The sequence below is a fragment of the Salmo trutta genome, chromosome 31, assembly GCF_901001165.1.
Source record: "Salmo trutta chromosome 31, fSalTru1.1, whole genome shotgun sequence".
NCBI classification, from domain to species: Eukaryota; Metazoa; Chordata; class Actinopteri; order Salmoniformes; family Salmonidae; genus Salmo; species Salmo trutta.
Genome location: NC_042987.1, coordinates 24,568,710 through 24,697,120, shown reverse-complemented (window position 1 = coordinate 24,697,120; position 128,411 = coordinate 24,568,710). Strand labels below are relative to the sequence as shown.

The 128,411-nt window shown below is 41.4% G+C and overlaps 2 protein-coding genes across 7 annotated transcripts; one reads left to right on the top strand and one right to left on the bottom strand.

Annotated features, from left to right (window-relative positions):
• Nucleotides 1–7,314: 7,314 nt before the first annotated feature.
• On the bottom strand, nt 7,315–32,319 carry LOC115169813 (zinc finger MYND domain-containing protein 11). Of its 5 annotated transcripts, none has more exons than XM_029725789.1 (17): nt 32,125–32,319; nt 25,892–26,027; nt 24,610–24,769; nt 24,071–24,094; nt 19,715–19,738; nt 19,209–19,370; nt 18,079–18,156; nt 17,628–17,720; nt 14,078–14,165; nt 13,656–13,711; nt 13,428–13,505; nt 13,165–13,283; nt 12,750–13,014; nt 12,334–12,441; nt 11,918–12,193; nt 10,622–10,807; nt 7,315–10,185 (listed from the first exon to the last, which is right to left on the bottom strand). In XM_029725789.1, the coding sequence occupies exons 2-17, from the start codon at nt 26,020–26,022 to the stop codon at nt 10,063–10,065; spliced, it is 1,971 nt and encodes a 656-aa protein (XP_029581649.1). In that variant the 5' UTR covers nt 26,023–26,027; nt 32,125–32,319; the 3' UTR covers nt 7,315–10,062. The 5 variants fall into 5 exon arrangements, with proteins under 5 accessions (XP_029581649.1, XP_029581651.1, XP_029581652.1 ...); XM_029725791.1 differs by having other exon boundaries at nt 12,334–12,438; XM_029725792.1 differs by lacking the exon at nt 19,715–19,738.
• An 11,855-nt stretch (nt 32,320–44,174) lies between these two features.
• LOC115169812 (vasoactive intestinal polypeptide receptor 2-like) lies at nt 44,175–83,307 on the top strand. 2 transcript variants are annotated; one of them, XM_029725788.1, is made up of 13 exons: nt 44,175–44,791; nt 60,604–60,709; nt 62,555–62,668; nt 70,044–70,135; nt 77,467–77,564; nt 77,854–77,926; nt 78,283–78,433; nt 79,347–79,407; nt 79,688–79,757; nt 80,396–80,487; nt 81,918–82,044; nt 82,178–82,219; nt 82,636–83,307. In XM_029725788.1, exons 1-13 carry the CDS (start codon nt 44,741–44,743, stop codon nt 82,807–82,809), a joined length of 1,251 nt encoding a protein of 416 aa, XP_029581648.1. In that variant the 5' UTR covers nt 44,175–44,740; the 3' UTR covers nt 82,810–83,307. The 2 variants fall into 2 exon arrangements, with proteins under 2 accessions (XP_029581648.1, XP_029581647.1); XM_029725787.1 differs by having other exon boundaries at nt 77,794–77,926.
• Nucleotides 83,308–128,411: the final 45,104 nt, after the last annotated feature.

The window sequence follows — 128,411 nt, the reverse complement described above, 5'->3', positions numbered from 1 at the left end:
AAATTCTCTGGCAAACAAGCAGAGACCTGAAAACACCATCAAACCTGGAGCTGAGTGAGTAATGCTTAGTCTGAAGCTATTTTTTTACTTTCAAAAGCCAATTACAATGATATATTTGACTTAATAAGGACTGAATGCTCAGGCTACCAAGCTTTGCTAGGACAAAGAGTTACAACTTCAGTTAGCACTGAAGCAAGAGGTGTCGAAGCCTTCGAGCCCAACAAATGTTGGCTACCCCACCCAGATCCAGAGGACTTGAAGCCCCCTCCTGCTGTTCAGAGACCATCCACTGGCATTTTCTACAAGAAATCTGCCTCCAGAAATAAAATATTCTCCCAGGTGGGTGACACCTACTCCCATTGCCTGCTGCACTGCTGCTTGGATTCCACCTGGTGATCTGTTCACTGTCTGCCCTGGCCTGTCTCTCCTGTCTGGTACAGGTACCCCCACCACACTCCCCCCCCCCCTCTCTCTCCTGAGTTTCCACTCACCTCCAGCACACATGCAGTGTTGGGGCGAGTGACTCTGAACTTAAGTCGTTATATATATATTTTTTTTCTTGTGCATTTTGCTATTTTTCTATTTGCCTCATGACTCCTGCATCATGCTTTGTTGACTACAAACTTTCTTTACCCAACCGTGGGACAGACTGTTTGTTCCCACACTCGGGACTCTGACTCTCTATTGGTTACACAGATTTTTGGCCTCCAATCCCATTCTAACCACCTCTCGCCGGCTTTGTATTCATGTTAACTGATGAAATTGCTGTACAATATGATCTTGTTGCCATCTGATGCACATTCAGATGTTATAAATCAGCACTGCAGAGCTCTCCCTGTCCTCTGCCGCGCCTTGATTGTATTACTGTTGATGATAACTGGAAATGTGCATGTACACCCTGGCCCATCTACTGTTGCTAGCCCCAATTTTGACTTTGCTCTGATATCTGCTTCACTGATTTCTTCTCTCATAAAAGCCTGGGTTTTCTGCACATTAACACTAGAAGCTTATTACCTAAAATGGATCAATTGAAAGTGTGGGTTCACAGCTCCAATCCAGATGTGTTGGTCATTACTGAGATGTGGTTAAGGAAGAGTGTTTTGAATACTGATGTTAACCTTTCTGGTTATAACCTTTTTCAGCAAGACAGATCTTCCAAAGGTGGGGGAGTGGCAATCTTTACCAAGGATAACCTTCAGTGCTCAGTTGCCTCCACCTAGTCTGTCCCCAAACAATTTGATTTGCTGGTTTTAAGTATTAAACTTTCAAATACCTCTTTGTTGACTGTTGCTGGGTGTTATCGTCCTCCATCAGCACCGGCCTGTACCCTACCTGCCCTAAGCTCTCTCCTGGCCCCTTACTCCAAGTCTGAATTTGTCCTGCTAGGTGACCAAAACTGGGACATGCTTAAACCACCTGACCAAGTCCTGAAGCAATAGGACTCCCTAAGTCTTTCTGAGATTATTACCAATCCCACAAGCTATGACTCCAAACACCCAGAAAAGGCTACTCTTCTTGATGTTATCCTCACAAATAATCCTGATAGGTATCAGTCTGGTGTTTTCTGTAATGACCTTAGTGATCACTGTTTTACAGCCTGTGTTCGTAATGGCTGCTCAGTGAAACCACCTGTCCTGATTTGTCATAGACTTGATAAAAAACTTTGAGCAAGCCTTCCTTCATGAATTTGCCTCCGTAAAATGGTATAGAATCAGCTTGATCCCCTCTGTCAAAGACACTTGAACCTTCTTTATTTTATATTTTCAGTGGTATTGTTAACAAACACACCCCCATAAAGAAAATTATAATTAAAAACAGGTTCAGCCCTTGGTTCGACCGTGATCTTGCAGACTTACTCCACCTCAAGAATTGCATTTGGCGAAAGGCTTGGCACATGCATACTCAGGCTGATTGGCTCTCATTCAGGCAAATGAGAAATAAGTGCACTCAGGCTATCCAGAAGGCCAAAGTTAGTTACTTTAAGGAGCAGTTCTCTCTCTGTGGGTCTAACCCCAAGAAGTTCTGGAAAACGGTTAAAGACCTGGAGAATAAACCCTCCTCCTCACAGCTGCCCATGTCCCTTAATATTGATGTGGTTGTCACTGACAAGAAGCACATGGCTGAGCTCTAATCACCACTTCATTAAGTCAGGATTCCTATTTGACTCAGCCATGCCTCCTTGCCTGTCCAACATTTCCTCATCTCCCACCTCTTCTAATGTGACTATCTCTGATGCTTCTCCCTCTTTTCCCCCTGCCTCGCTACAAAGTTTCTCCCTGCAGGCAGTCACTGAGTCCCAGGTGCTAGAGGAGCACCTGAAACTTGACCCCAAAAAAACATCTGGGTCAGATGGTTTAGCCTATCTCCGACATTTTTAACCTGTCTCTCCTTTCTGGGGAGGTTCCCATTGCTTGGAAGGCAGCCACGGTTCTTCCTTTATTTAAAGGGGGATATCAAGCTGATCCTAACTGTTATAAGCCTATTTCTATTTTGCCCTGTTTATCAAAAGTGTTGGAAAAACTTGTCAATAATCAACTGACTGGCTTTCTTGATGTCTATAGTATTCTCTCTGGTATGCCATCTGGTTTCCGCTCAGGTTATGGATGTGTCACTGCAACCTAAAGGTCCTCAGTGACATCATCATTGCCCTTGATTCTAAGCAATGTTATGCTGCTATTTTATTGACTTGGCCAAAGCTTTTGATACAGTAGATCATTCCATTCTTGTGGGCTGGCTAAGGAGTATTGGTGTCTCTAAGGGGTCTTTGGCCTGGTTTGCTAACTACCTCTCTCAAAGACCGCAGTGTATAAAGTCAGAAAATCTGCTGTCTCAGCCACTGGCTGTCACCAAGGAAGTACCCCTAGGCTCAATCCTAGGCCCCAAGATCTTCTCAATTTACATCAACAACATAGCTCAGGCAGTAGGAAGCTCTCTCATCCATGTATATGCAGATGATACAGTCTTATACTCAGCTGGCCCCTCCACAGATTTTGTGTTAAATGCTCTACAACAAAGCTTCCTTTGTGTCCAGCAAGTTTCTCTACCCTTGACCTTGTTCTGAACACCTCCAAAACAAAGGTCAAGTGGTTTGGTAAGAAGAATACCCCTCTCCCCACAGGTGTGATTACTACCTCTGAGGGTTTAGAGCTTGAGGTAGTCACCTCATACAAGTACTTGGGAGTATGGCTAGACGGTACACTCCTTCTCTCAGCACATATCAAAGCTGCAGGCTAAAGTTAAATCTAGATTTGGTTTCCTCTATCGTAATCCCTCCTCTTTCACCCCAGCTGCCAAACTAACCCGGATTCAGATGATCATCCTACCCATACTAGATTAGGGAGAAATAATGTATAGATCAGCAGGTTAGGGTGCTCTCGAGCGGCTAGATGTTCTTTACCATTCAGCCATCAGATTTGCCACCAATGCTCCTTATAGGACACATTACTGCACTCTATACTCCTCTGTAAACTGGTCATCTCTGTATACCCGTCGCAAGACCCACTGGTTGATGCTTATTTATAAAACCCTCTTATGCCTCACTCCCCCCTATCTGAGATATCTACTGCAGCCCTCATCCTCCACATACAACACCCGTTCTGCCAGTCACATTCTGTTAAAGGTCTCCAAAGCGCACACATCCTGGGTCGCTTGTCTTTTCAGTTCGCTGCAGCTAGCGACTGGAACGAGCTGCAACAAAACACTCAAACTGGACTGTTTTATCTCAATCTCTTCATTCAAAGACTTAATCATGGACACTTTTACTGACAGTTGTGGCTGCTTTGCGTGATGTATTGTTGTCTCTACCTTCCTGCCCTTTGTGCTGTTGTCTGTGCCCAATAATGTTTGTACCTTGTTTTGTGCTTCTACCATGTTGTTTTTCTACCATGTTGTTGTCATGTGTTGCTGCCTTGCTATGTTGTTGTCTTAGGTCTCTCTTTATGTAGTGTTGTCTCTTGTCGTGATGTGTGTTTTGCCCTATACTTATATGATAGATATATTTTAATCCCAGCCCCCATCCCCACAGGAGGCCTTTTGCCTTTTGGTAGACCGTCATTATAAATAAGAATTTGTTCATAACTGACTTGCCTAGTTAAATAAAAATAAAATAAATCCTGAACATCTAATTTGAAGATGTGTAAATTGGTTTTCAATGTGTCAATGTATTACAAAATGCATCAACTATGATAACTTTCATGTGCCTTCAGAAAGTATTTATCCCCTGACTTTTTCCACATTTTGTTGTTACAGCTTGAATTCAAAATGTATTAAATATATTTTTTTCCTCACCTTCCTACATACAATACCCCATAATGAAATACAGTTGAAGTCAGAAGTTTACATACACCTTAGCCAATTACATTTAAACTCAGTTTTCACAATTCCTGACATTTAATCCTAGTAAAAATGTCCTGTCTTAGGTCAGTTAGGATCACCACTTTATTTTAAGAATGTGAAATGCCAGAATGATTGTAGAGAGAATGATTTATTTCAGCTTTTATTTATTTTATCACATTCCCAGTGGGTCAGAAGTTTACATGCTACCAAATACTAATTGAGTGTATTTATTGCCTTTAAATTGTTTAATTTGGGTCAAACGTTTCAGGTAGCCTTCCACAAGCTTCCCACAATAAGTTGGGTGAATTTTGGCCTTTCCCCCTGACAGAGCTGGTGTAACTGAGTCAGGTTTGTAGGCCTCCTTGCGCGCACACACATTTTCAGTTCTGCCCACACATTTTCGATAGGGTTGAGGTCAAGGCTTTGTGATGGACACTCCAATACCTTCACTTTGTTGTCCTTAAGCCATTTTGCCACAACTTTGGAAGTATGCTTGGGGTCATTGTCCATTTGGAAGACCCATTTGCGACCAAGCTTTAACTTCCTGACTGATGTCTTGAGATGTTGCTTCAATATATCCACATCATTTTCCAACCTCATGATGCCATCTATTTTGTGAAGTGCACCAGTCCCTCCTGCAGTAAAGCACCCCCACAACATGATGCTGCCACCCCCGTGCTTCACGGTTGGATGATGTTCTTCGGCTTGCAAGCCTCCCCTTTTTTCCTCCAAACAGAACAATGGTCATTACGGCCAGTTTTATTTTTTTCATCAGACCAGAGGACATTTCTCCAAAAAGTACGATCTTTGTTCCCATGTGCAGTTGCAAACCGTAGTCTGGCTTTTTTAATGGCGGTTTTGGAGCAGTGGCTTCTTCCTTGCTGTGCGGCCTTTCAGGTTATGTTGATATAACTGTGGATATAGATACTTTTGTACCGGTTTCCTCCAGCATCTTCACAAGATCCTTTGCTGTTGTTCTGGGATTGATTTACACTTTTTGCACCAAAGTAAGTTCATCTCTAGGAGACAGAACGCGTCTCCTTCCTGAGCGGTAAGACGGCTGTGTGGTTTATTCTTGTGTACTATTGTTTGTACAGATGAAAGTGGTACCTTCAGGCGTTTGGAAATTGCTCCCAAGGATGAACCAGACTTGTCGAAGTCTACAATTTTTTTTCCTGAGGTCTTGGCTGATTTCCCCATGATGTCAAGCAAAGAGGCACTGCGTTTGAAGGTAAGCCTTGAAATACATCCACAGGTACACCTCCAATTGACACAGATTATGTAAATTAGCCTATCAGAAGCTTCTAAAGCCATGACATAATTTTCTGGAATTTTCCAAGCTGTTTAAAGGCACAGTCAACGTAGTGTATGTAAACTTCTGACCCACTGGAATTGTGATACAGTGAAATAATCTGTCAATCGGTCAACAATTGTTGGAAAAATTACTTGTGTCATGCACAAAGTAGATGTCCTAACCGACTTGCCAAAACTATAGTTTGTTAACAAAAAAATGAGTGGTTGAAAAACGAGTTTTAATGACTCCAACCTAAGTGTATGTAAACTTCCGACTGACTGCAACTGTACATAAATATCTATTTTACAAAATTAATCTTACCCCTGAGTCAATCCATGTTAGAATCACCTTTGGCAGCGATTACAGCTGTGAGTCTTTCTGGTTAAGTTTCTAAGAGCTTTGCACAACTGGATTGTACAATATGGCTTAGATTTTGTGCGCGTAAATGGAACGTAATTCCCTTCACACACCCTTTCACAGTGAAATGAAAAAAAAACTTGTTTCAAGAAATTCTATTTTTTTTTTTTTTACATTTTACCCAAACATATAGAAGGTACTGTGGTCAGATGAGACTAAAATTGAGCTTTTTGGCCATCAAGGAAAACGCTTTGTCTGGCGCAAACCCAACACCTCTCATCACCCCGAGAAGACCATCCCAGTGAAGCATGGTGGCAGCATCATCCTGTTGGGATGTTTTTCCATCGGCAGGGACTGGGAAACTGGTCAGAATTGAAGGAATGATGGATGGCGCTAAATACAGGGAAATTCTTGAGAGAAACCTGTTTTAGTCTTCCAGAGATTTGAGACTGGGACGGAGGTTCACCTTCCAGCAGGACAATGACCCTAAGCATGCTGCTAAAGCAACACTCGAGTGGTTTAAGGGGAAACATTTAAATGTCTTGGAATGGTCACGTCAAAGCCCAGACCTCAATCCAATTGAGAATCTGTGGTATGACAAAGATTGCTGTACACCAGTGGAACCCATCCAAATTGAAGGAGCTGGAGCAGTTTTGCCTTGAAGAATGGGCAAAAATCCCAGTGGCTAGATGTGTCAAGCTTATAAAGACATGCCCCAAGAGACTTGCAGCTGTAATTGCTGCAAAAGATGGCTCTACAAAGTATTGACTTTGTGGGGGGTGAATAGTTATGCACGCTCAAGTTCCGATTTTTTGTTTCACAATAAAAAATATTTAGTATCTTCAAAGTGGTAGGCATGTTGTGTAAATGAAATGATACAAACCCCCCCCCAAAAAATCTATTTTAATTCCAGGTTGTAAGGCAACAAAATAGGAAAAATTCCAAGGCGGGTGAATACTTACGCAAGCCACTGTATGTTGGCTCAATCTAATTTAACATTTCAAAGGCGCCTTTACGGGGATCTACCGCCTATCGGATTGAATCCCGTTCTATGGTAAGGCCAACAATATCAGAAAGTATGTTTGAAAAGATCTGAAAATGAGTTCATTTTTATTGCACAGTGAACATTGTTCAACTGATTAAAAAAAAGTACTTTCTTACAGTTACATTTTTTTTTTAAACTAAAAAAAAACTGTCTTACCCTGTAAACATTTCCCAGGTTTCATTGAGTATATTGTCTGAGTTCCAAAATGCATTACTTTTGACCAGGGCCCATAGTTACCGAGTTATCCCTCGATGGACATAAAAACGAATACTCGACAACTACATGAACTTGTTGATACATTTATTTCTCCATGTTAGCACATAGAATATATGTATATACATATTGCTAGCTAAAGCGGAAAACAAAATGCCGGGAGTATAGAAAATGTTAAGCCACTATTAATAGTGTGCATATGGACAGGGAAAAAGTTGACCAGGTCAAAGAATCTTATAGATGTAGTCATGGGTGAGACCGTAAACTTTACTTTTCCTCACCAAAAAAGTTAGTATTTAATTAATTAAATGGTGAGAAAATTTGCTAGACTGCAATTTCAGAGGAAAAGGAAATATCATTGTCATATTGCATCATTTTCAGGAAGTGCAACTGTCTTTTAACATGAAAAAAGGACTGTAATACACACATCTTACTCATGCAAGTTACCAGAAATACTTTACACAAATTGGAATGACATCAAAATATTTCCACATAGGGAAAATATCACAAATGATCATCATACAGGAATGGACAAATATAAAATACATACTGTAGTAGAAGTAAGCTGATAAAATTCACAAATTGGATTTAACTCCCTATGTAATACTTTCCATAGCCCAGACAAAGAAGTGTTTGTAACAATGAAGACCAAACGTGTATGTTTTTAAGAGCAGTGGTTGAGGTCTGGACAGTCCGTCACCTCAGTAATAGATAGACAGTTGACCATATGTGAGGGGACAACTGCAGGGTTCTGCTGGTTTTCAAGTTAACATATTTATAAATAGCTTAATTCCCCAATTACATTAGTCCTCTCTCTTAGCCTTACAAATAGAGGGCAGCGCGCCAGTGGGGAACTAGAGTTGCAAACCTCAGCCATGTAAATAACTTCCATTAGACTGTACCATCAGTGTGTGTAGCTTATAATCTCATGAGAATTACATGGTGTAAGAGAACAAGTTTATTTACATGTAGTGCAACCATGACAAACAGAATATGATTTTGTTAAGAACGCCATGAGAGATTGAGAGAGAAAGAGAGATTGTGGCATTCGTGCAGGGCATGCGTGATTCGGTTCATGGTCTCCTGAGGGAGTGCATCAAGATTAAATTGAGAACATAATTAAAACGTGTCCCAAATCAAGCAGTTTGTTAATTACTTCTAAACATTATGCTGCTTCTCTGATTGAAAAATAACAAAACATAGAATATGGTTAAGGAAAGAGAAAAATACATTGAAAAAAAAAGAATGTTCAAAATAAATCATACTGTTCTAACTAATACAAATAATTGTGTTAGTTCTGAAAAGTGATGCACTTGTCAGAGCTAACGGAAAAGAGAGTTGCCATCATTGAAAACCGAGTGTCCAAAACTAGGCAATAAAATGAATGAATGCAGGTGATGACATTTCCTCTGTTCAGTCGGCTCTTCATAACTAAGGAAACAGTCACATGGACTTCCAATATTGTCTGACTTCCCAAGTAGCCTCTTGGTTAGTACTTCTGTTCAAAATAAAATTGGCAATTACATTACCCTTTAATAAATGATCCAAGACAAGAAAAGGATAACATTGCACACCAGACTCCAGTAAGAGAAAAATAAAAATGACTAAAAGATAACAAGCCTGATCATTCATATTTGCATATATTTTATATTGGTCCATCCGTATTCATTGTCTATGGGAAACCAAAATACTCTGCAAGCTTTTTTTCTAGTAATAAAAATGTGAAACTATCAAACATGCACATCTCTTTACTCAGAATATGAGGATGGTGTTGAAAAAACAGAAAGTAACCACCAAATACAGCATATGCAGTGAAGAGTCTCATAACTAGTCACTGAGTATTGTAAAAGCGTACTTACAGCGAACATCACAATAACACTGATGTCAACCCAAAAAATTAAACGAGGGGGGAAAAACAGCACTCAACACAGTTTCTCTGTTAAGATAAGGTTCAACAAATGTTGTTTTTGGCAATATTACAAGCATTTGGGTTATGAAAAGAAATTAAATGTGCAAACTGTCAAATTAGGAAGGAACCTCTCTAAGATCCAGCTCAGTAAAGATTGCTATATATTCCCCCAAGAAATGTTTCACTTTTTCTTTGATTCATAAAAATTACAATGTATTCAAAAAGTCAACCCAAAATGTGCATAATAACAAACGGAAGATTTTTGTCAGCTTCTTTATAGCCGACTTCATAACCCTGTTCCCAATGATGTTTAAGTGACTTGAAGATGATAGATGCATGTAAAAACAATAAAAAGGTGCTGTTCACCAAACTATGTTCATGATAAAATCACGCTAAATGACCATGAGTCATCTACATTTACCATTTTGCAGTTTCTTTTCCTCTGTTTTTTTTAGCATTTTTTAAATATTTTCTGTATGAAAGCAGAGCTTATTCAACATTGCAATAGTACTTACGGTTTAAAATCGACTGTAATATTAATTGTTAAACATTTACAGTAAGAAAAGTGATAAAAAAATTCAGGTAATAAAATGTATTCAGTTAATGCTCATTGGTTATTACTAACTTAAATAACACATTCTCCAACATAGGTCAAATTAGCACAATAAAAAAATCATACCATGCTATGCATTCGAGCCATGGTCTTGATTCGGAAAAAAACTAAACAAATCAATACACTGGGTATATTAAATAATAATGTAATGAAATAAAATGAAGAGACCATTTTTTCAGACGTTGCGCAAAGATTCGGTCCACAAAGTGTTCAGGAAGGCAGGTAGGGGTGTGGTTGGGTGAGTGACAGTGGGGCAAGCCAATGGGAAGGCGAGCTAGGGTAGGGGGCGCGGTTGTTCATCTCTTCCTACGGCAGGTGCGTTTGTGGTCAGCGTGCCAGTGCTCCTGTTGACACTTGATGGAGCAGTAGGAGGTGTTCCAGCAGCAGTGGTACATGGCTTCCTCCTCACAGTTATAACACTGGAAGATTAACACACACACACACACTCAGAACTGACATAGCCCCTCCTTAGGTTTGGATTTTTTTTAAATTACTATGAGAGTTTGTGAATACCAATATTACAATAACTAATTTGCTGTTGTTCAGTCATTGTCATATTCAATTGATACATTATATTTTACTATGTTTAGTACTGCTCTAATTATGTACTTTTGGTTATGGAGTTAAGAATCCAAAAAGGTCAAGGATGTGCTTAGTTTGGTAGTGGGGTGTGGGGCAAATCTTAGCTAGGTAGTGGTGTCCTTTGCCCTGAATGTAGCTCACACAAGGTAAAAACTTTGCATGTCCAAATATATTATGGATTTAGCCCATTAGGTCTCAATGAGTGAGACACTGGTTTTAACAGACTGAGCTGTGTGTGGTAGAGAACGAGGGAAAGAGAAAGGTCTCGCTCACCCACTGCTTCTTCTTGGTGGTCGAGAGTAGCTGTTTGTGCTGGGCCACCATCTTCTTCACCTCCTCCACCAGTTCCTCCTTACACTTCTCCTTCACCATCTTACACTTTCTCTCCATCTCAGCCTGGGCCCCCGACACCGCCTTGCTCACCGCCTGCCTCTTCTCTTCCTCCATCTCAGAACGCAACTGGAGACACACCACAGAAAATGACCCTCAGCTCAGGAGCATATTCAGAACTTACTGTAGGTGCTTTTGGATCAGGGGTTATTACTGTCATTTTAGTGCAGGTTAAAACCTTGACACATGTCGTATACTCATGTTTTAGCTGGTTTCTTTTCTTGAAGAATAATTCAATAAAAGCTTTTCTCAGTGTCAGTCTCCTGGTTCCCTCGCCTCACCTGGTACAACCCCAGCTTCCCTCAGACCCCCCGTCTCAATCCCCCAGTCCCTCACCTACTCCAGGGCCTCTCGGACCCCCCGTCGTCTCAATCCCCCAGTCCCTCACCTTCTCCAGGGCCTCTCGAATCCCCCGTCGTCTCAATCCCCCAGTCCCTCACCTTCTCCAAGGCCTCTCGAACCCCCCGTCGGTCTCAATCCCCCAGGCCCTCATCCTCTCCAGGGCCTCTCGAACCCCCCGTCTTCTCAATCCCCCAGTCCCTCACCTTCTCCAGGGCCTCTCGAACCCCCCGTTGGCCTCAATCCCCCAGTCCCTCACCTTCTCCAGGGCCTCTCGAACCCCCCGTCGGCCTCAATCCCCCAGTCCCTCACCTTCTCCAGGGCCTCTCGAACCCCCGTCAGCCTCAATCCCCCAGTCCCTCACCTTCTCCAAGGCCTCTCGAACCCCCCGTCGGTCTCAATCCCCCAGGCCCTCATCCTCTCCAGGGCCTCTCGAACCCCCCGTCTTCTCAATCCCCCAGTCCCTCACCTTCTCCAGGGCCTCTCGAACCCCCCGTTGGCCTCAATCCCCCAGTCCCTCACCTTCTCCAGGGCCTCTCGAACCCCCCGTTGGCCTCAATCCCCCAGTCCCTCACCTTCTCCAGGGCCTCTCGAACCCCCCGTTGGCCTCAATCCCCCAGTCCCTCACCTTCTCCAGGGCCTCTCGAACCCCCCGTTGGCCTCAATCCCCCAGTCCCTCACCTTCTCCAGGGCCTCTCATACCCCCCGTTGGCCTCAATCCCCCAGTCCCTCACCTTCTCCAGGGCCTCTCATACCCCCCGTTGGCCTCAATCCCCCAGTCCCTCACCTTCTCCAGGGCCTCTCGAACCCCCCGTCAGCCTCAATCCCCCAGTCCCTCACCTTCTCCAGGGCCTCTCGAACCACACGCTCCGTCTCCCTCTTGTTGTCGGCCTTCATCATGTCCTTGACGTCGTTAAAGATCTTGGTATACTTCTCGTGGCACATGTTCTGGCAGGCTCCGTCAGAGGTGGTCTGGGTGCTGCGGTGCAGGCAGCGTGGCGAGGCTGCTGAGGCCTTCTTGGTCTGCGTGGAGACAGACAGCTTCTCTGGCTGGTGGGGCGTCGTCACGGGGATCTCCTGGCTGCTGCTCACAGCCTCTATCTCAGGCTCCGGGTCCTGGGGGAGAGAGGGGACGGAGATGGGATGAGAGATAGAGAAATGGACACACAGACATTAAAACGAACACAATAAAACCCACACTATAGCAATACAATGGCTGAGGTGACCATACAACAGCAGTGTGTAAGGATACTTACACTGACTTCCTCTTTGGGATCTGGAGCTTGACCGCGACGGCTCTTCTTTGCTTTAGGCTCCTGACTGTCTGTCTGTCGGTCTCGGTCTGCCTGTCTGTCTGCTTTCTGCTGTGGAGAAATTACAGAACTGCAGTATCTAACAGATTTCTAACACCTCTGTTAGATACACTTTCTGTCACTACGGCAACGATCAGAGCTAGAGCCATGACAACACAGATGGTGTAGGGATATGAAAGTTTGTCCTCACATTCTCAATCATTAAAATTCATTAAAATACAGGCCCTGTAATATCAATCAGCCAGCAGGTGGAGCTGCTAAACATACATACCAGAGTATCTGTTAGTAAGCTGTGGGCCTATATGTAAACCGCAATGTGTGTGTGAGAGAGAGAGGCAATTGGAGCGCAGCATACGTACATGTTTGACCTGCTCATTGGTGTTGCTGGTGGAGGAGATGGAGGACTCGGCCTCCTCCGGCCTCTCTGTCAGCCTCTCCTCTCCTTCTCCTCTCCTCTCCTCCAGCCTCTCCACCATCTTGGTCTTCCAGAAGCGGCCCTCCCTCTGGAAACGCTGGGATAGCTCCAGCTCATCACAGGCCTTCTTCCAGCCCGCGCTGCGCTTCACCTGCAGCTGTTGCACCGACACCTTGATGTCCTGGATGTTGTCTGCCGGGATCCACGCTCTGGGGACGAGGAGACAACAGTCAGAGCAGCCAGGGCCTCCCTCATAGCTCCATAGCCAGGGGATATTACAGCTAGAGATTCTGGATAAGAAGCGCAAGATGATCGACTGTGTTTCTGTATACAGCTCAGTGCCCAGTGTGATGGCTGACCTCTGGTGCTGGTGGCCAAAAAAGCGGACGTCCACCTGATTGTCCTCTCTCTGCAGGATCTTGGCTGGCCAGTAGCCAAAGCCCTTCATCTTAGCCCACACCACCTCGTGATTAGGAGTCTGCAACAACAAGCACAAGCAAAGATAATACATACAATTCAATCAACTTTCTTTGTCCCCTTAGGGCAATTCCATTGGGGCTATAGTGGTGCTTCAACAATCAAATCCGCAGGGGCATTGAAGCCAATACAGTTTCATACTCACACAGGGGTAGCAGAACCAGTTGTCAGGTCGAGCGTTGGACAGGTAGAAACAGTTCTTACATAGCATTAACTCGTTTAACTGGGGAGAGAGAGAGAGATTCAATTAAGAGAATAGAGAGCAATAACAGCTTCCGTGCCACTCAGACACAACCACCTAGAATACTGCAATACAAATGTCATTGTGTGCTGAAAATTATATCTAGTGCAAATATTTTTTTTTACTGTTTACCTCATGGCATGTGTCACTGTAGAGCAACCGTGCTATTTCAGCCTGGTCACTATGAACTGCAGCAAAAACAGGTTTTGTTAACGTTGGGAAAATAACATTCAAGTACATTTAAAAGACTTTGTTCTATTGAACATGCCATCACAAGAACAGCATTTCAACTACATGAAGAGAGCCTTGGTAGTCCAATAACACAGACTGGGTCCAACTAAAATTACATTTCTGCAACAACTATACAGTCTTATGTTACAGCTGCAATTAATAATAGGAGGGAAATCTGATAGCAATATGCTCTTCAAGGATGTGTCCCAAATGGCACCTTATTCCCTACTTTTGACCAGAGCCCTATGGTCCACTATAAAGAGAATAGGGTGCAATTTGGGACGCAGGCCATGATAACAGAGTGGTTGTGAACGCCCCCCCACCTCCAAACAAAATGGCGGTATTGTGCACGATCAGCTGGGCATCTGCCTTGAACTCGTCGAAGCTCTTGTATTTCCCCTCGGTGAGGTTCTGCAAAAGAGAGAGCGAGAGAGAGAGCACAAAGAGGCCTATTCACACTGGGCAGGGCAGAGGGGGCTGTGGTGTGGTTGCAGTACCATAAGAGATCAGAGGAGGGCAGTGCACCACACATCCAGGGCAGACCCAAGTGCTGTTTTCCAGAGGCCTAGATCGTATTCACTAGACACCAAAAGGAGTGAAACATGGAGGAACTAAGCTGAACATCTCCAAGAAACACTATTTTTTGTTTTCTGTTGCGAAACGTTTTGATACATTGTGCACTAATGAATACGTCCCTGGCCAGTGGCAGGGAGCGCTCTGCTGTTTTCCAGCCTATTTGGCAGGCAGGGCTTGGCCGGCGGAATGCACCAGTGATCACAGTGCGGAGGAGACCTCACTGACCCCCTCGCTGTGAGGAGAGGCAATCTGATAGCCTGTAGCCTCAGCTACACAATCACAGCTTTATACTGGGGCTACATCTGACATGCCCTTACACAGACCCTTAACAAACAACATGGGGCCGAGTCCCAAATAGCACCCTATATACAGTGCATTCGGAAAGTATTCAGACCTCTTAACTTTTTCCAAATTTTGTTACGTTACAGCCTTATTCTAAAATGGATTCAATTACATTTTTTTCCCTCATCAATCTACACACAATGACAAAGCGAAAACAGGTTAAATTTTTTTATTTTTATTTTACCAGGTAAGTTGACTGAGAACACATTCTCATTTACAGCAACAACCTAGAGATTAGTTACAGGGGAGAGGAGGGGGATGAATGAGCCAATTGTAAACTGGGGATGATTAGATGGCCGTGATGGTATGAGGGCCAGATTGGGAATTTAGCCAGGACACCGGGGTTAACACCCCTACTCTTACGATAAGTGCAATGGGATCTTTAGTGACCACAGAGAGTCAGGACACCCGTTTAACATCCCATCTGAAAGACTGCACCCTACACAGGGCAGTGTGGGATATTTTTTAGACCAGAGGAAAGAGTGCCTCCTACTGGCCCTCCAACACCACTTCCAGCAGCATCTGGTCTCCCATCCAGGGACTGACCAGGACCAACCCTGCTTAGCTTCAGAAGCAGGGCAGCAGTGGGATGCAGGGTGGTATGCTGCTGGCACAAATGTACCTTATTTACACATTTATTCAGACACTTTGCTATGAGACTTGAAATTGAGCTCGGTTGCATCCTGTTTCCATTGATTATCCTTGAGATGTTTCTACAACTTGATTGGAGTCCACCTGTGGTAAATTCAATTGACTTGACATGATTTGGAAAGGCACACACCTGTCTATACAAAGTCCCACAGTTGACAGTGCATGTCAGAGCAAAAACCAAGCAATGAGGTTGAAGGAATTGTCTGTAGAGCTCCGAGACAGGATTGTGTCAAGGCACAGATCTGGGGAAGGGTACCAAAAAATGTCTGCAGCATTAAGGTCCCCAAGAACACAGTGGCCTCCATCATTCTTAAACGGAAGAAGTTTGGAACCACCAACACTCTTTCTAGAGCTGGCCACCCGGCCAAACTGAGCAATCGGGGAGAAGGGCCTTGGTCAGGGACGTGACCAAGAACCACATGGAGCTCCAGAGTTCCTCTGTGGAGATTGGAGAACCTTCCACAAAGAGAACCATCTCTGCAGCACTCCACCAATCAGGCCTTTATGGTAGAGTGGCCAGACGGAAGCCACTCCTCAGTAAAAGGCACATGACAGCCCACTTGGAGTTTGCCAAAAGGCACCTAAAAGACTCTCAGACCACGAGAAACAAGATTCATCTGGAGAAAAGCAGGCACCGCTCATCAACTGGCCAATTCCATCCCTACGGTGAAGCATGGTGGTGGCAGCATCATGCTGTGGGGATGTTTTTCAGTGGCAGGGACTGGGAGACCAGTCAGGATCGAGGGGAAGATGAACGGACCAAAGTACAGAGAGGTCCTTGATGAAAACCTGCTCAGGACCAACAGGACAACAACCCTAAGCATACAGCCAAGACAACCCTGGAGTTGCTTCGGGACAATTCTTTGAATGTCCTTGAGTGGCCCAGCCAGAAGCCGATCGAACATCTCTGGAGAGACCTGAAAAAAGCTGTACAGCGACGCTCCCCATCCAACCTGACAGGACTTGATAGGATCTGTAGAGAAGAATGGGAGAAACTCCCCAAATACAGGTGTGCCAAGCTTGTAGCGTCATACCCAAGAAGACTCCAGGCTGTAATAGCTGCCAAAGGTGCTTCATCAAAGTGCTGAGTAAAGGGTCTGAATACTTATGGAAATGTGATATTTCCGGGGTTTTTTGAAAACATTTCTAAAAACCAGTTTTTGCTTTGTCATTATGGGTTATTGTGTGTAGATTGATGAGGGGAAAAACTATTTAATCCATTTTAGAATAAGGCTGTAATGTAACAAAATGTGGAAATAGTCATGGGGTCTGAATACTTTCCGAATGCACTGTATTGCACTACTTTTGACCTGGTCAAAAATAGTGCACTATGAAGGAATAGGGTGTCTTTTGAGACAACCATGGGATCCTTATTACATTATGAACAACATGAGGAAGATCGGATGGTAGAAGACGTCAGTGGACATTGGTTTTTTCAGACAGTAGCCTACATTCGACATTGGATAAACTAAAGGATTCAACAGTATACAATATATCATGAAAGGTTCAAAGGGCAGGGAATTCAAATCAAAGTTTATTGGTCGCATACACAGTTTGGCAGATGTTATAGCGGGTGCAGCGAAATGTTTATGTTACTAGCTCCTAACAATGCAGTAAAATGTCAAATCAAGCACACAAATAATTTAAAAAAAATTTAAATGTCACTCAAGAAACATCGTAACGAATCTAATTAACAACCCAAATAGCAGTGTAAAACTATTCAAAATGCAATTTATACATATATACACCGATTCAATTACACTAGATATACTAGGAATGATATGTACAGCAGTAAATATATGAGTGAGCTCTGTCAAGAATCCAGCATAAACATACAAATGCAGTGTGCATAAACAGTGTAACTAAAATCCAATGTACAGTAGTAGAAATATTAGAGTGAACCATGTGGCGAATACAGGATTTAAATACAGTGTCCAGTGGTTTAATTCCTCTATAACATGGGACAGCAGCGTCAGCTGTGTGTGCGCGCGCGAGTTTGTGAGTATGAGGTATGCATGTTATTGATAGCTTGTGTGTGTGTGTTTTGTGTGAGTGAGTTTCTGCGTCACTTGGTAGGCGGCTAGTGATGGCTGTTCAACAGTCTAATGGCCTGGTGATAGAAGCTGTTTTTTAGTCTTTGTCTTGGCTCGGTCTTCCATAAGTAAATAATAGTGTGAAATCCCGAATGCGTCCCAAATGACTCTGGTCAAAAGAAGTGCACTACACAGGGAATATGGTGCCATTTGGGACAGATCCACAGTGTGAAACCCTTGTTCAGCAGTGTATTTAATGCCAATTAGTTACCTCCTGAATGTTGGTGACGTCCAGCGCAGTGTGGATGAGCCTTCTGTACATCGGGTGTCTAGTGTCTTTGCCTTTCTTGTTCAAGTCCACGGCCTGCAACCCCGAACAAAAAAAAAAAAAAAGATTTAATATCACTTTTATGGACGAAAAGGAGGAGGAAGAGGCGGGGGGCTAGAATCAACCCAGGCCATTGTGGTGGGAGATTTTACTGGCCTTGATTTTAAGTGATATAAAACATGGCAGTGCTCTGATTCAATTTGGTGAGTGAGTCCCAAATGGCACTCTATACCCTACATAGTGCACTACTTTTGACCAGAAACCAATGGGAGGCCTGGTCAAAAGTAGTGCATAATATAGGGAATATGGTGCCATTTGGGATGGAACCAGTGCCACAGCCTGGCCCAACATACCTACGCTGAACACAAAACTAACTGTTCCATGGAACACTCACCCTCTCTTTCATGCGCTGAATGATAAAACGCAGGTATTTGCACATCTCCTGCTTGTTCAGGTTCTTTTTTTTACTACCCTGCAGAATGAGAGAGAGAGAGAGAGAGAGAGAGAGCAAAAGACAGAGAGCGCAAGAGAGCGAGAGAGAGCTCAGCATGACGCTGTAACCCATCCAGTGCTCTATTCAAACCAGCAGTGGGTTATAACTGATGAGAGCTGACTGTGTACAGTATATTGCATATCATAAATTATCCAAACAATAAAAGGAGGAAATAGACCGCCTGCAGCACAGTGGAGAGAGAGAAGACAGAGCAGACAGGGCAGGAGACAGAGCAGACAGGGAAGGAGACAGAGCAGACAGGGCAGGAGACAGAGCAGACAGGGCAGGAGACAGAGCAGACAGGGCAGGAGACAGAGCAGACAGGGCAGGAGACAGAACAGACAGGGCAGGAGACAGAGCAGACAGGGCAGGAGACAGAACAGACAGGGCAGGAGACAGAGCAGACAGGGCAGGAGACAGAGCAGACAGAAGGAGACAGAGCAGACAAGAAGGAGAGCAGACAAGAAGGAGAGCAGACAAGAAGGAGAGCAGACAAGACAGGAGACAGAGCAGACAAGACAGGAGACAGAGCAGACAAGAAGGAGAGCAGACAAGAAGGAGAGCAGACAAGACAGGAGACAGAGCAGACAAGACAGGAGACAGAGCAGACAAGACAGGAGACAGAGCAGACAAGAAGGAGAGCAGACAGGAGAGCAGACAGGGCAGGAGACAGAGCAGACAGGACAGGAGACAGAGCAGACAGGGCAGGAGACAGAGCAGACAAGAAGGAGAGCAGACAGGAGAGCAGACAGGGCAGGAGACAGAGCAGACAGGGCAGGAGAGCAGAGCAGACAAGACAGGAGACAGAGCAGACAAGACAGGAGACAGAGCAGACAGGACAGGAGACAGAGCAGACAGGACAGGAGACAGGACAGGTCACAGGGATGGTACTGGTCCCATGAAAATAATAATATTTATCTAATAAGTGAAAAACAGCATGATCAATTATGGGCCTAGATAATACATTTGAGTAATTTGATAAGAGGTACTATAGGCTAGACAGCACCAGCAGACCAACATGGAGTACCTACCCTGCACACCACACACTGCCAGTTGGACCCGCTGTCCCGGGGCTTGTACTCGTCAGACAGGCATTTGAGGTGATAGACACGGAAGCAGTTGTCACACACCAACACATCTCCGGGCAGGTGGCACTCGAAGCAATACCAGTCGTGGCTCTCTGCCTCCCATTCCTGAAACATACGGAGCACAGTGATCGGTGCCCCCCTCCGCACCGACCTGACGGCTGGGCTGCTGGAGACTAGTCTACACCCCCAGCCAGGGGGCCACTCCTGGACCCACTTCACCAGCTGTTCCACAATACACATCACATCATAGTTCTTTGATCTATGCATATTTATCTTATATCCAGGTCGCCCTTGGAAAAGAGGTCTTCTGACCTCAATTGGACTTCCTGTATAAATAAATGTTAAATAAAAACTATTCAAAATCACAATCAAGTTTTGACTGGTAGCCTATACAAACATTATCTCACAACAACAGTTATTGAATGTTTAGTTAGTGAATTCTGACTGACCTCCTCCTGCGGCTCGCTCTCCGTCTGCAATTAAACACCCCCATCATTGATTAATTAACTAGCAAATAAACAGTGTGTGTACAGTGGATTGTGTAGCATAACCCCTGTGCAAGCCAATTATTTAAAGGGCAATCTCTTAAATAAACCTCTTTGGAAGGAAGGATGAGAGTATACAGGCCTAAGGCTAATGTGTGACCATTGCGGAAACGCTTGCTTACCGGAATATAATTATTAGCACACATATCTGCGATATTTCACATCAACTAAAGTTCCCCCTCTGTGTTCTGAGGCTAGGTGAAGTGTGCCTCCCAAATGGCACTCTATTCCCTATATAGTGCCCAACTTTTGACAAGAGCCCTGGTGGGCTGTAGTCTAAAGTAGTGCACTATAAAGGGAATAGGGTGCCATTTAGGAAGTAACCAAAGTTCATATTAAACCCTGATGTGGTCGTGCATGCATGAAAGGCTGATGGAAGCTAGGGAAGGGTAGGGGAAATTCCTGCCAACCTGAACCTGCTGCTCAAAGCATTACTCATGATTTACTATAGTCTTGTTACAGGTTTCAGTAAGAGGCGTAGAGCTAGAAACCATCTACCTGCCTGGGATTCAAACCAACAACCACCAGTCACACTCCTCCTCATAGTCTGGAGTGGTAAAGGAAGTGAATAAGGACTTATTATTGCAAAATGTCAACAACTTGCCTACACCTTCCCACAAAACCCTTTCAGATTCATGAATAAAAACATCCTAGTTAAAGGTGGTTAACTCAGGACAACCTGACCTACTACACTCCATCAGTGTCCTTCCCTCCAACTCTATCCAGCCTCTGTTGCACATGCTCTGTTTAAACCTAGTGAGCTGGAGAGCACTCCATCACAGGGGAGCAGAGAGGAGGAGCCCAAACTAACACACAGCCATAAATAGTCATAAAGGACAAAAGGAGAGTGCATAGACAGCAGCAGTGCCACTGCCAGCCTAGAGGGCCATGAGAGCCTGATGTGAAGCAAGCTCTGCCAGAGGCATATTCGTTTTTATTAGGCCTCACCCCACCAAGGCCTCCACAAGGTCCCTCCATATCTTTTCCTGTCCAGGGCTATTTTGGATGGGTTAACCCTAGTCTGTTGGTGGTGTTCAGCCCTGCTAGATGACCTGGCCCAGTCCCACTGCACAGTCAAGTCAAGTGTAGAAGGGTACGTCACTGTCCACGCAGTGTCCGTGTCCCATTGTATTCTGAATGAAAAGGTTGTGACTTCAAAAAGGTGAGGCCTGTCTGATGATGCTTCCTACAGTGTAACATTGCCTACCTCACTTGGAGTGTTAAATATCACCACCACACTGGCATGATGTTACAGTGTGGTGGTTATTGCAGAGATGAAATCAAGTGAAGGACATCCAACATCCTCATGTAAGAAAACAAAAGGCTGTTGCACATGTATAATAACACAAGGGAGAGTTATAACATTTTTTTATACAAATATATCATATGTTATTGACATTATTAACCAAATCAATTATATCTATTTTGTACAATTTTTATAATTGACTCCCTAAAACAGCAGAGGGGGAACTTTTAGGAGGGAGAATGAGCCTTGTCTAAAACGGTCAACAAAAGCAGAGCGGTTGTGAGGGGAGGTGCTAGCTAGAACTCGTAGGGCCGACCCAGTTTGGATCATGCTGTCTCCCAACCCCAATAACACTATCAAGAGTCTCAAGCTGGGACACGCCAGGCAGAGAGAAAGCAGGCTGAGCACAGATGTGCCTGGAAGCACAGGTCCATCTATTACATAAGCCAGCCCAGGGATCCATCTTAAATAGTACCCTATTCCTTACATAGTGCACTACTTTTTACCAGAACCTTATGTGCCCGGGTCAAAAGTAGTGAACTAATATAGGGAATAGGGTGACATTATGCAGGCACCAGCACTCTGCAGTGCAGCAGGCTAGCTGAGGCAACCTCCCTATAGACACACCACATACCCATTCCTCTCAGGAGAGCTGTAGAGATTATTACAAATACAGGCCACACTCCCCTCCCTGCATTCACAATACATAACCATGAAGCTACTAGCTAAGGCCAGACATGAAGACACTGTATGTATCCCAAATGGCACCCTATTCCATATATAAAAGTGCACTACTTTTGACTAGAGTGCTATGGGCCCTTGTCGTGCTTTAACTAGGGAAAAGGGTGCTATTTGGCTTTCCCCACTGAGCTTCACCTCAAACACATCCATCAACAAGCCATTCTGCCACTCTTTTCTGATTAACTGAACAAACCAGAGATAAGATGCACCGTTCAGGATATGGAATATCGTAAACAAGAAGAGTGTAAATAATAATAATGGGCTGGATTAAATCCACTCTGACTTTGGTCCATTATCTATTTACTTTGGAACGTATTTATGAAGGGTTGATCCTCTGACATGCTGATCGAACCGGCCACGTTGCGTGAGCGAGTGTTGCAAGATACATTTACACAAACATGTTATTCAATCATTTCTTCCAAACTGCTTGCGCGTGTCTGCGTAACCAGGCGCTAAAATAGAATTTGGTTCAATAGAATTTGGTTCTATTTTAGGCGCTTGACGCGCTGCAAGTCCCACCACTCTCATCTACTCATTGGTTTTTACGAGCATATACCCATGTGGGTGATTGAAATACTGTATGAACGAGGTCCACACTCCAGTCCAGTTGGTGGCGGTAATGCACCTTAAATTTGGTTGCCAACCGCCATCTAAAATCTGAACAAGATTAATCAAAGAAAATGTACCAAAAATGAACTACGTTTCTCCTTTTCATCTGTGGATTAATTATCGGAGTAAAGAACACACAATTTTGTAACACTCAAAATTGGTCAAAATTCTACAAAGATCCAGCAACAACAAAAAAGGACCATATGAATTTTAGTTAAAATAACAACCCAAAGTCTCCCAAGACAAATTAGCTAGCAACAGCAAGCTACCTAAATGGCCATGCATGTTTCATTTGTGTTTTGATCTGTCCCCAAATGAATAGAATTGGTTTTGATATTAACCTGTGCGTCATGAACCCATCTGGTGTGGATAGACAAAACCAGCATGCATACACAGACACCCGCGCGGTACCGGTTTGGTCAGCATGCAAGTTTATGATCAATGCAATGGTGAGGAATATCAACAAATACTGCTGCTGTTGCAGAGGAAAGAAACATTCTTGCGTCTAAAATAGCACCCTATCCCCCTATGGGACTGGGTCAAAAGTAGTGCACTATATAGGGAATAGGGTGCCATTTGGGATGCAAGCCCTGGTCACTTCCAAGGACACAAACATGACAGTTGGATTGAATCCAGGCACTTGAGACAACGGAGCTTCATAATGTACTGTAATTACGTCGCCATACTTCAGATACACAATACATCAGCGATGCTGACCTATGAAATCAGTCAGCTAACATTTCTAAGGACAGTCAGGCATAAATAGGTTGTATCCCAAAGGCCCCCTATTCTCTATAGTGCACTACTTCTGACCAGGGACCCCCATAGGCCCTGGTCAAAAGTAGTGCACTACATAGGGAACATGAGTCCATTTGGGATGTAACCATAGTATAGACAACACACCACCATATCCCCTGTTCATCAAACCAAAGTCATGCTGGAGGCACAGAGATCATAACACACAGAGAAATGAAGGTACACACCCCTCCCTGAGGAGTTACTACTGCTACCACCATCAGCAAAACTACATCTATTACACACATCATATATGCTTGCTACAAACCTGTGGCTATGTTGGCATTGCTGGTCATTTCACGCAAAAGACTATGACATTGAAATGTGCTACTATAATTCTGAAACTTTTTCTTCAGAGACTCTCTCTTTGGAGAATTATTTTGAAATATGTGTCAAACAAAGCCATGAAGACAACAGCTTTCACTGTATGGAACCCTGGCAATGTTTATTAGGTTTTTCTTAGCTATTTTTAAAGCAACGTTACATGTGTAGATAAGTAGCGAGCAAATATTTAAAGGAAGTGACTGATCCATTCCGCAAGAAATTGGGCCACTGAGACACAGCGCTACACCAGGCTTTCTGGAAGCTTTTCACATGGAATATCAGCATCTCTTGTGTTAAAACTACTGGCTGTGACGTAAATGGTTAACCATTACAACTGAAAATACTTTAGAAATCATATTTTTAAACAGATAATTCAATTAGTCTTTTGTTGTCTGATTTTATGTTAAAGAGTATGCAGCTCTAAAAAGATTCCATCAAATCCCAGATTGCGCTGCAGAAGTGGCAGAAGTGATTTGAAGCGGAATGATGTTAGTAAAATAAATTTGAGATAAAAAAAAAAATAGAAAACAACGATGCACCCTTACCTTGCTTCCTTCGGCCTTCGGCTCCTGTGTGATTGCAAGTGATCCAGAAAGCAGTGTTTAAAGTCCTGCTGCTCTAGTCAATTGACTTCTCTTAGAGTAGTGCTAAATTTGACTGTACTGTGTGGGGCCAGTGTGTTTGGTGTATAGCAGAACTACAGTACTAAAGGAATGTGTGCATGGTCATCATACCTATGACTGTAACGAGTCAGCCTCACATACAAATTGGTAATAGAGCAGCGTGACTTGAATCACCAGGTCGTTATAATCAATGGTGAATTCAGTGCTATAGTTCACAGCACCTCTGAATGACTGAAGGATTACTAAGTTGTCTAGCATAGCAGATATACACAAACAACTCCTTACAAATAAGAGACGTAAAAACATTGAATAAAGGGAGAATTCCTTGAACTAAGTACATTTTCTTCTGAACCATAGAGGTGTTGCTGAGGGAAATGGGAGAAATAGGTGTTGATGATGAAGAAACCTGCAAGGACTGCTGGGGTTTGTGTTATCACTGCAGGGTAAAACCCCTCTCTTACCTGCTCGTCTCCAGGCAGCCAGTAGCCCTCCTGCTCAATGCCGGCCTTGGAGCCCTTACAGCCCACAGTGAGAGTCTCCACCACCAGGCCATCCTTCACTGCCAGACTCAGCTGCCTGGCTGTCTCCTTGGGGTGCATGCCAAACACACGGCTCAGGTACCTGCACAGGCACAGCACACCAACATCACTGCCTCTGCCTGCCTGCATTCTCTAACAACTCAACCAAGGAGAAACCCATTCGCCTCAGAAGGAGCAGCCAAATATGCAATTCACAAGAAAATGGGCGAGAATAGAACAGAATAGACAAGAGTGCCAAAGATATCCAATTTTAAATCTTGAAGTAGGGCCTAGCCCCCCAGAAAGATATTGCTGCCTGCATTGGGACCACCACATCATCACAGTGCAACCCATTACATGGACTAGTTGGGACAAAACCACTAATGACTGTGCCGCCAACCGTTTTATGTTCTGCACAGACAGTCGAAGCCTTTCCACATCTAATGTAAAGAGATTATAGCACAACCTCCCCTCCTGTACCAACTGCCTTCATTTTCATATTAAACTGTATTTTCCTGGACTCTCAATGTCACCACCTCATCCACTCAAATACAAAATGTATTTTAAGACATTAAGACAGTTCAGCAGTGCCTGCCATTGAATTTCATCGCTTTATCTCCATGACAACAGCCACTCTGTGTCATTCATTCATTCTGCTCGTGGACAACTCCCAAGGCTCTCTGTTTGCCAGAGGATTCCAATTAGCCATATTGCTATTCCATTAACTGAAAATAAGGACTGATCAGACATAGGTTTCAGCATGAATGAATTTAGATTAGACTGTAAGAATATTACATGATAATCACATATCATAAACAATCTAATAGGACCTAAAATCGGTCTAAATTAAAAAAATATATTCATAAAGGTGCTACAATGGAAGCTGCAATATAGGTTGGTTGAAATAATTTATGGTCTGAATGGCATTAAGCAAAAGGAATTTAATGTCAAGTATTGAACGATGAAACCATTTCACCTATTGATCAAGCATGACCCTGAAAGCAGAGTGGCTAAAACCAACCACCATCCTTCCATCTATCCGTATTGAAAGTGAATATGCATAGAAGGTGCATCACAAATGTAAACAACTGGAGACACCTCATCATTTTGTCTACAAAACGGCAGGGTGTCTCCACTAATATTTAAGACTATTTTTTGGGGGCGTTTGTGACGTCTCCACTTTCTAAGCGTCTTGGAACAGAACTACAATGACTGGAATACTTACTTTGAGATCCTGTCCATGTTGGCAATTTGTTTCTGGTTGCGGATGACCTCAATGGCAGCCCACACGTACTGGACCACCTTTGGATCCGCCTGCCTCTTCTTCACCACACGCGACATGATCTCTTTATTCATGACACCTGCAAGGCATGTGAGAGAAGTAATGTTTCAAACCATTAGGCTACTTCTAGAAACACTGCCGAACATACTTGGAATGAGTCAGTTTCAAATCAGGAAATGAACAGCGAAAGTTTTTTTTTCTTCCCCCTGTCAGCTCAAGTGAAGAAATCCTCATCAAGGCGCACCACCCGTTCAGAGCATGGGTAAACTACACCTCCAGCCTAGGCTGGTGTACCCATCCGGATCGCTGCGTTCACCATTCTATTTCACTGACGTCAACAGAACGGTGAACGCAGCCATTAGGATGGTTCCATCAGGCTACCTTTAGCCATCTTCCTAGCTTAAACAGCCAGGATAAGAATTTATTCAGGATAAGAAATAACAAGAATCTGCAGGTTCCAAAGCCTTCCAGGACCAGGATTGGTCAACCCAATCAAGACAACAAAAACAATGTTTATTCCCATGTCAGAAAGGCCTGACCTCAGAAACGTGCTTTGACTGGCCTAATAGGTGTCCGTTGTCCACGACACAACATAGCTCCAATGATCATGCGAGTGACACAGGGGGCTTCCCATGGCCAGCAGGTAGCCTAGCGGTTAAGAGCGTTGGCCCAGTAACCACGAATTTGCTGGTTAGACACCCTGAGACAACTAGGTGAAAAATCTGCTGCTGTGCTCTTGAGCAAGGCACTTAACCCTAATTGCTCCTGTAAGTAGCTATAGATAAGTGTCTGCTGAATGTAATCCTAAAATACACTATTATGTATGGCCAAGTCTAGTTCTATTGGGCTTTGTTTCTCATTCCCTTAAACACTGCAACGTAACAGGAATCAGTGCTTAGGGAGCTGTAGTAGAAATGGCCAACATCTAGATTCTAGGCCAGGGGTAGCCAACCCTAGTCCTGGAGTGCCGCAATTAGCTCAGTTGGTCAGGTGTGGTGCCTAGCAGCACTCCAGGAACAGGGTTGCCTACACATATTCTAGGCTATTCAGTGGAAGAAAAACATAATCCCCCCCCAAAAAAATGTATTGCAAAAGAAACGAAGAAAGCTGTACCATTTCACGGCACTGTCATAAAACAAGTCTACTGTGATGGAATACAATATTACTCGAGATTTTAAAGAAAGGAACAATAGCAGTTTGCCTCATCCTGTTATTAATAAATAACCTTTATTTTAACTAGGCAAGTCAGTTAAGAACAAACTCTTATTTACAATGATGGCCTAACGGGGAACAGTGGGTTAACTGCCTTGTTCAGGGCAGAACGATTGGCCCAACGCTCCAACCACTAGGCTACCTGTCGCCCCGTTAACTATGTTTCTAATCCAATTTTACGCATTACTCTTCTTAAAGACTCCCTCCAGAGTTTTTTTTTTTTTTTTTTACAATGAAAGTTACTTTGAAATGTAAAATGTCAATTTAAAAAACTTCTGTTCCAAGCTAACCATATGCTAATGTTAGTCCACAGACTTCGCAAACAGAATGCAAATCCATACATTTTTTTTGTTCAACTAACATTTAAAGACCAAAGGACAAAATGTATGTAGCCTACTTCATATTTCGCTTCAATTGGTCATAGTCAAATTAAAAAGCATGTGATATTGAAATGTGAGACAAATTTCACAAATTAAGGCCCCGCACATCCACTGCTTACAATAACCATGTCATCTTGTACATGAAGCCTACATATTGAGTTTGCATTTATATATATATATATATATATATATATTTGTTTTTTTAAGTGATTTAAGCGAGCGAATCACTTCTCTAAAAATGTAGACCTTCTTGCAAAAAAAACCTATTTATTTATTTATTTTACCTTTGTTTAACCAGGTAGGCAAGTTGAGAACAAGTTCTCATTTACAACAGCGACCTGGCCAAGATAAAGCAAAGCAGTTCGACACATACAACAACACGGAGTTACACATGGAGTAAAACAAACATACAGTCAATAATTAAAGTACAAAAACAAGTCTATATACAATGTGAGCAAATGAGGTGAAATAAGGGAGGTAAAGGCAAGGTGGCGAAGTAAATACAATATAGCAATTAAAAAACACTGGAATTGTAGATTTGCAGTAGGTGAATGTGGGGTGCAAGGGAGGTGAATACCGGGGTGCAAGGGAGCAAAATAAATAAATAAATACATACAGTAGGGGATGAGGTAATTGTTTGGGCTATTTATAGATGGGCTATGTACAGGTGCAGTGATCTGTTCTGACAGCTGGTGCTTAAAGCTGGTGAGGGAGATAAGTGTTTCCAGTTTCAGAGATTTTTGCAGTTCGTTCCAGTCATTGGCAGCAGAGAACTGGAAGGAGAGGCGGCCAAAGGAGGAATTGGCTCTGGGGGTGACCAGTGAAATACACCTGCTGGAGCGCGTGCTACGGGTGGGTGCTGCTATGGTGACCAGCGAACTGAGATAAGGCGGGACTTTACCTAGCAGGGTCTTGTAGATGACCTGGAACCAGTTGGTTTGGCGACGAGAATGAAGCGAGGGCCAGCCAACGAGAGCGTACAGGTCGCAGTGGTGGGTAGTATATGGGGCTTTGGTGACAAAACGGATGGCACTGTGATAGACTGAATCCAGTTTATTGAGTAAGGTATTGGAGGCTATTTTGTAAATGACATCACCGAAGTCGAGGATCGGTTGGATGGTCAGTTTTACGAGGGCATGTTTGGCAGCATGAGTGAAGGATGCTTTGTTGCGAAATAGGAAGCCAATTCTAGATTTAACTTTGGATTGGAGATGTTTGATGTGAGTCTGGAAGGAGAGTTTACAGTCTAACCAGACACCTTGGTATTTGTAGTTGTCCACATATTCTATGTCAGAACTGTCCAGAGTAGTGATGCTGGGCGGGCGGGCAGGTGTAGGCAGCGATCGGTTGAAGAGCATGCATTTAGTTTTACTTGTATTTAAGAGCAGTTGGAGGCCACGGAAGGAGAGTTGTATGGCATTGAAGCTCGTCTGGAGGGTAGTTAACACAGTGTCCAAAGAAGGGACAGAAGTATACAGAATGGTGTCGTCTGCGTAGAGGTGGATCAGAGACTCACCAGCAGCAAGAGCGACATCATTGATGTATACAGAGAAGAGTTGGCCCAAGAATTTAACCCTGTGGCACCCCCATAGAGACTGCCAGAGGTCCGGACAACAGGCCCTCCGATTTGACACACTGAACTCGGAAAAGTAGTTGGTGAACCAGGCGAGGCAATAATTTGAGAAACCGAGGCTGTTGAGTCTGCTGATGAGGATGTGGTGATTGACAGAGTCGAAAACCTTGGCCAGGTCAATGAATACGGCTGCACAGTATTGTTTCTTATCGATGGCGGTTAAGATAACGTTTAGGACCTTGAGCGTGGCTGAGGTGCACCCATGACCAGCTCTGAAACCAGATTGCATAGTGAAGAAGGAACGGTGGGATTTGAAATGGTCGGTAATCTGTTAACTTGGCTTTCAAAGACCATAGAAAAGCAGGGTAGGATAGATATAGGTCTGTAGCAGTTTGGGTGTCCAGTTTGAGTGTCCCCCCCTTTGAAGAAGGGGATGACCGCACCTGCTTTCCAATCTTTGGGAATCTCAAACGACACGAAAGAGAGGTTGAACAGGCTAGTAATAGGGGTTGCAACAATTTCAGCAGATAATTTGAGATAGAAAGGGTCCAGATTGTCTAGCCCGGCTGATTTGTAGGGGTCCAGATTTTGCAGCTCTTTCAGAACATCAGCTGACTGGATTTGGGAGAAGGAGAAATGGGGAAGGCTTGGGCGAGTTGCTGTGGGGGGTGCAGTGCTGTTGACCGGGGTAGGGGTAGCCAGGTGGAAAACATGGCCAGCCGTAGAAAAATGCTTATTGAAATTCTCAATTATAGTGGATTTATCAGTGATGACAGAGTTTCCTATCCTCAGTGCAGTGGGCAGCTGGGAGGAGGTGCTCTTATTCCATGGACTTTACAGTGTCCTAAAAAACTATAGCAATCTTAGTTCAACACTTAACCTAATCAAGAGATTTAAGCCTACTGGAGGCTCAAAGAGGCATAGTTCAGCTATAATCCAAGAGGAAATTGAAGGAAGAGGAAGCGAGACATCCTATTTGCACATTTTTTATAGTTCATATAGAGTCAATAAACTAAGCAGACCAGACCAACCTGCTATCGCATTGGTGCCTATGGGAGAGACACCCCGTTAAGACCGGAACTGACCATTTTTTTTCAATGGTGTAAATGGCCTTAGGAAGACGTCTTCATTTATCCACCACCTAATGGTTGAGTATCTCTTTACAGGAAGCTTGAGAACATTATGTTTCCTATAATCACACCTTTCTAAAAAAAACTTTTAAAATATTTTTTGGGGAAAATGAAGAGGGGCATCTGTTAAACATTTAATTAAATGCGTACGCCTCAGCAAGACAGTACAATATCTCAATTTCAGGCCTATAACCACTCCCGCAGTAGGCTTATCTTGGGTCAAAGATTTCACAAAAAGAAAATCAAATTTCCTTGCAAACCTGAGGATTGACGACAGACTCTAAATCACTGTAACATCATGTCTCTTCCAATGTCTGACTTGCAGCCTGCTGAGAGAAGGTGAATAAGAGCTGAGAGGAGTAGAGGTGACAGTGAGCGATGTGATATCCCATGCAATGCAAACCAGAGTAGGTGTTAATAAGAGTCACCTGTGCCTTGGTGCCAGGGCACTACTCTGTGTTCCAACTCCACATCCGCTGCCACCTTACAAAGGCAGCGTCCCAAATGCTACCATATTCGCCATATAGTGCATTACTTTAACACAAAGCCCTGGTCAAAAGTAGATCACTAAATATGGAATAGGGTGCCATTTGGGATGCATACAGAGGTAACAGCAACTGCTCACAGCTGCTACCTAAACACACCTCCGTCTAGGGACTGACACTACATAATGTCATAACTACAGAGGTCCTACACTCCCCAATCAATTAGGCTGCTAGGTGTCCAGGAGCACAACACTCCCATCATCAAACTCCAGAGTTTATAATCATACAAGGTAGGTCTAGTAGTGGCAATAAGATCAACTTTATTATTTAGAGCCTTTGTTTATCAAATGTAGCTATGAATCATGAACGTTGTCTTCCTCAAGGTCCACCTGTGACTCTGTTTCCACTTTTACAACACAATCAGTGCTCAACAGAGGCAGACATAAATGATATCTACTGTGTATATAGTATGAGCAAATTAGCCAAACAATCAATCCACTAATACGGGTGTCAAACTCAACATGAATAATAGTATGCGAGACAGACATCCAAAAGGAGAGGTCCTGTGAATGAAAATGCTGATGGGCTAAATAAATAAATACTATTTATTTAAATACTACAGATGTACATATTTTTTTAAACAGCAGATGAGTTTATTGGATACATCAATATATTAATGAGCTTTGTCGTGGCTGTGTTTTAATTTTGTCTGACCAACTATTTGCACATTGATAGTGTAGTTGGGGCGAGCGGGTAAATGTGCCTTCTCTTCCCCAGACCAATCCCTGGCCTGATTTCCGGATTAAGTATTCAACACAGTCCGTGGATATTTCAACAAAGGCGTCCAAGGCCACACGACCAAACTAGCAGCTCCCACTCCCAGTTTGCTAGCTGGCTAATGTTGTCAGCTTGATAGTTAGCTAGTACTAGGAAGCTAGCTAGCTAGTTATCGTTTAGTTAGGGTAATCTCCAAAGCGTGTGTTAAAGAAATCTTGTCAAAACGTTAGTAAGCTAAAATACCTAAATAATCATGGTTTGTTATAAACTGCTGAAGCTATCAACCTAAATGGTTCGACAACATAATTGTTAGCAAGCTAGCTAACGTTAGTTAGCAGGATCTGGAAAGCAAAGCAGTTCTGTAGGAGCTACCTAGCTATTTAACGTAAGCTTTCAAACATGCATTTTATTAGCCACGTAGACAAATAAAATAGTTGTTAGACAGTAACAAAGCAACTACCAAAACGTATACAGAAAATATGAATGTTAGTTAGAATCGTTGTTTTCAGAACGCGCCATGTTCATAACAGGTACAGCTACAGTAGGTAGCTAGCTGTTAGCTAACCGTAATATGTTAATTTAAGTAATACATTTTATATAAAATAAATGTCCAACTTACCGTCACTACAGTATTAATAATATATGTCACTGTATAAATCCGTGAAGGATTCAATGTAAGATACTTTACATTTGCATTTCCGGGATAGTTTGAGATTGTCTGAATTATGGTCAGGTTTACGTCCAGCTGGCCTGGCCACACAGCACAGGATTGGGGAGAGGTAAACACAGCGCCAACATTAAAAGAGCAGGACAGATTTTTACACAGGAGAACTCTAGTGGTGGAATTACGATTTGACACGTCCTCTTCTGTTTTTGTTATTTTTGTGAGGCAACTTTTGAGAGTACATTTATTTTTAGTATCTGAACGGGCATCTGGCCAAATGTTGAAAAAAAGAAAATATCCACCTGTACAGGTATTTAACCAATTAACATTTTATGTCACATTTATCAATACTTCTCAATAGATTACATAGCAATGGCAAGTGCTTTATACATTGCTACATATCAGGAAATAATTACATACAAATGGTATTAAAGATATTAGGCAGAAAATATGGAAGCTCATTCTCGCCCCCCCCCCCCCCCACATTTTTTGTATTTATTTCGATATGATCTCAAAATATGAGATAACGAAGATTTGTATAACTAAACCAAGATACACCACAGCCAGCCGTTTCCGATGGGAACAAATGAGTCCTAGTGGACAGAACAGGCATGGAGGTGGGCAAAGCCAAGCACGAGATGGCGAGATCCTATTGGCTTGTTCTAACAAACATCTGCATATTTCCGTTATGGAACGCCTCCTCTGTGAAGTGCGCGTGTGCAATAACTCAATTTTCCTTTGCACTCCTAAACAACGCGATTTTTAAAAACTTTTGCAAAGGATAAAGTCTATAAAAACGTCGTTCCATATGTTAATAACTAATTATAGTTTTGGGAACAGAAAACTGTATTGAGATCAAATGTATCATCGATGAGAACATTTGCAGAATGTTGGCCAAAATCCATCTCGTTCCATCTTCTCCCAATGCCAGCTAGAGGGCTTCCTCTCACTACCATATTTGGTTGTGAGTGGAAACGCCAAGCAGATGCTTCACATTTATACATCTGGGGAAATGTATGTCTCATAGTACTGCATCTCCACAGATATACATATCTCAAAATATTGAGATTGTTCTGTCAACATTTTGTTAGTCTATCTAAGAATTTAGAGATAGTAAGTCGAAATTTCAAGATACATACAGTACCAGTCAAAAGTTTGGACAAACCTACTCATTCCAGATTTTTTCTTATTTGGACTATTTTCTACATTGTAGAATAATAGTGAAGATATCAAAACTATGGAATAACACACATGGAATCATGTAGTAATCAAAAAAGGGTTAAACAAATGAAAATACATTTTACATTTGAGATTCTTCAAAGTAGCCACCCTTTGCCATATGTGTACTGGTACTGTAAGTCAAACATCTTGGATACTAAGTCGATATTTCAAGATAGTATATTGGAATTTTGAGATGGTATATAGGAAATGATTTCCATCTATTCATGTTGCATAGATCAGTACAGTAAATGTTAACAAACACTGTATAGCCTTAGAACGACATGTCTATCAATTTGAGAGTGGTTAAATTTCTCCAACCCCATCCCTCAGCATTTTAACAAAACAGTGGCGGGGAGAACGCTTTATTATTTTCAACTGCTGATTTCAACTGAAATGTGATATGAGAAATAATAAGAGCCAACAGACTAAGTTCACAACAGCCACAATGTCCTTTCAAATACCAGAAGAGACATACTTGAACTATATGTCCTCACATTTTGTTTATGACCCTAAAGGAGATCCTTTCTTCAATTGCATGAGTTTAAAAGTGAGTTTAAAAGTACCAAACTCTTGGTGAACTGGTAGGTACTTGGAAAGGACGACTGATGTATTATGTGAGTAATTTGCAACCCTCTGTATTGTGTTTAGTGTCAAAGCAACCTTATTGCTTTATTAAATAAAAACAACCAAACTTTTTATAATAATAATTGTAATGTACAAACATGGTCAATAACATTGTTTCAAGGCCAACTATCTCAAACTCTGGGTGCTACAGGTCGACCAGATGCTTTCTGAAATGGCACTATATCAGGTTTTGTTCAGCATGAAAAAATATACAATTGTGCCAATTCTCACTCTTCTGTACCTAATCAAACAATTGTCGAGCTGATCTACTGGACTACAGCACACATTTGGTTTATATTAAAACTTCAGGCGGCTAAGCTACCTAGACCTTTTCAATACAAAATGATTGACTGGAATTAATTGATCAACACAAGCGTGATGACATACTGTCTGAGTAACTTTTAAATAGCAGATGCAACGGCCTACACAATGCAACCACGCATAAAGCAAGCTCAGCCATATTAGTTATATTGTCCAGTTGCAGTTGTCGTCTCTTTGGTTGGAAAGAGAGTGGCGCAGCGGTCTAAGGCATTGCATCGCAGTGCAGGAGGTGTCACTACAGTCCCTCGTTCGAATCCAAACTGTTTCACATCCGGCTGTGATTGGGAGTCCCATAGGGCGGCGCACAATTGGCCCAGCGTCGTCCGGGTTTGGCCGGTGTAGGCCGTCATTGTAAATACGAATTTGTTCTTAATTGACTTGCCTAGTTAAATGTATACATTTAAAAAAATATATGCACAATGACAACTTTTAACAATTTCCACAGAACATTTTTTCCAAAACACATTTACTTGAAGAAGAGTGCAGATGCAAAGTTTAGCAAAAGAATCACGGTTTGTGCTGTTGGTGCCTTCATTCTGTTAACTAACATTGCATCTGAGCTGTTCTTTAAGTAAATGTGTTTTTGTTAAACATTGAGTGGAAAATTGTTTAAAGTCATTCTTGTGCATAGAATGTTTTGGTATGTTTAACTTTGCAATCTTTTGGTTTGTTTGACATACATGGGAAAAATCTTTCGGAGCATCACTCTGTTATCATGGAATTGCCCTTCTATTTCAAAACGAAACTAACGGGGGTTCTCATGCGAGAATCAATCACCACTGGGCGGCGATATAGTAACACGGAATGACATACATTACGCTGCACATGGGGCACGTTCAGCAGGACACAACGTTTTGGAATGTTTAGATAAAAATAAAAGGAAAGGCAAAGGGGGATACCTAGTCAGTTGTACAACTGAATGCATTCAACTGAAATGTGTCTTCCACATTTAACCCCCCCCCCCCCCCCCCCACCTTTCCAGCTCTGACTTTGCTACTTTACTGAGGAAGAATGTACTTACTATGCCTGTGATATGTGGTTGTCCCAGACAGCTATTTTAAGATTAATGGACTAACTGTAAGTTGTTCTGGATAAGAGTGTCTGCTAAATTGCAAAAATTTAAATGTCTGTTACCAAACGTTTTGCAACGGGATTCGACTGAATAAACCCCTGGGATGTAATCATTAGTCCAAAACCTTTTGCAACAGGATCCGACTGAATAAACCCCTGGGGTGTAATCATTAGTCCAAAACCTTTTGCAACAGGATCCGACTGAATAAACCCCTGGGGTGTAATCATTAGTCCAAAACCTTTTGCAACAGGATCCGACTGAATAAACCCCTGGGGTGTAATCATTAGTCCAAAACCTTTTGCAACAGGATCCGACTGAATAAACCCCTGGGGTGTAATCATTAGTCCAAAACCTTTTGCAACAGGATCCGACTGAATAAACCCCTGGGGTGTAATCATTAGTCCAAAACGTTTCGCAACAGGAACCGTTTACTCCAGACAACTTGTAATAGATTGAATACTTACATCTGCCATCAATGAGTTTGACATCAATGCGAAACTGAGTGATTAGGCCCAGTCATCATAAATGGGTTATGTGAATATCAGTGGAGGCTGCTGAGGGGAGGATGGCTCATAATAATGGCAAACCATGCATTTGATGTATTTGATACCATTCCACTCATTCCGCTTCAGCTAGTGTCACGAGCCCATCCTCCCCAATTAAGGTGCTACCAACCTCTTCTGGTGAATATATATTCACTATAATACTTACAGTATGTCAGATTCAAGAGCCCAGTGTCAGATTCATGTGCCCGGCCTGGTGCTTGCCAACCAGGCAGTGAGGTGAACATCTTCTCTCTCTCCCTGCAGGTGGTGAAGACATTATCCAGCCAGTCTTTAGTCTGACTCACACTGTAGGGCCAAGCTGAGCTGCACTGGGCTAGCCCCATTATGCATAACTGTGCTGGAAAGGACATTGTGAAAATAAAATATGTGCAGGCAGAATCGTTGCGCTATTGTATGAGCTATTTGACGTAAAACCATTGGTGGTGAGTAGATTATCTACTCACTTTGTTTACTTTGATCCCATGGCAACCCCATCCCTGACATTCTTTCTGGTCATACCCATAGAATTAGAATTAATAGAACAGAGTTCCCTTATTTTAATTCTAGTTTCCTGCCTCCTCCATGGTCAGGCCCATTTATTGGTGGACATTTCTTCCTCTGGCAACACAGCCTGTAAAAGCATGTTCTATCCTTGTGTTTGTGCTCTTTGAACAGTCCCCCCCATATCACTCTGATTATGAACGCTATGGCTACTTACTTCTGTTGTTTTGCTTGTGATCATAATACAAAACACAAACTTGAATTCATCTTTCAAGAAAATAAGTATTAGTGTTACTATGTATATTCCAGCAAAAACAGTTGCTGTTAATCTCCTAACTCATTTGGGAAGCATGTATGTCTTTTTTATTTCCATCAAGGATGGGATGAACAGAATGTTTGTTTACGCTATAGAATGTTTCAAATACGAGTTTGGAAAAAACTAGAAAGCATTTTAAACAGACTGACATCCTAAAGCCTGCATTAACTCTTCATGAATCATGCTTTCATCAGCTTGATACTGTATACATGAACACAAACAACATAAAACGATATACATAGAGGGGTGGTGAACTGCAGTATATTCTAATTCACACAGCCACATATGGCAGGTGGGTGAGGGCAGGAAGTGAAGCAATTTGAACAGACTAAATAGATAGGGAAATGAAACGCATACAGATGTCTTTAGTACACAGTTTTCATATTAATACTGACATATTCATCAATAGCATTTGATTCATAAGCAATTTTTTTTTGGGGGGGGGGGTTACCACTCAGTACAAGTAATCTCTTTGACATTCATATGTCTGTGTTTCAGTTGTCCCCTGTCCCCTTATACTATTCAGAGGTGTCTGACTGAGGCACCCACAAATATGCACACACTAACACAGCTTAAATGGTAACTCAGTCTGTTTAGTATTTATGGGTCTTTCAGAGCCCTCTATCCTTACAAGGAAAAAAGTATTACTTGACATAGTGCTACACTTTGTGCTCAGCTCGTTTGCGAGAAAGACATGTTAAACGAAACTTGTGACAACACTTTTCTTACAGGACAATAGAAAATGAAAAAGGCTCTGTGTTTCAGTAAACACCGAACCCTGTAGTAAGTCATACTGGAGTGTTAAATTATTCTGTTGGCTGACAAGTCAAGTCATTTGTATTCTGCAGTGCAGAGTTTCAAAGTTTATAATTTGCTAATGAACAATGAACTTCATATAAGCCGTTTGGTCAGTTCACATTGCAAAGTCATCATAGTTTTACGGAATAGGGTAATACTATTCAGACTGTCAAGGCACTCCATTTGGAGTGACAGTATAACGGCCCTGCTACACTACAGTCATCAGCCATTGAGGGAATATTTCCTTTGAAATCAATGAAAGCTTTTGTCTATACTATCTATAAGAATCGTCAAGGTTCAATTGTATCTTGTGAATTGAAATAATGAGGTTGCTTTGGTTGGTTTCTGGTGTAGCAGGTAGAACGTCCCATTGACATGATGCTGATGGAAATGCAATGCGATGGGTGTAGTGTAGCTGAAGTATCAGGGTTAGGGTTGCAACATTTCCCACAAATCCTGGTTGTAGGATTCCGGATTTTCTGCTTAATCCCTCCTGATTCCGAGTATACTCCAACCAGGATTTGGGGAAAACCAGGGAATTTATTATACGAGTTAGAGTATGCCCATGACCCCATCATAGCCCTTAGGGTCAGAACACTGCCACTACCTCGCTCTCCAAACAAGGTGTATAGCACTTAGGAAACGTGCAAATCATTTTTAACATTGATGTTAGAGGGTGTAAACAAAGCACTAAGCAGGAGACACGGTATCTCTTTTTTTGAAGAATTTGACTTCATTCAAAAGTCAGACTGACACACAGGAGGCTGCTGAGAGGAGAACAGCTCATAATAATGGATGGAACAGAGCAAATGGAATGGTACCATGTATTTGATACCATTCCCCTATTGTACTCCAGCTATTACCACAAGCCCGTTCTCCACAATTAAGGTGCCACCAACCTCCTGTGGACTGACATGACATCTTCTGCACTTCACTAGTTAAAGACAGTAGAGGTCTGTATTGTTCATTCCACAACTTCTATGTTCCAGAATCTATTGCATTGTAGAGAAAGTCTGCAAATAATTTCACACCACTACAAGCTATAGCGATCAGTGCTCAGGCAATAGTCTAGTATTTTCAAGCCCAAAAAACTATATTCAAACTTTGGGACTATTTGAGTTATTCAGTGGCAAATCTTATTTTCACTACCATTGATGTCTCCCATTTACATCACTGCATGACTAAGTGAAAATTAATTGAATTTAGGATTTCGACCATTTAAAAAAAAAATCTATTATTTAAATTGCGTATGTATTTATACAGTCAGTGCTCTACATAGCCCACATGTCTGTTCATGATGGTCACTATGTTTGTCTGACCATTTCAGATGATTGCCTCCGATGTTGAAGGGCAGGTACGTATCTACTCCTTTCTCAAGGTTTCTTCATAAGTATTTTATTTCCATGGCCTCTGATACTGTAGCTATGTCTGCACTGCTTTGAAATAGAGAAAGGAAATGTTCTTTGTTTTCTTTTTTTCGTAGAGAAAAAGCACATTCATTATATTTCCCAACATGAATAGCAGGCCTTCATTGCTTGCTCTCGTAACGATAAGCCTAAGTACGAGGGCCGCAATGGATATTAATTTTTATCATGATGATATGAAAATCACTCAGCATTGTTTTATTTGGGTTGGTTGAATCCCTGTAGTACAGCTCATTATTTTACATAATATTTACACTTCATGTGACTTTAAAACCTTTAAAATTTCTTGACCCTTGCAAGGACCTTTCACAATTTATCCCAATGTGATCATTTTTTTCTTTCCCTGGTGTACAAAAGTCTTTCATTCCCCTTTACAGCAAGCTAAAAACAGTAGTTAAATAAACTATAGTTTTATGAAGGTATGGCTCCACATACTTATAGCCCAGGTGGAGTATTCACACATTTATTTAACCAGGCAAGTCAGTTAAGAACAAATTCTTATTTACAATGACGGCCTACCCCGGCCAAATCCGGACAACGCTGGGCCAATTGTGCGCCGCCCTATGGGAGCCCCAATCACAGCCACATGTGATGCAGCTTGGATTCGAACCAGGTACTGTAGTGACACCTCTTGCACTGAGATGCAGAATCTTAGACCACTGCGCCACTCAGGAGCCCCTGGATCACACATGATCCAGCATTCACTCTGTGAGGTTTGCAATTAATTACTAACAGTTAAACAAAACACATATCATGAGTGAAACCTCCTCATTCCAAAGTGTAATGGTTTGGGATATAGTCCAGCTGCATATTTTAAAGTAATCTTTCAAATCTTTATCAGTGCAGACAAAGGTTCTCATATTAGTCGCCTGTCTACATTGCTCTATTTCAAACTATTGTCTGGATGCTGGAACTTCTCAGAGATTTTTGGTCACCACCCAGGTGTGTTTTATGCAGTTGCTAGTAAAGTAAATTAAAGTATCTGACTGTATAGTAATATTCAGTTACTATATTTACATCAAAACACATTTAGACAAGGTGAGAGATGTTATACAGTTAGACATGGTAATATGTTATTCATGGCAGGGAATCATCAATCTTCCTACATTAACAGGGGGACTGGTCATTGCTTTAGCGGACCTCACTTAGTACACAATATAGTGTTCTCCCAGACTTCTGGTATAAGAGTACTGTCTAAATACATGATAAAAGGGTGTTATGGTTTAGTACTTTGCTGAAATAAACATTTTACCCGCTTGGAATGTTAGCTCTGTTAGCTACATATTTAGCCATTTATTATTACATTTTGCGCTAGCTCATTTTGTGAATCTGCTTCCAAGGTACAGAGACTCAATTGATGAGAATAGTATACAGCTTCTATGTAAATGGTAGCTTGATATAAAATGGATACATTCTAAAATGAGAGGAGTGAGGAGTCTGAATTGGAAGTTTGCCTGACTTGGACGAGGGTTAATTTGAATGTTTAGTCTAGAAACCTGAAAAGTTATTTTAAGTACATTTTGGAGAGGTGAATATGTTCATACACTGTACCTCATCATGGGAAGATATTGTTGAACTAACTGAGAAAGCTTTTCAAGGCAATGAATAATGCAAAGCAACAAAATACATTACAGTAATGTGATACAAATGAAATGACAATGACAAGTCTACAAAAGGTTTAGTCTAAAGCCATAGTATTTTTGTCTCAGGACCACTAAAACAGCACTCAGACACAGATTTGAGAAAAAGTCCTTAGATTTGGGGGAAAGTGTTCAACTTTAGGAACAAGGGAAGACAGTGAAGAACTCCTTCCAGCCATGACACCAGATGGTGCAGAGAGGAAAGGATCAATGTTCCATGAGCTGCCTCTCTTCCCAGGGGAAGATATTACTTCCATAAATGGGTCAAGTTTTCCTCCTTTAAGGAAGGGTTATTTGAGTAAAATGCAGTTTTTCCTTTAAGGAAGGGTTATTTGAGTAAAATGCAGTCTTTCCTTTAAGGAAGGGTTATTTGAGTAAAATGCAGTTTTTCCTTTAAGGAAGGGTTATTTGAGTAAAATGCAGTTTTTCCTTTAAGGAAGGGTTTTTTGAGTAAAATGCAGTTTTCCTCCTTTAAGGAAGGGTTATTTGAGTAAAATGCAGTTTTTTACAGTGGGGTCCAAAATTATTGACACCCTTGATAAAGATAAGCAATAATGACTGTATAAATAAATCATTCAAATACTGAGCTACATTGTATACAAAATAAATAAATGGGTAAATTATGAGTTTATACTAATACAATTGCTCAGAGGGATTTTGTTAAACAAGTAATATTTTTTCAAAGATCATACCCCGAAGACATGCTAATCTCTCACCAATAACAGGGGAGGTTAGTATGTCTTGGGGTATGATCATTGAGCCTCTGTAACTTCTTCACTCATCATTATTCAGGATTCATTCAGGATTATCTATAATCATGGTAGAATCCACATTAATGTAGAAGTGTTTAGAAACATATGTTTTTATTTACAATACAAGTGACTCCAAAATGACACAATACATGTTTAACCACTCATTTCTATTTGGCACAAAATTATCTGAAAAACCAAAACTAACAGTAAATGCATCCAACAAGTAATTTTTAAGAATCTTTAGGGGTGTCAATAATTTTGACCCCTACCTTTATGAAAAAAAAAAACATTTATTGTTAAACAAAATCTCTTTGTCTGAGCAATTTTAGTAGTAGGCCTATAAAATAATACAATTTCAAAATGTTTTGGATCATTCAATATACCTCAGTATTTAAATTATTTATTTTATACAGTCATTATTGCTCATATTTATTAAGGCTGTCAATAATTATGGACCCCGCTGTATGTTGTTAAGAAATAGCTTTTGTTATAGTAACAGGTGTTTGGATTTAATGTTGTCCCATCAAGCACTACAACTAATTATTTATTTCTCATTATGGTATTGAGCTCCTTCTTATGGTTTTGTATTTTGTTTGTTTCTTGTTTTTCAGTGGTGAAATGCCATCCAACAGTATAACAGCAGAGTTCTCCGAATGGTCCCAACTTTTTGAACTCATTTATTTGACTCCACTTACTGAACTTACTCTCTTACTTTTGGGGCCTCCTGTGATTATAAGTGCTTAATTGCGTGCATAAAATGAACATTAGATAACACACAAAGTTTGGGGAATTTATGTAGTTCTATGTTTGAGCCTTCAGTGGGTTACAGACAGGCTAACCTTTAGTTGATTGAATGTTCTCTTTCATGCTCACATCTTGTCTTTTTGTGTGGGGGGGTGAAACTATTTCCGACATTACAAATACAGCACAGTTAATGGAGACATTCCAGAGTCCCCATGCAACTGACAGACAGGTGTTTAAATTAGAGCGTTGAATCGAATGCCAACAAAGTCTTCAAATTCAACCAATGCAAGGTGGTTGGTCAGGCGTTTAGGATTCCTTTTTTTAGGGTGACTGATGTAAGGTTAGTGTCTCGTCTACCTGTTCAGCTCTTCTGGAGTTTTTCAATGAAAAGTGCTCCACTTCAAAGAAACAAACTTGTGAAATGACTGAAATGTCCCCCTGGTGTCTAGTTGTGCTGACTGTTGAAATGCCTTCAAATGAACTAACCTCCCTTTGTACTGCATCCTTTACCACTGGAGAAAATGTGTGCCGACATCTTCTGATATCCAGGTTCTCTACCTGGGTCAAACCAATCATATTAGAGATTAGTCCAGGTCACACAAACAGAACACTCATCTGCCTCTGTGGAGTGGAATCGATTGCAAAATATGGGGATGAATTTCATCGACGCTATGAAATGCATCCCCCTCTGTGAACAAACATGATGATTTTACATTTGAAAATATCAAATTTTATTCTCACATGATCTGGCATATGGAGGGTTAGCAGTGCCAATTTGAAAATGCATTGCCTTAAATGCTAAATAGGAATGGGAAAATGATATATGCATTTTTCTTTTCATATTAGTGTGCATGAGTCATGCCACAATTAAATTGCAAAGTTAAAATGAAAATGGAAAATAGTTAATTGAAAAGCCAAATGGTAAACAGAAAATTGTAAATGCAATGTGCAAAATGAAATGTAAAGTGTCTGTTTTCATTTTCCAACTACCCAATTAAGCATTTTCTCATTTTCAAAAGTGTATACAAATTGCTTCTTGGAGGCGTGAACCAAGAGAGCAACACACCCCTATGTAATAGTACATCCTAGCCATGGCGGGCTCTCTGTACATTTATTTTAGACTAGTGTAAACAGGTCTCCTGTGTACCAGAAAAGCATAGGCCTGTTAAACTGAAGCCTAGCAATTGATTCACGGAGCCAATGCAACTCTTCAGGTCTCAGACAAGGTAGGGCCTACTCATCATACATGTGTGGTAACTGAACCACCTCAGTTACAATTCACCATCTTTTGACCTCCTCTTCCTCACAGAGACCCATCTGAGCCACGAAACAAATATGACTGACAGGGTTCAAACAAGGCTATTCTGCACATCAGAAGAGCACATTAGCCCGCTAAACCAAAGCCTATAGCCAATGCAACTCTTCAGGTATCAGGCAAGGTTACTCATCATGTGAACAAGTAACCAGGAAGAAGTGATTTGTGACCATGTGATGAGTAACTTTGCCTAATGTTGAGTGACTTTGCCAGGGACCAGACAAATTGCATTAGCTCCCCAAGCTAAATTGCCTAGGTTTTGGCTTGGCAGGCTAACATGTTCTTCTGGTGTACAGGACACCAGGTTTTAAACACGTCAGTTACACTAGTCTAAAATCAATGCACATAGGATGTATCACTGCATGGTGGTGTCCTGTTGCTCTCTGGTTCACGCCTCCAGGAAGCAATTTAAATAAACTTTTAGAATAAAAAGAGAAAATGCTAAATTGGGCAATTTGAATATGGAAATAGCCAGTTTCCATTTCACTTTGCACATTCTTTTTACCATTTTCTGTTAACCATTTGCCATTTTCTGTTTTCCAGTTCCCATTTTAATTTAGAATTTCCATGAACCATTTCCAATATTCAATTAGCCATTTTCAATTGATTTCATTGTCATGAATCATGCATACTGATATGAACATATAAATGCATTTATAATTTTACATTTCAATTGAGCACTTAAGCATTTTCGAAATGGCACGGATCACCCTCCATACTAACACGATAATAGCATAACATGTGCTCCAATAGGTCAATTTAATTCACGGGTTTTTTGACTTGCGTAACAGCACAGAGCAGGCTTCAGTCATTTCAAAGTTCATAAGGAGAAAGCATCCCTCCACGGACGCCAGTGCTGCTGTAGCCTACCAGCACACAATTGCCCCGTACGTGCAGATGGTACTCTGGTTCGATGGCTTCAGGGAAACGGAATTTCTGCGTTTGAGCCTCAGTTCGGTGATTCGGGACTTACTAAAGCTTTCAATGTAATATTTGACACGGCTGCTGCAGACCTGTGACTTCTTCCCAAAGACCAGACGAAGTGCCAAGTGATGCCAAAACAGTGCGCGCGGACAAGCAAGCAGTGCGTGTTTTTCCCTCTCTCTTTATCAAGTATTTGGATTTGGCAAATCAAAGCCTTTCAAGGTTCATTCCTTCATCTAACTTCATAGTTGGTTTAAATTCTTTTTAACTTGGAATATTGGATTTTTTTTCTTCTTCATAAAACCCTTTTAGTCACTTGAATGGGATTGTGACCTCTCATCAATGAAGTCCGACAGGTGACCAACGAATTAAATATGAGAAGTTTGATTGTTTTTATTCTGTCTTTATCAACGTGTCTGTCAGTGGTAAGTACTACAACAGTACTTTTATTGTATATTTCGTTTTGTGTTAGGCCTATGCATGATGATAAAATGTGCACAAGGATGAAGAGAAGGGCTTTCTATTGCTTGAAAATATAAACTAACAAATGTGTGGCATTATGATTGATGGATTTGGTAAGAAGAGGGTTTTGGCCATATAGGGTAGCCTAGTGTACAATGTTCTACTTGTTTACTCTAGTTTATTACACAAATTTGCTCTCTGCAGTTTACAGAAGTTCAACTCTTGATTTAAACATGCAGCATTTTTCACAGTCCAAAGCGATATGGTATAAACACATGCAGATGTATGATCTTAATTTGAGCCAGTTTGCTACAGCAGGAAAATAATCCTGCAACAACAGCACATTTTAATTATCATGTGGAGTCTAATTAATATCAAATTTTATAGGGGTTGATAAATTTTTCATAAGAGAAAATCAAGTAAAAAATGTCAAAGTGGAAATTCCAAACGTCAGAAGCCTTTTTTAACCTCAAATAGACTACAACTTTTCAATTCCTGAAAGTTCTACAACAGGGTGATCACATTAAGATCCTACAGCTGTAGCAGTAATGAATAGGGTTGTGCTATTTAAAGCATCAAGATTTAATTTTGCCATAAAGCTGTCATTGGAGTGCTCTTTACAGGGCAAATGATAGTCTAGGTAATTTCATATTTTCGCTAAATATCATCCTCATCATCTTCCCCTCAGGGGTTGCTCTGATTTTACCCATTGCTGTGCTTATGTTGTCTGTGCCCCCAATGTGTGGCAGAGTAAACACTTCACAGGTGTGAATGGAGGCCTGGTCCTATAGTGCATATAATAAGCTTATACCCATCAGAACAAGATATAACAGCCGTTCGGTGTGAGCTATGATGCAGTGAATTCTGATGTAATGATTTAACTCATGTGAGAGTGAAATACAGCTTTTTTTTAACAATATTCTGCAACAATGTGGAAAGTAGAACCCAAACAGATTCTATATGCAACTCTATGATAGAATGCCTTTCACACAGGATGTTGTTGACCTCTGAAAAATGTGTTAAATAGGACTGTCTGACTCTACTGTCTGCATGGTCTTACAGACTTTTATAGTTACAGACTTCGATTTTTACATTGTTTGGAGGCACAAAATAATATGGGTCACCTGAAACGCTCCAGACTATGTTTATCTCAGAGGAGCTACCCAGGAAAGGGCTGGAAATAGCCCATATTAATATACACTGCTCAAAAAAATAAAGGGAACACTAAAATAACACATCCTAGATCTGAATGAATGAAATAATCTTATTAAATAATTTTTTCTTTACATAGTTGAATGTGCTGACAACAAAATCACACAAAAATAATCAATGGAAATCCAATTTATCAACCCATGGAGGTCTGGATTTGGAGTCACACTCAAAATTAAAGTGGAAAACCACACTACAGGCTGATCCAACTTTGATGTAATGTCCTTAAAACAAGTCAAAATGAGGCTCAGTAGTGTGTGTGGCCTCCACGTGCCTGTATGACCTCCCTACAATGCCTGGGCATGCTCCTGATGAGGTGGTGGATGGTCTCCTGAGGGATCTCCTCCCAGACCTGGACTAAAGCATCCGCCAACTCCTGGACAGTCTGTGGTGCAACGTGGCGTTGGTGGATGGAGCGAGACATGATGTCCCAGATGTGCTCAATTGGATTCAGGTCTGGGGAACGGGCCGGCCAGTCCATAGCATCAATGCCTTCCTCTTGCAGGAACTGCTGACACACTCCAGCCACATGAGGTCTAGCATTGTCTTGCATTAGGAGGAACCCAGGGCCAACCGCACCAGCATATGGTCTCACAAGGGGTCTGAGGATCTCATCTTGGTACCTAATGGCAGTCAGGCTACCTCTGGCGAGCACATGGAGGGCTGTGCGGCCCCCCAAAGAAATGCCACACCACACCATGACTGACCCACCGCCAAACCGGTCATGCTGGAGGATGTTGCAGGCAGCAGAACGTTCTCCACGGCGTCTCCAGACTCTGTCACGTCTGTCACATGTGCTCAGTGTGAACCTGCTTTCATCTGTGAAGAGCACAGGGCGCCAGTGGCGAATTTGGCAATCTTGGTGTTCTCTGGCAAATGCCAAACGTCCTGCACGGTGTTGGGCTGTAAGCACAACCCCCACCTGTGGACGTCGGGCCCTCATACCACCCTCATGGAGTCTGTTTCTGACCATTTGAGCAGACACATGCACATTTGTGGCCTGCTGGAGGTCATTTTGCAGTGCTCTGGCAGTGCTCCTCCTGCTCCTCCTTGCCCAAAGGCGGAGGTAGCGGTCCTGCTGCTGGGTTGTTGCCCTCCTACAGCCTCCTGAACATCTCCTGATGTACTGGCCTGTCTCCTGGTAGCGCCTCCATGCTCTGGACATTACGCTGACAGACACAGCAAACCTTCTTGCCACAGCTCGCATTGATGTGCCATCCTGGATGAGCTGCACTACCTACCACTAGAGTGAAAGCACCGCCAGCATTCAAAAGTGACCAAAACATCAACCAGGAAGCATAGGAACTGAGAAGTCGTCTGTGGTCACCACCTGCAGAACCACTCCTTTATTGTGGGTGTCTTGCTAATTGCCTATAATTTCCACCTGTTGTCTATTCCATTTGCACAACAGCATGTGAAATTTATTGTCAATCAGTGTTGCTTCATAAGTGGACAGTTTGATTTCACAGAAGTGTGATTGACTTGGAGTTACATTGTGTTGTTTAAGTGTTCCCTTTATTTTTTTGAGCAGTGTATGTAGCCTTAGAAATAAGGTTAAAGAAATCAATAACTTGCCCAACATTAGATAACATTTATATATTAGCCATTTCTGAGACTTAGATAATTCGTTTGATGATACAGCAGTAGCAATACAAGGATATACCATCTATAGAAGAGACGGGAATGCTTATTGGGGAGGTGTTGCTCTATATGTTCAGAGCCATATCCCTGTAATGCTTAGGAAGATCTCATGTCAAGTGTTATTGAAGTGCTGTGGTTGCAGGTTCACCTGCCTCATCTAAAGCCTATTATTTTGGGGTGTTGCTATAGGCCACCAAGTGCTAACAGTCAGTATCTAAGTAATGTGGGGTGGCAGGGTAGCCTAGTGGTTAGAGCGTTGGGCTAGTAACCGAAAGGTTGCAAGTTTGAATCCCCGAGCTGACAAGGTACAAATCTGTCGTTCTGCCCCTGAACAAGGCAGTTAACCCACTGTTCCTAGGCTGTCATTGAAAATAAGAATTTGTTCTTAACTGACTTGCCTAGTTAAATAAAGGTAAAAAATAAAAATGTGTGTGAAATGCTTGTGTTGCAAACACAGATGTCTACTATCTTGGGGACCTGAATATCTGTCTGTTCAAGAGGAAGCGTCTCACTGTAACCAGTGCCTACAATCTGATTCAGGTTATTAATCAACCTACCATGGTGTTTACAGACACAACAGGGACAAGATCATCCACATGTATTGATCACATTTTTACTAATGGGTGTTCTAAAGCTGTATCCGTACCCATTGGTGCAGTGATCACAAAGGGGCTATATCCAGGAAACAGTAGCGGGTGTGGGTAAAATCACAAAGGAAGCCAAGCCATTAAAAAAGCCATATATTAAGTTGACTAGGCCTTTTAAACAGCTTGGAAAATTCCAGAAAATTATGTCATGGCTTTAGAAGCTCCTGATTGGCTACTTGACATAATTTGAGTCAATTGGAGGTGTACCTGTGGATGTATTTCAAGGCCTGCTGTCAAACTCAGTGCCTCTTTGCTTGACAAAATGGGAAAATCAAAAGAAATTAGCCAAGACCTCAGAAAAACAATTGTAGCAAGCCTGGTTCATCCTTGGGAGCAATTTCCAAATGCCTGAAGGTACCACGTTCATCTGTACAAACAATAGTACGCAAGTATAAACACCATGGGACCACGCAGCCGTCATACCGCTCAGGAAGGAGACGTGTTCTGTCTCCTACAGATGAATGTACTTTGGTGCAAAAAGTGCAAATCAATCCCAGAACAAGAGCAAAAGACCTTGTGAAGATGCTGGAGGAAACAGGTACAAAAGTATGTATATTCACAAGTAAAGAAGTCCTTTATCGACATAACCTGAAAGGCCACTCAGCAAGGAACTGCTCCAAACCAGTTTGCAACTGCACATGGGGACAAAGATCGTACTTTTTGGAGAAATGTCCTCTGGTCTGATGAAACAAAAATAGAACTGTTTGGCCATAATGACCATCGTTATGTTTGGAGGAAAAAGGGGGAAGCTTGCAAGCCGAAGAACACCATCCCAACCATGAAGCACGGGGGTGGCAGCATCATGTTGTGGGGCTGCTTTGCTGCAGGAGGGACTGGTGGACTTCACAAAATAGATGGCATCATGAGGATGGAAATTGATATGGATATATTGAAGCAACATCTCAAGACATCAGTCAGGAAGTTAAAGCTTGGTTGCAAATGGGTCTTCCAAGTGGACAATGACCCCAAGCATACTTCAAAGGTTGTGGCAAAATGGCTTAAGGACAACAAAGTCAAGGTATTGGAATGGCCATCACAAAGCCCTGACCTCAATCCTATAGAAAATGTGTGGGCAGAACTGAAAAAGCGTGTGCGAGCAAGGAGGCCTACAAACCTGACTCGGTTACACCAGCTCTGTCAGGAGGAATGGGCCAAATTCACCCAACATATTGTGAGAAGCTTGTGGAAGGCTACCCGAAACGTTTGACCCAAGTTAAACAAAGGCAATGCTACCAAATACTAATTGAGTGTATGTAAACTTCTGACCCACTGGGAATGTGATGAAAGAAATAAAATCTGAAAAAAATAATTCTCTCTACTATTATTCTGACATTTCACATTTTTAAATATAAAGTGGTGATCCTAACTGACCTAAGACTGAATTTTTACTTGGACTAAATGTCAGGGATTGTGAATAACTGAGTTTAAATGTATTTGGCTAAGGTGTATGTAAACTTCTGACTTCAACTGTATGTGTGTGTGTGTGTGCGTGCGTGCGTGCGTGCGGCCTCAAGTAAAGCAAAAAATGTTGACTCACCCTACAGTATTTGTAGACTAGACTAGTTGAACGCCAATGCCATCCTCCTCTCTTCATGTTGGCAAAATGGTCTATGGCTCTGTCCAGTGGCGATTTTAGTATGCAAATCTTTGTGGGGCACTCTTTTTCTTTTTTTAGATGCATGCCAGCAAAGCCACTACACAACACAACATTAACAATACATTTATTGGAGTATAATGGTGACAAATGGTGCCCACAAACTGTTAGGGCCTACATAAAGCTGTCCCAACAGCTGTCCCAACACCTTACCACCGCAACACATGGCTATCAGTGGAGCCTTGTCTGGCAGTGAAACAGTTAATTCAGCCTCATTTACTGCCTTTTAAAAAACATAGCTGATATGGCTGACTTGTTTAAACAAATGTGGTTCCTACTGACAATTGAGATGCACAAACTATGGCATAACAGGACGTCGAGCAGAGAAGAGGCAATCTGTATTTTCGATTAAGACATTAATGAGCAAGGACAGACGTAGTCAATATAACTATTTGTTCAGCACTTTTGAAATGCACAGCGACAGAATGGGCTGTTCTTCCAGAACTCTCCCTGTACACCAAGTCAGAACTGCAGGATAACTAAAGGGGGCATATAAGCAGACAATGAAAGCTCTTACAATATTCGATGATGACATTTCTCTAAAACAGGCTATAGGCTATATGTGCACCACCAAGTCAGAACAGTAGGCTAAATTATGAGGGGGAAAGGGACTGAATTATTAGGGTGAGGCACATGGGCTACTAACAGCTTACTATACAACATACACTTAGTATTACTTTCTTAGCTATATTATACATATCTCCCTGGCATATTACATGCATCAGCATACAATATATTTTTGGACTCACATTGTTGTGCTGTGCTCACTTCAACAGGAAGGTGACATGGTGGTCCTTTGAGGACAAGTTTTGACATCAAACTTTGACATCAGTCTGTCATTCTCTGGATTTATTGTGCTTTCAAGACAACTGGGAACAGCAACAAAAAAACAATGTCGACTCATGATGTTAGTAATCTTCAGGTCGGAGCTCTAGACTTGGAATTTGTTCAAAACTTATTTTCCCAGTCAGAGCTAATTTTTTTTCTGAGTTCAAAGTTGTCTTGAACTCACTAAAGTCTGAGATTTCCCAGTTCTGAGTTTCCAGTTGTTTTGAATGTGGCAGAAGTCATGCTGGATTGAAAACATGGCCAATGTTGAAAGTTGATCCTTTTAAGCTTGGAAAAGAGACCCTTAAACCCAGACATGGATCACACATCCACTCCACTAAATAGCAGGCTCGTGATTGCTTAGCAATTCTTGCAGTTAGCCACTGATTCCTTCCAAACCCCTCATTGTTGAATTTGCGATTTCGAACTTGTTGTGTAATGTTTATGTTTAATGGCCGATGAGCAGAAAAAACTGAAATGCCTTATTTACATAAGTATTTAGACCCTTTTCTATGAGCTCCAAAATTTAGTTCAGGTGCATCCTGTTTCCATTGATCATCCTTGATGTTTCTTAAACTTGAATGGAGTCCACCTGTGGTAAATTCAATTGATTGGACATGATTTGGAAATGGTCCCACATTTGACAGTGCATGTCAGAGCAAAAACCAAGCCAGGAGGTCGAAGGAATTGTCCGTAGAGCTCCGAGACAGGATTGTGTCAAGGCACAGATCTGGGGAAGGGTACCCAAACATTTCTGCAGCATCGAAGGTCCCCAAGAACACAGTGGCCTCCATCATTTTTAAATGGAAGACGTTTGGAACCACCAAGACCCTTTCTAGCGCTGGCCACCCAACCAAACTGAGCAATCGGGGAGAAGGGACTTGGTCAGGGAGATGACCAAGAACCCAATGGTCACTCTGACAGAGCTCTAGAGTTCCTCTGTGGAGATGGGAGAACCTTCCACAAGGAGAACCATCTCTGCAGCACTCCACCAATCAGGCCTTTATGGTAGAGTGGCCAGACAGAAGCCACTCCTTGGAGTTTGCCAAAATGCACCTAAAGACTCTCAGACCATGAGAAACACTATTCTCTGGTCTGATGAAACCAAGATTGAATTATTTGGCCTGAATGCCAAGTGTCACGTCTGGAGGAAACCTGGCACCATCCCTATGGTGAAGCATGGTGGTTGCAGCATCATGCTCTGAGGATGTATTCCAGCGGCATGGACTGGGAGACTAGTCAGGGTCAAGGCAAAGATGAACAGAGCAAAGTACAGAGAGATCCTAAATGAAAACCTGCTCCAGAGTGCTCAGGACCTCAGACTGGGGCGAACTTTTACCTTCCAACAAGACAATGACCCTAAGCACACAGCTAGGACAACGCAGGAGTGGCTTCTGGACAAGTCTTTGAATATCCTTGAGTGGCCCAGCCAGAGCCCAGACTTGAACATCTCTGGAAAGACCTGAAAATAGCTTTGCAGCAACACTCCCTATCCAACCTGACAGTGCTTGAGAGGATCTGCAGAGAAGAATGGGTGAAACTCCCAAAATACAGGTGTGCCAAGCTTGTAGCGTCATACCCGAGGCTGTAATCGCTGCCAAAGGTGCTTCAACAAAGTACTGAGTAAAGGGTCTAAATGCTTACGTGAATGTGATTTTAAAAAAAAATTATTCTAAAAATCAGTTTTTGCTTTGTCATTATGTGTAGATTGAGAGATTTAAAAAAAATACATTTTAGAATAAAGCTTTAACGTAACAAAATGTGGAGAAGTCAAAGGGTCTGAATACTTTCCGAAGGCACTGTATATAACGTGATTTGATGTCATTTTATCTGTGGCCAATGACTTTGAGGCTTCTTGGATGGCCACTTCTAATGTAACTCTATGGCAGCACCCAAGGGGTTTGAATTTTTGAGCTCTCCCCATAGATTTGGCGGTGACGTAATGTCCTCATGAGTGACAGACCACTGAGCCAATCACGGCGCAACTAGAGAACATTACCAACCCATACGCTCAATATTTTCCTCTGGCTGCCCCACCACCATGGAAAACACTGAGCTAGGCTGAAACACCAGCATTTTGGAGTTGCCTTACTCAAGAAAGCAAAAAATACCATGTTTGTATGCAGCTTTATTAACTCAATTATTTTCTTTTTTTCCTTGTTTGCAAACTGATATGTGACACGTATTAATGCGAAAATAACATGCAAAACATGCTGAACAGGTGGGCTATGCCCCACCTGCCCTGAATGGCAGGTCACCACTGGCTCTGTCAAACAGTACACTTTTTTAGTTTTTGTTGTCATAGCTAAAATGGTTGCTAGCCTGACTTCCTTACATGGGCAACAATGAACCAGCTATGTTAGCTAGCTAGCTTGTTTATGTGAGCCTACTAGGCTACATCTAGGCTACATATTGAACTTCAATCATCTCAGGCCAGTGGCACAACATATTTAGTTAAAGGTAGATCAGAATCGGCGTTGGCCTGTACAGATAATTAAGTAAAAAACACAAGTCCAAATCCCAATCTCCATCCATGGCTTAGGAAAGGGACGATTTAGCAGGCCAGCTACTGTAGGACATCAACACAAGCAGACCAGAAACTTTTTTCTGAAAAGGACGTTTTGCGAAGGAAGTAATTTGATTGGTCTGAAGCCAAATCCAAACTGGCCTCCTTTGGGGGGCATTTTGCTGCACCGGGACAACTCACAGTTGAGTTCAGCTAATTATTTTATAAAATGTTTTATCATGGGGAGCCAAATGCTTGCTGGCATCAATCAATCAAATGCTACGGCGGCAACAAGTTATACTCTTTTGGTCCAGACTGTATCAGATACATGGGTTCCCATACTGAGACAGACGGGCGCTGTTTCCCTTGCTCAGATGATTTCAGCCACTTGCGAATTGACGGAAAATTATGAAAACAGAGAGAGAGACTAAGAGAAATTAATTGTATTTATTTATTGGTGAAATATTTGGGGAAGCCTGGCTTCCCTTGGCATCCATGAATACACACCACTGCCCAGAAAGCAAAAGTTACAAAAGCTGGGCCTAAAATAGTGTATAAGAGATCATACAAATGATGTTGCTGTGACTCTTATGTGGATGATTTAAAAAATATTTGTTGGTCTGATGTGACTAATAAGGAGCATCCAGAAGCTGCACTTGATGAATTTATTAAATTGCTTCTTTCAATTATTGATAAACATGCACCTGTTAAGAAACGGACTGTTAGAACAGTTACGGCTCCATGGATTGATGAGGAATTGAAAAACTGTATGGTTGAAAGAGTTGGGGCAAAAGGAATCTGGCTGCACATCTGACTTAATGCAAGTTGAGAAATGATATGACTAAACTCAACAAAAAGAAGAAGAAGCTGTATTATGTATTAAGCCAAGATCAATGATATAACGAATGATGGAAAAAAACTTTGGAGTACTTTAAATTATGGGCAGAAAGATGAATTCAACTCAATCTTTAATCGAATCAAATGGCTTATTAATCACAAAACCATTTGATGTTGCCAATTATTTTAATGATTACTTCATTGGCAAAGTGGGCAAAATTAGGCAGGAAATGCCGACAATGAACAGTGAGCCATCATACTCATGCATAAAAAAATAAATAATGAACGAAAAGCATTGCACGTTGGAATTTTGTAAAGTTAGTGTGGGAGAGGTGGAAAAATGATTGTTATCAATCAATAATGACAAACCTCCTGGCATTGACAACTTGGATGGTAGCTGACTCTATAGCCACTCCTATCTGTCATATCAAAGCCTAGAGGAATGTCTTTGTCCTCAGGCCTGGAGGGAAGCCAAAGTCATTTACTGGTTCTAACACTGGCATTAAACTAAGCCTGTGTGTCCATGTATGCTGATGATTCAACCATATGCATGTCAGAAACCACAGCTAATGAAGTCACTGAAACCCTTAACAAGGAGTTGCAGTCAGTTTTGGAATTGGTGGCCAGTAATAAACTGGTCCTGAACATCTCTAAAACTAAGAGCATTGTATTTGGTACAATTCATTCCTTAAGTTCTAGACCTCAGCTGAATCTGGTAATGAATGGTGTGGCTGTTGAACAAGTTGAGGAGACTAAATTACTTGGCGTTACCTTAGACTGTAAACTGCAATGGTAAAACATATAGATTCAATAGTTGTAATGATGGGGAGAGGTCTGTCCATAATAAAGAGTTACTCCTCTTTTTTGACACCACACTCCAAAAAGCAAGTCCTGCAGGCTCTAGTTTTGTCTTATCTTGATTATTGTCCTGTCATGTGATCAAGTGCTGCAAAGAAAGACCCAATTAAGCTGAGCTGGCCCAGAACAGAGTGGCAGGTCTTGCTCTTCATTAGCATGCATAGTATTTATATTATGATTACAGTCTCTCTTGGCTAAGAGTTGAGGAGAGACTGACTGCATCACTTCTTCTTTTTATAAGAAACATTAATGTGCTGAAAATTCAAAATTGTTTGCACAGTCAATTTACACACAGCTCTGACACACACTTACCTCACCAGATATGCCACCAGGGGTCTTTTCACAGTCCCCAAATACAGAACAAATTCAAGAAAGTGTACAGTATTATATAGAGCTATTATTACATGGAGCTCCCTTCCATCTCACATTGCTCAAATAAACAGCAAACCTAGTTTCAAAAAACAGATTAAGCAATACCTCAAGGCACCACGTCTCTCCCGTATTTGACCTAGATATTGTGTGTATGGATTGATATGTGTGCCGTTTTTAAATTATATGTAGTTCTGTCCTTGAGCTGTTCTTGTCCATTAATGTTCTGTATTATGTTATGTTTCATGTTTACTAATTGGTCTTTTCATGAATCAGAGTAGCTCTGAAAAAGATCTGATGTGAAAAGACCAATTAGTGGAAAAAATATCAGAATTGGGCTGGCTGTGTAAACACAGCCTATGTGCCCCAGCCTAATCACTGTTGGTTTGGTATGGTGCCAATATGCTTGATGCAATTAGGGCAAAATGGGAAAAAAACTGTACTGTATCATGAAAGTGCTAGAGGACTTTTTGCCAGGGCAAATGAACCCCTTCTCTCAAAATAGGTTAAATATTTGATGTGTATTAACTTTTCTTCTCCATCAACCAGATGTGAGCAGAGCAGAGCGAATAATCATTAATTTATCCCATATTAATATGGGTTACAGAGATTCAACAATTTCAGTAGCTACTGAGAATTTTGACAAGTAGAACATGTAGACAAGTAGAAATACATTGAATTCAATATACTTAATACGATTAATTCAATAAATGTAATTACTAAGCAGGAACAAACTTGAGGAAAGTTTCAGAACCTCTAGATAAGAGATGGAGTCTGTCTAGCTATACATAGTTTGTGTGTACACCCCATCTGTCTACAGTAGAGTAATGTCTTTGAAATACTTAAGCACTGTATGTTGAGCCAAGTATGGAAGCTCTCGATAAGCTCTTGGGCTCCCGAGTGGCGCAGCGGTCTAAGGCACTGCATCAGTCACTGGTTCAAATCCAGGCTGTATCACATAGGGTGGTGGCACACAATTGGTCTGGGGTAGGCTGTCATTGTAAATAATATTTTTTTTCTTAACTTAAATAAGGTTAAATAAAATAAATAATATAGCCTGTCTATACAGTAGGTATTAATGTTTAATACAACACAGTGCTTCCTTTGTAATACATGGAAATAAGGACATATTGTACTGTACAGAAATACCTATCTGAGCATAATTTGTATGCACTGTCTGTAGGCATCTACAGAGACTGTTGCCAAATCAGATTTGGGAATAGGCCTTCTCTTTTCATTTCCAAGTGGACTCTTTTCAGGTCATTAGCAAAAGCTCATAATTATCTTGTACCTCAATCAACAGATCAAGATCAACAGCTGCCTCGTATGCGCAATTAACTTGTATATGACATTGAAGTGGTTGCTTATTGCAATGATATGTCCTTGACTCCCAAGTATAAAGTACATTGGATCCATCGCACACAAAGTAATTCTGTCTCATTCAATAGTCAGTGCCCTGTTATCTCATTGATGAGGGATTTTTTTTCAGGAAAACAGCTAACTTCCTGCATTTCAAGACAATTTATGTTGAAAAAATGTGCAGTTTTATAATGCTATTCTACACTTTTTGCTGTGATTGAGAGAAAAATGGGCTGTTTTATCGCTCATCTCATGCCATTGTTCACATTTTGCCATGATGCTGAGAGAAAATGTAGAATTTTTAAAGCTAGTTTTCTGCGACTATAGCTAATTTGCTATCTGACCTCCATGGGGCCCACAACCCCCGAAAAAACATTTGGTTGGGGGACCCCTGGAGGTAGGGGCACGTGCTCTGCGTGCCTGTTTGTTAATCTGGCCCTGAAAATAGTAAAGTCTAGTCACTGCCTTTCATCAAATTATAACAGATTGAATATGGTATGTGGGTAGTGGGTTAGTGGGTTAGTGATACGTAAAATGCATGCATGACTGTAAGTCGCTTTGGATAAAAGCGTCTACTAAGTGGCATATATTATATACCAGTCCTGGGTTCACAAGTCCATCTGGTTATAGACAGATAAACTGTTTTAAACAGGATCACTGGACACAGATTGATCTGTTAGTGTAAGGGGTGCGTAACTGGTGGCAGGGAAGTCAAACGTAGGAGAGCAGAACTTGGTGAATAGCCGGAGCAGTTTAAAAAACTAACGGCATACAAAATAACAAACACATGGGTACAAAACCCGTAGCGCACCAGTAACACATAGTACAAGTACTTACAATAAACAATTCCCGACAAGGACATGGGGGAAACAGAGGGAAAATATACAACATGTAATTAGGGAATTGAAACCAGGTGAGTGTGAAAACAAGACAAAACAAATGGAACATGAAAAATGGATCGGCAATGGCTAGAAGACCGGTGACGTCGACCGCCGAACACCGCCCGAATAAGGAGAGGAACCGACTTCGGGCAGAAGTCGTGACAGTTAGGGGAAAGAGGTAAATATTAGGGTTTTATTTGATATTATTGTATGAATCATATTATACTGCAATTCGAATCATAACAATATTGGATAAAGGATAATCAAATAAAAAGCTACAGAGGCTTACTGTGTGTCCCCAGTGTTTGTGTTTTTAACATTAGTTACAAAATCAGCTGTGGGATACACAGTAGTAATATTAGAAGTTTAGACTTTCACATTTGAGCCTGAAAGTCTGCGTTGAGTTGCATTTACTAAGATATATTACATTTGGAATGTATCTACTCTGCATCTCCTTTCTCTGGCAGAATACTAGAAATTAATCATAGCAATATCCTACAACGCCAATGGCCTTTCAATGAATATGTCTGTCTGCCACAATTTGGTTTAGCAAAGAAGCGTTTAAAAAATACATTTGGTTTAGCAAAAAATAGATAGGATTGCTGCATTAACATAACTAAGGCCACACACATTAGTAGTGACAGCCGAGTTGACGCTGGGTGAAACCAGTAATTAGTGGTTGAGTGCTGAGTGCAGCCTCATTTAAAAGGCCCTTTAGCATGCTAGGAGTGAGTCACTAACTCTCACAGAGATGCATGCCCCAGCCACTGACCTGGCAATCTCTTCCATTTTGGGCAACGCTGTGAGAGTCCCAAGTCAGAGTGATTATTTCTGCTCACACGAGACCGCATACTCACGAAAGGTAGCAGTGTCCTCAGTGCCCATCCTAGCTTGCCAGGGGAAACATTCTGTTTAAAATGAAAACACTGATTTTATGGTTTCTCTCGGCCTGAAGGGAGAGGATAGAAAGGAGATGGCATCCTATTCCCTTTGTAGTGCACTACTTTTGGTCAGGGCCCTTAAGGCTCTGGGCAAAAGTAGTGCACTATGTAGGGAATAGGGTACCATTTGGGACACGATTAGAAGGACCAGTTGCCAGTCAGTTCCACAGTGCGATATAGTTTATTTGGATGCGTTTTGGACTGTCAGTGTAGATACAGTATGTGTGTTTGCCTTAACAGAGGCCAGGGGTCACATCAGTCATTATTTGTGTCCCAAATGGACCCATATTCCCCATATAGTGTACTATCAAAAGTTGGGCATAAGGTGCCATTTGGGATAAAGCATTAAGGGCCCAATGACCCAGTGCGAGGTCTCTTCCGCTTGGTGCCCCCGATTGTTTGTTAACGCTTCTGTAGCCTTTTTATAGACATTGCTGCCTGATGCCGTACTGTGTGTGTGTGTGTGTGTCTGTGTGTGTGTGTGTGTTCCCCCTGAGGCACACTTTCTGTGTCACACTGTGTGGCTCTCACCCTTTCTGTCACATGCCACTTGTTTCTCCTGGCAGGGATTGGGTGTGTTTAGCAGAAAAAGACTAACGTGAAACAACAGTTAATTCTGACATACAGTTTGTTTTAAGCCACTCTCTTCCTGCAGCACTCTGACCAGTTTGACTATTATGTTCTTCACACTCAGTCCATCATCACCTTTGTATTGCACTTGACTCCTCCTGAAGAGACTAACATGCCGGTAACATACTCACACACTCTCTCACACAGACGTCTGAAACCCTTTAGGGATTTAGGGAATGTATACAGTTCCCATTTAGGGTGCTGAAGGTGTTTGTCGAGGAATTCTCTACTACCCTATATCCCATAACCACCAACCTACACAGAATATTTAGAGTGCAAATTCATGATGTGTAAATACATTGGTTATTATTTTTTATCCCCTTCTTTCTCAGAATTTCAATTACGATCTTGTCTCATCGCTGAAACTCCCAACAGGCTCGGGGTCGAGTCATACTTCCCACAAAACCTGACCCGCCAATATACATTCTTTAACACCAGCCCGTTTAACCCGGAAGCCAGCTGCACCAATGTGTCGGAGGGAACACCGTTCAACTGATGACACAAACCCTCCCCTAACCCGGATGACGCTGGGTCAATTTTGAGTCGCCCTATGGGACTCCCGGTCACGGCCGGTTGTGACACAGCCTGGGATCAAACCCGGGTCTGTAGACCGTTGCGCCACTCGGGAGGCCATTATGTTGGTTTTTCTATCCATCTCTCCATTTACTTTATTTAAAAAAAAATATTTAACCTTTATTTACTCATGGAAAAAATCACATCCATTTCATTCTATCTGTAATACTATGGGAATCTTTCCCCTCCAGTAAACCTACTCATTATTTTATTCATTTATTCCCTGTCTCAACTTCGCATGTTGTTAGGAAGGTGGAAATTCAGTGCTCAGATGCCATGATTTTTTTACAATTTAAAACAAGATACAGTGTCAAAGCATCTTAAACATGATACCTGATACTGTAGATCAGGGATCGTCCACTAGATTCAGCCGCGGGCCGAGTGGATGGCCAGGGGGGCCGGAAAATAATTACAAATCATTTGTAGACCCCAAGTAGCCCAAACAGATATAATATTTGACTGAAACATAATCATTTCAAACCTTGCTTACGTTTTGTATACAATCACGAAATCTCTCTCTATTATGCGTCGGAATACCTTCGAACAGATTCCCAAAATGAAAATCACTTGGAGCTGATTTGCTGACATTTTTATGCCCCCGGCCAGATTTGTCCCGCGGCACGCCAGCTGGATTAAGGTCTTGTTCACTGGTCTTTACCTGCTATTCTGTAGCCTATAAGATACAATGTCCTATGAATAATTCATTGAATTCAGAATATGAATGTGCATGAATGTAATTACTGTACACCTTTCTTTCTACTACACAACTGACCCATTAAAATACTAACATCTAAGGATGAGTTAATTCAAGTTAATCAAACATTGAATTTCTTTTTAATTAGGTGAGTGGAAGACATCCAACATGTAACTTCCTTGTGGAGCTTGAGAAAGACCAGGAGGAATGTCTTGTGAAGCTGAGGGAACAAGAATCTTCAAATGCATCCAAAGGTGACACCATCACGGCATATTTTGATTTCACATTTATCTCCTCATCTGACAGTTAAGATAAACCTTGGCTTGTGAATAGATTTTTGAATATTCCGGGAATGGAAACAGACTGCATATTTTGGTGAATGGTGCAAGATCATTTTTTTACATAGATTTTTAGGTCACTCGCCACAAACTTTGATGTATTGTCACTTTCCATTAAAATCTGAATAGCTTGCACTTTAACTATCTTGAAGTAAATGTTGAACATGTTGAAGGTTCTACAACTCATGCTTATGATTATTCTACAAAACTTTATGCCTGCAAGCCCCACCATGCTGCCGACTTACTATGTTGAAACTTTACTGTGAGTTATAGCCAAGGCTGTGCTACATAAATTAAACTAATTGGGTAGAGAAATAAGGTTAATTTTCAAGGGAATTAGTGTACGCTATCAAAGACAAGACACTCAGTCTTTGGCTTTCTCCTGAGTCCCGACAAAAAAACAATGTGTATATTTCTGAGCCTGTGTTTGTGTAATATTAATTTAATATTCGCTGTCTAGCAGACACCTTATTCAAAGCGACTTTCATCAGTGAGTGCATACATTTGCGTATGGGTGGCCCCAGCGGGAATCGAACCCACAACCCTGACGTTGCTAGCGCCCTGTTCTTACCAATTAAGCAAACTGTGCTTCGAAAGCATAGAGAGCATCCAGGTCAACATTAAAGGGAGCAGGGTTTTCATGCATCAGTTGCACTAGCCTAATATGATTATGCAACATTTAGGATAAAACAAATTGCCGTTTGTTAGCGCCAGTAATCAATGTGGGTGGCAATATGCTCAACATTTTTATCTTATAGTGTGGTACTGCACTGCCATTGTCATACACTGTACCACAGGTATGGAGATACCATAAAGCAGGAGCTGCACTTGAAATAATATCACCAGAGCCCTATCCACGATAAATGGAATAGGGTGCCATTTGAGACACCGAGAGACACATATTATACCACTAAGAGAGTGCAGAGATACTTATGTGGGTCACATTGTGAATATGTATTTCTTTGTCCGCTTTTCACAATGTGTTTTAATTTTATTAATTCTATCTGATGTTAATAGCTTTCTTTTTATAGAGCTAGCTATGTTGTTTACAAATGGAGGCTTTCTCTGCTGTCTCTATCTCTGGAAGGGAGCGGAGCTATGTTTTACTGAGCTAAGGCTAAGCGCTCCATTTTTACAACTAAGATGTGGCAAGTGACACTTTGCTTCTTGAATGTCCAATATCTTGAAAACTTGACTGCTGACATGCAAAACATTTTGGGACTGTATCAAAAGTGGACTAATGAAAGAAACACCTAAATATCGTATTTTGTGGACTTTTCCTTTGTATGCCATTTTCCTTTGTACACCTTTTAGTTTAATTAATAACAAAATATTTCAGGAGTCAAGTTTCAGAGAAAGACTTTCTCAGCCTTGGCCTTCCTCCTGACATTGGTGAGACAAATAGATTCACACGTTTAGCCACTTCACCCCCACACGGAGAGTCTATCATAGAGTTTCATAGTACCAGTAGCCTAATGGACTATCATTCATTCTGAAAGAGCCTAGTGCACTGTACGCTGTGCATACACTATGTATGTGAGGCATTTATCATATTCAATACTGCTACAGTATGATGTTATCCATAATGAACAACTTGTAGGGTGAGGGTATGGTCTTGAATCCCCTATGGCAAAGTAGATTTGCTTTGGGAAATTGTTGCATGAGGTAGGCAACTACAAATTTCACAAATATGAGACAAACAAACAACTGTCTTGAATCATTGTATTTATATTAAAACTCTGCTGTCTAATCTCTTGACAGGAGCGGGATGCAAAGCTATCTGGGATAACATAGCATGTTGGGGCCGTGCAGAGGTTGGAGAGACAGTCTCTAGAGAATGCCCCAGAGTGCTCAAGACATTCTTTGGCAGAAATGGTACAGTATTGTAGCCTATAGTTTTCTTCATATATGAATTTCAATATCAATGTCAAAGTCAAAGTCACATTTCTGGGTGGATTTCTGTAAGTGTTGTGTCCCACATCATGCAAATGTTAGAGATGTTTGAGATTTTCCTCAAGCAATGTTCTCATGTTGTCTGTAATGACTACAGCTCAGAAGCGGTGCGTGAGTAAAATCACCGGGGAAGCCAAGCCAGAAAAAAAGCCATATAACAACATACACTACCAGTCAAAAGTTTGGACACCTACTCATTCCAGGGTTTTTCTTTATTTGTACTATTTTCTACATTGTAGAATAATAGTGAAGACATCAAAACGATGAAATAACATATGGAATCATGTAATAACCAAAAAATTGTTAAACATATCTAAATATATTTTATATTTGAGAATCTACAAAGTAGCCAACCGTTGCCTTGATGACAGCTTTGCACACTCTTGGCATTCTGTCAACCAGCTTCATGAAGTAGTCACCTGGAATGCATTTCAATTAACCGGTGTGCCTTCTTAAAAGTTAATTTGTGGAATTTCTTTCCTTCTTAATGCATTTGAGCCAATCAGTTGTGTTGTGACAAGGTAGGGGTGGTATACAGAAGATAGCCCTATTTGGTAAAAGACCAAGTCCATATTATGGCAAGAACAGCTACAATACGCAAAGAGAAACAACAGTCCATCATTACTTTAAGACATAAAGGTCAATCAATGCAGAACATTTCAAGAACTTTGAAAGTTTCTTCAAGTGCAGTCTCAAAAACCATCAAGTGCTATGATGAAACTGGCTCTCATGAGGACCACCACAGGAAAGGAAGATCCAGAGTCACCTCTGCTGCAGAGGATAAGTTCATTAGAATTACCAGCCTCAGAAATTGCAGCCCAAATAAATGCTTCACGGAGTTCAAGTAACAGACGCATCTCAACGGAGACTGCTTGAATCAGGCCTTCATGGTCTAATTGCTGCAAAGAAACCACTACTAAAGGACACCAATAAGAAGAAGAGACTTGCTTGGGCCAAGAAACACGAGCAATTAGACTGTTGAAAATCTGTCCTTTGGTCTGATGAGTCCAAATTTGAGATTTTTGGTTCCAACCGCCGTGTCTTTGAGAGACGCGGAGTAGGTGAACAGATGATCTCCGCATGTGTGGTTCCCACCGTGACGCATGGAGGTGGTGTGATGGTGTGGGGGTGCTTTGTTGGTGACTCTCTCAGTAATTTATTTAGAGTTCAAGGCACACTTAACCTCGCTGGGACATGTGGGACGCTAGCGTCCCACCCGTGGGACACACTAATCAACAGCCAGTGAAATAACAGGGCGGCAAATTCAAAACAACAAAAATCTCATAATTCAAATTTCTCAAACATACAACTATTATATCCCATTTTAAAGATGCACTTCTCGTTAATCCAACCACATTGTCTGATTTCAAAAAGGCTTTACGGCGAAAGCATAACATTAGATTATGTTAGGACAGCGCCTAAACAAGAAAAACCACACAGCCATTTTCCAAGCAAGGAGAGGCATCACAAAAAACAGAAATGTAGCTAAAATTAATCACTAACCTTTGATGATCTTCAGAAAATGTATTGTCTCCAAAACTGCCGGTGAATGAGCACATCAATTTACAAAAATACTCATAAATGTTGATAAAATTTACAACAGTTATTGAAAGAATTAAAGATGCACTTCTCCTTAATGCAACCGCTGTGTCAGATTTCAAAATAGCTTTACGGCAAAAGCACATTGTTCAATATTCTGAGTACAGAGCTCAGCCATCAAAGCAAGCTATACAGTTACCCGACAAGTTCTGGCATCAACTAAACTCAGAAATAGTATTATAAATCTTCACTTACCTTTGCTGATCTTCATCGGGAATGCCCTCCCAGGACTCCCACTTCCACAAGAAATGTTTGTTTTGTTCGATAAACTCCATATTTATGTACAAATACCTCAGTTTTGTTTGCGCATTCAGATCACTAATCCAAAGGCATAATGCGCGAGCGCAAAACCCAAGACGAAAAGTCAAATAGTTCCAATATCGTTCATAGAAACATGTCAAACGATGTTTACAATCAATCCTTAGGGTCTTTTTAACATAAATCTTCGATAATATTCCAACCGGACAATAGCGTATTTATTATTACAGAGGAAAAAGAAGGAACGGTGCGTCTGTGTGCCTGCACAGTAAACAACTCGTTGGTCCCAGGCTTGAGACAGCTCTTATTCTCTCCCCAGTAACAGTAGAAGCATGAAACAAGGTTCTAAAGACTGTTGACATCTAGTGGAAGCCTTAGGAAGTGCAAAATGACCCCACAGACACTGTGGTTTGGAAAGGCAATCAATTGAAAAACTACAAACCACTTCCTGGTTGGATTTTTTTCTCAGGTTTTTGCCTGCCATATGAATTCTGTTATACTCAGACATCATTCAAACAGTTTTAGAAACTAAAGAGTGTTTTCTATCCAAATCTACTAATAATATGCATATCCTACCTTCTGGGCCTGAGTAGCAGGCAGTTAAATTTGGGCACGTTATTCATCTGAATTTCCGAATACTGCCCCCCGTCACCAAGAAGTTAACCAGCATGGCTACCACAGCATTCTGCAACGATATGCCATCCCATCTGGTTTGCACCTAGTGGGATAATAATTTGTTTTTCAACAGGACAATGACCCAACACACCTCCAGGCTGTGTAAGGGCTATTTGACTAGGAGAGTGATGGAGTGCTGCATCACTCTCATCACACCTGGCCTCCACAATCACCCGACCTCAACCCAATTGAGATGAGTTAGGATGAGTTGGTTCGCAGAGTGAAGGAAAAGCAGCCAACAAGTGGTCAGCATATGTGGGAACTCCTTCAAGACTGTTGGAAAATCATTCCAGGTGAAGCTGGTTGAGAGATTGCCAAGAGTGTGCAAAGCTGTCATCAAGGCAAAGGGTGGCTACCTTGAAGAATCTAAAATCTAAAATATATTTTGATTTGTTTATCACTTTTTTGGTAACTTCATGATTGCATATGTGTTATTTCATAGTTTTGATATCTTCACTATTATTCTCCAATGTAGAAAATAGTAAAAATAAAGAAAAACCCTTGAATGAGTAGGTGTGTCCAAACTTTTGACTGGTACTGTATGTGTTGTGATAATTGCGTTGTTTGCTCTATAACCTGTTAGTTCATATGCCTTGTGACCGTGATATTTATGCCTAAGGCCGAGACAATAAGAAGACACAGTGGAAGAATATATTCAACCACACCTTTGTTTTATCACAAAAATGGTGAAGTCCACAAAAAATATTGCATGAAACAAACAGTTACATGACCTACAGTGTGGTCAAGCAAGTTAATGTTTCTGACATTTTTTGACGACTAAACAACTACTGATATAGAACCGCTATTCCTGCACCATTTCAACATCATCTAGTCACCTATGCTTAGTCTTACAGACTACTAAAAGATACCAAAAATAATTTAGTCCAATCAACGTAAGCTAAATATGATGTGGCTGTCCATAGTACTGATTTATGTGTGTGTGCGTGCGTGTAAGTAGAAAAAACATGTTGACTCACACTACTTGTACTTGTACTTGAAACGCCAATGGCATCCTCCTCTTTCATGTTGCCTAAATTGGTCTGACTCTGTCATACAGTACACACTAAGTTTTTGTTGTCCTAGACTACCTGGCTAAAATGCTTGCTCGCTAGCCTTAACTTCCTTTCACGGGCAACAATGCACCAGGACAGCTAGTTAACGTTAGCCTAAATTTACTACATCTAGCTACACGATGAACTTCCATCCTCTCAGGACAGGCGCACAATGTATGAATTTATGGAGAGTTAAGTAAAACCACACGTCCAAATCGCTATCTCCATCCATGGATAATTTAGGAAAGGGAGAATTGTAGATAGCTAGCTAGCCGCCAGAGGACAACGACACAACGAGATGCAACAATTCAAGTTTTCTGTCATTTGGCTTCTAATGTGATTGGTGTGAACTGGCTTCCCTTGACACTTTTTTTTTGGTGCGCCAGGACCATTCAAAGCTGAACTCACTCAGTTTAGCTCAATGCTGATAGGCTTCTATTTTAAATATTTTTTTATCATGGGAGGCGAAATGCTCGTTGGCTTCCCTTGTACTCAATGCAACGGGTGGCAACGATGTCATACTCTTTTTGACTAGACTGCATAGATGGGCTACACATACTAGACAGAGGGGCACTGTTTCGTTCACTTGGATGCTTTCTCCGGTGAGATACATTGAACCTCTTGCAGGTTGAAGTACATTTATGAAACACAGCGAGATGAACGATAAATCATTTTGTATGTTTTTTTCTTTTTTCCTGGTCATCCATGAATACACACCACTGCTACAGCTACACTACAATGTTATGTGTGCATCTTTCCGGGTAGAGCTCACACCATTTTCAGGATTTGAATTCACACCAGACCAATGTTCCTAATTTCCCAGAATTACAGAGGTGCACAGACCAGTGTAATGTAGATTTTCTACAGTTGGAACACGTTGAAAAAAGAAATGGGCCCCAAGTATACAGTTCAATCAGAAAGTATTCTGAACCCTTGACTTTATCCACATTTTGTTACTTTACAGCCTTATTCTAAAATGTATTAAATAAATAAAAAATCCTCAGCAATCTACACACAATACCCCATAATGACAAAGTGAAAACAACTTTTTTGAAATATTTTTTTAAACAGAAATACCTTATTTACATAAGTATTCAGACCCTTAGCTATGAGACTCGAAATTGAGCTCGTGCATAGTGTTTCCATTGATCATCCTTGAGATGTTTCTACAACTTGATTGGAGTCCACTTGTGGAAAATTCTATTGATTGGACATGATTTGGTAAGGCACACACCTGTCTATATAAGGTCCCACAGATGACAGTGCATGTCAGAGCAAAAACCAAGCCATGAGGTCGAAGGAATTGTCTATAGAGCTCCGAGACAGGATTGTGTCGAGGCACAGACCTGGGGAAGGATACCAAAACATGTCTGTAGCATTGAAGGTCCCCAAGAACCCAGTGACCTCCATCATTCTCAAATGGAAGAAGTTTGGAACCACCAAGACTCTTTCTAGATCTGGCCACCTGGCCAAATTGAGCAATCGGGGAGAAGGGCCTTGGTCAGGGAGGTGACCAAGAACCCAATGGTCACTGTGACAGTGTTCCTCTGTGGAGATTGGAGAACCTTCCAGAAAGACAACCATCTCTGCAGAACTCCACCAATTAGGCCTTTATGGTAGAGTGGCCAGACGGAAGCCACTCCTCAGTAAAAGGTACACGACAGCCTACTTGGAGTTTGCCAAAAGGCACCTAAAGGACTCCCAGACCATGAGAAACAATATTCTTAGGTCTGATGAAACCAAGATTGAACACTTTGGCCTGAATGCCAAGCTTCACGTATAGAGGAAACCTGGCACCATCCCTATGGGGGAAAGATGAACGGAGCAAAGTACAGAGAGTTCCTTAATGAAAGCCTGCTCCAGAGAGCTCAGGACCTTAGACTGGGGCGAAGGTTCACCTTCCAACAGGACAACGACCCTAAGCACACAGCCAAGACAATACAGGAGTGGCTTCTGGACAAGTCTTTGAATGTCCTTGAGTGGCCCAGCCAAAGCCCGGATTTGAATCTGATCGAACATCTCTGGAGAGACCTGAAAATAGCTGTGCATTCAACCTGACAGAGCTTGAGAAGATCTGCAGAGAAGAATGGGAGAAAGTCCCCAAATACAGGTGTGCGAAGCTTATAGCGTCATACCCAAGAAGACTCGAGGATGTAATCACTGCTAAAGGTGCTTCAACCAAGTACTGAGTAAAGGGTCTGAATACTTAAGTAAATGTGATATTTGAGTCTTTTAGCAAACATTTCTAAAAACCTGTTTTTGCTTTGTCGTTATGGGGTATTGTGGGATTTTTTTAAATGTATTTAATTTAACTAGGCAAGTCAGTTAAGAACAAATTCTTATTTACAATGACGGTAGAACAACAGATTTTATCCTTGTCAGCTCGGGGATTTGATCTAGCAACCTTTCGGTTAATGGCCCAACGCTCTAACCACTAGGCTACCTGCCGCTGTGTGTAGATTGTGTGTCAATTGAGGAGGGAGAAAAAACAATGTAATCAATTTTAGAATAAGGCTGTAAAAAAGTAAAGGGGTATGAATACTTTCCAAATGCACTGTCTATTGTTCTTTTGTAGCCTATATACTATGGCAAAATTCTCCATTGAATCATGGTGAATTGCATCAAGCCAAATTGCACCAAGCCAAGAATGATACAGTATGTTCTGCACTGCATGGACTAGAGGCAAAATTAATCATGTCTGCTCACTCCACAATCTCCAATGGCCCATGTGGCAGACTAGGATTCTGTGGCGCACTCATCCTACCCATCACTACTGGTGACTGTCTAGACGAATCTGTACTGACACTTCATTCATTATAAACTAATTACCCAGACAAAGAGTATGATAGATGATAGATTACTGTAACATCATTGTATTTACATTAAGACAGGTTCCAGTCTTATGATGAACGCCCCACATTCAAGATACCTCCGACTAAATGTAGCTGTGTGAAATTGAATTGGAGAGGATGAGTTGGGCATGTAAATTGGCTTGGAAGATGTATTTGTAACAGAAACCTCTGGGATCCCTATAGCACCCGTCAAGCCTACAAGTAGGTAGGCTGCTGTGGCATGGTCTGTGTAGAGTAGACTGATGGAGTGTGACATTCAAAGGAGCCGAGAAAGAAAGAGGCCTGTGGCTGTAGTCCTAAATAGTGTGTGGCAAAGTACATTACATGACATTACATACTGGGTTCATTCAGTACTCAACTGAGTAAGTCGAAAGCTTCTTTGAATTAAACATGGAACCCTTTCGCATCCCAGAGAGAGAGAGAGAGAAGTTTTTGTGAAAAAACTCTGAAAATGACATCTATTTGCTCTTGAGAAGTCTGTCTGAATGTTTTTTAGAATAATTTGACAACACTGTAAACAAGAACCAGTTGAATGAAACTTTAATGGAAGCCATCAAGCGTCATGCTCAAAATGGAATCACAGCCACTGAGCAACCACTTAGGGTTGTGTGTGAAGCCATGTGTAGCAAATCACACAAACTTTTTTGGTCGACTTGAGTGGGCATACAAAGGAGGATCATCTTAGCAGAATAAATATCATTCATCAGACTCACTTACCAGAGAAATCAAATAATTGTGTCTACAAAAATACATGCTGCAATTTTCTTTTGACTATGATTTATGAAAGGAATAAAATTATTTTAGAGATGAGGCAATACAAACATTTAACTGACAAAAGCAATGTTTTTCTCCTACCCACAGGAAACATAAGTAAGAACTGTACAGAGGACGGATGGTCTGAAGTTTTTCCCCAAATAACCCGTGTGTGTGGGGCAGAGGAAAAGCATGATAAGGTAACCAGGGTGATGTTCTCTGAGAGTTTTAGATCTCTAGGTCTCTGGTCTCTCTGGTGTTTTAGATCTCTAGGTCTCTGGTGTTCTAGAACTCTAGGTCTCTGGTCTCTCTGGTGTTCTAGATCTCTAGGTCACTGATCTCTCTGGTGTTCTAGGCCTCTGGTCTCTCTGGTGTTTTAGATCTCTAGGTCTCTGGTCTCTCTGGTGTTCTAGATCTCTAGGCATCTGATCTCTCTGGTGTTTTAGATCTCTAGGTCTCTGGTCTCTCTGATTTTCTAGATCTCTAGGTCTTTGGTCTCTCTGGTGTTCTAGATCTCTAGGTCACTGATCTCTCTGGTGTTCTAGGTCTCTGGTCTCTCTGGTGTTCTAGATCTCTAGGTCTCTGGTCTCTCTGGTGTTCTAGATCTCTAGGTCACTGATCTCTCTGGTGTTCTAGGCCTCTGGTCTCTCTGGTGTTTTAGATCTCTAGGTCTCTGGTCTCTCTGGTGTTCTAGATCTCTAGGTCTCTGGTCTCTCTGGTGTTCTAGATCTCTAGGCATCGGATCTCTCTGGTGTTCTAGATCTCTAGGTCTCTGGTCTCTCTGGTGTTCTAGATCTCTAGGTCTCTGGTCTCTCTGGTGTTCTAGATCTCTAGGTTTCTGGTCTCTCTGGTGTTGTATCATTGTTCAAAGTTTGAGCAAGAAACAATACATGATATGACATGCAAGTAGCTGTGTTTGGAAATACAATACTGTAGTCTATCATATCAGATATTGCAATCAAGGTATTGCTACATTGGACATTATAGAGAGGAACATGACAATGTTCTTGTGTGAGTGATTTTCGATTGTATTATATAATATAACATTTTATTTAGTTTGTGGTCTGATTTCTGGGTGTGAAGGCCCTCATGCTGATAATGAAAACTAGCCATATAACCCTTTGCTAAATGCATGGAAATTCTGTCCTCGGTCTGGTGTAGTGTGTTTTTGTATGTGTGGTTTTTTGTGTGTGTGTGTGTGCGTGTGCGTGCTCTCAATTCCACCTGATGCCTTGAAATACAGATGAAACACAGGCGCCTTAAAAGCTAAATAAAAAATCCTGTTCACCGTGGCACCCAGCTGTCTCCTCAATCTAAACATTGCACCACGTGTTTCCCAAATGGCACCCTGATATTTCCTATATAGTGCATTGCTTTTGACCAGAGCCCTGTGGGGAATAGGATGCCATCTGGGACACAGACTCCAAATTACTGTCCTCCTGGTTGGCCCAATACAGCAGATGTTAATAAGAGTCCTAGTAGCAGCAATGTTCCAGGAGGAAAAATGAAGAAGTCTGATGATTCATACTGCTATTCCACTGCCCAGCATTTGATCAGAGCAATCTTCTTTGAAGAAAGCTGAACCAGAGATAAGCCCCGAAAAAAGAGCAATCAAACTCACAAATGACCCATTAATTTAAGGTCATTTCAATAATCCTCCCAACAGTAATTCTTATTTGGCAAACTGACTGTAGTTAAATTGCTGGCCACAATTCCCTACGATTCACTTGCTTCATTCAGATTGAGGAATGACCTCGAACAGCCTATTGTGCTCTCTACACTCTATTCTATTGGAGGTTATCTAAGAGGCCCCACTGGTCTGGATCACAGAGCCACCGGTGGCACTCTACTGATCTCCATATGAAAATAAAACTCCTACTTTCTTAAATATTTAATACACTAAAATGTTTTCCTCTAACCGAGTGGCCATTAATCTGGGAAATTCCCCAACTGTACTCTCACCCAAGCCTTTCCCCCTGTTTGTCCATGTTAAGGCCAAGTCCAATCTTTCAGAATGGAAAATTCATCTTCTCTCACTATGAAAAATAGATAAGAACACATGTTTCCTCTATGACTTGTTTCACACAGAGAGTTCAGAACTTTTGCAATGCCTGCAATACTGTAGTGAAGCCAGGAATTCTTGAAATTGGTGGAGGGGCAAGAAGTACCAAACGATGCCCCTGCCATTACCAATACAGTGCAAGCTCTTTGGGAACCCCCTTCTGGGATGTAACCTCTAGTCCGAGTGCCAGTCTGTTTATGCTATAATGCCAACTCCTTGTCACTCCTTGTGTTTGGCTTGACAATGAGAGAGGTCACCTAAATATTAATTGGCTTTCATCAAGCCGTCCACTCAAGAAAAAGCTGTAACATGGTTCAGGTTATCAGTCAACCTACCAGGGTATTTTTAAACATTACAGGAATGAAATTGATCTTTACCAATGCTGCAGAAATCTGCTCCAAAGCAGTATCCAAATCCATTGGATGTAGAGTAGTGATCATAATATAGTAGTCATATCTAGAAAAAACTAAGTTCCAAAGGCTGGGCTTAATATAATGCATATGAGGTCATAAAATACGTTTTGTAGTGATTCCTATGTTGAAGATGTAAAGAATATTTGCTGGTCTGTGGTGTGTAATGAGGAGCAACCAGACACTGCATGTGACATGTTTATGAAATCTCTTATTCCAGTTACTAATAAGCATGCACCCATTAAGAAAATGCACAACCGATTGGTAAATGTACTGTAAACTGAGAAATCATGTTACAAACTGAACAAAAAGGAGAAACTGTACTATGAAACAAACATAAAGGGCTCTATTTTAACAAAACTAACACAATGGTAAATCTAAGCACAGGAGGTAGCATTATAGGTTCAGGGGTGAGTCAAATGTATTTTTGCTATTTTCACTTTCACAATAATCGGCTAATTTGCTGGCATTGGCGTGAAAGGGCTGGGTTTTGATAAATTTGTGGGTTTGTCGAGGATTGGCCCCTCAAAGGCCAATCAGAATGTGCTCCATCGCAAAATATGTGGTTGCTTCAAGTTGTGTACTTAGTCTTTTATTTTTGCTAAATACATGAACTTGAATCCATTTGCAGTCCACATTGTTCTAAGTAATTACAATGCTTCAATAGCATTCACACTGATATAGGGGCTAAGCCTAGTCTAAATTTCATTATGGCTGAGCATGGACATGAAAAACATTTGGCAATAAGCAAGATTAAATGATTGATTGATAAGGCCTAAAAAGAAAACAAATAATTCTAAACAAAATAACAACTAGTTTTAAATAGGCAATAGTATGTCACACTTAAGGGAACCAGCATTTCTCCCTCTGGGCATATAATATTAAAACAACACAGATTATGGAGGGTTTTATGCACCTCCAAACTTTTCACAGTTGCTGGACAAAGATCCAGTATATTTTGATAGGGGGAATGTCCACTCACCGTTATACTGCTCCCAAACAGGCCTGTTTAATGAACATAATCTGAACCATTTTACAGATCAGATAGCATTCACACATCTCCAGAAGTTGAATTGCAAGCACGCCACGGACGTTGTCACCATAAAACCAGGAAAGTGAAATATTTTAATAAATTAGGTTGTAATAAAATTAAACGAAAAACAAGCAGGTTTTATAAAAACTATGTAAAATGTAATGCTATCATAAAATCGTGAGGATAAAAAAGACACTCATTGCTGTTGAACCAGATTTCATCATAGTAGGCCTAAGGGAGGGCTCGGGTTTTGAACATATGAAACAGAAAACATGCAATTTTTACCGGTTGCAGAGACGAGGTTCACCGGTATTCACAGAGGTTGAAATCTTTTGTTTCATGATGGGCATAGATGCGTGAAGAGACATAGACACACGCACATGATAACATAAGGACTATACACACACGTCCACATGGAGTTTGTGTTGTCCTGTAGATGTTTGGTAGTAGAGTAGTGGCCTGAGGGCACACACTTAATGTGTTGTAAAATATTATTGTGTATACTGTGCATTCGGAAAGTATTTAGACCACTTATTCTAAAATTGATATGTGTTCTTTTTTTTCTCATCAATCTACACACAATAACCCATAATGACAAAGCAAAAACAGGGTTTTAGAAATATCACATTTACATAAGTATTCAGACCCTTTACACAGTACTTTGTTAAAGCACCTTTGGCAGCGGTTACAGCCTTGAGTCTTCTTGGGTATGACGCTACAAGCTTGGAACACCTGTGTTTGTGGAGTTTCTCCCATTCTTCTCGACAGATCCTCCTAAGCTCAGTCAGGTTGGATGGGGAGTGTCACTGCACAGCTATTTTCAGGTCCTTCCAGAGATGTTTGATCGGGTTCTGGCTGGGCCATTCAAGGACATTCAGAGACTTGTCCCGAAGCTACTCCTGCGTTGTCTTGGCTGTGTGCTTAGGGTCATTGTCCTGTTGGAAGGTGAACCTTCGCCCCAGTCTGAAGTACTGAGCGCTCTAGAGCAGGTTTTCGTCAAGGATGTCTCTGTACTTATCTCCGTTAATCTTTCCCTCAAGCCTGACAAGTCTCCCAGTCCCTGCTGCTGAAAAACATCCCCACAGGATGATGCTTTCCTTCCGCTTGGCATTCAGCCCAAAGAGTTCAATCTTGGTTTCATCAGACCAAAGAATATTGTTTCTCATGGTCTGAGAGTCCTTTAGGTGCCTTTTGGCAAACTCCAAATAGTGTGCCTTTTACTGAAGATTGGCTTCCGTCTGGCCACTCTACCATAAAGACTTGATTGGTGGAGTTCTGCAGCGATGGTTGTCCTTCTGGAATGTTCTTCAATCTCCACAGAGGAACTCTGAAGCTCTGTCAGAGTGGCCATCAGGTTCTTGGTCACCTCCCTGACCAAGGCCCTTCTCCCCGATTGCTCAGTTTGGCCGGATGGCCAGCTCTAGGAAGAGTCTTGGTAGTTCCAAACGTCTTCCATTTAAGAATGATGAAGGCCACTGTGTTCTTGAGGACCTTCAATGCTGCAGGAATGTTTTTGAACCCTTCCCCAGATCTGTCCCTCGACACAATCCTGTCTCAGAGCTCTACGGACAAATCCTTCAATGTCATGGCTTGGTTTTTGCTCTGACATGCACTGTCGACTGTGGGACCTAATATAGACAGGTGTGTGCTTTTCCAAATCATGTTCAATTAATTTAATTTACCACAGGTGGACTCCAATCAAGTTGTAGAAACATCTCAAGGATGATCAATGGAAACAGGATGCACCTGTGTTCAATTTCGAGTCTCATAGCAAAGGGTCTGTATACTTATGTAAATAAGGTATTTCTGTTCTTTATTTTTAATGCATTTGTAAAAATAAAACAGTTTTCACCTTCTCATTATGGGGTATTGTGTGTAGATTGATGAGGAAAATGTTTTTATTTAATCAATTTTAGAATGAGGCTGTAATGTAAAGAAATGTGGAAAAGGGGAATGCGTCTGAATACTTTCCTAATGCACTGTATATTTATTGTAATGACCTTAATTTTGCTGGACCCCAGGAAGAGTGGCTGTTGCCTTGGCAGCAGTTAATGGGGATCCATAATAAATACAAATGCAAAATGGCAGCAATGGAGTTGGCAAGAGCACAAACAGATCTGGGACCAGGCTTTGTAACCTCAACTTTGGCTGTTAAGCTTTTTCTTATAGTTATATTTGAAGGGTACTTATGATGTGATGTTCAAACGTGCTGTATATTTTAGAATAATTAAAACAAGGACTGATGTGATATCAAATGTCGTGCATGCGTGCGCGTTTTGAAGAACAATGAGCAATGGATAGTGTGAAGTGCAGGTGTAGAAGAGGTCGCTGCAGAACAGGAGCTCTCTCCATGCTTTTAGAGAGAATGATTGTTTTAGTAAGATAATGTACATTTGGCCCTGCCTCAAACTGGGAGTGTTGGTGCATTGGTAGGTTGGTAGGGTCCTTGTCTGACGTTTTAAAGAAAGTCATTTTGTTTTTCACTAGACAGTGGTAAAAGGGTGGAAATCAAACATTTGACACATTTCCTGGGGAAACAATATTAGAGAGCAGATTCACACAGGTCCTTTTAACAGATTTCAATCTCTTTGAATCAACCTGTGAATCACTCTTTGAGCGGGTTGAAATGATTTAGCAGTAGAAGCACTTTTTTTCGCCCATCTCTACAGTACACCTTTGTGAGTCTGAAAAGGAGTCTCTAAATGTCTCTCAAAACGTCTCAATGATTCTGTACCTCTGCTTTTCCTACCTCACGCAGGTCCTTTTAATGACATAGTAAATCCCTTTGAATCAACGTGTAAATCTTTCTTTGAGTGGGTTGAAATGATAAGCAGTAAGAACAGCACTCAGTACCTCCTCTCAGGGGAAGGCTCTTTTTGACAGTAATGCTTGGTACATGTTTTTCTCCCAAATGTTTTTTACCACTTTTGTGACTTTATCTTAATTTCTCTAAAGATAGAAAGCTGCTTTTGAAACTTTGAATCCCTGACTATGAAAAGCCAACTGACGTGGAATCTTGAAGTGTTGAAGGGTTGCACCCTCTATAGCCATTATAGTTATTATCTGACCCTGCTGTACATCTATTAACATTTCAATGTCTTGAAAAACGATCTGGCCTTAATTGACCACTTAAATCGCAACGCTATACAGCCAGAAGATATTAGGGCCCAAGGTGAGACCCAGATGCAGACACGGGAGGCAGATGGCTTGAGTCTGATATTTATTATAATCCAAGGGGCAGGCAAGAGAATGGTCGTGGACAGGCAAAAGATCAAAACCAGGTCAGAGTCCAGGAGGTACAAAGTGGCAGGCAGAAAGGTCCGGCAGGCGGTTTCAGAGGCAGGCAAGGGTCAAAACCGGGAGGGCTAACAAAAGAGATGAGAAAAAGCAGGCGCACGGGAAAACCCACGCTGGTTGACTTGACAAGACGAACTAAGCAACACCTGGAGGGGGTGGAGATAATCACAGGAATAGGTGAAACAGATCAGGGTGTGACAGAACAGAACTGGCAACCCCTCGGAGCCTGGTGCCGCTCTAGGCTTTTTCCCTGCTTTCTAGGGGATTTTTCCTAGCCACTGTGCTTCTGCCTCTGCATTGCTTGCTTGCTCTTTGGGATTTTAGTCTGGGTATCTGTAAAGCACTTTGTGACAACTGCTGATGTGCTTTATTAAATACATTTGATTGATTGATAAAATTGAAGTTCTTGGATGTGCTGATGCATGCCAGTCTCATGGAAGAATGGTTTAGTATTTGTAATGATATGTTTACCTGCTGAGGATGTTTAAAAACTATTACAACCTATAATCTGTCCTTCCTTATTATTCATTTGATGTTAGGATTAAGTACATTCTGAAAGTACGCACAATGTTGATATTGCACATGACTTGCACATGTTCTTTATTCTAACTTTTCTTCTATATATGTTGGTGAAGTAATTGCCCATAGTTTTTTTTTACATTTCATTTAATTGAATATATACAGCTTTGATACTGCCAATGACTGTACTGTTTGTTCTCTCTCCTATAGCTGGTCTTCTTTATGGTGGTGAAGACTCTGTACACCCTGGGCCACAGTTTGTCTTTGATCGCCCTCACAACCGGGAGCGCCATCCTCTGTGTATTCAGGTGAGCGTTAGGATGCATCCCAAATGGCACCCTATTCCCTATATAGCGCACTACTTTTGCCAAGGGCCCTGGTCATAATTAGTTCTTAATATACGAAATAGGGTGGCATTTGGGACACAGCCTTAGTTACGTACAGTAGAGAACACCCTCTGTTCAGAGCAGCAGGGTATTGGATCAACACACCAGAGATCCTCTGATTTAATAATTACCTCTGCCACCCCCTCTATAGAAAACTCCACTGCACGAGGAACTACATTCACCTCAACCTGTTCTTTTCCTTCATCCTGAGGGCGGTGGCGGTCCTTGTGAAGGACGACATCCTCTTCTCTCGCAGCAATCAGTGTTCTGAGCTGCCTTCACTGGTGAGCCAGGATGTTTATCAGCCTGCATATCTCTGGTTCTTATAGTTCATTCACAAATCAGACTGATATGTATTTGTATAGATTGGTTGGAAACATGTTTCTTTCACTTCTTTGAGATTGAGGAACAGAATTCAGTTTCCATTGGACACATATTTTGGTTATTGTACCTTCAGTTCACTCTGATTATGTTTGTGTGGGTATACTTTAGAAATGTGTGTTTTCCACTTCTTCGTGTATCAGAATAAGGACATGGAATTCAGTTTCCATATGGACACACACGTTTGTTCTTTGTGTTGATTGTCCAGTAATTTCTCTTTGTATAGCAGCACAAGTGATGTACTACAATGTTGTTCCAGATTGGATGCAAGGCGAGCCTGGTGATTTTTCACTACTTTATCATGGCCAACTTCTTCTGGTTGCTGGTTGAGGGCCTCTACCTCCATATGCTGCTGATTGTCATCTTCTCTGAAAATAGGCACTTCATCGTTTATCTTCTCATTGGCTGGGGTAAGCTACTTAAGCAAAAGGTCCCGAGGGGGTGTGGTATATGGCCAATATACCATGGCTAAGAACTGTTCTATGCACGACGCAACGCGAGTGCCTGGACACAGCCCTAGGCCGTGGTATATTGGCCATATATCACAAACCCCCGAGGTACCTTATTGCTATTATAAACTGGTTATCAATGTAATTAGAGCAGTAAAAATTTATGTTTTGTCATACCCTTGGTATAGGGTCTGATATACAACGGCTGTCAGCCAATCAGCATTCAGAGCTCGAACCACCCAGTTTAGAATTAAGCAATAAGGCATGAGGGTGTCACGTCCTGACCATAGAAAGCTCTTATTTTCTATGATAGAGTAGGTCAGGGCGTGACAGTGGTTTTTTTCTAATTATTATTTTCTATGTGGGGTTCTAGTTTAGTTTTTCTATGTTTGGGTGATTTGTATGATTCCCAATTAGAGGCAGCTGGTAATTGTTGTCTCTAATTGGGGATCATACTTAAGTAGCTTGTTTTTCACTTGTGGGTTATGGGATATTGTTTATGTGTAGTTTCATTGTAGTCACGGTTAGTTTATTCTTTATTTGTTTTGTATTTTTCAAAAATGTCACTTTCTAATAAATTATGTGGAACGCTATTCACGCTGCGCCTTGGTCCAACCATTATTATTATGACGAACGTGACAGAGGGGTTGTCTTATATGGCCAATATACCACGGCTAAGGGCTGTTGTTATGCACAACGCAATGTGGTATACGGTCTGATATACAACAGCTTTCAGTCAATCAGCATTCAGGGCTCGAACCACCCAGTTTATAATCATTAATATATACTGTGTGCAATGTATCAACAACAGTGAGGAACATACAGTACATTCAATCCATTTATACTTTCAGATGTATTCTCCTCTCTGTTTCAGGAATCCCAACAGTGTTTGTTTCTGCATGGGCTATTGCAAGGGTTTATTATGAGGATACTGGGTGAGTTACCTTGGAAATCATAAATGTACATGATTGATGTGTTGGATTCTTTTCCTATGTGATTGCCAGACTGCTGTTTGTCTTGGTTTGCATGTTATAATTTGTGACTTCAGATTCATGTGATTATCAAATTAATCAAGTATTTGGCAACCTTTATCCTTTGGATTTAATGCTCAAATCATTTTGACCAGTACAATGTGCTGTGCTTAGGTTAGTATGGGCAGGGATGCATGGAACGTGTTTACTAACATTCTCATATAGGTTTTTCCTATTTCTTCAGCTGCTGGGAACAGAATGATAACCCAATCCCAATGTGGGTGATCAATGTGCCCATAGGAATCTCCATCATGGTAGGTATCCAACATCTATCCTGACCCATTGCTGCTGCTGTAATTTCCTTTACCATATGCAGCATCCAACTGCTGCTATATCCAGGCATTAACTAAACAGGTGTCCACTAGATAAGTAAATGTCATACAGAGGATGCGTCCCAAATGGCACCCATTACCTATAGAGTGCATTACTATTGACCAGAGCCTCATGGGCCCTGCTCAAAAGTAGTACACTGCAAAAGGGAATAGGTTTCCATTTGGGATGCAGACAGAGAATATTCCGATCTGTCAATCTAGCGCATACTGGGAGCTGATAGGACTGTAATAGCAAGAGCATGCTACATTTATGTAGTTACTCTGCATGCATGTGAATGAATGCAGTTCCTGGATATAATTCAAGGTTGATCCTGGCTTTATCGACATTTCTCCTGTCCAAACATAGTTATTTACAGCAAGTGATTTATATGTAACGGCTTCTACAGTTTCCTCTTATCTGATTGCATCACATTTCCCTCAAATGTAAACCATTACTGGTCATAGATGACCTAAATGCCCTTCAAAAGCAATGCAGTGAACAAATTTGACTAAATATACAAATATGTGTCATATTTATATGATAATATATTATATATCATGTCTGTTTACTGGCTTTCCAGGTGAACTTCCTCCTGTTCATCAGTATTATAAGAATCTTGGTTCAGAAACTGAGGTGTCCTGATGTGGGTGGCAACGACCAGTCACAATACAGGTATGTGCTGTTGTACCCAAGTAGGCATGTGTTACTGCACTCAGGCAAAAGACAATGAGTACTCAACAATGGAGTGTATCAACATTCCTATGTCACAACACTTAAATGCCACAGTATACAATTGCATGCCACTGACATGTGGTATTTTAGTTGCCTTCTCAGGCCAAAGACATGCAGCCTGAAGGTGTTCTATAGTGCAGACTGCAGAGTGACACAAGATTCAGGCTAGCTATAAAGGTGGTCATCACAGCACGCCTTTGCCTTCAGGGAGAAATATTCCCATCTGGTCAGCGAGGGGATTTAAGGGATAAGAGGCGGGTGGTGATGCTAAAACTGGATGAGCTGGTGTCTACTGCTACAGCATAATCCACCTCAGTGCTAAGAATCACAGGTTGGCACTTGGCAGCCAGTATCCCTTAACGATTTAGGAGGCATTTCAAATGCCACCTTATTCCCTACAGGGCCCAAAGGGCTCTGGTAAGTAGTGCACTATATAGGTAAAATGGGGCCATTTGGGATGCAGACTTTACTCTCACTGCAGCACAAAGCCATCCCTGAGTTCAGACCAGTCTGCTGATGACTATCTGCTTCCCTGAAAACCTTCTGAGGAAATTCTCAGCAGCCAGAAGGGTAGCATCACCAGAAGGGAGTAATTCACTCTGTAATCTGTGCAGTCTGTTGAGGTTTTAGAAAGGCTAAGATGCTGCCTCTTCAGAGAAATATATCCCGAAGAATATATGTAGATCTGAATGACCGCTCTTGTGGCAAAAGGCTGTGGAATGCTGGGTAAAAACTTAGATAAAGATTCCGGTTATTTTGGGTGCCCTTTTGTTGATAGGATATTCTCTATGCCGCTCTATACACATTGCACGTTATTGAGCTGCATATTTATGGGATTCTAGAGAAACTCCAGACATGCTTTATGTAAAGAGATCATCAACATGGGAATGTGATGTTGACCTGACATCAGTGGAGGCTTGGTGAGGGGAGGACGGCTCATAATAATGGCTGGAATGGAATGAATGGAATGGACACGTGTTTGATACCATTCCATTCACTCCATTCCAGCCATTACACACCATTATTATGAGCCGTCCTCCTCTCACCAGCCTCCACTGCCTGACGTGCACTGGCACAGCCCCTTGTTGATTATCCCTTACGTATTCCATTGATGTGGATATGTACAAAAAAGCATGAGGACGCACACCCAAAATAGTTAGAGAAGTGCCAACTCAACAAAAAATGTAAAGTCGCATACACTATATGCTCCCAATAATTTAAATTGGTAAACACCAACGTTTCGACACCAAAGTTTTGTGGACATATAACCAACAATTATTATTATATTATACAGTATATTACTGAATATAACAGTGTGTAGTCTCTAGGTCCCCTGCATACAGTATCTGTAATATTGTGTGTGTTTTCAGGAGGTTGGCCAAATCCACTCTCCTGTTGATCCCTCTGTTTGGCATCCATTACGTTGTCTTTGTGTCTCTCAATGAATCCATGGCAGATTACAAAATCTTCTTTGACCTCGCTATCGGTTCCTTTCAGGTAAAACTGATCATTTTTGCATAATTTAATCATAATTAATATCTTCTGGCTATATTTGGCAGTTTTGTTGGGAATTGTTTGTGTTTTTGGTTCTCTCTCATTTGGGGGTTTTCTGTTGATGTTCTATTGGCAGGGCCTGGTGGTTGTCATCCTGTACTGTTTCTTAAACAGTGAGGTAAGCCATTGTCTTTAAGCTCTTGACTTAATTGTTGTTTCTTTTCTTTCTGGAATTAAAGGGTTGTCTTGGACTAATGGCTCAATGATGAAGACAAATAGCAGTGTAAATGATTAGTGAATCAGTGTTGACAGTGTCTTCCTTGGGTCAATTTGGGAAGAAAAGTGGGGGCTTTTATGAAAGCTATTTTGGAAAACAAGGTTTTAACTGATTAAGAGAAATGTTTACAGTTTAATTAGGGAGGTCTTTTATTAGCAGTTGATAAACATTGACATTTTAAATGTTGTCTGCTTCGTTTTCATTGTAGTAAATCGGCGAGGACAGGATTATATTGAAACATGATATAGTATAGCTATGAATTGACAGATGTCAACTAGTTTTCCCTTTGTGCTAAGAGATTTATCTTCCTACTTCAGGTTCAAGGGGAACTGAAGAGAAAATGGCAGAGTATATGCCTCAACTGCCATATGGCCAGAAACTACACCCAGCACAACACCTATGCCTCCAGAAACGGCTCAGAGAACATGGCTCAGTTCCAACGTAACTGTCGTGCCCAGTCCTTCCTGCAGACAGAGACTACTGTACTGTGAGGGCTGCGGGTAAAGAGGCATCTGTCTCCATTAAAACGCTATAAAACTCTGGTATTGGCCTAAATACACACTACAGCAAGCATAGGCTACAGTTGTGGGCACTAAAAAGTTAGGTTGGCCCACAGTATTGGCAGAACAATTACTGAAATGGCTCTAGGATCTTCTAATGAGTTTGTCTATTAAACCTGTACCCTTTATTGTGCCTGCAACTTATAGCAGATGTCATAACAGGGTATTTTTAACAGATATGAATAAATTGGTTTGTCTGCAGTAATGTCAATGTTTTTAATTCATTGGTTAGTTTAAATAAACCTTTCATTAATGGATGCCAGGGAGAAGTGCTGTGCATGGCTAGTATACCTATCCCTCTCTCTTTCCCTCTGGGATGAAATGGATTTCACACTGTGCTTAGTGACCTCATGCAGCCCTCCACCCATGTGTTCTGACACTAGTCTAAATGAACAATGTCTTTCAAGTTAATATCTGAGTCTCAAATGGCACCCTATTTTCTATATAGTGCACTACTTTTGACCAAAGCCCTATGGGCCCTGGTCAAAAGTAGTGCACTAAACAGGGAATAGGGTGCCATTTGGGACATTGACAATATCGGTTGAGTCATTTGTGATGACTTTCAGAGTGAAAAGAACTAAAGGGTAAGAGAGAGTTATGGATTCTAATTAACAATGGTTTCATCTTGACTGTCAAACATTGTATCTACTTTCGTAAATGTAAAATAACTGTAGCATAGATTTAGTTTTCTTCATGGTTCATTTGCTGTTTAAACATTTAAGCAATGTGTTGTCGAACTGAACTGGGGTTCTAGTAGATGTAATTTTGTCAAACATGATTACAAGGAGACTAGGATTGTCATGGCAAAGATGTATAGATAGATATACAGTACGTACATTTGACATGTTGCTTTGTATTACCGTCGAGAGGATTAAAATGGAAATAGAGACTTAAATGAGATAGTTGAGAACAAGTACAATATGAGCAGGTAGGAGAGGAGATGAATTGTAAAGGACCATTGTGTATATTAGAGGGTCTATTGACCTGCCGCAAAGTCTAAAGTACTGGTATGTCATTTTTGCTAAGATATTACTCAGCATTATTTTCTGCAAAGACACCATGAATGTCATACCACAACATGATTGATGAACAATCTCTTGTTAGTATTGTATCATGTGAATGTAATTTTCCTCTTTATCTTTTACAGTATGTTATGCTTTTGTGTGTGTTAATTCCTCACTAAGACAACCAACCAAAGCCATCTCTGTTGTAAGTTATATACCTATGCTGTCTATTTAAATTTTAACTCAAGGTATGAGTTCTGTGGTAGATCAATGCTCCTGTCTGGACTGCTATACACACATCCATCCGGCTGAACAAACTGACCCTGAACCAGACCGGGATTTCAGGTGCTTCATGTAGATATGGAAGACAGATAGGAAATGACTGCTGATTACCTTGGCATTTCCCTCACAAACGTGTTTCCACTGACAAGGTGACAATGTTTAGACTTGAGGTCATACTAGAAGGAGACCTAGGCTCCAACACGGTCATCTTTTGTATTTCATGGAAAAATCCTCCCAAGTGTACTATTATTCCCTGATCTCCGAAGAGATTTCATATGTTGAGCGAACTCATGTATTTGCCATGTAGAATTCTGCCAGGATTTGTGTTTTTTGCATGTTTGTCATTGATGTAGTAAATCAAAATGTTAACAGTGCCTAATACTTGCTATTTCATCTTTAGAGTTATTTTATTCTACATTCTGTTGCTGCCTCCTTCCCAAATGGCACAATATCCCCTACATAGTGCACTACTTTGACCATCTCTGGTCAAAACTAGTGGACAATATAGGGAATAGGGTGCCATTTAGGGTGCATCCTATGTGTATATTAAAGATCCAAGGAGATGGAGAAGTGGAGTAATATCTGTAATGCCATAGCTACCACAGTTAATGTGTTCATTTTGTGAACATTAGTGATGTATCCTTGTATTGATGAGCCTGAACACCAGTCTGTTTGTGTTTTCATGCCAACTCCTTGTCATGCCAAGTGTCATACGCATTGTCATTGGCTTTACATGGACCGCCATGGAGTTGGCAAGAGCACAAACAGATCTGGAACCAGGCTATGTATTGATGTCCTTATGAGAACAAAATTTGTTTTTGCCTTTATGGTTAAGAGATATTTCCATTAGCTGAATTCTCACCGCTATACAGTGGACATGTTCTAAGGTTGCATAACAAAAAGTTTTATATATTAGCAACATGCTTTTGAATGTTGCTTTGTTTAATGTCTGGGTATGTATGTTATGAGCACATGATGAATAAACTTGACCTTCAATATTTAACCTTTTTATGACTTACATATTGATGAGACTAGTTCCTTAAATAAATGTTGTTATTGTACAGTAGAAATGTTCTCTGATTAAACCTTGGCCTTTTTGTTGGTTCATAGACGGTGTACTGTCAAAGCTCTAGCTTACTTTAGTTTCCAGGGCTGTATCCCAAATAGAACCCTATTCCCTTTATTGTGTGTCAAAGTAGTGCACTATTTTTGGAACAGGGTGCCAATTGGGACGCAAGCCAGGATTCGGGGACGCTAGCTGAACGTGTCGCTGACTCTGAGATGAGGAGCTGTGATGATCTGAGCTGACAGAGTTGCTCCGGGGCGGAGGCAGCAGCACTAATTGGAAGAGAAGATGCTGTCCAAGAAAGAAACAACCACTGATCCACACTGGAGTCACTCTATTTCTCTACACATCCTGATTGTATTCTTGCATTTGGGATATGAGTGGATGGGATATGTGAATGAGTGGGTTTAATTACTTCTTCAAAAGGAGAATGGGTTCATTATGGGAAAATATTTTGGCAAAATATCTGAATCAAAGCTTTGATGAAGAATGCGAGGCCTCAGGCCAAATATCATTATTAAGCATAAATTTGAGCCAACTATGGAAACCTCTAACCTTAAAGGTAAGATGTAAACTCATAACAGTGAACTCATACTGGAGAAATTGGATAGAAAAAATGTAATGGGTGGAGCGGAGCACTTTTCTGCTCTTTTTCCTTTGTGACCGTCAGTCTAAAATGTATCTTCTTGTTGTACTTCATTCTCAAAGCTGTTGAGAAGCCTCCTTACAGCTTGAGTAAACCTCCCACATTACTGGCTACACTCAAAGATGTCGAGCAACAGAGACAAAACAAGAGGCTCCTCAGGAATGATTGCAAACAGGTCATGTACAGTTGGAGTCGGAAGTTTGCATACACCTTAGCCAAATACATTTAAACTCAGTTTTTTACAATTCCTGCCATTTAATCCTAGTAAATATTTCCTGTCTTAGGTCAGTTAGGATCACCACTTTATTTTAAGAATGTGAAATGTCAGAATAATAGTAGAGAGAATGATTGATTTCTGCTTTAATTTCTTTCATCACATTCCAAGTGGGTCAGAAGTTTACATACACTCAATTAGTATTTGGTAGCATTGCCTTTAAATTGTTTAACTTGGGTCAAACGTTTCGAGTAGCCTTCCACAAGCTTCCCACAATAAGTTGGGTGAATTTTGTCCCATTCCTCCTGACAGAGGTGGTGTATCTGAGTCAGGTTTGTAGGCCTCCTTACCTGCACACACTTTTTCAGTTCTGCCCACAAATGTTCTATAGGATTAAGGTCAGGGCTTTGTGATGGCCACTCCAATACCTTGACTTTGTTGTCCTTAAGCCATTTTGCCACAACTTTGGAAGTATGCTTGGGGTTATTGTCCATTTGGAAGACCCATTTGCGATCAAGCTTTATCTTCCTGACTAATGTCCTGAGATGTTGCTTCAATATATCCACATCACTTTCCTCCCTCATGTTGCCATCTATTTTTGAAGTGCACCAGTCCCTCCTGCAGCAAAGCACTCCCACAAAATGATGCTGCCCCTCCCGTGCTTCATGGTTTGGATGGAGTTCTTTGGCTTGCAAGTCTCCCATTTTCCCTCCAAACATAACGATGGTCATTATGGCCAAACTGTTCTATTTTTGTTTCATCAGACCAGAGGACATTTCTCCAAAAAGTATGATCTTTGTCCTCATGTGCAGTTGCAAACCGTAGTTTGGCTTTTTATGGTGGTTTTGGAGCAGTGACTTCTTCCTTGCTGAGCGGCCTTTCAGGTTATGTCGACATAAGACTTGTTTTACTGTGGATATAGATACTTTTGTACCTGTTTCCTGCAGCATTTTCACAAGGTCCTTTGCTGTTGTTCTGGGATTGATTTGCACTTTTCGCACAAAAGTACGTTCATCTCTAGGAGACAGAACGCGTCTCCTTCCTGAGCAGTATGACGGCTCCGTGGTCCCATGGTGTTTATACTTGCGTACCATTGTTTGTACAGATGAACATGGTACCTTCAGGCGTTTGGAAATTGCTCCCAAGGATGAACCAGACTTGTGGAGGTCTACAGTTTTTTTTCTGAGGTCTTGGTTGATTTCTTTCGATTTTCCCATGATGTCAAGCAAAGAGGCACTGAGTTTGAAGGTAGGCCTTGAAATACATCCACAGGTACACCTCCAATTGACTCAATTGATGTCAATTAGCCTATCAGAAGCTTCTAAAGCCATGACATAATTTCTTGGAATTTTCCAAGCTGTTTAAAGTCACAGTCAACTTAGTGTATTTAAGCTTCTTACCCACTGGAATTGTGATACAGTGAGTTATAAGTGAAATAATCTGTCTGTAAACAATTGTTGGAAAAATTACTTGTCATGCACAAAGTAGATGTCCTAACTGACTTGCCAAAACTATAGCTTGTTAACAAGAAAATTGTGGATTGGTTGAAAAATGAGTTTTAATGACTCCAACCTAAGTGTATGTAAACTTCTGACTTCAACTGTAAGAGGGGGAGGTGGCAAATACCATCACTCAAGCTTATCTGCACTTGAGGAAAAATGTTACAGGGATTACCACAAATATGGATGTTTTATTTCATCCTCTTCAAACTCAAATTCACAGACAAATTCCCCTCACTTAGAAAGTTGATTCTCAACTGCAGAGGCACAAGTTCTCTTCACTTAGAAAGTACTGTGCTATTCATAGTTCCAATATAGATGTTTTATGTTAAATAAGATACATCATTAAATGTATATGAATGTTGTTTAATTACCTGCATTTGGGTCACTGACAAAAATGTGTGTATTTTGGTTACTCCAAAGGGAAAATATTACTGTATTACAGAGGATGGAATTGTCTACTTGTAATGAAAATTGTATGATTAAAGGTTTGACTAAATGATTTCACCCAGAAAATGTATAACTGAGTGATTATAAGATTAAGGTACTAATGTGTGTGTGTGTGTGTGTGTGTAGGAAAAGTTTAATCTTAAGGATTTAGCAATGTAAGCAAGACATTCAAGGAAAAAGGGGAACTGTTAACAGACAGCAGACAACTTGTGACTACTGTGAAACTGATAAATGAAGAAGGTCTCCCCACCCAGGGAGGGGAGAAACCGTTAGGCTTGCAGTAGATTATGTAACATGGGGCAGGATATGATAAGCAATGTATGTGATGGAGAAGACTTGTAAATAAGCATTGACAGTGTTAAAGAAGAGGAGGGGGCATTTGTAAGGGGTATGACATATGGTATGACCAAATGTTAAGTATAAAAGGCTGTGTACATTGTATGATATTCAGAGCTCTCGTAAATAAACGTTCTGACCATTGTTAGCTGGGTCTCAGTCTGTTTTTTTCAACCGGAACCTTACACCTTCTGGTATACAAACTAAGTAGTTTAATTGAAGTTCGGTTTAAGAACATTGATAACTTAATTCCCGTAGCAATTTGGTCCTTCGAGCCGGATCCCAAAATCTGTCCCTGTCTTCCTAAGGTAACACGCCGAAAACCGTGCACGGGCGGGTCATTGACTCGTAAATTAAAGACCTGTCCCCTGAAATTGGGGTTCCATAACAGGCCGGTAAATATCTAAGGTCAACAGAGACGGTGACGGAATCCGACCTACATTGTTTTCCCAGCCTACAAGACAAAGTTCAGTAAATCTTTATTTACGCAGATTTGGGAGAATAATACCTGTATGATTGCATGTAGTGGAGAAGGGAGTTAGTGTAGTCTAGGTGTTAAACACCAAAATATCCGTTGGGGCAAACTAACCTGGTGACCTGTCTTTAGAATATTGTGTGGAGAACCCTGATATAGGTAGTATTCTATGCAATTGGAAGAGAGGAATTGGGTGTAGAGCCATCCTAGGCAAGGTGTGGGGGGGTCCGTAATGACCCTAGGTATCTGTGGCCACTACCAATGTAAACTATCTAATGTTGAGGCCTAACGGTTAAACTGGTCAAGATACATTGGACGGGCTAATGCTCTGAGATCTAACGGATAACTGATCTAGAGTATATTAGCGGGGAAGGTAGTCAAGATCTAACAGGGCGCAAAAATTGGTCTGACTATTCTATGGAAGGAGGGAGCACACACACATAGATTGTGAAAAGTGAAAAGCATGTACACAGAGATTGTGAGCATAGAGTGTGAGCACCCACATAGAGAGGAGTGATAAACACATAGATTGTGAGACACATAGATTGTGATACACATAGAAGGTTTAAATTGAAACAGAGTAAAAGTACACACACATAGATTAAGGATAATAACAGATTATAGAAACACACGCATAGATTGTGCAACCTAATAACAAATAGTTATTGAATAACCATGGGTGGCAAATCCTCAAAGGAGGTGCAGGAATTAACGGGAGATGAGCGATACATGGAATTAAAAGATAAAATAAATATTTACTTTGATCCAAAGTGGAGGAAGAAGTATGAATTTGACGGAAGATTGGATGTAGAAAAATTGGGACTATTGGTAAGACAGATTCATAAGGCATGTGGAGAGAATGTGGTCAAACAGCGAGTAGAGAGGTTGGAGACAACGAGGGTGAGGTTGGCCGAAGCGAGGAAGCGAGTAGAGGGTGAAAAGAAAAAGGAAGTTACTAAGAAGGTAGAAGTAAGTAGCCCAGAACAGATAACAACTCCCACGGCCCCTCCAGAGGCACCGCATGTACCCAAATTATACCCCTCCCTGGCCGACCAGGCATGGAGAGCGAATCCTGATGACGAGGTGATGGTGGTGAGACGGAGGCAGCCCGACCAGGTGCCGCCCGTTCCGCTGCTACCACCCCCATATGCGGGACCTCAGGGGGCCGAGGGAGGTAGAGAGGAGGAGAAACAGGGAGAAGGACAGGATCTAGCAACCTTATTGAGAAAGTGGATAGAGGTGGAGAAAGGGAGAAAGCCAAGAAAGGTGAAAGGAGGGAGAAAGGGAAGAGAGCGGGGTCACGGGGTTGCACGATCTAGAGCTCTCAGCAGACTCGATTCCCATAACCAGAGTTCAGAGGGAGATAGTCAAGAGGAAAGTGGAGATGATTCAGAATGGATAGAGGAGAAGGAGGGGACAGACAGTCAGTATTGTCTAATTGCTCTACCTAACCCACGGGCTGGGGACGCAGGACAAGAACCCATTTTAGAAGTGTACAGGGCATGGACACATAGGGATGTAGAAAGAGCAGTGGAAGGAATGGTGCATCCCAAGACAGGCATGGAAGGGTTCAGAAGGGATCTGGAAGGTTTAGCGGCCAGTTTTAAGCTCAATACTGGGGAAGTGGAGAGAGCAGTCAGGCAGTTGGTGGGGAAAGATTGGGCAGCGGTTCGGGGACAATGGGTGCCAGGACATAACAATTTGTATTACCATGGGCTGCAGATGGGGATTATGTAATCAAAGTTACAGAACTGTGTAATAATTTGAGGGACTATTACCACCGACACGCAGACTTCTCTAAGGTTTCTGAATGCAGGCAGGGAGATAGTGAGACTGTTAGCCAATACTTAGAGAGACTGAAGGATGTGTTTAACGCCAACAGTGGTTTGACAGAGCCCCCCGCAGCAGCTGGGTTTAACCTGTTAGGGCTAGGGGGCAGTATTTGCACGGCCGGATAAAAAATGTACCGATTTAAACTGGTTACTACTCTTGCCCAGAAATGAGAATATGCATATTTTTAGTAGATTTGGATAGAAAACACTCTAAAGTTTCTAAAACTGTTTGAATGGTGTCTGTGAGTATAACAGAACTCATATGGCAGGCCAAAACCTGAGAAGATTCCATACAGGAAGTGCCCTGTCTGACAATTTGTTCTCCTTCTGTGGCATCTCTATCAAAAATACAGCATCTGTGCTGTAACGTGACATTTTCTAAGGCTTCCATTGGCTCTCAGATGGCGCCAGAAAGTGGAATGACGTCTCTCCAGTCTCTGGGCGAAAAACAGCAGGAGATTTTGTGAGTGGTCAGGCTGAGAACAGTGACACTGGAGATGCGCGTTCATATGAATTCTCCATGTTTTTCTTTCTCTCTTTCAATGAATATAACGTTGCCCGGTTGGAATATTATCGCAATTTTACGAGAAAAATAGCATAAAAAATTATTTTAAACAGCGTTTGACATGCTTCGAAGTACAGTAATAGAATATTTTGAAATATTTTGTCACGAAATGCGCCCGCGCGTCACCCTTCGGATACTGACATGAACGCACGAACAAAACGGAGCTATTTGGATATAACTATGGATTATTTCGAACCAAAACAACATTTGTTGTTGAAGTAGAAGTCCTGGGAGTGCATTCTGATGAAGAACAGCAAAGGTAATCCAATTTTTCTTATAGTAAATCTGAGTTTGGTGAGCACCAAACTTGGTGGATGTCAAATTAGCTAGCCTGTGATGGCCGAGCTATCTACTCAGAATATTGCAAAATGTGCTTTCGCCGAAAAGCTATTTTAAAATCTGACACCGCGATTGCATAAAGGAGTTCTGTATCTATAATTCTTAAAATAATTGTTATGTTTTTTGTCAACGTTTATCGTGAGTAATTTAGTAAATTTACCGGAGGTTTGTGGTGGGTATGCTAGTTCTGAACATCACATGCTAATGTAAAAAGCTGTTTTTTGATATAAATATGAACTTGATTGAACAAAACATGCATGTATTGTAGAACATAATGTCCCAGGAGTGTCATCTGATGAAGATCATCAAAGGTTAGTGCTGCATTTAGCTGTGGTTTTGGTTTTTGTGACATATATGCTTGCATTGAAAATGGCTGTGTGATTATTTTTGGCAGGGTACTCTCTTGACATAATCTAATGTTTTGCTTTCGCTGTAAAGCCTTTTTGAAATCAGACAATGTGGTTAGATTAACGAGAGTCTTATCTTTAAAATGGTGTAAAATAGTTGATTGTTTGAGAAAAATGAATTGTGGTATTTTAGTTGGTTTTGTATTTTGCGCCATGCGATGCCATTGGCTGTTGGCTAGGGGTTCGCTAGTGGAACGTCTAGATGCAAGATGTTAATTAGTTGTAAAACTATTCTTAAACATGACATGAATGAACAGATGAATGCCACTGCAGAAGGCCATCTGTTAGGTAGTATTCACCTGGACCTGTCTAGGCAATTGATTCCCCACAACTTGCCAGCTGTAGTCTCTGACTCAGTCCCAACATGCTTGAGGGGTCAGTTAATTTCTTGGAAAAACACCAGCCAATGAGTTCACTGCTGACATTTAGAACATGTTTTGATCATGGCAACCAACATTTTTCAAATGGCTGTAATGCAACAGAGGGTTGGATGTCCATGGGTGCATTCCATAGGGACAATGTGTTGGTGCCTGAAGGCTGCCGTCTTATCGGCTCTTAACCAACCATGCTATTTTCGCCTGAGGTAGGGTATCTCATGATAAGCTGTAGACCACACTATCTACCTAGAGAGTTTTCATCTGTATTTTCTGTAGCTGTCTACATACCACCACAGACTGATGTTGGCACTAAAACCACACTCAATGAGTAGTATACCGCCATAAGCAAACAGGAAAATGCTCATCCAGAGGCGATGCTCCTAGTGGCCGGGGACTCGTACTAGACTGGCTCGGACATTCGTTGGATGTGGCAGGGCCTGCAAACTATTACAGACTACTAAGAGAAGCACAGCCGAGAGCTGCCTAGTGACACGAGCCTACCAGATGAGCTAAATAACTTCTATGCTCGCTTCGAGGCAAGTAACACTGAAACATGCATAAGAGCATCAGCTGTTCCGGTCAACTGTGTGATCACGCTCTCCGCAGCCGATGTGGGTAAGACCTTTAAACAGGTCAACATTCACAAGGTGGCCATACGGATTACCAGGACGTGTACTCCGAGCATGCGCTGACCAATTGGCAAGTGTCTTCACTGACATTTCCCTGTCTGAGTCTGTAATACCAACATGTTTCAAGCAGACCACCATAGTCCCTGTGCCCAAGAACACTAAGGTAACCTGCCTAAATGACCACCGACCCGTAGCACTCACGTCTGTAGCCATGAAATGCTTTGAAAGGCTGGTCATGGCTCACATCAACACTATTATCCCAGAAACCCTAGACCCACTCCAATTTGCATACCGCACCAACAGATCCACAGATGATGCAATATCTATTGCACTTCACACTGCCATTTCACACCTGGACAAAAGGAACACCTATGTGAGAATGCTATTCATTGAATACAGCTCAGCATTCAACACCATAGTGCCCTCAAAGCTCATCACTTTTTATTTTACCTTTTGATAAAAGATTTTATATGTTTAAAGAAAATGATTAAATAATTCTTCCCTGAAACGTAACTAATTAGTAATTAGTTGTTTATGTAGCATGTATAATGCATAATTAAAGTATTAAACATAAGTCCAACTAGGTTGGACTGGGAGGGAGATAAATGTGTGTATGTGTGTGCCGAAGAAAATACAGAGAACAGTAGAGACTGTGTTTGGCTGGACCTGGCTAGAACTCTGAGAAACTTATGATAGGACAGGAAGTACTTCAAGGTTTCTCTAATCTCTGGGGAATGGAACGGACAGCGCTGGGTAGTGATACACAGTGGTGATAACTCTGGAGAAGGACACAACTCACCTACTGTTTGTGTGTATGTATGTGCGTAGGATATGAAGTGAACTATAAAATGGATGTCTTTCTACAATGGACTTCAGAGCCCTCGTAAATACACATTCGGATTATTGTAAGCTGGGCCTCCGTCTGTTTCATTCAACCAGAATCTTACAAATTCTGGGTTGCAGACTGAGTAGTTTAATTGAAGTTTAGTTTAAGGACTTTGAGAACAAAATTCTCTTAACAATTGGTCCTTCGAGCTGGATCCCAATACCTGTCCCTGTTTTCCTAAGGTAACACGCCGAAAACTGTGCACGGGTGGGTCTTTGACCCGTAAATTAAAGACCTGTCCCCTGTGATTGGGGTTACATAGCAGGCCGGTATATATCTAAGGTCGACAGAGACGGTGACGGAATCCACCCTACATTGCTTTTCCCAGCCTACAAGACGAAGGTCAGTAAATCTTTATTCACGAGGATTTGGGGAATAGTACCTGTATGATTGCATTACATGATAGATGTTAAGGATTTTAGTGTAGTCTAGGTGTTAAATGCTGAAATATCTGTTGGGGCATTCTAACCTGGTGACCTGTCTTTAAAATGTTGTGTAGAGATCCCTGATATAGGTAGTATTCTATGCAATTGGAAGAGAGGAATTGGGTGTAGAGCCACCTAGGCATTGTGTGGGGGGGTCCATAATGACCCTAGGTATCTGTGGCCACTACCAATGTAAACTATCTAATGTTGAGGCCTAAGGGTTAACCGTGGTATGTTGCCATATATCAAAAACCCCTGAGGTACCTTATTGCTATTATAAACTGGTTACAAATGTAATTAGAACAGTACAAATACATGTTTTTTCATACCCATGATATTTGGTCTGATATACCACAGCTGTCAGCCAATCAGCATTCAGGGCTCAAACCACCCAGTTAACAATATATACAGCATACTATTATGTCAAGAAATTGGAATTAGGCTTTACTCATGGGCCAGGTTATGAGAAATGGGCAAGTGACTTGTCATTTTGGTCAGAAATCCTGAAGCAATAGCTAGAAGAAATAAAAAAATATGTATATGTACCCAAACCACTCCAAGCCTTTTTAGCTGCTGCTGACACAGAAGTGGCTGATTGCCCTGATGGACAGATTCATATCATATTTATTTATAGTATTACAATCCTCCTGATTAGGCCATAGCGACGGGAAGTGTTCACATATTGATGGGTTCAGTCAAAAAGCAGATTAGAATGTCTAAGTCCCAAATGGCAACCTATTCCTTAACAAAGTGCACTTGATCAGGGCCCATAAGGCTCTCGTCAAACGTAGTGCACAATGTAGTGATTAGGATTTGGGATGCAGACAATCTCTTTCCACATAAGGGAAGGAAGCCTAGCCTATAATCTGTGCTCTAGGCTTGTTGTTCAGGCTGCAAACACACAGAGTAAATTAACTGAAAATATCAACACAGCTTATCACAGAACTATTAAAGAGCTGTCCCCTGTGTTTCCTTTTCATGTATCAGACAAACAAGCTAAAATAAATTTGTTATTCTGAAAAGTGTATTCAGAACATTAAGGAATCTCTGATGTTGATGCCTTTGATTTTAAATATATCCCTTACAGTACAAAGTTGATAAATGTGAAATCTTACTGTACTACATTGATAATTTAGAAGTATAGTTGTGCATGACAACTACATAAGGTTTAAATTAGTTCTGGGCCTAATGGTTGAATTATTGAAAATACATTTCATATTTCTTAACACCCTTTTGTGAGTGACTCATATGGTCCTTTTAGATATGGCTCTGGTCCTTTTGGATGGAATATACTAATGTAAATCTAATTGACATATACATGTGTAGGATCTCAATTTGAGCCAGTTTGCTACAGCAGGAAAATAATCCAGGAAATGTGAATTATTATGTGGATTATAGTTGGATTCTAGTTAAAGGACATTTTTGTAGCGATTGATACATTTTTCGCAGGGAAAATCAAGTCTGAAATTTCAAAGTGGAAATTACAAACTTCAGAATCCTTTTTAAACCTAAAATACACTGCAAGTTGAAAATGTCCTTTATTGCAGGAAAGTTCTCCTGCAACAGGGTGATTAAATTAAGATCCTACATCTGTATGAGTTAATTGGCTTCCATTACACCCCCACAATCCATTTATCCAAGAGCAGAAAGAGGTATGGTGTACAGAGCTATGATGTCCCTTTATACCAGTTGAGTATACTTCATAGATACTGAGCCACAGAGGGAATTCATCAGACACTGTGGTTGAGGCTAAAATGACACCCTACTCCCTATAAAGTGCACTACTTTTGACCAGGGCCCAAAGGATTCTGAACTAGGAAGATAATAGTGTGCTATATGGGACACAGCCATTATATCTGGGGGGTAGGGGAAATTCTTGGAAATCAGATGTGCCAATGCTACACTGCGGGAGTCCTCTGTACTGCCATGTTTGCTTTGCTAATAATCACTGAGGGACAAGCTGAACGTAGAACCATGGAGAAGTCATGCTTATTCTGATCTATGTAATACATCACACACACCTGGAGTTGGTTTGGGTGAGTTTCCATCAGCACTAGGATTAATTCAATTAAAAGGCAATGGTTTTTGTGTTCGTGCCATTGCTGACTTTGATGTCATCAGCAAAGAGGAGAAAATTAACTCCCTCTGCCTTTATTGCTGCTTTCTTTAACACTGCTGATACCAAGGGGATGTAGTCTGCATTTCAAATGGCACCCTATTTCTTATGTAGTGCACTACTTTTGACCAGGGCCCATAGGGGTCTGGTCAAAAGTAATGCACTATTGAGGGAATAGGTTGCCATTTGGGACATGGATGTGGATGTCTTCAGAGGTGCAAAATCTTTCTAGCCTTGATAGGACTCTCTCTCTCTTCCTAGATACGCTCTAGAATTTCCTGATGACTTTCCTGCCTTTTTAATAGGATACTCACTCATTATTGACATTCTTCCAGGACAACGGATAGCAACCGACCATATAAAATAGATTTGGAGCTGATATGGCCTGCTCATCATGATCCAGCATTGTTGGTCAACCTTTCCATTTTCTGTGTATATTCCCAAAAAGCACTTTATCTTCACACATTTTATTACCCTTTTGCAACTGCTGCTGTGGAGTTCTGAATCAATAAACATTATATTTTAAAGGGGAAATCAGCAGTTGCTACATCAAACTTTTTAATTACACGTAAAATGTATTCAGACCCCTTGAATTTTTCCACATTTTGTTACGTTAGAGGCTTATTCTAAAATGATTAAATCGTTTTTTTCTCCTCATCAATCTAAACCCAATACCCCATAATGACAAAGCAAAAACACCTTTTTAGATCTTTTGATAGAGCTCCAGAGTTCCTCTGTGGAGATGGGAGAACCTTCCAGAAGGACAACCATTCCTGCAGCACTCTACCAATCAGGCCTTTATGGTAGAGTGGCCAGACGGAAGCCACTCCTCACTTAAAGGCACATGACAGTCTACTTGGAGTTTGCCAAAAGGCACCTGAAGACTCTCAGACCATAAGAAACAAGATTCTCTGGTCTGATGAAACCAAGATGGAACTCTTTGGCCTGAATGTCAAGCGTCACTTCTAGAGGAAACCTGGCTCCATCCCTACGATGAAGCATGGTGGTGGCAGTATCATCCTGTGGGGATGTTTTTCAACGGCAGGGACTGGGAGACTAGTCAGGATCGAGGGAAAGATGAATGGAGAAAAGTACAGAGAGATCCTTGATGAAAACCTGCTCCAGAGCGCTCAGGACCTCAGACTGGGGCGAAGGTTCACCTTCCAACAGGACAACGACCCTAAGCACACAGCCAAGACAACACGGGAGTGGCTTCGGGACAAGTGTCTGAATGTCCTTGAGTGGCCCAGCCAGAGGCTGATCTTGAACCCGATCGAACATCTTTGGAGAGACCTGAAAATAGCTGTGCAGCAACGCACCCAATCCAACCTGACAGAGCTTGAGAGGATCTGTAGAGAAGAATGGGAGAAATTCCCCAAATATACATGTTGGTGTGCCAAGCTTGTAGAGTCATACCCAAGAAGACTCGAGGCTGTAATGGTTGCCAAAGATGCTTCAACAAAGTACTGAGTAAAGGATCTGAATACTTATGTAATTGTGATATTGTTTTGTTTTTTTTGCAAAAATGTTGCTTCAATTTCAAAAATATGTTTTTGCTTTGTCGGTATGGGGTATTGTGTGTAGATTGATGAGGGAAAAAAACAATTGAATCCATTTTAGGACAAGGCTGTAATGTAACTGTCACGGCTGTCGTAGAGAGGGGACCAAAGTGCAGCGTGCGTGTAGTTCCACATTTTATTTAATCTGTGAAACTTTGCAATACATAAATAAACTGAATTGACAAAACAACAAACCGTGACGCAGTGGAGAAACAAACACTACTCAAAAAGAATCAACCACAAAACCCAGGAAGAAAAACCCCTACTTAAGTATGATCTCCAATTAGAGACAACGAGGACCAGCAGCCTCCAATTGGAGATCATCCCAAACAAACCAACATAGAAATACCAAAACTAGAACCTAAGAACATAGAAATAGAAAACATTGAAAAACACCCCCTGTCATGCCCTGACCTACTCTACCATAGAAAATAACATCTTACTATGGTCAGGACGTGACAGTAACAAAATCTGGAAAAAGGTCAAGGGCTCTGAATACTTTCCGAATGCACTGTACCCATTTGTTCTTGAAGAATATAACTAATAGATGCCTCATGAGCTTAGTTAAACTGTTGTACCCCATCAAAATTCTAAATATAAGCTTGCTTTACTCCAATGTTTGTAAACAAAGTCAATGTTAACAAATACTGTTTAGCTATTTACAGTGGTTACATTTCTCCTAGATAGACCGCGTAAGAGAGGAATGTACACAACACAACGACGAGAGGGACAGAGACAGTTTGTGAAAGTATGCTCTTATCTACTTTGAAAAACTAGTAAAATTATTTTGTCAGACCGCTCTGCAGCATACTTAGGCAGGCTGTAAATATACAGGACATCAACTCTGCTTGTTTAGTGAGTACCACATACCTGCCGGGAACTCGGGACCTCTGCCTCGCAAACACGTGCGACCTTTCTCCCTGAAGCGTCTTAGCTGAGGAGTAAGTTTCACACAACCCTATGTGCTACGTAATGACAATCACAACACGTTAGATGGTCTGTCTGTCTGTCTGTCTGTCTGTCTGTCTGTCTGTCTGTCTGTCTGTCTGTCTGTCTGTCTGTCTGTCTGTCTGTCTGGCTGGCTGGCTGGCTGGCTGGCTGGCTGGCTGGCTGGCTGGCTGGCTGGCTGGCTGGCTGGCTGGCTGGCTGAGCAGAGATGAGCAGAGATGAGCAGAGATGAGCTGAGATGAGATGAGATGAGATGAGACTATGACTTTAAAGAATGTAAAATAATAAAGTCATCAAATTAAAACACTACTGAAATATTAGATTATTTCATATAAATGTCCTATTTCTCTATTGATGTTTACCCAATGTGGACCTGGCAGAGACAATGTAATATTTTCTATGTTTTGGCAATTGAATGTTCACTATTTTTGGGGTTTTGGAATTTCCATTAAAAAGCTCTAAATTCAATTTAATTATTTCACAATGCATTTAATGTGTAAAAAATAATTGAAATTGAAATCTAAAGCATAATTATTTTTTATTATAAACTGGGTGGTTCGAGCCCTGAATGCTGATTAGCTGAAAGCTGTGGTATATCAGATAATAATTTTTACTGCTCTAATTACATTTATAATCCATTTATAATAACAGTAAGGCACCTCAGGGGTTTGTGGTATATGGCTAATATACCACGGCTAAGGGCTGTATTCAGGCACTCCGCATTGCGTCGTGCGTGAGAACAGCCCTTAGCCATGGTATATTGGCTATATATCACATCCCCTCGTGCCTTATTGCTTAAATAATCAAACCAAAACTGAACCAACCTCAAAAAGCAATAATCGCTCAACTCTAATTTCTTCAGCCTCATCCCTCAGCTTTTTACCGAAACAAGAGGGGGGAGCAGAATATACCCACTGTGTACTCTACTTGTCAGTAAAATGTGGAGAGATAACTTTGAAATGACTGTGAAAAGGCATCATTGGTGGTGACAAGGGGCTGCTGATAAGAGTGAAGACTCAGTGTGGACAGTCAGTGGCCAGTGCAGGGAAGTCAGGCTCAGGACACTCTGTGTCCCAAATGACACCATATTCACTATAATAAGAAACAAGTCATATGGAATAGGGTGCTATTTGGGATGTAGCCAGTGTACCAGTCAGAGGGGGGACTTACGGACAAGGGGTCGCTGCCGTCCGCCAGCCTGAGCCGTCTGTCGCTCTTGTTTATCAGGCAGAGAGCAGAGGACTGTCTCCCTCCACGGCCACAGCTCTCTAGCCAGCGTCAATCTTCAGTCCACACTCCTCTTGTTCATCACGGTCCTCTTGTCTGCTTCAATGAACTTCAACTCTACCTCATAAGCATGTTTTGTAACATTTAACCTGTACAATAATCAAAGTCAATGCGCTCCATTCCGCTTCCCCAATTTGAGCCAAAGTGGCTCTGGCTCTTCTAAGTCATCTGAATATTCACCTTAATATTAGAACATGAACACATCTTAGAAACTGACTGTAAAAAAATATTTGTTGCAGTGACAAGACAGGCATTAGGCTAGCCTTAGTGCCAGTCTGTGCATCGTGGATGAATTGGATTAAGGCCATGTTGGTTGAAATGGTTTTCCCCATATGCAATAATTATTTTGGAAAGTTCAAGCTCATTTACTGCATTTCTATACATTTAAAAACTAAAATGCTATTTGGAGAATAGAAAAACAAGCAAAAATGTAGCTTCATTCACCTCAGCCAATCTACAACACATAGCCTATTAGCTATACAATAAGCCTCTACACATTAACTCAACACCAGAATTAAAAACTATAATTTAATACATACTGAGGGATCTGTTGGCAGAAAAGTATTTTATTAACATATGGCAAACAAATAAGTTTGCTTTACATAACAATTTTTTTTTTTGTTTCAGTTTCACAGCAAATTTCCTGCAATTCTACACATTTTCCAATAAGTTATGCCATGTTAATATGATATCTGAATGAGAGTGATTAACAAAATCAATGGGGGACCCTGGAAGGTTGGGCCCTGGAAGGGTGGGCCCCTGGGTACATGCCCTGCGTGGTCCGGTCGGTAATTCGGCCATGATTACTACAACTTTAGATAGCTGGCTAAACTGAGTACACTAATTTACCAATCTAAATGCTTTAACTGACATGGGCTAATTGAGTGACATATAAAGTAACAAGAATAAAACTGCTGCAACCAAGTTTCGAAATTGCACCTTGTGTATTCTACTATTCTAACTCAACAGTAAGTTGAGACCCCAACTGAGTTTCAAAAAATCTATAATTATTATTATAATTGTTTCTTTTTGAAAAAATGACATAGGTGCGGACCTCTGGGTCATTATATGTACAATAGCTTTGGCCCTGGTGGTGGATATCTCCATGCTCTATCTATCACTGCAGAGACCATGTTTGCATCCCAAATGGCACCCAATTCCCTATATAGTGCACATAAAAAATACTCATTCAAGTCGTTCTAGAAAAGAGTGCCTGCTAAATAACAAAAAATGTTTAAAAAAGTAGTGCACTATATAGGGAGAATGGTGCCATTTGGGATGCAGACCATGATATGGTATTGTCACATCAGCATGGCCGCATTGGACATGTAGTATGCCACACGGCATTAACCTCAATAGGTCTTTAACTGCCACGGAGTCTAAATCCTCCAGACAGCATCTCTTCTTGCTGTCATTTTCATCTATATATATATAAATATTGGGTATTTTTGATCGTTTTAGATGGATGGTTTTAGATGGAGGTCTCTGGGAATGAGAGATAACGACATATTGATTATGTTGTTATCGTTCCAATTCCAGAGAGCATCCAAAATTATAGGGAAGATTGAGTATTGGACAATTGAACCAGTTGTTTTCAACTTCAATTTTGCAAAACAAAAGAAAGAAAAGTATGCAAAACATCAGGAACACCTTCCTAATATTGCATTGCACCTACTACCATTCCCCTACTACCATTCCCCTACTACCATTCCCCTACTACCATTCCCCTACTACCATTCCCCTACTACCATTCACCTACTACCATTCCCCTACTACCATTCCCCTACTACCATTCACCTACTACCATTCCCCTACTACCATTCCCCTACTACCATTCACCTACTACCATTCCCCTACTACCATTCCCCTACTACCATTCACCTACTACCATTCCCCTACTACCATTCCCTTACTACCATTCCCTTACTACCATTCCCCTACTACCATTCCCCTACTACCATTCCCCTACTACCATTCCCTTACTACCATTCCCCTACTACCATTCCCTTACTACCATTCCCCTACTACCATTCCCCTACTACCATTCCCTTACTACCATTCCCTTACTACCATTCCCCTACTACCATTCCCCTACTACCATTCCCCTACTACCATTCCCCTACTACCTACCATACCCCGTTCAAAGGCACTTCAATCTTTTGTCTTGCCCATTCACCCTCTGTATAGCACACATACACAATCCATGTCTCAATTATCTCAAGGCTTAAAAATCATTATTTAACCTGTCTCCTCCCCTTCATCTACACTGATTGAAGTGGATTTAACAAGTGACATCGATAAGGGATCATAGCTTTCACCTGGATTCACCTGGTCAGTCAATGTCATGGAAAAAGCAGGTGTTCATAGTGTTTTGTATACTCAGTGTACTTAACACCCAGTACTCTGATCATAGATGCTCTCTGATTAATCATATACTGTCGATGTGTTTCAAATTGCACCCTATTCCCTATATTGTGGACTACTTTTGACCAAGGCATGGGCCCTGGTCAAAAGTAGTGCACTATTTAGGGAATAGTGTGCCATTTTCGATGCAACCAGCATAAGGAGTTTACCTTTTACTCCCTCACCCACACACATAATGTAAATCATAGGTATAGGATGTATTCCTATTTATTTGATAGATACCATTATGGTAAAACTAAACTATTCTACATTTTATGTGTTGAAAATGTCAACATTGAATGCATTGATTGTATATGTAGCTAATTGCTCTAAAAGTAGCATCTGCTCTAACTGACTAAAATATAAAAATGCTTATTGTTATATTTAGTTGGAGCTCTCCTTTGGTTTATGGGATTAATCCTAGATATAACACCATGCATCTGCTAAATTTCAGCATGATAGATCAATGTCTGTTTGTAACTAAGTCTAATCTGCCCTGAACACTCATTTACCACAAATACAATGTTCCCCGTAGTGGTGGCTGTTGGCACATTAAAGTCACTTTCCAGTGAAAATATGACTTTTAATTTAAAGTTCATGTAGTGTTAACTCATACCCAAATAATGACATGTTGGCTCATTGGCTGAGTTGGCAATCAGCAGTCTACTCACATTAATATTTGTTATGACTGGTATATGTCCACACCATTCTGATGTTGGGGTACGCGAAAACCAATCCAACACAGAAATGCAGCTTTTTAACATAATGAATTACCTTTTATGGGGAAGAAAAACTATTTAATTCATATTGTACTTAATTCTAGGTAATATTTAAGAGAAATCTGGAAACACTGGACAGTTACTTTAAACCAAAATCAGGGTCACACAGGGTGTTTCTTGGTAGTCTTAAACAAATCTACACTGAAACAAAAGTATACATCTCACACATGGTACACATGACTCCTGTACCATGTCAGATATACAGTTGAAATGTATAACATTTTGAGTTTGCATCCCAATATTACACTTGAAATATATCACAGAAGACTGAAATAAAACAAACACTTTTTTTGTTTTATGTATGTATTATGAAATTATGAAAAATATGAATAACATTCCACTCATGAGGCCACTAGGTCATTTGACTGCAGGAAAGGGCTACATCAGAGGATGGGCTCATATTAATGGCTGGGATAGAATAAATGGAATGGTATTAAGTAATGTATTTCATACTGTTTCATTCCTTTCATTCCAGTCTTTACTATGATATATTCAATTAAATTCCACTCAACGTTTGGGTACATCTTTTGGGCTCACAGTGTCCAAGCACCCTAAGAGGTTAAATTGTCAATCATACTCTCTGAGGGTGTCTCAGTGGGAGTTGGATATGCAAAAAAAAAAACATTTTTAAATTCCAATGAAATAGGACAAAAAAGCACCCACCAAACGATTATTATTTATTGTCAATCATTGTGTTGCTAGTTAAACTGAGGGGAGCCCAGTGGTGCCATGGATGATAAATAAGCTATTTTATCAACTTCCACGGTACTCCAAGAGTAGCTGAATTTCCTCTTTACTTCAGTTTGCTCCTCAGTCCATGCACCTTGGTTGGAGAGCAAAGATGTTGTAGTGTTCCCTTCCCTTAGCCCAAAATGTGAGCCCAAATTTGACCGTTTTTTGGTATTGTTCGGGCAGTGTACAAGCTATACTTTATTGTATCGTCCATGAGCTGACATACAGTATATGTGTACATTTTGACTGATCCTCGTTATGTCATTGTGACTTTATATTCAAGGTATTACGTTTTATTTTTGGCCACTGCTGTCCCAGATGGCAGTGTCCATGCCAGACCATCTGCCTCCACAATGATGGATTTAGCTCTACACCGCTCTACACCGCATTGATTTCTGATTGACATCTGTGCTCTTCTAATCCATATAATCCAATGAGGCCGAGGGATAGAGGGGGTTGAGGTGGAGGGAGTAGACTCTGCTATCCTTCCTCTCATTCCTCTTCATTGGAACTTTACCCCCGCATAAGATAGGGAGAGAAACGTTAGTTATTAGAAAATGAAGGGTTAACAAGCACACTAGCATGCTTTTCTCACTTGTGGTGCAGGGAGTTACATCCCCAAAATCCTACACACACAATTTTACCTGCATATTTATTAGCAACATTTCAGTCAGAAATGTCTTTATTTTGTACCCCATCCAAACATTAGTCCCTCATCCAAGTCCTAAGTCATTAAACATATAGAGTGTTTTAATTCAAACGTCTTACATTATTCAGTCTATACATACTGTACATGGACAATTATTTCTGTCCCTGGTTATAATTCAAAATGGAACATATTTTGTACCTTGTTTGCTTTTGATAGTTCTGCACAGTGTGTACTCTTTGGGGAGTGAACAGTTCAGTGGTTTTCATTCAGAAATATCATTGTTGGTATCTCCAGGGAGATTGGGACAGACAGGGAACATGGCCCCTATTATTAGCCATACATTCTGCACCAAACCCCCAATTTATTTTATATGCCATTTAGCAGACACTGTCATCCAAAGCGACTTACAGTCATGCATGCATATTATTATTATTATTATTCTTTTTTACATGTAGGTGGTTGCAGGAATCAAACCCACTACCCTAGCATTACACACACCATGCTCTACCAACTGAGCTACAAAGGACATGCCCAAAGGGCTAAAGATGGACCAACCTATCTGGCATTTGCCCAAAATGCCTTATGGCCAGTCCTTTAATGGATGGTACAGTACGTATGGATTTTTTAAGGGACCCCTCTCCTCACCTCTCTGAATGGAGATGTATGCTTAATGTTTTCAAATCAAATCAACTTTTATTGGTCAATTACACATATTTATCTGTTGTTATTGTGGGTGTAGCAAAATGCTTGTGTTCCTAGCTCCAACAGTGCAGTAATATCTAACAATATACAACAATACACACAAATCTAAAAAGTAAAAGAATGGAATTAAGGAATATAGAAATATTAGGAGGAGCAATGTTGAAGTCCGGAGAATACAGTATATATACATGTTCCCAGTCTATATATATATATATATATATATATATATATATATATATATATATATATACACTGCTCAAAAAAATAAAGGGAACACTTAAACAACACAATGCAACTCCAAGTCAATCACACTTCTGTGAAATCAAACTGTCCACTAAGGAAGCAACACTGATTGACAATACATTTCACATGCTGTTGTGCAAATGGAATAGACAACAGGTGGAAATTATAGGAAATTAGCAAGACACCCCCAATAAAGGAGTGGTTCTGCAGGTGGGGACCACAGACCACTTCTCAGTTCCTATGCTTCCTGGCTGATGTTTTGGTCACTTTTGAATGCTGGCGGTGCTTTCACTCTAGTGGTAGCATGAGACGGAGTCTACAACCCACACAAGTGGCTCAGGTAGTGCAGCTCATCCAGGATGGCACATCAATGCGAGCTGTGGCAAGAAGGTTTGCTGTGTCTGTCAGCGTAGTGTCCAGAGCATGGAGGCGCTACCAGGAGACAGGCCAGTACATCAGGAGATGTGGAGGAGGCCGTAGGAGGGCAACAACCCAGCAGCAAGACCGCTACCTCCGCCTTTGTGCAAGGAGGAGCAGGAGAAGCACTGCTAGAGCCCTGCAAAATGACCTCCAGCAGGCCACAAATGTGCACGTGTCTGCTCGAACAGTCAGAAACAGACTCCATGAGGGTGGTATGAGGGCCCGACGTCCACAGGTGGGGGTTGTGCTTACAGCCCAACACCGTGCAGGACATTTGGTATTTGCTAGAGAACACCAAGATTGGCAAATTCGCCACTGGCGCCCTGTGCTCTTCACAGATGAAAGCAGGTTCACACTGAGCACATGTGACAGACGTGACAGAGTCTGGAGACGCCGTGGAGAACGTTCTGCTGCCTGCAACATCCTCCAGCATGACCGGTTTGGCGGTGGGTCAGTCATGGTGTGGGGTGGCATTTCTTTGGGGGGCCCCACAGCCCTCCATGTGCTCGCCAGAGGTAGCCTGACTGCCATTAGGTACCGAGATGAGATCCTCAGACCCCTTGTGAGACCATATGCTGGTGGGGTTGGCCCTGGGGTCCTCCTAATGCAAGACAATGCTAGACCTCATGTGGCTGGAGTGTGTCAGCAGTTCCTGCAAGAGGAAGGCATTGATGCTATGGACTGGCCCGCCCATTCCCCAGACCTGAATCCAATTGAGCACATCTGGGACATCATGTCTCGCTCCATCCACCAACGCCACGTTGCACCACAGACTGTCCAGGAGTTGGCGGATGCTTTAGTCCAGGTCTGGGAGGAGATCCCTCAGGAGACCATCCGCCACCTCATCAGGAGCATGCCCAGGCATTGTAGGGAGGTCATACAGGCACGTGGAGGCCACACACACTACTGAGCCTCATTTTGACTTGTTTTAAGGACATTACATCAAAGTTGGATCAGCCTGTAGTGTGGTTTTCCACTTTAATTTTGAGTGTGACTCCAAATCCAGAACTCCATGGGTTGATAAATTGGATTTCCATTGATTATTTTTGTCTGATTTTGTTGTCAGCACATTCAACTATGTAAAGAAAAAAGTATTTAATAAGATTATTTATTTCATTCAGATCTAGGATGTGTTATTTAAGTGTTCCCTTTATTTTTTTGAGCAGTATATATATATATATATATATATATATATATATATACTGCTCAAAAAAATAAAGGGAACACTTAAACAACACATCCTAGATCTGAATGAAAGAAATAATCTTATGAAATACTTTTATCTTTACATAGTTGAATGTGCTGATAACAAAATCACACAAAAATAATCAATGGAAATCCAATTTATCAACCCATGGAGGTCTGGATTTGGAGTCACACTCAAAATTAAAGTGGAAAACCACACTACAGGCTGATCCAACTTTGATGTAATGTCCTTAAAACAAGTCAAAATAAGGCTGAGTAGTGTGTGTGGCCTCCACGTGCCTGTATGACCTCCCTACAACGCCTGGGCATGCACCTGATGAGGTGGCGAATGGTCTCCTGAGGGATCTCCTCCCAGACCTGGACTAAAGCATCTGCCAACTCCTGGACAGTCTGTGGTGCAACGTGGTGTTGGTGGATGGAGCGAGACATGATGTCCCAGATGTGCTCAATTGGATTCAGGTCTGGGGAACGGGCGGGCCAGTCCATAGCATCAATGCCTTCCTCTTGCAGGAACTACTGACACACTCCAGCCACATGAGGTCTAGGATTGTCTTGCATTAGGAGGAACCCAGGGCCAACCGCACCAGCATATGGTCTCACAAGGGGTCTGAGGATCTCATCTCGGTACCTAATGGCAGTCAGGCTACCTCTGGCGAGCACATGGAGGGCTGTGCGGCCCCCAAAGAAATGCCACCCCACACCATGACTGACCCACCGCCAAACCGGTCATGCTGGAGGATGTTGCAGGCAGCAGAACGTTCTCCACGGCGTCTCCAGACTATGTCACGTCTGTCACATGCTCAGTGTGAACCTGCCTTCATCTGTGAAGAGCACAGGGCGCCAGTGGCGAATTTGCCAATCTTGGTGTTCTCGGGCAAATGCCAAACGTCCTGCACGGTGTTGGGCTGTAAGCACAACACCCAGCTGTGGACGTCGGGCCCTCATACCACCCTCATGGAGTCTGTTTCTGAGCGTTTGAGCAGACATATGCACATTTGTGGCCTGCAGGAGGTCATTTTGCAGGGCTCTGGCAGTGCTTCTCCTGCTCCTCCTTGCACAAAGGCGGAGGTAGCGGTCCTGCTGCTGGGTTGTTGCCCTCCTACGGCCTCCTCCACGTCTCCTGATGTACTGGCCTGTCTCCTGGTAGTGCCTCCATGCTCTGGACACTACGCTGACAGACACAGCAAACCTTCTTGCCACAGCTCGCATTGATGTGCCATCCTGGATGAGCTGCACTACCTGAGACACTTGTGTGGGTTGTAGACTCCGTCTCATGCTACCACTAGAGTGAAAGCACCGCCAGCATTCAAAACATCAGCCAGGAAGCATAGGAACTGAGAAGTGGTCTGTGGTCCCCACCTGCAGAACCACTCCTTTATTGGGGGTGTCTTGCTAATTGCCTATAATTTCCACCTGTTGTCTATTCCATTTGCACAACAGCATGTGAAATGTATTGTCAATCAGTGTTGCTTCCTAAGTGGACAGTTTGATTTCACAGAAGTGTGATTGACTTGGAGTTACATTGTGTTGTTTAAGTGTTCCCTTTATTTTTTTGAGCAGTGTATATATATATATATATATATATATATATAGACTGGGAACATGTATACATGTATACATATATTATTATTATTATAATTTTTTTTTATGTGATCATATGTATAGACAATATGGACAGTATATGGATAGAATACGTAGTGTAGTATATCTGAAGAATAGCATATGTACAGCAATAGTTAAATAGGATAGGCCTTGACTAAAATACAGTATACACATGAAGTGGGTAAAACAGTATGTAAACATTATTTAAAGTGACCAGTGTTCCATTATTAAAATGACCAGTGTTCCATGACTATGTACATGGGGCAGCAGCCTCTAAGGTGCAGGGTAGAGTAACCGGGTTGTAGCTGGCTAGTAACAGTGACTAAGGTTTAGGGCAGGGTACTGGGCGAGGGCCGGCTAGTGGTGCCTATTTAACAGCCTGATGGCCTTGAGATAGAAGCTGTTTTTCAGTCTCTCGGTCCCAGCTTTGATGCACCTGTACTGACCTCGCCTTCTGGATAGTAGCAGGGTGAACAGGCAGTGGCTCTGGTGGCTGACATCCTTGATGATCTTCTTGGCCTTCCTGTGACATCGGGTGCTGTAGATATCCTGGGCAGTGTGCCCCCGGTGAAGCGTTGGTCAGACCGTACCACCCACCGGAGAGCCCTGCGGTTGCGGATGGTGCCGTTTCCGTACCAGGCGGTCATGCAGCCCGACAGGATGCTCTCAATGGTGCATCTGTAAAAGTTTGTATACAACCAGTGCTGTTTTGTTACCATGTTACTAAATATAACACAATTGTGTCTCTTCTGTGCAGAGAGTGTATTTGCTGCCACAGAGTTGGTTATTCTTCCCGAGCAGGACCGGGCTTCAGATCTCACTTGTGTCACAATGAAAAATGATTAAGTGAAACTAAAGAATAAACCTACTGTTGAGGATAATGCTATGCATTTTTCTATCAAAATAAAAAACAATGACAGTTACAGCACAGCTTAAATGCTGCAGCCAGATCCATTATCTTCCATGTGTGAATGGTTAAATCCACAGTAACCCTATTCCGTGAAAATGTTCTGTGAAGGTTTCTGGATGGCTATTGCTTATAGTTGTGGTTTCAGTCTACAGTCAAATCAAATGAACTGTATAAACACTCTGATTTAATTTTACGTTTCGTAAGACCTGTAGTGAGAGCTTTCTACTACACAGTGTCCTCATTCATTCACTGTGTAGGATAAGGTTATTTTGTGGTGGGCACAGCACAACACATCATGCCCTTGTGTCAAGGTTGACGAGGTTGGCAGAATACTATGACAAACATGTCCAAAATGGCACCTTATTCCCTATATTGTGCATTACTTTTAACCAAAGCACAATGGACTCGGGTCAAAAGTAGTGCACTATTTAGGGAAATAGGGTACCATTTGGGAATCAACCATAATCTCTTCCCTATCATAAGGTAATAGAAGTATCCATGTTGCCCAGCAACCCCCCCACCCCCCACCCCACCCCTCCTACTTGACCACCCACACACAACACAGCAGAGAAAGAGGCAGCCCATCATCCTGTTATCAACAATGGCACCCTACTCCCTATACAGTACCAGTCAGCACGCCCTGTTCCCTTCTATCATGATCGATTACACAATGGAACACATCCCACATCAGTTTGATTTATCTCTACATTTTCATGGGAGCATAGTTTTGGTCCGGGATTACATTACACCAAAACACTTGCAACTGGATAGTATGTAGTAGGCTATTTCTTAAACTGTAACGGAAAGAGATTATTACAGCGCCAGTCAAACGTTTGGACACACCTACTCATTCAATTTTTTTTCTTTATTTTAGCTATTTTCTACATTGTAGAATAATAGTGAATACATCAAAACTATGAAATAACACATATGGAATAATGTAGTAACCAAAAAAGTGTTAAACATATCAAAATGTATTTTATATTTGAGATTCTTCAAATAGCCACCCTTTGCCTTGATGACAGCGTTGCACGCTCTTTGCATTCTCTCAACCAGCTTCATGAGGAATGCATTTCCAAGGAGTTCCCACATATGCTGAGCACTTGTTGGCTGCTTTTTCTTATCTCTGCAGTCCAACTCATCCCAAAACATCTCAATTGAGTTGAGTTCGGGTGATTGTGGAGTCCAGGTCATCTGATGCAGCACTCCATCACTCTCCTTCTTGGTCAAATAGCCCTTACACAGCCTGGAGGTATGTTGGGTCATTGTCGTGTTGAAAAACAAATGATAGTCCCACTAAGCGCAAACCAGATGGGATAGTGTATCGCTGCAGAATGATGTGGTAGCCATGCTGGTTAAGTGAAAATCACTGACAGTGTCACCAGCAAAGCACCCCCACACCTCCATGCTTCACGGTGGGAACCACACATGTGGAGATCATCCGTTCACCTACTCTGCGACTCACAAAGACACAGCGGTTGGAACCAAAAATCTCCAATTTGGACTCATCAAACCAAAGGACAGATTTCCACCGGTCTAATGTCCATTGCTCATGTTTTTTGGCCCAAGAAAGTATCTTCTTCTTATTGGTGTCCTTTAGTAGTGGTTTCTTTGCAGCAATTCGACAATGAAGGCCTTATTCACGCAGTCTCCTCTGAACAGTTGATGTTGAGATGTGTCTGTTACTTGAACTCCGTGAAGAATTTATTTGGGCTGCAATTTCTGAGGCTGGAAACTCTAATAAACTTATCCTCTGCAGCAGAGGTGACTCTGGGTCTTCCTTTTTCTGTGGCGGTCCTCATGAGAACCAGTTTCATCATAGTGCTTGATGGTTTTTGAGACTGCACTTGAAGAAACTTTCAAAGTTCTTGAAATTTTCCTGATTGACTGACCTTTATGTCACTCACGCCGCCAAACATACCCTCGTAAAACTGACTATCCTACCGATCCTCGACTTCGGCGATGTCATTTACAAAATAGCTTCCAATACTCTACTCAGCAAACTGGATCAGTCTATCACAGTGCCATCCGTTTTGTCACCAAAGTCCCTTATACCACCCACCACTGCGACCTGTATTCTCTAGTCGGCTGGCCCTCGCTACATATTCATCCAGGTCATCTATAAGTCTATGCTAGGTAAAGCTCCGCCTTATCTCAGCTCACTGGTCACGATAACAACACCCACCCGTAGCACGCGCTCCAGCAGGTATATCTCACTGGTCATCCCCAAAGTAAACACCTCCTTTGGCTGCCTTTCGTTCCAGTTCTCTGCTGCCAATGACTGGAACAAATTGCAAAAATCGCTGAAGCTGGAGACTTATATTTCTCTCACTAACTTTAACTTTAAACATCAGCTACCTGAGCAGCAAACCGATCATTGCAGCTGTACATAGCCCATCTGTAAATATCCCACCCAATCTACCTACCTCATCCCCATACTGTTTTCATTTACTTTTCTGCTCTTTTGCACACCAGTATTTCTACTTGCCATCACCATCTGCTCATCTATCACTCCAGTGTTAATTTGCTAAATTGTAATTAGTTCGCTACTATGGCCTATTTATTGCCTTACCTCCTCACGCCATTTGCACACACTGTATATAGACTTTTTTTCCCTTCTTTTTTTCTATTGTGTTATTGACTGTACGCTTGTTTATTCCATGTGTAACTCTGTGTTGTTGTTTGTGTCGCACTGCTTTGCTTTATCTTGGCCAGGTCGCAGTTGTAAATGAGAACTTGTTCTCAACTAGCTTACCTGGTTAAATAAAGGTGAAATAAAATTTAAAAAAATACAAAAAAGTAATGATGGACTGTCATTTCACTTTGCTTATTTGAGCTGTTCTTGCCATAATATGGACTTGGTCTTTTACCAAATAGGGCTATCTTCTGTATACCACCCCTACTTTGTCACAACACAACTGATTAGCTCAAACACATTAAGAATGAAAGAAATTCCACAAATTAACTTTTAACAAGGCACACCTGTTAATTGAAATGCTTTCCAGGTGACTACATCCTGAAGCTGGTTGAGAGAATGTCAAGAGTGTGCAAAGCTGTTGTCACGGATCCCCTCGGTAATGCTGCTCATTCTGTTCACCAGTTCACCAGCAAGAGGACAAGTACATTAGATTGTCTAGTTTGAGAAACAGACGCTACACAAGTCCTCAACTGGCAGCTTCATTAAATAGTACCCACAAAACACCAGTCTCCACGTCAACAGTGAAGAGGCGACTCCAGGATGCTGGATTCTTTTGCCTATCTTAATTTTTTATTTTTTATTGGCCAGTTTGAGATATGGCTTTACTTTGCAACTCTGCCTAGACGGCCAGCATCCCGGAGTCGCTTCTTTATTGTTGACGTTGAGACTGGTGTTTTGCGGGTACTATTTACTCTGCTGAGGCGCGGGAACCTGCAGAGCCAGCTGAGGCGCGGGAACCTGTAGAGCCGGCTGAGGTATGGGAGCCCGGCGAGCCGGCTGAGGCATGGAATCCCGACGAGCCTACTGAGGCATGGAAGCCTGACGAGCAAACCAAGGCTTGTGAACCTATCAAGCCAGCTGAAGCGTGGAAGCCTGATGAGCCAGCTAAGGCATGGGAGCCCGGCGAGCCGGCTGAGCCATGGGAGCCCGACGAGCCTACTGAGGCATGGGAGCCCGACGGGCCAGCTGAGGCATGGAATCCCGACGAGCCAGCTGAGGCATGGAAGCCTGACGAGCAAACCGAGGCTTGTGAACCTATCAAGCCAGCTGAAGCGTGGAAGCCTGATGAGCCAGCTGAGGCATGGGAGCCCGACGGGCCAGCTGAGGCATGGAAGCCTGATGAGCCAGCTGAGGCATCCCCGGTTGCTTCGGCAGCCGCCCTTGAACACGACGTCACCAGTAATAAAGCAAAATAAATCCCTGTTTCATCTCTTTGGTGAGGCGTTATTCTGTAATGTGTATGCTAATAATCGGGAAGCAAGTACAGGGAGTGAATTTAAGAAATAAACAAACATGGAACAAAACAAGAAACACGAGTAGCGTACAGACATGAAACATATACAGAAACAGAGTCAATAACGCCTGAGGAAAGGTAATCAGAAAGGTGATGGAGTCCAGGTGAGTAAAATGAGGAGCATCTGCATGTAATGATGGTGGCAGGTGTGCGTAATGATGAGACAACGAGCGCCAGAGAGGAGGAGCAGGAGTAGACGTGACGTCTCCCAACTGAGTTTGTTTTCCTGCCAAAGGCTGTGCATCTTTTGAATGTCAAGAATATTATATTTTACTATTAGAATAAAAGGCTTGTAGGGAAACTAACAACATTGCTCTGTCAAATAGAATAAGTCCTCTGTGCTTGGAATGGAATCCCTTATGCTAGCTAGCTAGCAAATTTTAGATGAGATTAGCAGAAGTTAGCTACTAGTTATGTAAAAATGAAAAGACAACTCACCATTTTGCCCAAAACTTTGTCCTTTCTCAATGTTATGAATTTTTGTGACGTTGCCAATTCTTGTTGCCGAATTTAGTTCATTATTTGGCCCTTAAACTTGAACTCGAGATACGCCGTTTCCTGCTAACCGGAATACGTGTCATCCCACTCCCTCATCTAATTGGTCTGGTAGGTGGGCCTTCTGAGCCGGCATACACATCATCACACTCCCTCATCTGATTTGTTGAGTAGACTTTCTGGCTTATTGTAAAAATGTATAAAAACATAAATGTGCTTTTTTGTCTTAATTTAAGGTTAGTAGTTTTTTTTTTACCTTTATGTAACTGGGCAAGTCAGTTAAGAACAAATTTACAATGACAGCCTACACTGGCCAAACCCTCCCCTAACGACGCTGGGCCAATTGTGCGCCGCCCTATGGGACTCCCGATAACTACTGGTAGTGATACAGCCCGGGATCGAAACAGGGTCTTATAGTGATGCCTCTAGCACTGAGATCAAATCAAATCAAAGTCTATTGGTCACGTGCTTACAGTGAAATGTTTACTTACAGCCTCTCACCAACAATGCAAAAAAAGGTATTAGGTGAACAATAGGTAAGTAAAGAAATAAAAACAACAGTAAAAAAGACAGTGAAAAATAACAGTAGCGAGGCTATGTACAGTAGCGAGGCTATAACAGTAGCAAGGCTATATACAGACACCGATTAGTCGGGCTGATTGAGGTAGTATGTACATGTAGTGCCTTTGACCACTGCGCCACTCAGGAGCCCTAAAGTTAAGGTTATGGTTAGGTTAGGGTTAGGTTTAAAATCCTATTGTAAGAAGATAAATAGTAGTTAGTAGTGTGGTTGAGATTGGGGTTAAGGTTAGGGTTAGGTTTAAAATCCTATTTTGAGATTAAAAAAAAATTATAAGTGGGGTTTTTGGCTTTATGGCTGTGGTAACTAGTGACAACCGTGGAAACGGATGTGCTCGGGTTTGTAAATTCCCAGAAACTGCTCTTTCTTGCAGTGGTAGCCTAACAATTGTTTGTTTAGTCATTGTGTTTAGAAAATGTCTGTTTGAGCCAAGTTCAATCATCAAGGACTGTGGCAACAAAATTCAGACACCAATCGACAAAGACATTTGTGATCAATTGTTGCTGAAGCTGAAAATACTTATTAATATGTCATTGAAATGCTGTAACGTACAGTATCTTTGGAGGACATAAGAATATAAAGCACATAACATGTCAAACTCTAAAGGACATACGTAATGATTGGCAAACAAGCAGGTCCATTCTGTTGAGATACCGCTTGAGCTGGATGGAAGCATACAAATTTCAAAGCAATATTATTAATCTGCTTTCCGAATTGTTTCACTTGTTCTTCAGCTGGATCTGCATACCTGCCCACCAGGGCAAAACAACACGAGGGGTTGTATTTATAATCAGAGAAATAATGCTAAGCTATACAGCAGAGGATGCAATGATTAGATACAGCGTGGGTGAGGAGAACCACATTCTAACCGACTCTGCCTCTAACATGTACAATATACAATTCAGACAAGACAAATAGACAGGAACATAGTTCATATTCATAGCTTGACATGTCATGAACTGCTCTAGTGTATTTGTGTGATGGAAAGTATGAATAAACCTATTTATGTATACTCATCCTCCTTTATACACACATGGCTATACAGAGTAGACCCTAACAAGCCCCAGTAATGTATACTATGAGGTACTGTCTGAGTCCCAAATGGCACCTTGTTTCCTATATAGTGCACTACTATTAGTGCACTACCCACAGGGCTCTGGTCAAAAGTAGTGCACTATCTAGGAAATAAGGTGCCATTTGGAATGCATACTGTTCCATCTAGGGAACTTCTTACGTAATTCTGTGTTCAATTACTTTAACCATAAGGACTTAGACTCTGTTTTCCTCCTTTATCTAAAATCATTTCTGTGCCCTTGTCGTCAGAATGAAAGCCCTAGACTTCAATTGAGCAGGATGCTCTCTAAGCAGGCTCAAGAGTGGTTCCAGATGAGTGAATGCTCAACCAGTGTATTTTGTGTGTCCCTTCTTTTTAATTTCTATTGAGCAATTTATCCTTGTGGCTGAGCCAGAGAAAGGATGGTTCCCATCAGGTTTGCTTCTTGTGATGAATATGTTCTAGTGAATAGGGGGACCTGCTGCAGTGTTCAGATACATTATGTCCCAAATGGCTCCCTATTCCCTATATAGTGCACTACTTCTGACCAGAGCCCTATGGGGGGATAAGGTGCTGTTTGTGACACAGTCACAGAGTGCTGTTGGATAAATTAGTGGTCAGATGTAGGGTTGCAAAAGCTACAGGAACATTCAGTAATTTTGGTAATTATCATGTAATCTATGGCAACCTATTGTAACTTTGGTCATTTATACTTGAATAACTTGAAAAAAAGTATTACTATATAGTATTTCATTTTTATATCTGTGTCTATATTGTTCATGAGTTTCTAGTGACGATAGACAATATGGTTTAAGAGATAATACAGTAGCTTAATAAAAAAAAGCATTTCATCAACAATGCATTATTTTCAATTGACACTGCAACTCTTCCAATGATTTACTTTTTTTTTTTACAGCAGCCACCAGTTTGGCGCCAAAACATTGACAACAAAAACATATGAAAGTAAATCAATTAAAGTGTGTTAAAAAAATGCTAAAGACATCGCATGCTGGAACCCTTATATTAAACACCAATGGTATTCACTAAGTTGATGGTTTATATTTAGGATAATGTTTTACACACTTTACATTACATTTTTTATTTTAAACTCATCTTATTTGATTATTTTATATATTTTACATGTGATAAGGCCACACAGAGGACCAGAGCACCCAAAAAGTACCCCAAAAGGCCACCAGTTGTCTTGTGATAAATTCCCCCCTTAAACTTGAAAGTTATGAATAATTCTGGTAGTTTACTGTTAACATTTGAAAGTTACCAGTAATATACCCTCCCTTTGCAACCATAGTCAGAGGTCCATGGATACATTGACCTAGGGCATTTAATATCTAGGGCATTTAGTTAGCTTCTATTTTGGTCTAAAATGAAGTCATCTTCAAGAAACATACATTAATGAAAATAAACTGACTGATTCTTTAGGTGGGGTTTTAAAAAATAGCATTTTAACTGTAATGAAGCGTAAACAGTATGTGTAAAATAAACAACATAAAAACATTGGTGAACATCTCTCAGTGTGATTTAACAGTAACAGAGGTCAATCTTGTCTAACTGCTGTCGGTTAAGTGCCAGATTTTGATTTAGATTATATGCCATTTGATGCACAGGTCACCTTGCATGAGAGGCTTCAGTGGCTGGGGGACGCCTATTGGATTTTCCACAGGAATTCATTGACTTAATTGTGCTTGCTATAAATAAAAGTTGGGACAACTGACAATTTCATCAAATAGGGGGTAGAGTGGTGGGGACGTGTCCCCTCACCCCATTGCTACACTAAATAAATCCACAGTTCTACTGATTTTGAGTCACATGATATTACCAGATTTACCAGATAATCATACATCAACCAGAAATATGACCTTCTGAGAAAAATATACTGTAGCAGGATAAAGACGTCCAAATGAGGGCTAATGTAGATGATGTATGTCATTGAAAGTGTGAAGGGTCAAAATAATCACTCTCTATGTGTCTATGTGACCAGCCCATGGCCATTGATTATCCCATTGTACTGGCCCCTGCAGCTACACTAACCCAACCCTGTCACTCACATAGGGTGCGTCCCAAATGGCATTATTTTCCCTACGTATATAGTGCACTACTTTTGACCAGTGGCCATAGGGAATAGTGTAATTTGGGATGCACGCATACAGCAACTGAAAACAGGGGTGGACAGATCACTGCTGCTTCATCCCACAATGACCTATGGAATGGAAGGAATTGACATGGTGAACAAGTCTATTCTTTATGTGTAACTAATGCCCTTCCCTGAAGCATTGTTGCTGGTTGTGGGCAGTTCAGTTGCTCAATTTCCTCTTGGAAATCTTATTGTCAAAAGTATGTTTTTCTATATCTGTAGAATATCAATCAGTCATGCCAATCAACAAAATGTATCATAATTTAAACGCATAAGATTGTATAGACCATGGCTTATATTGTAAGCACCTTTTAAAAAATATATATTTTATGTAACCTTCATTTAACTAGGCAAGCCAGTTAAGAACAAATTGTTATTTACAATGACAACCTAGGGATAGTGGGTTAACTGCCTTGTGCATGGGTAGAACTACAGATTTTTAACTTGTTAGCTCAGGGATTCGATCTAGCAACCTTTCAGTTACTGGCCCAACTCTCTAACCACTAGGCTACCTGCCACCCCAAAAGCTACTTTCACCCCTAGTTTGCCTATGGAATAGAATCAGTATATCACAGTGGAGGCTCCTCAGATGAGGAAGGGGAGGACCATCCTCCGCAGTAAATTTAATAGAAATAAAAATTGTAAAACATTTCAAAAGTTATACTTTTTAGATAAAACTATACTAAATATATTTATATGTCACCAAATAATTGATTAACACACACTGTTTTAAAATGAAGGTCTACAGTAGCCTCATCAGAACTCTGTAGGGTACCACCATGGTGTATCTAGAGGACAGCTAGCTTCCGTCATCCCCTGGGTACATTGACTTCAATACAAAACCTAGGAGGCTCATGGTTCTCACTCCCATCCATAGACCTACTCAGTGATTATTGCAGTTTCCGGAGGAAGTCCTCCAACCTATCAGAGCTCTTGTAGCATGAACTGACATGTTGTCCACCCAATCAAAGGATCAGATAATTAATCTAGTGCTGAAAGCATAAGCTACAACTAGCTAGCACTGCAGTGCATACAACAATGCAAAAAAATAAAATAATAATAATACATTTAAAACAAAGGACATCAAGGACAACTGAAATCATAACAGCAATGCCAACTGTATATGTTTGTGTGCATGTCTGGCACTATTACATGTATGTGTGTGTTCTTGTATGTGTTTATTTGAATGAGAGTGTGTGTATATGCATGTGTACAAACACCTGCACGGCATCAGCCTCAGGCAAACCGGCATTAGTTGTAAAAACACTGCCACTTGGTGTCATTCAAATGTACTTTTATTATGTTGTATTTTTTTTTCCCCCTTCATCTTTTAACCATCATTCTCTCTCTCACACAGCAACTCCAGGAAGGGATCTTTTATTTGTAACTAGTGGATTTGGTTCTGGGTGTTGAGCCTGAGATTGTCACATCTGCTCCTGCCACACCCCCTAGTGGTCATCCGGTGACTGCTTGACCTGCAGCCATTCCCCCAGTACGCTCTCTCTCTCTCTCTCTCTCTCTCTCTCTCTCTCTCTCCCCCTCCCTTTCTGTTTGTGTGTGATTGTGTTGTTGGAGACAGGTGTGCTGGAGTCAGAGCAGATCCCTACCAGCTGCAACTCGTTCCATTATCAAGACCTCTACAAATACTCAGTTCTGCCACCTCCACTCTGTCAGATCGTAATCGCTGCTCAATTTGCCGCCCTTACTCTGGCGCCTGTCTCCTGTTCCACATCTCACCACCCTGCTACCCTGTTCTGGACTCACCACACCACCACTCCCTTGGATTCCCCTCTGGACCTGTTTACCCTGTCCCAACCCAGCACACTCCAACTTCAGCCTCCACATCTGGTTTCCTACAATTCATCCAAGCTTCCCCGGATCTGCACTCCATATCTCCCTGTGTTACAATAAATACCTTGGTTCATTCATCTCTGTTTCCTCGTCTGAGTCTGCTCTTGGGTTCCCCTGTGCCGCTCCACGTAACAGAGATTAATGTTTAACAGATTACCTTCCCTCAGGTATAGTTGTGGGTTGTGGGTAGCTCAGTTGACATTGAGGAAATTCCTGCAGATATTGAGAAATTGAAATTGAGAAAACTATCCTTCATCATGCATATTACTCACATCGACTTTTCTTCAGTCATGCTGAGTAGTAGACATTATATACTGTATCATCAAATATAAAAAAATGTGGTCCTCTGGTTGACCTATGGAATAGAATCAGTATATCACAGTGGAGGCTCTTCAGAGGAGGAAGGGGAGGACCATCTTCCTCAGTAAATTTAATAGAAATAAAAATGGTAAAACATTTCAAAACTTATACTTTTTAGATAAAACTATACTAAATATATTCATATGTCACCAAATAATTGATTAAAGCACACTGTTTTGCAATGAAGGTCTACAGTAGCCTCAACAGAACTCTGTAGGGTACCACCATGGTGTAGCTGGAGGACAGCTAGCTTCCGTCCTCCCTTGGGTACATTGACTTCAATACAAAACCTAGGAGGCTCATGGTTCTCACTCCCATCCATAGACTTACACAGTGATTATCACAATTTCCGGAGGAAGTCCTCCAACCTATCAGAGCTCTTGCAGCATGAACTGACATGTTGTCCACCCAATCAAAGGATCAGAGAATTAATCTAGTACTGAAAGCATAAGCTACAACTAGCTAGCACTGCAGTGCAAACAATGTGGTGAATAGTTGACTCAAAGAGAGAGAAAGAAAATAGTTGAACAGTTTTGAACAAATTCATTTCTTCCAAAATGAACAAATGTATTGCCACCGGGGCCTGCCTGTGTAAGTGCTAAACTGCTTACTGACTGTACACTGTAACGTTACTGCGTTATTGTAGCGGGTTTACTAACTCGTTAGTTCTATTAGCTATGTTGACTGACTTTAGCTAATATGGTAACAACAATGTAGGCTGTCTGTAGCAGTTATGACATAGTTTGGCTTGGAAATGTTTTTTATCTTGGTCACATACAGCTGGTGTGTTGTGCATTGAAGTCCAAAAACGAAGGGAAAAGGTGAGAGGAGGAGAGCGCATAGATACAACGTAGGAATACAATGTGACTGTCATGAAAGTGAACTGTGCATGATCAGGGGAATATTCATTTAGCTGATTCTGTTGAAAAACATTTCTTAAACGGAAGCAAACGGAACGAAACGGGGATAAGCATACCTGAATTTTTCTAATAGAAACTCTTGTTTGTAACTGTTGGACTAATGATTACACCCTAGATCAGCTAGATGCAGGCAAGAGTGTGCAAGGTGGTATTGAATGTGTCATTGTCTGTCCATGTGTCACTGTCTGTCAACTAAAAATGTTCTCTCGACCTGTGTGCACCTACATTGTAAACTTTCATTCATAAGCTAGGTTGTAGCAACCTCATGGGTATATGGAAAATTTGAGTATCTTGTAGTAGCCTAAACCTATCACTGTTACATTGAACTGGGTGAATGGGATATAAATGACAGTCATCCAATATGCTGTAATAGAAATAAGGCCATGCTCATAAAAAAAATGGTCCTCCCTCATCTCAAAAGGCACCGACCGCCAATGGTATATCATACATGGTGAACAACTCTTTATTCTGTATATAATAACTGTATTTTCTCCTAAAGGAACAGTATACATTTACATTTCGGTCATTTAGCAGTTGCTCGTATCCACAGCGACTTACGGTTAGTTAGTGCGTTCATCTTAAGGTAGCTAGGTATGACATCCAGATATCACAGTTACAGTAAAACTTTCCTCAATAAAGCAGCTACAGTATCAGCAAAATAAAGACAAGTGCAAAAGTTGAAATAGTCCTGTGTAGTTCTGTTGGTAGTGCATGGTGCTTGCAACGCCGGGATAGTGGGTCTTATTCCCATGGGGGACCAGTATGAAACAAATATGAAAATGTATGCACTCACTACTAAGTCAATCTCTGGATAAGAGAGTCAGCTAAATGACTAAAATGTTAATATTTACTGTGCATGTTTAACAACTCTTTATTCTGTAGAGAATAGAATAACATTATTTTCTTGGAGGGAACATTGTGAAATAGAATCAGTATATCGTGCAAGGTGGAAAAGTCTTTGTTCCTTATAGACTAGAATAACTTTATTTTCCTGGAGGGAACTTTTATTTGTAACTAGTGGATTTGGTTCTGGGTGTTGAGCCTGAGATTAATGTGTAACAGATGACCTTCCCTCAGGTATAGTTGTGGGTTGTGGGTAGCTCAGTTGACATTGAGAAATCTCCTGCAGATATTGACAAACTGAAATTGAGAAAACTATCCTTCATCATGCACGTCACTCACAATTGACTTTTCTTCAGTCATGCTGAGCAGTAGACATTATATACTGTATCATCAAATATAAACATGTTTTGGTTATCTTCACACTGTCGGCACACTTCACAAGAAATCAATGCTCAGCATGAGGCTGAAAGTAGTACCCTGATGGAAACCTACGGCCCTACTTCATATTGAGTGCTTTGCTCTAAAGAAACACTTAACACATGGAATGTATTCACTCTGAATTTGCTGAAGACATTTTTTTCCACAATTGACTGGGTTAGTTAACATAATCACCATGTGTTGTGTAAGCTTGCATAGACCATAGCTGCTTGAAATGGTAAGTGTTTCAAACAGGAAATTAATTTAACATAAAATGTAATAAAATGGTTCTGAGTTGAACATGATGACCTAAAAAAATGATCTATTGAAAGCCCATGTCATGCTTTGTGGGAGGATCTTTTGTTTCCCAAAATGTAATGTTTTGGTAATAAAATGTCAAGATATTTTCCACTCAACCGGAAAATGTGTGAAATTGGACTTCAATTAAATTGTCATGTGTTTCACAAACAGCAACAAATGACGAAACTACAAAAGCATGTCACTATTGCCCCTTTGTCGGAAACATGCTTTTCAAAAAATCAGGTTCCGGAACAAAAGCAAGTTCCATTAACCTAAGGGGTTTAACAGTGATACAAAAGAGGTCATTTTGGTCATGCACATGGGTTTGGATAATGGACTTTCAATTACCTATGGTTATCTACATGTGTACATTTAATAACTTGAATAACATTTGGGGGAGAAATTACTTTTGAAAATTACTTTTGGGCATGATGAAGGAAGAGCTATGCTGTGACTGTGTACATGTTTTTCTATCATGTAATAATGTACACATTGAGTGCGTTTCCTAACTAGGCCATTCTTTGTTGTGAAAATATGTTATGAACTAATGAGAGTGTGTTCCTTTGTGTCTACACAGTTCGTTGCACACAGACATTGCTGCCAATTTCATGGAAGTGTAAATTCTAGAATCTATGCAAACCATTTAAGACCAACTTTTTTACTGGTGCAACCCATTATGACTTTGATGATGTTAGAAACATGTTGTAGTATGCACTGGCCACTACTGTTGGCTAGCTTTGGCCATATTACAGAATTTCAAAGTGCCAAAAACTGTTTGCCAAAACAATTTGGGCAATTTGGACTGACAAAGAGGGACACTGTCTGACACAATTTGGACTGACAAAGAGGAACACTGTCTGAGACATCTTCCAGTTCATGATAACATGAGATCCAACCACTTTGTTATATTCCAAATGGGAAGAGAACTTTGAGAGACTCTTTAGACGTTTCCTTCTCAGACTCTTCAACAGTCAGAGAGACTCCTGGTTTCTGTGATATTGGTCCTAAATGGCACCCTATTCCTTATATAGACCACTACTTTTGATCAGGGCCCATATGGCTCTGGTCAAAAGTAGTGCACTACATAGGGAATAGGGTGCCATTTGGGACGTAGACTCTGTGATGCAGCCAGGGCCCTAAATCCCAAGGGATTTGGATCTCATAAGCAGCAGGGGGGCTGTTCTGGATAATATTGCTGATCACAGCTGGCATCAGCAACCAGTGGAATAGCTCCAGCTTGCTATTTCAGCCTAGGATATAGCATGTAGAATAAAACAATATGACCCTTTTTTTATATCCAGAAGCATTTACATATATGGACCTCTAGGTTTGCAGTAGTAGGTCCAAATCCCTATACTGAATTTCAAATCAGGTAAAGATCATAGAGTGCACTCCTCCTCTCAATCATCTCCCAGGGTGCCGTAGTGAGCTGAGACTTTCCAGACAGCACTCTGCAGGGGGAAGCACTGATTATAGCAGGATGGAAACCAACTTTAAAGGCACAATCTGCAGCCAAACTGCAGCCCCACAACTTGGTTTTATATTGTACGAAGCTGAGGGTTGAGGCTGGAGAAAGGTAACCACTAAAGGTTGACACCGGAACAGGACTCCCACAGGTCTTGTGGGTCACACAGGATTCCTGCAGGAACAGGAGTGAAAGTCAAGTTCGGAATAGGACCGGACACGAGCAATAGTCCACAGGAAAGGGCAGTACAATAATTATTTAATCTGAGTTATTTTAGTAATAAGCAGTTTCAGGAGGACATACCGTGGCAAGAAAAATTATGTGAACCCTTTGGAATTACCTAGATTTCTGCAAAAATGTTACATAAAATTTGATCTGATCTTCATCTAAGTTACAACAATAGACAAACACAGTGTGCTTAAACTAATAACACACACGTTATTGTATTTTTCTTGTCTATATTGAATACATCATTTAAACATTCAGGTTGGAAAAAGTATGTGAACCCCTAGGCTAATGGATTCTCCAAAAGCTAATTGGAGTCAGGAGTCACCTAACCTGGAGTCAAATCAATGAGATGAGATTTGAGATTTTGGTTCGAGCTGCCCTGCCCCATAAAAATCACTCACAAAATTGGAGTTTGCTATTCACAAGAAGCATTGCCTGATGTGATCCATGCCTCAAACAAAAGAGATCTCAGAAGACCTAAGATTAAGAATTGTTTCCTTACATAAAGCTGGAAAGAGTTACAAAAGTATCTCTAAAAGTCAGTCCACGGTAAGACAAATTGTCTAAATGGAAACATTTCAGCACTGTTGCTACTCTCCCTAGGAGTGGCCGACCTGCAAAGATGACTGCAAGAGCACAGCGCAGAATGTTCAATGAGGTTAAGAAGAATCCTAGAGTGTCAGCTAAAGACTTACAGAAATCTCTGGAAGATGCTAACATCTCTGTTGACGAGACTGGAATACGTAAAACACTAAACAAGAATGGTGTTCATGGGAGGAAACCATGGAAGAAGCCACTGCTGTCCAAAGAAACATTGCTGCATGTCTGAAGTTTGCAAAAGAGCACCTGGATGTTCCACGGCGCTACTGACAAAATATTCTGTGGACAGGTGAAACTAAAGTTGTGTTGTTTGGAAGGAACACACAACACTATGTGTGAGAGAAAAAGGCACAGCACACCAACATCAAAACATCATCCCAACTGTAAACTATGGTGGAGGGAGCATCATGGTTTGGGGCTGCTTTGCTGCTTTCTATCATCGACGGAAAAATGGATTCCCAAGTTTATCGAGACATTTTGCAGGAGAATGTAAGGCTATCTGTCCGCCAATTGAAGCTCAACAGAAGTTAGGTGATGCGACAGGACAACGACCCAAAAGACAGAATGGCTTGAACAGAAGAAAATACACCTTCTGGAGTGGCCCAGTCAGTCCTGACCTCAACCTGATTGAGATGCTGTGGCATGACCTCAAGAGAGCGTTTCATACCTGACATCCCAAGAATATTGAGGAACTGAAACAGTTTTGTAAAGAGGAATGGTCCAAAATTCCTCCTGACCATTGCGCAGGTCTGATCCGCAACTACAGAAAACGTTTGGTTGAGGTTATTGTTGCCAAAGGACGCTCATAGGACTCACCTGGACTACTTCATGTTGTTGATTACCCCCTGTATATATCTGTCTGTTCCTCGGTGGTGTTCCCTGTGTCCGCTTCAATTATTGTTATGTGTTCCTGTCCAGACGGTGTTCCTGTTCCGTTTCATGTCCGTCAGCTATTAAACCTTCACTCCCTGTACCTCCTTCTCATCTCCTGTGTCAATCCTTACAGAATGCAGACACCATTACAAGAAGCATCAGGGAGTTTTTCTTTAGTTTTGTTTTGTTGGTGACGTCGGACCTGGGGGCCACCGCTGATGGAACCGGGGGTGCCTAAGCTGGCTCGTCTGTCTGTCATGCCCTAGCTGCCTCGAGAGGTTTCCTTGACCCGGTTGGCTCGGCAGGTTCCCATCCCACGTCATGCTTCAGTCGGCTCGTCGGGCTCCTATGCCTCAGCCTGCCCATGAGTTTTTTGTTTTGTTGGTGACATCGGGCTTGGATTCCGCCGCTGATGGAACCAAGGGTGCCTAAGCTGGCTCATCTGGCTGTCACGCCATAGCTGGCTCGAGAGGTTTCCTTGCCTCGGTTGACTCGGCAGGTTCCCATATCACGTCATGCTTCAGCCGGCCCATCGGGCTTCTCCGCCGCAGCGGGATCGTCAGGCTTTCACACCTCAGCCGGATCGCCAGGCTCCCACGCCTCAACCGGCTTGCCAGGCTCGCTCAGGTGGGACGCCGGCTGGCGTCCCTAGAGAGAGGAGGGTACTGTCACGCCTGCTCCCGCTCCCCCTCCCTGACGCTCGAGGGTGCCAGGCTACCCTTCTTTACACGCACCTGTCACCATCATTACGCACAGCAGCGCTCATTGGACTCACCTGGATTCCATCACATTGTTGATTACCCCCTGTATATATCTGTCTGTTCCTCGGTGGTGTTCCCTGTGTCCGCATTAATTGTTGTTATGTGTTCCTGTCTAGATGCTGTTCCTGTTCCGTTTCATGTCCGTCAGCTATTAAACCTTCACTCCCTGTACCTGCTTCTCATCTCCTGCGTCGATCCTTACAGTTTGTGTGTTATTAGTTTAAGCAGACTGTGTTTGTCTATTGTTGTGACTTAGATGAAGATCAGATAACATTTTATGACCAATTTATGCAGAAATCCAGGTAATTCTAAAGGGTTCACATACTTTTTCTTCCCACTGTATGTTTTTGAATGTTTTTCTCCCCTTCCCCTCCTTCTCCCAGCAGTAACATGCGCTCTTCAGTCTTCAATGACTATTGAAAATGTTTTATTAGGCCTTTATCAGCTGGGCAGGCAGCGAAAAAGTAGCTAGCTAACGAGTCTCATGAACAGGGAGCCCAAAACGTGCAGTTGCTATGGAAACCGAAGGAGTTATGAATTCAAGGACTGATTGCCAAATACATCAACATTATACAGTAGTTTCTAAGTTTCCTAGTTTCATAATACAAAGCTATACTGTACATTGGTTTTAAATACATTGTTTACAAACAATAAAGGTAAACAACCTTAGATTTTGGCTTTATGATCGCGTAAGTATGGGGCATTTGGAGTTATATTCTTCAATAATCAATGAGTATATCAATAATTTAAATGAGCATTGGACAGATTCCCAGATCAGAGATTGCACCTTTAAAACTCATACTGTCCATTACTGTCCCCATGAGGTCTGAATGCTCGTCATGCTACTCTGTATTCTTGAAAAGCTTCCCATTCACCATTATCGTACATGCAGTTTGCAAGACTGGATCTCCAATGTTGACTTTTACATTGGCATTGTGCTTTGGTATAAAGATGAATACATAACGGAGAGATGAGTTGGTTTTAGTCATGTTTCTGTGTAGAATAACCAATGTAAAGGACTAGGGTTGCAAAATTCATGGAACTTTCAATAACTTCCCTGGTTTTCCCGAAGTCCTGGTTGGATGTTCCTGGAGTCAAATCAAATCTAAATCAAATCAAATGTTATTACAGTTAAATGCTTACTTACAAGCCCTTAACCTACACTGAGGGAATAAACAGGAAATCCGGAATCATCCAACCAGGATTTCTGGAAAACCAATTTTGCAACCCTATTCAGGACTATGTACTTTATACTCTGATGTTCCTCCTTTTATGTCATACATATATAATTAGGAAAGTAATACTGTCGGTGATCAATGTAGGCTATAGTCAATGTAAAGATAATAATTTTGTCATCAAAAATACAAAGATAAAGTGTCAAAGAGTAATGCATTCATGTATTTTGTACAGGACTTATGATGGTTAAATAAAATGTATGAGATGGTCTATGTGCAGAGCCTGTCCTTCAGAAAACTTCTCTATTCATTATTCAGATTAATAATCTCTCTCATACTGACAGAAAAGGGATGTACCTTCTAAAATGGATTTCGAATCGGAATGCCTAGCATGTCTTTCACTGTCACGTGGTGAGTCTCCATAGAACTCCATATAGATACCATGTGACTCTCATTGTTCCAGTAGCAGCACTTTTACT

What these genes read in the sequence shown, in the direction of transcription:
- LOC115169813 (XM_029725789.1), bottom strand. Translation starts at nt 26,022, where the DNA reads ATGAATAAAGAGATCATGTCGCGTGTGGTGAAGAAGAGGCAGGCGGAT. An exon ending in TTCAGCGCATGAAAGAGAGG is followed by an intron (nt 17,721 to 18,078) that starts GTGAGTGTTCCA and finishes TCGGGGTTGCAG; the next exon opens with GCCGTGGACTTGAACAAGAA. An exon ending in TTTGGCCACCAGCACCAGAG is followed by an intron (nt 13,015 to 13,164) that starts GTCAGCCATCAC and finishes CCTCGTCCCCAG; the next exon opens with AGCGTGGATCCCGGCAGACA.
- LOC115169812 (XM_029725787.1), top strand. Translation starts at nt 44,741, where the DNA reads ATGAGAAGTTTGATTGTTTTTATTCTGTCTTTATCAACGTGTCTGTCA. An exon ending in CAGAGGAAAAGCATGATAAG is followed by an intron (nt 70,136 to 77,466) that starts GTAACCAGGGTG and finishes TCTCTCCTATAG; the next exon opens with CTGGTCTTCTTTATGGTGGT. An exon ending in TTATCTTCTCATTGGCTGGG is followed by an intron (nt 78,434 to 79,346) that starts GTAAGCTACTTA and finishes TCTCTGTTTCAG; the next exon opens with GAATCCCAACAGTGTTTGTT.